Below are 144,179 nucleotides of genomic sequence, written 5' to 3' on the forward strand. Positions count from 1 at the left end.
ATGGGATAAATCCAGACATTGGATAACCCTAACTACACCATGAACTTCAGTCATTAGCACTGGGATTTACCCTCCCCACATTTTTAGCCCCCTTCCATCTTGTCCAGAAAATACACACCGAGAACCTGCCATGTAAGTAAATAACGTCAGATGAGGGCGGGCCAGGGAGGAAAGAGGGAAGTCCAAAGGGAAGCGATCAGGGGGGGGCGGCGGGGGTGGGGCCACGGGGGTGCGGTGGATGGTGGGGAGGCCTGGGCAGCAGGAAGCTTTCATTTCAATGCAGGGGGAGTGGTGGCGACCTTGGGGGGGGGGGGCGAAGGACGTCCATAAAGGACGTCCATAGGCACAGCTCTTCTTTTTTATATATATAGTGAAGGTCGTCCATAAAGGATGTCCTTGGCATGTGCAGAGCAGCCAGCATAACGTTTGGCTGCTCTGCGCATGCTCGACCAGCCGACTGTTTATCGATGGAATAGAGAATGCAAGTGAGCTACAACGAGCAGCTCATTTGCATTCCTTTTCCTTGATGCATGCCCGTTCCTTACCGATTCGCTAAGGGAATCGGTAAGGGAAGGACTTTAACGACTTTTTAGTGCATCTGGCCAGTCTGGTTATCAGCTGTCACTGATCAGCGATGGTTGAGACTCTGATACTGCTTTACTGCATCCTCAGCCTCGGTGTTCTAGGAAGCAGAAACCAGAAGGGACTCAAACTCAGGACTCCCGTTCAGCACATGGCCACCGAGCCTCCAGGCTGGCTTCCTACACCTCTCTGAAAGCTGCAGAAAACGAGCATATTTCTGGCTGCAGAGAAGTAATGAATCCTTCCGTTAAGGCTGCAGAAAATTAAGGTGCCCCAGGTTAACGGCTGCAAGAGTCACGCTTCAGCAGTCATAAATAATAGTGTCATGTTTCACGATCCAAATGTAGTCTGTGCAAATCTGACATTACACATATGAGTCATATTCTGCTGACATTTATCATGTGTGAGTCAGGTCATTCCCACCCCGTCTTTTTACTTTGATACTTGTGGTATTGTTTGGCTTTCTTTTTTGGTTGGGCATTTATCATATGTCTATTATGTAATTACTAGCCCTTGAGCCCGTAAAAACGGGCTGGTATTGGGGTTTTCCTTCCTCCCCCGCGAGGTCGCCACCGTTCCCCCCCCCCCTCGGAGTCGCCACCGCCACCCCTCCACCCGGCCTGGGCCCTCTCTTCCCTTCTGAACTTACACATCCATTTGCCGAACGCAGCAAGGCACATCAGCTGAGCTGCAGTGGGCCCTTCCTTCTCTGCCTGTGGCCCCGCCCTCCTGTGACGTAACGTCAGCGAGGGCGGGACACAGGCAGAGAAGGAAGGGGCAGTTCAGCTAATGTGTGTTGCTGCGTTCGGCGAATGGATGTGTAAGTTCAGAAGGGAAGAGAGGGCCGGGCCAGGTGGAGGGGTGGCGGCGACAACTCCGAGTGGGGGGGAGGGGGGAGCGGTAGCAACCTCGGCGGCGCAGTTTCCCTCTCTTTCCCGCCCCCCCGGCATCACGTATTGATGCGGGGGCGGGACAGAGAGGGAAGTCTCTACTGCGCATTTGCGAGTGAGTCGGTCACTCACCGTTTATATGTTTGATTTTACAGCACTGTTAAATGTTTATATTTCTGATACTGTATCATTTATTTATTTATGACATTTATATCCCACATTATCCTGAAAACAAGCTCGAGTTCAATGTGGCTTACAGTTTAGATAAAAAATACAGAGGGGGCCCTTTTACTAAGCCACGTAGGCGCCTACGCATGCCCAATGCAAGCCAATTCGGAACCACCGCCCGGCTACCACGGCAATCCAGTAGGCGTGCCGGAAATTTTCCGGCGTGCGGCACGAAGTGGCAGTAATTGGCATTGTAAGCATGCTGACGATTTACCACCTGGTTAATGTGCGAAACCTTATCACTAAGTCAATGTGCGGCAGTAAGGTCTCAGGCCCAATATTGACATGTGCCAGTTTTCATTTTGCCGCACATCCAAAGTCGGACTTAGACATCATTACAAAAAAAGGGGAACACGAGGGGTGCATGATGAGGCTGGTACAAGGGTGCATGACGAGGTAGGTACAATCGGTGGTCAGGCGGGTACAGTCGATGTGAGGAAGGTTAGGACTTGGTAAGCTTTCTGGAATAAAAATGTCTTTAAGGATTTCTTGAAGAGCTGGTGGTCATCAGTCTCTTTCAGCTGCCTTGGCAGAACATTCCAAGATTTCGTGCTAACGTAGGAGAAGGTTGACGCAAAGAGTAATTTATATTTAACGTTCTTGCAACTTGGATAGCTTAAACTGAGGAAGGATCGAGCAGACACTGATACATTTATTTTTGATAATAGTTTTCACTATTTTACCTGGCACTGACATCAGGCTTACCAGTCTGTAATTTCGTGGATCACCCTTAGAACTCTTTTTAAAAATCGGCATTACATTGGCCACCCTCCAGTCTTCAGGTACTATGGATGATTTTAATGACAGGTTACTAAGTTCTTTGAGTACCCTTGGATGTATGCCATATGGTCCAGGTGATTTACTACTCTTTAATTAGTCGATTTGGCTCAGTACTTCTTTCAGGTTCACACTAGATTTGTGGACTTCCTCTCTTTCATACATGCTTTCAGCCTCCGGCATCAGCCTCCGGCATTTACAAAGGGGGGGGGGGGGGGGGGGGGGGGGGGAGGGAAATGGGACTTGATATACCGCCTTTCTGTGGTTTTTGCAACTACATTCAAAGCGGTTTACATATATTCAGGTACTTATTTTGTACCAGGGGCAATGGAGGGTTAAGTGACTTGCCCAGAGTCACAAGGAGCTGCAGTGGGAATTGAACCCAGTTCCCCAGGTTCAAAGTCCACTGCACTAACCACTGGGCTACTCCTCCAATCAGATACTCCAAACAGATACATCATCATATCCAATCAGATAAGCCTTTAGGATTGTCTTCTATTTGGGTTCAAGAGATGTGAGCATCTATAGGTTCTTTAGACTGAAATCACACTTGGACTTTACCGGTGAGATGCTCTGCCTCAGCATCGATTACACAATCCTTATTCTTTGCAATGCATCATGTCATATGGACTCCTGTCAAGTTATTTCAACTGATACTATCATCATCAAACCCCTGCTGTCTTGTCACTCCTTTCTGGGAACTTTGGATCATCTTTTGTTTTTCTTCACCTATACTTACAAATTTTGGACTCTAGTATGGGGGAAAAAAGTTCAAGACGTGTTATGCATTAGAGAACCCTTAACATATGAGAATATCTTTCTGTGGTCACTTTCATGCTATGCATCTTTGAAGCCTGCAGAGCAATATTTTGATTGCAGTTGCTACTCAAGATATTTTAAGAAACTGGAAATCATGGAATAACCTTAATATTCATAAGTGGTGGGCTTCATGTCTTATATAAATATGAATCCCTTGCCAATGAAAAATCTGGGCACTATCAAAAATATAGAGACATGTGGTCACCTATGATTTGCTTTTCTAGAGTCACAATATGATTTATATTGGAGTGCTTTATATTTGGCTTACGCGTTATTTTTAGACTTTTCTATGAACTGTATCTTGTATTCTTGGAACAGTTTCCTTTTTATTTATGTCATGATGTTTCTTCCTCATAGCATATTGTTAATTCTTTGGATTGATGCAGCAGCTAGCTACCACATTTGTAGAATCTTTGTCTAAATTCTTTTTTTGGTTTTCTTGTATTGTTTATACATTTCAATGAAATATAATATTTATTTAGATTTTGCTCACACCTTTTTCAGTAGTAGCTCAAGGTGAGTTACATTCAGATACTCTGGATATTTCTCTGTCCCAGGAGGGCTTACAATCTAACTTTGTACCTGAGGCAATGGAGGGTTAAGTGACTTGGCCAAGATCACAAGGAGCAGCAGTGGGATTTGAACTGGCCACCTCTGGATTGCAAGACTGGTGTTGTAACCACTAAGCCACTCCTCCACTCTAGAATATTGCTATTCTTTGGGGTTCTATATGGAATGTTACTACTCTTTGAGATTCTGCATGGAATCTTGTCACTCTTTAAGATTCCAGAATCTTATTTATTTAGATTTTGCTCACACCTTTTTCAGTAGTAGCTCAAGGTGAGTTACATTCAGGTACTCTGGATATTTCTCTGTCCCAGGAGGGCTCACAATCTAAGTTGGTACCTGAGGCAATGGAGGGTTAAGTGACTTGCCCCAGATCACATTTTGAACTAAAACAAAACAATTACCCTTGATGTGTGTACATAAGTGTGAATGGGTGTAACAGATTTGTTGACCTATTCTAAAACAACGTAATAAAAGTAGTATCATTTTTAATCCAAGATGGAATGCTGAATGTATCAGTAGTGACCTTCCAAGCAATTTAATTGTAAAATTAGCTATTTACATAGCGGCCCTTATACTAAGCTGCAGTAAAAGGGGGCCTGCATTAGAATGAACGCAGGTTTTTGATGCGCGCCGAAACCCCCTTTTACCACAGTGGGTAAAAGGCTGTCCATTTTTGATGAAAAGAAATGGCCATGCAGTAAGTGAACCACCCTTACTGCCACCCATTGAGATGGTGCTAGGGGCTCCCGTGCTAACCCAGCGGTAAATGAGCAGCGAGCGGCGCTGCCCGATTATCGCCAGTTAAGTTCAGGTGCTACAAAAATCAAAAAACTTCCTGTAGCATTGGAAATGTCTTGCGCTGGGGGTGGGAACTGCCGTTGGGGTCCTGCGGTTGTTCATTGGCGTGTGTCCATTTTGGGTCTGAGACCTTACCACCACCCATTCAGTTAGCGGTAAGGTCTCACTCGCTAACCAGGTGGTAATTGTCAACGCACGTACACTGCCGGTTACCGTCCGGTTAGCACTGCGCATTCGAAAATAGAAAATATTTGTGGACACGTGTAAAAAAATGAAATTACCGCCCGGGCCATGTGATAGCTGGGCAGTAGTTTCAAATTGGCGCACATGGGTGCCAACGTGGTGTAGTAAAAGCACCCCTGAATGCCTTATCTTTTGAGCAGACCTTTGGTTAATTTGGTTAGTGAGTAAAGAAAGATACTTCCTATCTAGGTAGTTTTTGGCTACTTAATCAGCATATAGGCAACAGTTTTAGGGGATCTTTTAATAAACATTAGCACAAGTTTTCTGAAGCAGGGTCCATAGGAATAAAATGGGTCCTGTGGCAGATAACTTGCACTAACCTTTAGTAAAAGACCCCCTTAATTCTTATTTTCTGCTTTATTTTTACATGCATCTTACTTTCAAGTTGTATTTTATTATATTGTTATATTTTTTATTGTATTATTATTATTGTATTTAGGATTATCATGTGTGTTTATTGTAAACCAATTATATCAAGTCTCCATTGATAAAATTGGTTTACAATGAACACGCATGATAAATATAAATCCAATAATAATACAATAAAACAATAATAATAATAATACAACATGGCCTGCGGTAGCCCCAACGTGGGTCTTTCCTGTGCAGTGAGGCCACTTTTAGTGCTGCCACTAAAAGTCAGAGTTATCTATTTTTCCAATAATGGCCATGCGCTAATTTCAGCATTAGCCCATGGCCATTAGCGCACGAGCCTTTACTGACACCTATTTTGTTGGTGGTAAGGGCTCTCATGTGAATCCTGCGTTAATCAGCATGTAATAATGCCCATGCATCGCTGCGGCCCCTTTCCAGCTCCAAACATGCCTCCAGCGTTAAAAAATAAATGTTATATTTTAGTGCATGGATAGTGCACTTACATGCAAAATCTACTGTGGGCTGCGGGTTACCTGAGTGCTTTTTAACCTGCTTTAAGCGTGCATTAGCGCTTACTGCAGCTTAGCTAACGGACCCCTTGATAGAGAATGACGCAGGGACAAAGTGTGTTCCCGTCCCTGCCCCATGGGTTCTCTTTCCATCCCCACCCATCCCTGCAGGTACTGACTCCATCCCCGCCCGATCCCTGCAGGCCCTGTCTCTGTCCCCACCCCATCCCCGCAGGCTCTGTCCTCATCTGCAGAAGCCTCAAACACTTATGATTTTATATTTAAATATTTTTTATTACATTTAAAAAAGGAACAATATGCTGTGCAACTGTTATTTATAAATCACAAATAGAAAACAATAGTAACAACTAGCAATTATAATAACACCACCACCCTCTACCCTTCCAACTCCAACAATAGCTGACTTCTACTACCCCAAGGAACCCTAATCCACCCTGTTAAAGGGTGGTGGACTTTGGTCCTGGGGAACTGAAGAACTGAGTTCGATTCCCGGCACAGGCAGCTCCTTGTGACTCTGGGCAAGTCACTTAACCCTCCATTGCCCCCTGTAAGCCGCATTGAGCCTGCCATGAGTGGGAAAGCGCAGGGTACAAATGTAACAAAAATAAAATAGATACTATTGGAGATTCTACATGGAATGTTGCTATTCCACTAGCAACATTCCATGTAGAAGGCTTCCTGTGCGGGCACATTGGTGATCTGCAAGGGCTGACTGCTAGTGGAATAGCAACATTCCATGCAGAATCTCAAATAGAAGCAACAGTGGAGGAGTGGCCTAGTGGTTAGGGTGGTGGACTTTGGTCCTGGGGAACTGAGTTCGATTCCCACTTCAGGCACAGGCAGCTCCTTGTGACTCTGGGTAAGTCACTTAACCCTCCATTGCCCCATGTAAGCCGCATTGAGCCTGCCATGAGTGGGAAAGCGCGGGGTACAAATGTAACAAAAATAAAATAGATACTATTGGAGATTCTACATGGAATGTTGCTATTCCACTAGCAACATTCCATGTAGAAGGCTTCCTGTGCGGGCACATTGGTGATCTGCAAGGGCTGACTGCTAGTGGAATAGCAACATTCCATGTAGAATCTCAAATAGAAGCAACAGTGGAGGAGTGGCCTAGTGGTTAGGGTGGTGGACTCTGGTCCTGAGGAACTGAGTTTGATTCCCACTTCAGGCACAGGCAGCTCCTTGTGACTCTGGGCAAGTCACTTAACCCTCCATTGCCCCATGTAAGCCGCATTGAGCCTGCCATGAGTGGGAAAGCGCGGGGTACAAATGTAACAAAAATAAAAAATAGAGCCTGTTCTCTATGCCATAGCAGGGGAGAAATATGCGCTATGAAGCACTGTTATGATTTTTTAATCTGTGGATGAATAAGTCATCAACAATCTCAGGATTCAGTCTAGCTCTCCTGTCCTCCACAGTCTTTCCTGCAATAGAAAATATCTTCTTAAAGATGTGCTGGTAGCAGGAATATACAGGATCCTCTATGCAAATTTTGCTAGTTGTGACCAGCATGTTAGCTCGTTTTTCTGAAAAATCAAAATATTATCATCTGCATTACTCAAACATAAGCAACAGTCCAGTTCATTAACAGGCTTCAAAGTAGAAAATGACACAAAGACCTTACGAGACAGGGTGTCTAAATGGCAGATGACGTTTAAGGTGAGCAAGTGCAAAGTGATGCATGTGGGAAAGAGGAACCCGAATTATAGCTACGTCATGCAAGGTTCCACGTTAGGAGTCACAGACCAAGAAAGGGATCTAAGTGTCGTCATTGATGATACGTTGAAACCTTCTGCCCAGTGTGCTGCTGCGGCTAAGAAAGCAAATAGAATGTTAGGTATTATTAGGAAAGGAATGGAAAACAAAAATGAGGATGTTATAATGCCTTTGTATCGCTCCATGGTGCGACCGCACCTCAAATATTGTGTTCAATTCTGGTCGCTGTATCTCAAAAAAGATATAGTGGAATTAGAAAAGGTGCAGAGAAGGGTGACGAAAATGATAAAGGGGTGGGACGACTTCCCTATGAGGAAAGGCTAAAGTGGCTAGGGATCTTCAGCTTGGAGAAAAGGCGGCTGAGAGGAGATATGATAGAGGTCTATAAAATAATGAGTAGAGTGGAACGGGTAGGTTTACAAAAATACTAGGATTAGGGGGATGCGATGAAGCTACAATGTAGTAAATTTAAAATGAATCGGAGAAAATATTTCTTCACTCAACGTGTAATTAAACTCTGGAATTCGTTGCCAGAGAATGTGGTAAAGGCGATTAGCTTAGCGGAGTTTGGACGGCTTCCTAAAGGAAAAGTCCATAGACCTTTATTAAATGGACTTGGGGAAAATCCACTATTTCTGGGATAAGCAGTATAAAATGTTTTGTACATTTTTGGGATCTTGCCAGGTATTTGTGACCTGGATTGGCCACTTTTGGAAACAGGATGCTGGGCTTGATGGACCTTTGGTCTTTCCCAGTATGGCAATACTTATGTACTTATGACAACATTTGTCCCTTTCCCTACGGGTTCTGACTCCATCCCCACCCCATCCCCGCGGGATCTTGTACCATCCCAGAAATTAGACGTCTTGCTCCTTTCAGTTCTCCAGCTAGAACTTCCACTATGTCCTGGGAATCATTTTGTCTGTGATATACCACTTAGACTTTTCAAAAACACAGTTCTAGCTCAATGCAATTATTATGTTCTTTGCACTTTTAATATCACTTGCGGTACTATTAAATATATAAGACATGACAGAAGCAGAGCTGAAAGTTGGTTTTAAAATGCATGGTAGGGGAATTTTAATGGTGCATCATAAGTCGAAACAGGGCACCAGAGTAATGAGCGCTGAAGTAGTTACAGAGTGTAATGTGAGTAGGCTGCAGAAAACAAGTCATTGGGGATTCCAAAACAAAGACTCCATTGCTAATGTTCTTTTTTTTCATCACATCAATTATGCAGGCATGAAAGATGAATATTATGCAAACATGATTGTAATATGACTTTGGATATTTATATATGAAAACTGTGATGTGAGCTGCAAACTAAGCTGCCTTGTGTCTTTGATACTATGGGGTCCTTTTACTAAGGTGCGCCGAAAAATGGCCTGCGGTGGTGTAGGCGCATGTTTTGGAAGCGCGCAGATCCATTTTTCGGCGCACCTGTAAAAAAATGCCTTTTTTTTAAAACGTTTGTCCGAAAATGGACGTGCGGCAAAATGAAAATTGGCGCCCGTCCATTTTGGGTCTGAGACCTTGCCGCCACCCATTGACTTAGTGGTAAGGTCTCCCGCGTTAACCGGGTGGTAATGCTCTATGCACGTAGAATGCCTTTTCCCTCCTGGTTAGTGCTGCGTGCCGAGTGGAGGAGTGGCCTAGTGGTTAGGGTGGTGGACTCTGGTCCTGAGGAACTGAGTTCGATTCCCACTTCAGGCACAGGCAGCTCCTTGTGACTCTGGGCAAGTCACTTAACCCTCCATTGCCCCATGTAAGCCGCATTGAGCCTGCCATGAGTGGGAAAGCGCAGGGTACAAATGTAACAAAAATAAAATAGATACTATTGGAGATTCTACATGGAATGTTGCTACTATTGGAGGTTCTACATGGAATGTTGCTATTCCACTAGCAACATTCCATGTAGAAGGCTGCGCAGGCTTCTGTTTCTGTGAGTCTGATGTCCTGCACGTACGTGCAGGACGTCAGACTCACAGAAGCAGAAGCCTGCGCGGCCACATTGGTGATCTGCAAGGGCCGACTTCTACATGGAATGTTGCTAGTGGAATAGCAACATTCCATGTAGAATCTCAACTAGTAGCAACAGTGGAGGAGTGGCCTAGTGTTAGGGTGGTGGACTTTGGTCCTGGGGAACTGAGTTCGATTCCCACTTCAGGCACAGGCATCTCCTTGTGACTCTGGGCAAGTCACTTAACCCTCCATTGCCCCATGTAAGCTGCATTGAGCCTGCCATGAGTGGGAAAGCACGGGGTACAAGTGTAACTAAAAAATAAATAAAAATTATTTTCCGGTGTGTGTATTGGATGCGCGTAAAAAATGAAATTACCGCCCGGGCCATGCGGGTGGTAATTCTGAATTGATGTGCGTTGGGCGTGCATAGGTGCCAAAAAGGGCCCCTATATTTCTTGCAGCAGTGTCTATTTATTTAAATAATCTTGTGGTTCTCTTTTTGCTCCCAAGTAGGCCTTATTCTAAAATTAAAGATCTACAATCAAAACAACGAGATGGGGAAGTAGATTAGGAAAACTAAAGCTACAACAGTAAAATTCCACTATGCAAAAAGATTCCAAACTAAATAGAAGGAAAAAGACCTCACTGGTGGCCGCCCCTTTTTTTTTCAAAAGAATTAAGGGGCCCTCTTACTAAGCCACGTAAGCGTCTACGTGCGCCCAACGTGTGCCAAAATGGAGTTACCGCACGGCTACCGGGTGGCTCTTGCAGTAATTTCATTTTTGGTACGCGTCCATCATGCACGTCCGAAAAATAATTTTTTATTTTCGGATGCACGTATTGGGCATGCGCCAAGTGGCATTGGACGCGCGTAGGTCAATTTTTCAGTGTGCCTTTGTAAAAGGGCTCCTAAGTGATAATGGCTCAATCGCATCAATTTTAATCTTAAAAAAAAAGTGGGTATGACTCCTAAAGTTTTCCTCAGAAATATTTCCTCAAATTATTACTTTAAAAGGAGTGAAGCCTGTGAAAACTGGGATTAATTTAATCAGTGGGATTTGAATTAGAGATTTAAGTATATGTATTGTTAAATAACTTCTGGTTTTTAAAAGAGAGAGAATGTAATCAGATGTATTGTTTCTAACTATATTGGATAATAAGTATGTTTTCAATGAAATGATTTGACTATACACCATATTGACCTTGAAGAAACCAACCAGATGATCAATGTGGAATAATGAATTAGACGAGTAATATCTGGGGATAATCAGGTTAATATCACGTTTTTTTTTTCTGTTTACTGTTTAATTGATCTCCTTGTCTTGTTTCACTCTCCCTATTTAGAGGCAGATGCAGCAACCAAACGTAAAAAAATCAAAATCGTTAAAGTCCCTAACGATTTTTAAAAAACGAAGAATGCACCAAAAAAAAAAGTCACACATGCTCAGATCGGTATTGAACGTACAATGTATCAAAGAATCACAATACACATCGGTAATCGGCCCCCTAAATCATGCGCAGAGCAGCCAAGCGTTTTGCTGGCTGCTCTGCGCATGCTGCAAACGTAAAAACAAACAAAAAAAAAAAGCCACAACACATACACGTGGCTACCCGGTCAGCAAAATCCAAAAACAAAGGATCAGGAGGCAAGGGCGCTCGTCCGAGGTGTCCTGTATGGACGGCCTTGCCCGCCCCCCCCCCCCCCCCCCGCTGCTCCCCACTTTCCGCCGCTTTCCCACCCACCACAAAAAAGCAAACTGCTAGCTGCCCCGGTCCCCCTCCCTTCCTGTTCTTGTGTTCTGCAGAGCTAACTCCGCCTCCCGCCATTCTTCCGCCCCATGCCCCGTCCCCGCTGCCTCCCGTGAGGTCGACTACGCCACTCCCCCCCTCACCGAGACCCCCCTCCCTATTACCGACCCGAGCAGCGCCTCTCACCTCTTTCTGAAGCGCTGCACGGGCAGGAAGATCTGTTGTGTTGGTCGTAGAGTCTCCTTGACGTCTCTTCTTCCCTGGCCTAGGCCCCGCCTCCTTCTGACGTAGGTTACTTACGGAATGGAGTACATTTAGCTTTAGTGCATCTGCCTCTTAGTGGTCTAAGGAAGAGAATAATTGACTGAAATAATTCCTATATATTACTTTCTCTGTATTTCCGGCAAGTTGTCTTATCGCTTGTAAAAATTTAAATGGTTATAAATAAAATTTTTAAAAAAGTGGTGGCTGCTACCAAGGTCTTTTTCCTTCTGTTTAGTTTGAAATTTATTGATATTGTGCAGCTTTACTGTTGCAGCTTTAGTGTTTCTGAAAGTAATGAGCTATGCAAAGTAACCTGATTCTTAAACCAGGCATATGCTAATATGTCAAAAACATTTCAACACCTCTTTAACATTTAAGTTTCATAGAGAAAACAGTAAGTCATGCTCTCCAATCAACAGTCAGGTCTAGTTGGCTATTGTGGAGGAAAAAAGTCTCCGAATTGACTGAAATTACTTTTCTAGATATAAACATTTTTAAATGTGAGAATAAAATTGTGACTACGGTATTTAGGGAGCATACCGATCGGAACACCTTTTTGTATTTTCTAAGCTGTCACCCTAAGGCTTTAAAACAGAGTTTGCTTTTTTTCCACAGTTATTCCGGTTTTGAAGGATCTGTGCTCATCATGGGAGGTTAAATTGAAGGATTTGAAGAATGGATTATTGGAAAGATCAGGTGACCCTCAGGGGGGAGGAATGCTGGCTTTGGCCTAACCCCTGGTAAGCCTTTCCTTGGCTGAAAGGTGCCCAGCTCTTCCACCGGCTGCCTTTCAGGTGCTGTGGAGGACTTGCAACTCATCTGCATATCCTCACAGCCTTCTCCGGGGTGACTCCCAGGTCCACTCTGATTCACTCAGGGCCTCTGCTCTAGGTGCCCAGCGCTCCCACCAGGTACTGTGGAGGACTTGCTGCCCTTCTGCATATCCTCACAGCTCTCTCCGGGGTGACTCCCAGGTCCACCCTGATCTTCCCAGGGCCTTTGCTCCAGGTGCCCAGGGTTTCCAGGTGCTTTTGGGCTAAGATCAGGTGACCCTCAGGGGGAGAAATGCTGGCTTCGGCCTAACCCCTGGTAAGCCTTTCCTTGGCTCTCCCACTGGCTGCCTTTCAGGTGCTGTGGAGAACTTGCAGCTTATCTGCATATCCTCACAGCCTTCTCCGGGGTGACTCCCAGGTCCACTCCGATCCACTCAGGGCCTCTGCTCTAGATGCATTTTCTTTATACATTTATATTTTCTCCCAGTTACTACTTGTAGCTCCAGTACACTTTCTCTTCTTGGTACTATCCCTTCCTAATCTACTTCTCCATCTGAAACCCATGTACACTGCAGGAACACATTGCCCACTCTCTGTTTTTATCATCTCACCATATCTTTTTTCCTCTTCCTTCTTCTCAGCTCTCAACCTTCAACATTGCCTTCCTTCCATTCATTCATCTCCTTTCTATCTGAGTACATCTCGCCTTCATCACTGTCACTAACCTACAAATGCACTTGATCTGCAGCCCCTCCCTACCTCTCTACCCTCATCTCCCCTTACATTCCTACCCGTAACCTCCGCTCTCAAGACAAAGTAACCTCCGCTCTCAAGACAAATCCCTCCTCTCAGTACCTTTCTCCACCACCGCCAACTCCAGGCTCTGCCCTTTCTGCCTCGCCTCACCCCATGCTTGGAATAAACTCCCTGAGCCCATACGCCAGGCCCCCTCCCTGCCCATCTTCAAATCCTTGCTCAAAGTCCACCACTTCAATGTTGCCTTCGGCACCTAACCACTACACCTCTATTCAGGAAATCTTGACTGCCCCAACTTGACATTTCATCCTTTAGATTGTAAGCTCCTTCGAGCAGGGACTGTCCTTCTTTGTTAAACTGTACAGCGCTGCGTAACCCTAGTAGCGCTCTAGAAATGTTAAGTAGTAGTAGTAGTAGTCATCATAACTCTTCTCTGTACTCTCTTGCTCCTTCTCCTGCTTTCCACTGGGGACATCAATCCCAGTCCTGGTCCTCCACATCAGCTCTCATCCTATTTGTGCAGGTCACACCATGATGTCTCCAATCTAATTTCTGTTCCTCTCCTCCCCACTTCTTTCCTGTCTTTCTCTTGCACTCTGTGGAATGCCCACTCTGTCTGTAACAAACTTTCCTACATCCATGATCTCTTTATCTCTCGTACTCTCCATCTGCCTGCCCTAACTGAAACTTGGCTTTACCCTGAAGACTCTGCTTCAGTTGCGGCCCTATGCCATGGAGGTTATCTTTTCTCCCATACTCCTCACCTGGTTGGCCGCAGAGGCGGTGTCTGGCTATTACTTTCATCCTCTACTTTCATCTCCTTGTGACTCTGGGCAAGTCACTTAACCCTCCATTGCCCCTGGTACAAAATAAGTACCTGAATATATGTATACCGCTTTGAATGTAGTTGCAAAAACCTCAGAAAGGCAGTATATCAAGTCCCTTCCCCCCCCCCCCCCCCCCCCCCCACTTTTCTTGTAGATTTCAACCTCTTCTTCCACCTCAGTTTCACTGCTTTTCTTTCTTCGAAGTCCACTCCATCCATCTACTCACTTCTCTGCCTCTCCAAGTAGCAGTCATTTATCGACCCCCTGAAAGTTCCTTTCTTCCTTTCTCACTGACTTTGATGCCTGGCTTTCCTTTTTTCTTGAACCTTCATCTCTTTCCCTCATTCTTAGGGATTTTAACATTCATGCTAATGATCCATCTGACTCTTATGCTTCTCAGTTTCTCGCTTTAACATCCTCTTTCAATCTTCAACTGTGCTCCACTACCCCCAGTCACCAGAATGGCCACTGTCTTGATCGTATCCTCTTCTCAAACTGCTCACTCTCCAGTTTCTGTGCCTCAACTCTTCCCCTCTCTGACCATCATCTGATAACTTTCACATTTAAACACCCTCCTCCCCAGTCCCGTCCAATCTTAACCAATACATTTAGGAATCTTCAGGTTATTGACCCTTCTACTCTGTCCTCCAGTGTTTCAAATCTCTTCTCTACCACTATGTTATCCAAGTCTGTCAATGAGGCTGTCTCTTCCTATAATACTATTCTCTCCTCTGCTCTGGATACTCTCACTCCTCCCATTCCCCGTTCTGTAAAATGTACCAAACCCCAGCCTTGGCTGACCTCTAGAATCTGCTACCTACGTTCCAGTGCCTGCTCTGCTGAATGCCTTTGGTTGAAATCCCGTACCCATGCTGACTTCATACATTTAAAATTCTTGCTGACCTCCTTCCAGTCTGCTCTTTTACTTGCCAAACAGGACTATTACATCCAGTTGACAAATTCTCTTGGCTCAAGCCCTCAACGTCTCTTTGCCACACTGAACTCTCTCCTCAAAGTGCCTTCACCTTCAACTCCCCCATTCACTTTCTCCCCAGACTCTGACTGAGTACGTTCATGATAAGGTTCACAAGATTAAACTTGAATTCTTAACCAGGTCACCTCCACCTCTCTTTTCCTTAGTCCATTCTCTCAACCCTCCAACCCCTGCCTCCTTTTCTTCCTTTTCTGAAATCACTGAAGAGGAAACCGCACATCTTCTTTCCTCTGCGAAACGAACTACCTGTTCCTCTGATCCTATTCCCACCCATCTAATTAACACTATCTAGCCTACTGTCATCACTTCTGTCATATCCTCAGTCTTTCACTTTCCACTGCAACTGTTCCTGGAGGAGTGGCCTAGTGGTTAGAGCACCAGTCTTGCAATCTAGAAGTGGCCGGTTCAAATCCCACTGCAGCTCTGTGTGATCTTGGGCAAGTTACTTAACCCTCCATTGCCTGAGGTACAAACTTAGATTGTGAGCCCTCCTGAGACAGAGAAATATCCAGTGTACCTGAATGTAATTTATCTTGAGTTACTACTGAAAAAGGTGTGGGCAAAATCTAAATAAACATGCCATAGTCACACCACTCCTTAAAAAACCTTCATTGGACCCTACCTGTCCTTCCAACTATTGCCCCATCTTCCTCCTCCCTTTTCTATCCAAGATACTTGAACATGCTGTTCACCGCCGTTGACTTGACTTTCTTTCATCTCAAGCTATTCTTGATCCACTTCAATCTGGCTTTCGCCCCCTTCATTCAACTGAAACAGCTCTTGCTAAAGTCTCCAATGACCTATTCCTGGCCAAATCCAAAGGTCTCTATTCTCTCCTCGTCCTTCTCGAGTTATCTGCTGCTTTTGACACTGTTGATCACAGCCTACTCCTTGATACGCTGTCCTCGCTTGGATTTCTGGGCTCTGTTCTTTCCTGGTTTTCTTCTTATCTCTCCCAGCGTACCTTTAGTGTATACTCTGGTGGATCCTCCTCTACTTCTATCCCACCATCAGTTGGTGTACCTCAGGGATCTGTCCTGGGACCTCTTCTTTTCTCCATCTATACTTCTTCCCTTGGCACTCTGATCTCATCCAATGGTTTTCAGTATCATCTTTACGCTGATGACTCCCAGATCTACCTCTGCACACCAGAAATCTCAGCCGAAATCCAGGCCAAAGTATCAGCCTGCTTGTCTGACATTGCTGCCTGGATGTCTCACCGCCATCTGAAACTAAACATGACCAAGACTGAGCTTCTTATCTTTCTCCCTAAACCAACCTCTCCTCTTCCCCCGTTCTCTATTTCTGTGGATAACACATTCATCCTCCCTGTCTCATCAGCTCGTAACCCTGGGGTCATCTTCGACTCCTCTCTCTCCTTCTCTGCACATATTCAGCAGACTGCTAAAACCTGTTGTTTCTTTCTCTATAATATCACCTCTACACTTCTGCTCTACTCCTTCAACTCAATCTCTTAATGCCTCCTTAGCACTTTAATAATTTCTACACAATCTTCTTTGCCTATGGCATATAGGACAAGCTTGACTTCAGACCCCCGGTGTTGTCATTAGTATTTATAGACTACACAGCTCCACTGTGCCGCTGGATATTAGTCTGCCAGTGCGGTATCAGCAGGAATCCTCATTAGTCTAGGCTAGGTTGGTTAATTTTTACATTTTTTATATATGTTCATTTTTACAAAATTATTCAATTTAACACTTATCTTTTTGTCCGGGCTTTCTCACTGGTGAGCTAACCAATGAGAATGCCTGGACAAAAAGATAAGTGTTATATTGAATAATTTTGTAAAAATGAACATATATAAAAAATGTAAAAATTAACCAACCTAGACTAATGAGGATTCCTGCTGATACCGCACTGGCAGACTAATATCCAGCGGCACAGCGGAGCGGTATAGTCTATAAATACTAATGACAACACTGGGGGTCTGAAGTCAAGGTTGTCCTATATGCCATAGGCAAAGAAGACTCTATAATATCACCAAAATTCACCCTTTCCTTTCTGAGCACCCTACCAGAACCCTCATCCACACTCTTATCATCTCTTGCTTAGACTATTGCAGCTTGCTTCTCACAGGTCTTCCACTTAGCCATCTCTCTTCTCTTCAATCTGTTCAAAATTCTGATGCACGACATATTCTGCCAGTATCGTTATGCTCATATTAGCCCTCTCCTCAAGTCACTTCACTGGCTTCCTATCCATTTCTGCATACAGTTCACACTCCTCTTATTGACTTATAAGTGCATTCACTCTGCAGCTCCTCAGTACCTCTCCACTCTCATCTCTCCCTACACTCCTCCCCAGGAACTCCATTCTCTGGGTAAATCTCTCTTATCTGCACCCTTCTCCTCCACTGCTAACTCCAGACTCCGTTCCTTTTATCTTGTCACACCATATGCCTGGAATAGTCTTTCTGAGCTGGTACGTCAAGCTCTATCTCTGTCCATCTTCAAATCTATTTATTTATTTATTTTATTGCATTTGTATCCCACATTTTCCCACCTTTTTGCGGGCTCAGTGTGGCTTACAATACATTATGAATGATGGAAATACAATTTGTTACAATTCGGTTATGGATTACATTGTGAAGAGTTATACGAGACAAAATCAAATGTCGTTAAGGAATATAGCAATGGAAAAGAACAGTGAAACATTAGAAGGAAACAACATCTAAGCTAAAAGCCCACCTTTTTGATGCTGCTTTTAACTCGTAACCCTTATTCACTTGTTCAGCACCCTTATTTTATCATCCTCACCTTAATATTCCCTTATCTCTTATTTGTCCTGCTTGTCTGTCCTAATTAGATTGTAAGCTCTGACGAGCAGGGACTGTCTCTTCATGTTCAAGTGTACAGCACTGCATACGTCTAGTAGCGCTATTGAAAGTATAAGTAGTAGTATGTTACCATAGATCTGTGTTTCAAAAAGCTTATAAACAAGCACTTTACAATGATAGGGATCTCCTATGTCAAGAAAGATCTGTTACAATGTATGCTGTTCAGCATTTGACATGTGTTCTGCAATTAATAATGGGAAAATCAACTGTCAAGAATTTTGAGAGATTGGGGATTGGTGTCTACCCTTCCAGCTTTTGCAAAATCTGAGCTAATAATTGCTTTTCGAAGAGGACAAATGTGAAGAACAGTTGAGTCCCTCTCAATTGAAATCACAGGGAACAGTAGTTATGTTCAGTTCTGTAGGACATTCTCCATGCCAACGATGCTCGATTTGTGATATTACTTTGTCTTTGTCAACGTTTAGGAATTCAGTTATTCATTATGTCATTGCACTTACCTGTGAAACAAGTTTTGTTTCACAAACTTGTGGTATGTATAATTATCTGTCCCTGTTCAAAGGAATATGTGGGACAAACTTCACGACAATTTAAAATCAGAATGTATGAGCATTGAAGTCTGATCTGTAGGATGAAACAAGAAGCCCCTTTGGTGGAACATTGTATGGCTTGTAATCATGTTTTTGAAGACTTGCGATGTTTTGCTTTGGATCATATACTGCTTGGGATAAGCAGTATAAAATGTTTTGTACTTTTTTGGGACCTTGCCAGGTATTTGTGACCTGGATTGGCCACTGTTGGAAACAGGATGCTGGGCTTGATGGACCTTTGGACTTTCCCAGTATGGCAATACTTATGTACTTATATATATTCTGATGAGTACCAGAGCGGATCGCAAGCGGTTATTACAACAGTGAGAACAGTGTTGGATATTCTACTTGCAATCAGTTCAACCAACAGGATTAAATTGTGAAATAGACTGGTTTTATTTTTGTTGACTGAAGTATAATGGATTGGGAGACATTGACTATTGGTCGATATGGTAGTGATGTCATTTGATTTCCGGTGTGAGTGAAATGAAAAACGCCCAGACGGCATTTTGCTTTAATGGAGGAAATTCAATGAAGAAATGTACTGAAGTGAGTCCGGTTACACCCTGAGTTTGTTTATGCCCTGAAGAAGCAGGATTGTTCTGCGAAACAATGACCTTGTTGGGGTTGTCGACAGATGGATGCCCTAATCGGCGTATGAGACTGTGACTCTACAGATAAGTGTTTGCAATTATGTTGAATTTCTATCTTTGTCATACCAGCGTTGAATTACCTAGACTGAGATTATGGTTGAAACTGTATAATATAATTGTGAAAGATAAAAACAATTTTTGATATAAATCATTCACTGTTGGTTGGAGCACGTTGGGCTTACTGCCACTTTGTAAAAGGGCCCCTATGCGACTGGCATGGCGATGAATTGCCAACTGACCTGGTTGTCATGCCAGTGTTCAATCATGAAGGAGGTGTAGCCTGCATGAAGTGGTGGCTTCAACTCTGGCTGCCTTGTTGGGCAGAGTGGGTGGACCTTGTAGGTTTTTATCTGCCGTCATTTACAGCTTTACTATCTGTTTGTAGTTAAAACCAAATGAACAATCAAGTGATTGGTAAAACTTTGCAAAAGGAATGGACATAACCCTGCTAGATCCAGACTGAATTAGGAAAGGCCAAGTTCCTGCTATTGCAGGGAGTATATAAGAAGGAAAAGAAGGAGAGAATATTGAGAGATTTTATTTATTTACTAGAATAAAAGGCCCGTTTCAGTAGGCAATGAAACGGGCGCTAGCAAGGTAATCCCCCCCCCCCCTGCAGCGTCCTTCCTGTCTCCCCTGCCCCCTCTGCAGCCACCCATCTGGTCTCAGGACCCCCTCCCCACCAACCCTCCTCTGCCCCTGCAGCCACGCATGTGCAGCGGCCCTCCTCTCTCCCCTGTTCCCCCTGCAGCCACCCATGTCCAGCGACTCTCCTCTCCCCCTGCCCCCCCTGCAGCCACCCATGTCCAGCAACCCTCCTCTCTCCCTGCAGCTACCCATGTCCAGCGACCCTCCTCTCCCCTGCCCCCCTGCAGCCACCCATGTCCAATGACCCTCCTCTCCTTTCCCCTTGCCCCCCCTGTAGCCACCCATGTCCGGGGGCGGGGTAGGGGCTTTGGTGATGCGCCGGGGGGAGGGTCTTGGGTGATGCGTCGAGGGGGGGTAGGGGCTTGGGTGCTGCGCCGGGGCAGAGGGGCTTGGGTGTTGCGCCGAGGGGGGGCACTGACAGCTGTTTCCCAGGCAGGAGGAGGAGTAGGGAAACACGCTCTGTGTGTTTCCCTACTCCTCCCCTTGCCTTGGAATCAGCTGTCAGTGACATCACTGACGACAGTGCATTCTAAACTGCCTAGCAGACCACCTCCGAGGGAGCCACGGTACCAAGCACATTAGAATGTTGGAGGTGAGAATTATTATATAGGATTTGCAAAATTGAATATACCGCCATTTACGTAAAAAATACGCATCAAGACGGTTTACAGTAAAATTTCAAATCGGTCCCACCTCCTGACCAATGTATACCTCCCCATAAAAATGTTAGCTGTCAAAATATTGCCTAAACAACCACATCTTCATCAATTTCTTAAATCTCCAAGTTGATCTTTCCAACCGCAAATCAAGTGGCGAAGAATCCCAAAGAGAAGGTGCCTCTACACAAAATGCAGCATTGCTAGATGAGAGATGCCAACATCTTAAACAGGAAGGAACAACCAAAACATTCATCTGCGGAGATTGCAACTGCCTGGCAGGAACCTAAGAAGCTAACAATGAAAAAAAGATAGAACGGTCTACCCAAGATCAATACCCGGTGAACCAACAATAGAATTTTATATTTAACACGAGTCATAACTGGCAACCAGTATTATTTGGGGGTACAGTAAATCTCCAGAGTTTCATACCCTTAAGCTATTGAGGAGGTTGTATCTAACTAAGGGGCTTTTTTATCAAAGGGTGGTTGGGGTTTCGCCAGTTTGGCACGTGATGATTCAGGCCTACCACCGGGCTCACCCAGGAGCCCAGCAGAAGTTACGGGTCTTCCGCGCACCATTTCCAGTGCTAGAAAACACACTCGTATTTTCTAGTGCTGGAGGTGTGCCTGGCAGTAATCGGGCAGCTATTGTCACAAGAGCCCTTACCACCTCCTAAATAGGAGGAGATAAGAACTCCAGCAGTAAATGCCTGTGCGGCAATTTTCTAATTACCGGATGGCTATTTACTAGCCCTTTAAAGCAGGGGCGTAGCCAGACCTCGTCGGGAGGGGGGGGGCCAGAGCCCGAGGTGCCGCCGGCCCCCCCACCACTTTGGACCCCCTGCCCCACCGCTGCATCAGGTACCTTGTTTGCTGGTGGGGGTCCCCAATCTCCGCCAGCCGAAGAGCCTTCTTCAGCGCCGGTCGACTCCGGCGCCTTTGTTGTGTAATCATCTGTTTCTGCCGCCTTGCGTCCTCCACAGGGCTACATGCATGGTGCAGGGCGTAAGGCGTCAGAAACAGATGATCACACCACGAAGGTGCCGGAGTCGACCAGCGCTGAAGAAGACTCTTCGGCTGGCAGGATTTGGGGACCCCCGCCAGCAAACAAGGTACCTGATGCGGCGGGGGGGGGGGGCAGCGGCAGGGGGAGGGTCAAATGTAGAGGGGGCCAGGGCATAATCTGTGGGGGCCCATGCCCCCTTGGCCCCATGTAGCTACACCCCTGCTTTAAAGAAAAGGCCTTTTTACCGGTGGTGGTGAAAAGTGGCCTCGGCACACAGCAATCCCACGTGCTGAAGCCACGGCGGGCCACCTTTTTACTGCCGTTTGGTAAAAGGGGTCCTAAATTTAGGGCCGGTCTTAGCAAGTGTGGGACCCTGTGCAGACTGGTTTGGTAGGGCCCCCCACCTAGCCCCCCCCCCCTCATTGACAGGAGAAGAAAACCCAGAATGACATGCAAACAAAGGAAAGATGTTAATCACCAAGGTACATTCTTCTGACGTTGCAAAATGCCAACTTATCACCAACCTGTGCTGTACTGCCTGCAAGCGTCGTGTCGCAGCAAGAGCAGGGCCTAGCCGACTAATCCACACTTACTCTCCTCAGGCTTGGTCCGCTGACGCTGTAACTTCCCACTGCTGTGGCCCGCGCTTGAGGAAGAAGGAAGTTGTATCAGAAGGGGGTGGGCCACGGCCGACAGAAGTTCCGGTGTCACTACATCTGTGGACCAGGCGTCAGGACTTTTAAGTAACTGTGCCGGGTGCGGTGCGGGGAACCTGGCAAGTATGCAGACAGCTGAGGCAATTTGCAGGAGTGGGATTGGGTGGGACAGGGGTTCGCATCTTGTGCAAAATTTGTGCTAGGGACACGACCGACTGACCATGACCGCTGGGCCCCTGTGAGTGCGAGGCCCTGTGCAGTTGCCCCTGTCACCCCTTCCTAAGACTGGCCCTGTCTAAATGTTCCATAGGTTGGAAACCAAAGATGCAAACTCCCAAGATTTTTACTTGAGTGATAAGTCATGGGGAGATCTTCAAAGTGTTCCTTTTCATTAGAGACTACCATTTAAGGAATCTGATATAGGCAATGAAATATTTCCTTCATCTGTCGATTTGCATTCAATCCAAATATTTGGGCATTTTTATTGATGTGGAAGGTAACAATTACCTTTTGCTTTTTAGCATGGAGCGGTTTCAGTCTTTCAGTAATCCCCAAATGGTAGTAAAAATTTGACTTAGGTTCTAGTTTTGAGGAAGCAAAAATCCTGAATGCCTTGCTGTGCTAAGAAATAAAAAAAGGAACTCAAGACCTGTAACTGAGGAATTGGAATGAGACCATTTGTTTCATTTCCTTAACAAATGTTACACATTACCTTTTCTGTGTTCCACATTCTTACCTTTTTTGCATAATTTTACTATGTACCCATAAAGATAGATTTATTTGATTTATTTAAAATATTTATATACCACACAATCAATAACGTTCTAAATAATTCACGGTACACATAAGCCATATTTCAGCATACAAACAGCATTCCATAAAACAGCAGCTATTAAAAGCCTGCAAAAACAGCAACTTGAGTTGCTCTGTGAAAAACTCCCAAATCTGATGACAGTCTAAGGGGCCCTTTTACAAAGCAAAAAATGGCTTCCCGCAGGGCGTGCTGAGGCATCCTGCGGTATTTCAAGGATGTGCATGCGCTACCCATGCACTAAAAAATAATTTAAAAAATATTTAGCGCTGGGGGCGGATCTGGGGGTGGTGGGGAGTGGGCATGTTCTGTGGTAGTTGGTTAGCTTGTGGGCACTGCTGTGCACTAAGCGGACCTTTCACTAAGTTGCGGTAAAAAGGGGTAGCGCATGTTTTGGACACGCGCTGAGGTAGTGGCATACCAAGGGGGGGGCGGTAGGGGAGGTCCACCCCGGGTGCACGCTGCTGGGGGGTGCCACACGCCTGTCGGCTCCGCTCGTTCCATGCTCCCTCTGCCCCGGAACAGGTTACTTAATGTTCCAGGGCAGAGGACGCATGGAACGAGCGAAGCCGACAGGCGTGCGGCATCCCCCCTCCCCAGCAGGTAAAAATGCAGCAAGCGTGTTGCCACGCATCAAACCTTTCATAAATAGGCCCCTGACTGATTAGCATGGGTTTAGTGCTCGAGTCCCTTCCGCCTACAAAATAGATGGCGGTAGAGGCTCATACGCTAATGGGAAAATTAGCGTGTGGTCATTAACACTAAATTTAGGAAAATCGCCCATTTTACTTTACCCCAGTGGTAAAAATGGCCTTTAACACGTGGGAATGACCCAGATCTGGATATGCTAAGGCCACCTTTTTACTGCTGTTTGGTGAAAGGGCCCCTAAATTCACTGGATCTTGTACAAAAACTACCAGCACTGCACAAAAAGTATAAGCAACATTGGGGCCCTTTTAATAGAGGGTGTTGATTCCTAGCTGGTGTCAGAGCCGGTGGTTGGGAGGAGGGGCTGTGGTTGGGAGGCGGGGATAGTGCTGGGCAGACTTATACGGTCTGTGCCAGAGCCGGTGGTTGGGAGGCGGGGCTGGTGGTTGGGAGGTGAGGATAGTGCTGGGCAGACTTATACGGTCTGTACCCTGAAGAGGACAGGTACAAATCAAAGTAGGGTATACACAAAAAGCAGCAAATATGAGTTATCTTGTTGGGCAGACTGGATGGACCATGCAGGTCTTTTTCTGCCGTCATCTACTATGTTACTATGTTACTAATGCACGAGAAGATGCATTGGTGGTAGTTTCCCCTTGTCTGCATGCTAACCACACGTTATTCATTTAAAAAAAAATGTTTTTGGAGGGGGGGTGCATTGGCAGGGAATGGGTATGTAAGCATTATTCAGCTAGCATGTTCTGATTATCACGTGCTCATTGGATAATTGGATAATTCTACACTGCGGAGATTACAAACACTCCAGAATATAGCCATTAGGTTATTACGTTGTGCCCATCGATCAGATCATATTTCACCTCAGCAGCAGGTTATAAAGGACAGCGATCACCTTCATGGAGCCCTTAGTGTCAAGAGACACCGGGCTCACAAGATAAGTGCACAGTTACTATCACTATTTTTCGTTTCATCTGGTTTATTTATTTTATTTATTTATTTGTTGCATTTGTATCCTACATTTTCCCACCTATTTGCAGGCTCAATGTGGCTTACATAGCACCGTGCTGGTGATCGCCAGTTCTGATATGACAAATACATAGTGATGATATGGTAGAGATCATGTGTGACAGACATATTATGGAATCGGAAATGAGGAAGAGTTATGTTATGTCCATTTCGAGTATTAGATTCGTTGTGTTGCAGGGTTCAGGCATTTAAGTTGGACCATTTGGATATGCCTTTTTGAACAGGTAAGTTTTTAGTGACTTTCGGAAGTTTGATAAGTCTTGCGTTGTTTTCACAGCTTTTGGTAGTGCGTTCCATAGTTGTGTGCTTATATAGGAGAAGCTGGATGCATAGGTTGATTTGTATTTGAGTCCTTTGCAACTTGGGTGGTGGAGATTTAGGTATGTGCGTGTTGATCTTGTTGTGTTTCTGGTTGGTAGGTCAATGAGGTCTGTCATGTATCCTGGGGCATCGCCGTAGATACTTTTATGAACCAAAGTGCAGATTTTGAATGCAATACGTTCTTTGATTGGGAGCCAATGCAGTTTTTCTCGTAGGGGTTTGGCGCTTTCGAATCTTGTTTTTCCGAATATAAGCCTGGCTGCGGTGTTTTGAGCTGTTTGGAGTTTCTTTATGATTAGTTCTTTGCATTCCGCGTAGATTCCATTACAGTAGTCTAGGTGGCTTAATACTATTGATTGTACCAAGTTGCGGAATATTTCCCTCTTTTGAGTTTCCACATTGAGTGGAACATTTTCTTTGTTGTAGATTTCGCTTGACTTTCTAGCGTGAGGTTTCGGTCGATTATAACTCCGAGAATTAAACAGGAAGGGTGTAGTCTGGGATGTTTATATAGGTGGGTTTGTTCATGTTGTATTGGGATGACAGGATGAGACAGTGTTGCGTAGGTTTACAATTTTTTTCTTTGAAGTATTTAGCAAGTATGTCGGCTGATGGGGTGTCTGTGTTTGTTATATTAGCTGGTTTTAGTGACATTTTTAAGTGCATTACGATTATAGATTTATAAGGGCACGATTGCACTCATAGCATATTGTTACACATTATTGGGCTCATTTTCAAAGAGAAAAACGTCCAAAAACCGACATAAGTCTGCATGCGAATGTTTATCTCACAGAAACGTAAAATTAGTATTTTCGAAACCTCGTTTTAGAAGTTTTTCTCTGAAGTCCATCAGAAGGACGTCTAAATCTCAAGGGGGCATGCCAGGGGCATGTTCAAGGCGTTCCTAAGACTTAGACGTTTTTAAACCATAATGGAACAAAACAAAAATGTCCAGGACTAAAACTTAGACGTTTTGAGCTAGACCTGTTTTTAGTACGAATAAGGCACAAAAAGGTGCCCCAAATGACCAGATGACCACTGGAGGGAATCAGGGATGACTAACCACCTCCCACCCCCAAAAATTGTGATTAAGAACATTACTTGCCAGCCTCTATGCCAGCATCAGATGTCATACTCCGGTCCATGACAGCAGCATGCAGGTCTCTGGCGTAGTTTAGTAGTAGGTGCAGTGCACTTCAGACAGGTGGACCCAGGCTCCTACCTCCCCCTACCTGTTACACTTGTGGAGGAAATTGTGAGCCCTCCAAAACTCACCAGAAACCCACTGTACCCACATATAAGTGCCCCCTTCACCCGTAGGGGCTATGATAATGGTGTTCAGTTGGGGGTGGTGGGTTTTGGGGGGCTCAGCACACAAGGTAAAGGAGCAATGGTCAGATGTGTACCTGGAAGCAGTTTATGAAGTGCACTGCAGTGCCCCCTAGGGTGCTCTATTGCTGTCCTGGATGTAAGGGGGACCAGTCTACTAAAAAATGTTGGCTCCTCCTACGTCCCAATGGCTTGATTTTGGACGTTTTGCACTTGGATGGTTTTTTTTTTTTTTTCAAAATGGCCAAAAACCAAAAATGTCCACATCACAAAATGTCCATAGTATTTTCGAACACAAAAGATAGGCATCTATCTTTTTCGAAAATGACCTTCTTTCCTGTCCAGAATTTGGACGTTTTGTGTAAAAAGTCCAAATTCTGATTTAGACGTTCTATCGAAAATGCCCCTCCAAATCACTTAGTGAGTGAGCTCCCAATGAATGACCCGATAGTGGTCTAGTCAGACTACCAAGTGGGTGTTTGTTTCTCTGAGGGAGCGCCACTCATTTTTATCTTTGTTTTCATGAAGTGATTATTGTATTAGTACGTTTTCCTGGTTCTTTGATTTGGTTACAGTACTTGCTCTGCCAGTGAAATTAGGGATTTGTTATCTTCAAGTTTTGAAAACATTATCATTGGCTTCCTGTGGAAAAACGAATAATATATAAAGTTCCTGTGAACACATTTAAGGCTTTTCGGATTGGTACTCCTGATTACTTACCTTTTTGACTATCCCTTACTGTCCTTCTAGGACTTTTGGTCCGTCAATGATCGATTGGTTTTACCCAGTCGAAGGTCAGCCCCATCTGGAAATCTACGTGCTGAAGTGCTTCTATTCTTTCGTTCTCCACATACTTGGAGCAATCAACCCCTTTCTCTTCGAGCTAACACTTCTTTCAAGAACTTTAAGACTGAATTAAAAACTTGGCTTTTAAAGGAAGCGTTCGGAGAGACTGTCTGACTGCTAACAGTAGCTACTTACGTTTAATCTACCCTGTTTCTGTACAATTTTGATTGTTTATACCCTACCCACCGTGACCTTTACCTTTTCCCTCTCCTTTTCTTTAGTTTGACTCCTGGTGTGATTGTTATGCTTTCCTATTTTTTAATAGAATTCCTTTCCTTTTCCTTCGTTTTAGCCTGTTACACCACCCTACTCTGCTAGTCAGTTAAGAGCGGTATAGAAAGTTTGGGAAATAAATAAATAATGCAGACTTCACATGGGAACACTTGACACCTCCTAATTAGAAGGCCTTTAGTGCTCCCATCTTAACCTTTTGCAGGTATAGCACCCTAATGGGAACATTAGCACACGGCCTGCAAAAAAAAAAAAAGCGAAATACTTTAAAATATTGCCACATTAAATCTGAGCTTAGCGTGTAGGAAAGTCCTATGTTACAATGCACTAAGCCCAAATTTTAATGCCCTTTAGTAAAAAGGCCCCATACTGTGATATATACAGTATTGTCTTTCCTAGGGATAGATAGACCCATGAAGACCCCCTCTAATAGGTTGGCAAACCAGCCATCTACCAGAGAGGTTCCCTTGAAGGCTGTCTAAGAGATGTTTGCGCTTATCTGACTCGCTTCTAATGTCCATGGACATATGTGTATTCATTTTAACCATTTTATCTCTAGATATTTCATAGAAAGGAGTGAGAGGACAAGTTATAAGGATAATTACCTTTATTATAGCTTACCACAATAATACAACAGGATCAGGAATACAAGCAGATGGGTGGACAGTCGGACAGCACTTCGTGTAGAAAGTCAAAATTTCTTCTGACACACCCTAAATCGACCCGCCTTATATATTCTCCTATCTCCATTCTAAGTAATGGGGCCCATAAGCTACCATGTTAAGTTGTTTATCTTAAACTAGCTGACCACAATCTTGCTTAATTGGAAAGTTGACACCCCCTTTTTCTCAATCATTTCCTTACACCTGGCATGACGCACTCGTTTCTCAACTTGTTTTTCTAACTTAGATTAGAGAAAATTCCATTTTGTAACTGATATTAAAGTTTCCATTTTGTTCATATTTTAAATCTTCCATTTTGTTTTCATATTCCTTGACCTAACTTTTCCAGTTCAGGCCATTCTGGTCTTAGTCTAGGTCTAAAAACTAAGCCATGCTTTTTCAGCAAGCTTCTAGTTATGTCAACCTGACTTGGCCTATGTCCCTAGTAGCCTGAGCTCTATGGCTCTGCCCTCCACCATTCCAGTGAGGGTCTCTGGCTGTATTATATCTTATCAGTATTATCTACATACTAGTAAAAAAGGCCCGTTTCTGTCAGAAATGAAACAGGCGCTAGCAAGGTTTTCCTTGGAGTGTATGTTTGAGAGAGAGAGTGTGTGTCAGAGACAGTGTATGTGATAGACAGAGAGTGAGTGAGTGAGTGAGTATGAGTGTGCGCCCCTCCCTTTATGGTCTGAGGCCCCCTTCCACCCCCACCTCTCTGGTCTTAGGACCCCCCTCACCCCTCCCTCCAGCCACCCCTGTCCAACGACCCTCCTCTCCCCCTGCCCCCCTGCAGCCACCCATGTCCAACGACCCTCCTCTCCCCGCCCCCCCTCCAGCCACCCATGTCCTGCGACCCTCCTCTCCCCCTGCCCCCCTTGCAGCCACTCATGTCCAGCGGTGACCCTGCTCTCCTCCTGCCCCCTCCAGCCACCCATGTCCAGCACCCCTTCTCTCTCACCTGCCCCTCGTTCATCCACCCAGGTTGTGTAACGAAATCTTCGGGGCAGGCAGCCTGCCTGCTGCTTGCGCTGACGCTCCCCCGCTGCCAGATTGCTGTTCAAAATGGCCGCCGAGACTTCCAAGGGCGGACTCGCGAGACTTCTGCTGAAGTCTTGGAGGCCACCCATGTAAGTATTGGCGGCTTTTGTAAGCCACATTGAGCCTACAACCAGTGGGAAAATGTGGGATATAAATGCTTTAAATAAATAAATAAATAAATTCCAAGTGGCAGGGAGCGGAGCATCAAACAACGACCCTCCTCTCCCCTGCCCCCCCTCCAGCCACCCATGTCCAGCAACCCTGCTCTCTCACCTGCCCTTCCTTCATCCACCCATGCTGTATAACGAATTCTTCGGGGCAGGCAGGAAGATCCACAGTCCTGCCTGCTCGCTGCTGGCGCTGACGCTCCCCCGCTGCCAGATCACTGTTCAAAATGGCCACCAATACTTACAAGGGCGGCCTCCAAGACTTCAGCAGAAGTCTTGCGAGTCTGTCCTTGGAAGTCTCGGCGGCCATTTTGAACAGCGATCTGGCAACGGGGGGAGCGTCAGCGCCAGCAGCAGGCAGGCAGGACCGTGGATCTTTCCTGCCTGCCCCAAAGATTTCGTTACACAACCTGGGTGGATGAAGAAGGGGCGCTGGACATGGGTGGCTGGAGGGGGGGCAGGAGGAGAGCAGGGTCGCCGCTGGACATGGGTGGCTGCAAGGGGGGTCACGCTGCATCCGGGGGGGGGGGCATCGGCGATCTGCCCCGGGTGTCAGCCACCATAGGAACGCCACTGGTGAGAATTATTATATAGGATGGGTTTCTTTAACTCATACCCTGACAGGAACAAACCTCACTTCTATGCTATGATATGCTGGGTTGTCACATTCTCAAAACTGGAAACTAGGTTGTGAGCCCTTGGGCCACTGCCAAGGAGTGGCAGCAGCAGGCAAAACCACCCCACACCGGAGACTAGGCAAATCTCAGGCAAGCAGTCAGGTTTCACCTGCACTTGGCCACTTTTCACCCAGAGTTGAGCTCTGGGCTTCAGGTGGCCGGCAGGACTTGCTGGACAGGGCAGGACTGGATAACAGCAAGGCAGCACAGGGACTGAGGGTCAGAGGGGAAAGGGAGGAACATGGGCAGCAAGGCAGGAGACTGGGCAAGGAAGGGAAAGCTAAAGGGCAGAACAGCCACTAAACAGGGAACAAACACTGACTAACAAGACACAGAACTAAGAGCTGCAAGCAGCCCCAAAGCCAGAACACAGACAAACAGAAACTAAACACAGAATTACAAATGAGAAACCAGGCAAGGAAAGCAAGCAAACACTGGACTAGCAGAAGTGCAACAAGCACCAACATACCAGGGCCTTAGACGCAATGCAAAGGCAAAGGCAGAGAGGTTCCAAATGGCTAATAAGCCCAGCAGGCAGATGAGACTCAGGTGCAACAATCACCAGGCAACTAAGGGTCGGGCAGCCCGGAAGATCCGGACCGGACTGAGATGAAATCTGGAACGGGTGACAGCACACCGACAATCTAATACAGCCAGCACACAGAGACAGAGACAGAACTAACTCACAAAGAACAGACAGAAGCCAGCTCAGAAGCTGACCACAGGAAATAAGGTGAGTCTGAGAGGGATCACGGCCACAGACGTGACAGGTTTGATCTCAGTCTATTTAATTTACTGTAGATATGCAGTTATTGAAGAACACTGTCTTCATGAAATATTCCTATGCTGCCTTGTCTTGATGATGTGGTTTGTTCCTGGACCTTAACTCCCAAAGGAGGCAGGAAGCACTGGGCCCAGCTGCTATCTTTGCATGATGCTCTCATCTGCTCCCTGAAGAAGGAAACTCAACCAGCTTGGGCCAGACTCTGTAAATGGCGTCTAAAATCTAGTTGTGTCCGATTAACGTGGCTAGTGGTATTCTATAGGTGAGGTGTATAGAATAGCACCTAGGCCGAGAAACGTGCCTACATTTAGACGTGACCATTTACACCACTGAAAACCCGGTGTAAATACCCGCAGCTAATCGTAGGTGTATTCCCCCAAATTCTTTAACACATGTACATTTGAGTAAAGCCCCCAACACGCCCACACTCCTCCCATGGCCACGCCCCTTTTCAGCTACGAGTGTTGGAATTTATGCAAGCCTTTTTTAGAATACGACTAAAAAGAGGTGTGTGTAATTTCCAATTATTGCCAATTAGTGATGATAATTGGTTGTCGTTGGCCAATTATCATCATTGATTGGCTAGTTATTCAGTTGAGTAGTATGTGTAAATTTGGCCATGCACACAATTTAACATGTACTACTCACATACATAGTAACATAGTAGATGACGGCAGAAAAAGACCTGCATAGTCCATCCAGTCTGCCCAAGACAAACTCATATGTGTATACCTTACCTTGAATTTGTACCTGTCTTTTTCAGGGCACAGACCGTATAAGTCTGCCCAGCAGTATTTCCCGCCTCCCAACCACCAGTCCCGCCTCCCATCACCGGCTCTGGTACAGACCGTATAAGTCTGCCCTCCCCTATCCTCGCCTCCCAACCACCACCCCCTCTTCCCCCCCAACTGCTCCGCCACCCAATTTCAGCTAAGCTTCTGAGGATCCATTCCTTCTGCACAGGATTCCTCTATGCATATCCCACGCATGTTTGAACTCCGTTACCGTTTTCATCTACTCACCACGACTTATATGGAATCCGGCCTCTTGTGCATTCATTTCTAACCCCTCCCCCTATACTATGCAAATATTCAGGGGCCTGAAAGAGGTTACAGTGTAGCTCTGTCATGCCTGCTGCTAGCAGTATATAAAAATAAGTATTGCCATTAAGTGTACTGCTATGTGTATATTTTTACTGCTATAATTGCCTATAGCCTATGTCTGTCTTATTCTTGCTGTACACTGCCTTGGGTGAGTTTCTTTGCAAAGGTGATAAATAAATCTTAATAAACAAATAAAATAGGCAAGCTGTCTGCTTCCCATTCTTTGTTCACAGAAAAGTCTCCGGTGTTCGGCCCACAAGCCTGACCTGTTTCCCTGCAGCTAGTTTCAACTGCTGTTATTTTCCTTGGTTTATTCCTGTAGCAATATGTAGCATAGCGTTAAATTATTCTGCTGCAGTCAATCAAACTTTCATGGAATTGCCCTACTGACTTTTCAGTGCTGCCTGAACCTAATAATCAACACAACAAAAGAAGAACAACTTTAAACCAGGACAAATAAAAAGTTGTTTCACTTACGAACATAGTAACATAGTAGATGACGGCAGAAAAAGACCTGCACGGTCCATCCAGTCTGCCCAAAAATATAACTCATGTGCTACTTTTTGTGTATACCTTACCTTGATTTGTACCTGTCTTTTTCAGGGCACAGACCGTAGAAGTCTGCCCAACACTAGCCCCGCCTCCCAACCATCAGCCCCGCCTCCCAACCACCGGCTCTGGCACAGACCGTATAAGTCTGCCCAGCACTATCCCCGCCTCCCAACCACCAGCCCTGGCACAGACCGTATAAGTCTGCCCAGCACTATCCCCGCCTCCCAACCACCAGCCCTGGCACAGACCGTAGAAGTCTGCCCAACACTAGCCCCGCCTCCCAACCAACAGCCCCGCCTCCCAACCACCGGCTCTGGCACAGACCGTATAAGTCTGCCCAGCACTATCCCTGCCTCCCAACCACCAGTCCCGCCTCCCGATCTCGACTAAGCTCCTGAGGATCCCTTCCTTCTGAACAGGATTCCTTTATGTTTATCCCACACATGTTTGAATTCCATTACCGTTTTCATCTCCACCACCTCCCGCGGGAGGGCATTCCAAGCATCCACCACAGATAAGGGAGTAATGGTGAGAAGTGTACCTGGGAGCATTTTAGAAGTCAACAGCAGTCCCCCCTGGGGTGCCCTATTGCTTTCCTGGGATGACTGGGGGACCAGTCTACTAAAAATGTTGGCTCCTCCTATATATCAATGGCTTGATTTTGTGTGTTTTGCACTTGGACGCTTTTTTTTTTTTTTTTCAAAATAGACCAAAAAACAAAATGTGCAAAACACACAACCTTGTTCAAAACAGTATTTTGAAAAAAAAAAAAAAGATATACATTTTTATTTTTTTGAAAATGACCTTCTTTCCTATTCAGATTTTGGATGCTTTTTGCAAAGAGAAAACAGAATCCACCTAGATGCTATTCTCAGATATTTAAAAGGAAGTCCAGTTATCAGAGCTTAGTATATGATGGGATTGATACCACAGGCAGAGTGACCATGTTATCTTTCACCACCAAACTCATCAGAGGTGGGTAAGTGGTAGAACAGGAAGACCTGAGCTGAGATTGCGGGGTGGTAGATTTAGAAGTAACATCAGGAAATCATTTTTCACGGAGAGGATATCGGATGCTTGGAATTCTCTCTGGTGGAAGTGATGAGGTCAAGAACAGTAACAGAATTTTTTTAAAACACGAGGGATAAAAAAAAAAAATCATAGGATCTCTATATAGAAAGAGAAGGAAATGAAATAAAAAAACAAAATTACTTTCACAGTTATAATGCCTTTGTATCACTCCATGGTGTGACCGCACCTTGAATACTGTGTGGAATTCTGGTCACCGCATCTCAAAAAAAGATACAATGGAATTATAAAAGGTACAGAGAAGGGCAACGGAAATGATAAAGGGGATGGGATGACTTCCCTATGAAGAAAGGCTGAAATGGCTAGGGCTCTTCAGTTTGGAGAAAAGACGGCTGAGGGGAGATATGATAGAAATGTAAAAGATATTGAGTGGAGTGGAATGGGTAGACGTGACTCGCTTGTTTACTCTTTCCAAAAATACTAGGACTAGGGGGCACACAGTGAAACAACAAAGTAGTAAATTTGAAACAAATCAGAGCAAATATTTCTTCGCTCAACGTGTAATTAAACTCTGGAATTTGTTGCCAGAGAACGTGGTAAAAGCAGTTAGCTTAGTGGGGTTTAAAAATGGTCTGGATGGCTTCCTAAAGGTAAATTCCATATACCATTATTAAATTGACTTGGGGAAAATCCACTTCTTATTTCTGGGATAAGCAGGATAAAATGTATTGAACGTTTTTGGGATTTTGCCAGGCATTTGTGACTTGGATTGGAAACAGGATACTGGGCTTGATGCACCTTTGGTCTGTCCCAGTGTGGCAATACTTATGTACTTAAAAAGCTGAGATACCATTTGCACACACCTACATGAGATACAGTTTGCTTTCAGCTAGCATGGTGGAATACCAAACCTCTGCATAGAAACTTATCTTAGTGACGGCCCTTTGTATTTATGAATAATTCATGAAACTAAGCCAAGCCCTGGGGCAGGCAATGAATACAAAGTCTTCAAGCTGATACACTAAGAATTTGCCAATACGCAAAAAGAGTTGAACATTACTTAAATGTGCCGTATTGATTTTGGAGAGAAATGGCGTGACTCAGCTTCTTCTTACTCTGTCAAATTGGTCCAGTAGTATTTAAATAGCACCAGGATGGTTTGCAATGATTTTCAGCAGTGAAAAATCAACAGATTTACTTGCGGGTAAGTGGCTTTTAATGCCAGGCAGATCAAAAATAGCAAAGCAAATTTTATCATAAAGCAACTAGAATCCAAGACCTCCTGGGAGTTTTCTCTCTGGGACAGGTGTCTTCAAATGGGTTAGTTTTGTGCAAACCATGACAACAGTGAACCTCACTCCTAAATCGTGACTAAATTCCTAAATTCCACCAGAGTCGCTATGCTCACATTAGCCCTCTCCTCAAGTCACTTCACTGGCTCCCTATCCGTTTCCGCATTCAATTCCAACTTCTCTTACTGACCTATAAGTGCATTCACTCTACCGCTCCCCAGTACTTCTCCACTCTTGTCTCTCCCTACGCCCCCCCTCGGGTACTCCGTTCTGTGGATAAATCTCTCTTGTCTGTCCCCTTCTCTACTGCTAATTCCAGACTCTGTTCCTTTTATCTTGCTGCACCTCACGCCTGGAATAGACTTCCCGAGCCTGTACGTCTAGCCCCGTCTTTGGCCGTTTTCAAATCCAGGCTAAAAGCCCACCTCTTTAACGCTGCTTTTGACTCCTAACCACTACTCACTTGCCCTGTAACCCTTTTAATCCCACCTCTTTAATTCCCTTACCTCTTAGTTGTTCTGTCTGTTTGTCTGTCCTATTTAGATTGTGAGCTCTTTGAGCAGGGACTGTCTTTTCATGTATGGTGTACAGCGCTGCGTATGCATTGTAGCGCTACAGAAGTGATAAGTAGTAGTAGTAGTAATGTAGAAGCCTGCCCTCCATTTGAACAAATGCCAATTAGAACATGTTAGTTACACTTGTAGGCAGGCATCTAGCTAGTTTTGTTTTAATTTTCTCTTTTCTTCATTCTCCTACTTTGCCATTACTACTGCTTATCAATTTTCTAGTGCCACTCCTTAACTTTTGTGTCAAATCATGTAGTTTACGGAATTTGTGTTAATGTTCCATGCATAACATGGGCTGGCCTCTTCTTACATAGAAACATAGAAATCTGATGACAGATAAAGGCCAAATGGCCTATCCAGTCTGCCCATCCTCCGTAACCCTTAACTCCTCCTTTTCCTTAGGTATCCCACATGCTTGCCCCATGCTTTCATAAACTCTGACACAGTCCTCGTCTCCACAACCTCTACCGGGAGGCCATTACATGACCTGAGTGCAGTCTTTGATACAGTGGATCCATTACATAGAGTCATCAGTAAATTCACAAGTATTACGTCAGATTTTGTGGTCCTCTGACATCAGGATTCTAGTAGTTCCTTCTGTCCGTCAGGGTCGCATTTCAAGAAATTTAGCCTGGACTCCACCTCCCCTTCCAATTTTCATCCTATCGCCAACTTACTGTTCCTTGCTAAATTCACATAGAAAGTAGTCTATCAACAGATTATTAGATGTTAGAAGTCTAACGATACTTTCCACCCCAAATAGTTGGATTTCCATGAGGGAAACCACCCTTGTGGTAAATGATATTTGTTGTCATTTGGATACTGGGAAGCGTGACCTCAGTGCAGTCTTTGATACAGTTGATCATTTGTTGCTTCTGAACTGTATGCAAGAAACAGGGGTGAGAGACACTACATTTAATTGGTTTAGACCATGCTTTTCATTCTGTACTTCACAGGTTGCTGCTAAGGACAACACTTCATCATCTTCTCCAACCCTGAGGGTTCCCCAAGGTTCAGTATCGACTCCAGTGTTATTTAATAGTATCCGAGCACCTCTGGCCTTGTTAATGTCTGGTACCTTTTTTCTATGCTTATGATATTCAGTTGTTGATTGCGAATGACTCCTGGGATTTGTCCTTTCAATTCTATCAGTCTAGTTGCTTTTCTCAGATATCTGACTGGATTGTTCGACATAAACTGTTCCTTAACCTTGAGGGTCTCTGGTTGCCTAATCTTCCTATGCCACTACTTTTCAACCTTCTTGTGGTTACATGAATGAGGGTAGGCCCTGGAGCCATGACAGACTGGAGCCACACAGTGGTCAAGCTCAGCAAAATAATAATACTTTAGTAAGGGTGCTAGGTATGGGGCTCCTGTTAGCTTCACAGGCAAGGGGAAAATAACACAAAATAGTCCTTAGGTGTAAGCAAAAATTCCTCCCCTGGTCCTGCTCCTGCAGGCTATGGCATACAGACAACAACATTCGCCAGTCAGCCCCTGGCTGGATCAAGCATATAGTTCTTCAAGGTGCAATGGCATTGGGCCTACCTGACAGTTATAGTTACAATTCACAAGTAGATGATGGAGGCAAATGTGGTTGGGCATTGCTGCTTCCCTCTGTGCCTCTTTAACTTAGCTGTGCCTTGAACTTTTATACTTCCCAGTTCCTGCTCTCCTGGCTCCACCTCTCCCTTGTCACTTCCTCCCTTGGATGTGATTACGGATCTTAAGGTGATTCTCACACTGTGAGAGAGTATCTTTAAGGGGAAGTGGCAGTATCCTATAGACCTCTTCATATGTCTGTAAGTTCTATCCTATTCTTAGTTATTATGTCACGTGGTATTCTTATTGATAATTCTCCTTCATTTGGTTCACATATCTCTTGAATTGTGCAGAAGTCTTTTTATGCCTTCAGAAAGATTACATTTCTGAAGACAACTCCGGATAAAAGAGATCTTAAAATGTTTGTTATTTATGGGCTACTATCGGGACATGTTCCACTTCTGGTTAAAGAGGCGAAAGTAGCTAAGGGGGGGGGGGGGGGGGGATGGACAATGGGGAAATTTCTGGAGGGGCTGTGGACAGAGAGGCACTGATGAACACATGTGGTGGGACTACCTTAAAGTACAAACCTATTGGAGAACTATTTGGGCTCTAGAATATGATTGGACAAGAGAGGATTGGGGAGACAAACTGGCCTGCTTGTTGGATCTGATAACGGGGGTGTCCCCGGCAGAGGGGATTCCACAGGGGATTGCCAACCTATTGATTCTGGCAGCCAAACTGGGTATAGCCCGGAGTTGGAGGGATACTGCAGGTCCTTCTTTTTCACACTGGAAGTATGCAGTTGCAGAACTCCAGATATACCATAAAATCACCTTGGAATTGAAGGGCAAAGGGCACCAGTTTGATCAGTTATGGCAGTCTGTACAATGTGGCTGACTTCCTTTGGATAGGGCCTGCCCCACCTCCAGATAGCTCACCGATTTATAGTTTATAGCCTAACTTTTAAGGTCTATTCCCTACCTCCTCCATGGTGAGATGGAATTGGTGGTGGTATTCTTGGAGGCCCCTACTGATCTTCATTACCTTTTTTGATCTTCATTGTCCTTTATAGATTATTACCATACCCTATTGAGTGCTGTTGTCTTAGTATTGGGTTGAGAGGAAGGGGTGGGGTAGAGGGGTAATGTAATAATTCATCTGTGTTTGATATGCCGTGAAAACAACATATGACCACATAAACTTCCGGAAACTACTAAAAACTTAACTGTTCAAAAAGGCATAACTAAACAACCCAACTTAAATGCCTCAACTCTGCAACACAACAAAACCGAAACTCGATTGGACATAAATGACCTCTTCCTCCTTATGATTCCTAACTCTGACTGTCATGCACGAACTTTACCATAACTTCACTTTGTATTTGTTCATACTGTTATTGGCGATTGCCTCTACGGTACTATGTAAGCCACACTGAGCCTGCAAATAGGTGGGAAAATGTGGGGTACAAGTGTTATAAATAAATAAATAAAATATTGTTACAGTCATTGATGTAATTGTATGGTTCTTTGTACTAAATTAAAATCAACGTTTCAAAAAAAAAAAAATTATGTGTTGTGGTCTTTGGTTTTAGCTGCCTGGATTACTGTAGCTCTCTTTTCGCTGGTGTTCCTTTCCACTCCACCCTCAGATTGCAATTAGTGCAACACATGACAGTTAAGTTGATTTATGAATCCAAATGACGTGACCACGTCACTCCTTTACCATCAGCACAATACTGGCTATCTTTCTACAGCAGGAAACAGTTCAGAATCCTGTTGCTTACCTATATAAAACTTTCTACATTGGTCAACCAACTTATCTCTCTTCTCTGCCGATTCCTTATTCCCCCAACAGGCTACTATGGTTTTCTAATACAAACCTTCTGGTTGTTCCATCTCTGTCTGTCTTGATCATCTGCTTTTGATGTTTAGCACCTATGATTTAGAATCTTCCCACATCTCTTTGATTGGAATCATCTCTGGCTAGGTTCAAGTCTGCTTTGAAGACCTGGTTGTTTCTTAAGATTTTCTCTCCGTGCTTTCTCTTGAGATACTTATGTATTTCCACTATTCATAATGTATTGTAAGCCACATTGAGCCTGCAAAGAGGTGGGAAAATGTGGGATACAAATGCAATTAAATAAATAAATAAATAAATAAATAAATAAAATACTTGAATCTTTAAGGCCCCTGTTTGATGACTATCCTCCACATTTCTTTTATTTATTTATTTGTTGCATTTGTACCCACATTTTCCCACCTCTTTGCAGGCTCATCTCTGGCTAGGTTCAAGTCTGCTTTGAAGACCTGGTTGTTTCTTAAGATTTTCTCTCCGTGCTTTCTCTTGAGATAATTTCATCCTTAAGGCCCCTGTTTGATGACTCTCCTCCATCTTTCTTTTATTTATTTATTGCGTTTGTAACCCACATTTTCCCACCTCTTTGCAGGCTCAATGTGGCTTACATAGTACCGTGAGGTGTTAGCCACATCTGGTGATGAAACAAATACAGAGTGATGTTGTTACAGAACATTAGAGAATCAAGAGAAGAGTGATATATTGTTCATTGCAGGTTATGGCTTCGTTGTGTTGCTGAGTTCAGTTACTTAAGTTGGATCAGTAGGGTATGCCTTTTCGAACAGATCGGTCTTTAGTAATTTCCAGAAATTGAGATGATCCTGCGTTGTCTTTATGGCTTTCAGTAATGCGTTCCATAGTTGGGCGCTTATATAGGAGAAGCTGGATTCGTAAATTGATTTGTACTCAAGTCCCTTGCAGCTAGGGTAGTGAAGATTTAGGTATGTTAATGATGTTCTAATTGTGTTTCTGGTTGGCAGGTCTATGAGATCAGCCATATAACTCGGGGCATCGCCATAGATAATCTTGACTTTTACTTTGTACTTTGTTCCACAGGTATTTTATTGTTGTGCAACTGATCCTCCCATTCGATGCTGTCATGTCTTGTCCACTGTAGTTGTTGATCTTGGATGTGTATTGTCTATTTATCAGTTCTGAATTTATTGGGTACACCACCACTTTGAATGGCGATATAGCAAATGTCGAATGCATAGTAAATCCCAATCGGACTTGATCCATAGCAGACCCACGTTAGTGGAAACTCACTGCCAACATGCACACAGCAAGAGGAAACTCTCTTAACATTCAGTCAAAAGATCAAGGCAGATGTTTTTAGTCAAGTGTTTCCTATTTGATTATTGTATTTGTTTGAGTATGCAATTATTATATTGCGCATACTGAAATTGTTACCCCCACTGAAAAAATATATATTTTGGATTTGTGGGATAAAAAACTGTTGAAATAGGTAAACAAACACAAACACTAGACAGACAAAATATTGTTCAGGCACATACGAAAGACAGTCCCTGTTCCAAGGAACGACAATCTAGTCAAACAGACAGACAAGAGAAGAGGCATTAGGAAATATTAATTATTATAGGAAACATAGCTAACAATAACAAGGGATTCAGATTTAAAAACAGATTCGACAGGTGGGGTTTAATCAATGTTTTAATATTGTCAGACAGGGAGCAAAATGCACCAACTCATAAACTCTCTTCCAGGTGTTTGGAAAGCACAGAATTGGGAGTCAGTGAAAGAGAACCAAGGCACAGATAAGAAAAGTCAGCCCATTGAACAGGGTTTGCTAGGATCACTGTAAGGGAGATTATAGAGCCTATGTATGGTATCATGAACAAAAAAATGAATAATTATGATTGACATGCTCCTAAGAATGGGGTATGATTCCATCCCAATGGTCCAGCATCAGCTTCACGCAACTATTTTAAAAAACGATGAGTTCAGTCCTTGAGCATGGATTGGATTCCTCTCCTCAGTCAGGCAAGGTTGAAGAAGACACCGCAGGGACAGCATTCACAGCCAATGCTCAACATCATTACATTGGCTTCCACTAAGGGCCTAGTGGTTAGGGTGGTGGACTTTGGTCCTGGGGAACTGAGGAACTGAGTTTGATTCCCGGCACAGGCAGCTCCTTGTGACTCTGGGCAAGTCACTTAACCCTCCATTGCCTGCCACATTGAGCCTGCCATGAGTGGGAAAAAGTGAGGGGTACAAATGTAACAAAACCCCCCCCCCCCATAAAATCATCCATGGAGAAGCTCCATCATACATGCCAGACCTAATTGACTTACCGGCACGAAAGTCAAAGGTTCATCACGTACCTTCCTAAACCTCCACTACCCCAATTGTAGAGGACTCAAATACAAGTCATTACATAGTAACATAGTAGATGACGGCAGAAAAAGACCTGCATGGTCCATCCAGTCTGCCCAACAAGATAACTCATATTTGCTAGATTACACGCATCTACCTTCACATACCTCTGCACAAAAGCATGGAATAAACTACCGAATGCTATAAAAACAACACGTGACTTGACAGCCTTCAGGAAATTATTGAAAACGCACTTGTTCGAAGAGACTTACAATAAGAATCCTCCTTAATGACTGATTCATTCTACATCTAAACCAACCACTTATTGATCCCTCTGAATTGATTATATTAGTCATATTATCATTATTGGTCATTATATTTTACTGTTTTTTTTATTATGTGTTATGTAAATCATTCTACAAACCTATCTACCTTTTTTTCTTACACAGTAATATGTTAAATTACAACAAACCTCTTGTTGTAATCTTCACGGAGAGGGTGGTGAACGCTTGGAATGCCCTCCCGCGGGAGGTGGTGGAGATGAAAATGGTAACGGAATTCAAACATGCGTGGGACAGGCATAAAGGAATCCTATGCAGAAGGAATGGATCCACAGAAGCTTAGCTGAAATTGGGTGGCGGGGGGAAGAGGGGTTGGTGGTTGAGAGGCTAGGATGGGGGAGGGCAGACTTATACGGGGTCTGTGCCGGAGCCGGTGATGGGAGGCGGGACTGGTGGTTGGGAGGCGGGAAATACTGCTGCACAGACTTATACGGTCTGTGCCCTGGAAAAGACAGGTACAAATCAAGGTAAGGTATACACATATGAGTTTATCGTGGGCAGACTAGAAGGACCGTGCAGGTCTTTTTCTGCCGTCATCTACTATGTTACTATGTATTATTATACCTTTTGCAATATAATGTAAGCCACATTGAGCCTACAAATACAGTGGGGGAAATAAGTATTTGATCCCTTGCTGATTTTGTAAGTTTGCCCACTGACAAAGACATGAGCAGCCCATAATTGAAGGGTAGGTTATTGGTAACAGTGAGAGATAGCACATCACAAATTAAATCCGGAAAATCACATTGTGGAAAGTATATGAATTTATTTGCATTCTGCAGAGGGAAATAAGTATTTAATCCCTCTGGCAAACAAGACCTAATACTTGGTGGCAAAACCCTTGTTGGCAAGCACAGCGGTCAGACGTCTTCTGTAGTTGATGATGAGGTTTGCACACATGTCAGGAGGAATTTTGGTCCACTCCTCTTTGCAGATCATCTCTAAATCATTAAGAGTTCTGGGCTGTCGCTTGGCAACTCGCAGCTTCAGCTCCCTCCATAAGTTTTCAATGGGATTAAGGTCTGGTGACTGGCTAGGCCACTCCATGACCCTAATGTGCTTCTTCCTGAGCCACTCCTTTGTTGCCTTGGCTGTATGTTTTGGGTCATTGTCGTGCTGGAAGACCCAGCCACGACCCATTTTTAAGGCCCTGGCGGAGGGAAGGAGGTTGTCACTCAGAATTGTACGGTACATGGCCCCATCCATTCTCCCATTGATGCGGTGAAGTAGTCCTGTGCCCTTAGCAGAGAAACACCCCCAAAACATAACATTTCCACCTCCATGCTTGACAGTGGGGACGGTGTTCTTTGGGTCATAGGCAGCATTTCTCTTCCTCCAAACACGGCGAGTTGAGTTCATGCCAAAGAGCTCAATTTTTGTCTCATCTGACCACAGCACCTTCTCCCAATCACTCTCGGCATCATCCAGGTGTTCACTGGCAAACTTCAGACGGGCCGTCACATGTGCCTTCCGGAGCAGGGGGACCTTGCGGGCACTGCAGGATTGCAATCCGTTATGTCGTAATGTGTTACCAATGGTTTTCGTGGTGACAGTGGTCCCAGCTGCCTTGAGATCATTGACAAGTTCCCCCCTTGTAGTTGTAGGCTGATTTCTAACCTTCCTCATGATCAAGGATACCCCACGAGGTGAGATTTTGCGTGGAGCCCCAGATCTTTGTCGATTGACAGTCATTTTGTACTTCTTCCATTTTCTTACTATGGCACCAACAGTTGTCTCCTTCTCGCCCAGCGTCTTACTGATGGTTTTGTAGCCCATTCCAGCCTTGTGCAGGTGTATGATCTTGTCCCTGACATCCTTAGACAGCTCCTTGCTCTTGGCCATTTTGTAGAGGTTAGAGTCTGACTGATTCACTGAGTCTGTGGACAGGTGTCTTTCATACAGGTGACCATTGCCGACAGCTGTCTGTCATGCAGGTAACGAGTTGATTTGGAGCATCTACCTGGTCTGTAGGGGCCAGATCTCTTACTGGTTGGTGGGGGATCAAATACTTATTTCCCTCTGCAGAATGCAAATAAATTCATATACTTTCCACAATGTGATTTTCCGGATTTAATTTGTGATGTGCTATCTCTCACTGTTACCAATAACCTACCCTTCAATTATGGGCTGCTCATGTCTTTGTCAGTGGGCAAACTTACAAAATCAGCAAGGGATCAAATACTTATTTCCCCCACTGTAGGTGGGAAAATGTGGGGCACAGATGCAGCAAATAAATAAATCAGACTCAGGATCACAGTCTACGGCACTTGAATTGTCATTGGGCAGCTTAAAATTGGGAATGGTGGGTAGAATTTTAGGGTAGCTACAAATAAAGGCTCATGAAGCCCATAGTACTAGTAGAGGTTGGCTGGAATGGCCTAGAATCCCTAAAAGGTGAAGGCAAAACTTCCGGGATACCTATATAGTTTAATAGATAAGTGCAATCAAAACCTTAGCCTTATATATCATTATAAATAATTTGTTATAAATGTCAAATAAGTCCGTGTGAATCCAGTTCTAGCCCTATATCAAGAACTGGCTCAAACAGATTGGGAAGATTTCAGGTTAACCAACTGACTTGCTAATCAACTCTACGGCAGGGGAATATGTCTTACATGGATTTGCTTTAGAGCTCTGGTGACTCAGAATGATTTCTAATAAACAACTGAGCTCAGATGTGTCTTTGATGTTCCCGCGTTCTTGGTGTTCATTTTACTCACTTCTCTCTGAAGTACTCTAAGGACCCTGTTTGCTATGGCGCGTTAGCATTTTTAACGCACCTACAATTAGCATGCACGCTAACTGTGTAGGCGCCTATAGGGATATTATAGGCACGTACACTGTTAACGCACGTACATGGTTAACGTGTGTTAAAAACGCTAACACGCCTATAACGCGGCTTAGTAAACAGAGCCCTTTAGTTGTTGATGCACCTCCTAAGTACAAAATATTTCAGCTACACTTCGTTAAATTTGACTGTAATTCATGTATCCCATTCAGATCCAATTTTGTTTTCTAAAACAAAAGATATGACTTCTGAAACACCCAAAAGTTCTCTTTCCCAGTCTTCAAGGCCAGTGCAGTAGATTTCTCTCATTCAGCTACTCAGAATACTCCTGTTAGCCCTTTTTATAGGTGCCAGTTCTATCTTTGGGTACAAGACTGGCAGTAAATTGAGCGGAAAGACTGGAGCGGCTGTGGTTTAGTGGCAGTTTGAGATTCTGTCAGGAGAGCATTTGTTGCTTTGAGTGATGAGATAAATTACATTCACATATACAACCATTTTGCCTTCGAGCCATGGAATGATGTCCTCTGCTTTATATGGCACCATAGGTGGCAAATACTTCACAGATTAGTAAGTCATTGTCTGCAAGAGATTTTTCCATGGATGATAACATAACTAGGGCCCAGGTAAGGGATTCTGCCTATTTTGCATCTATGGGAAAAATGCGTAGCGCATCTATGGGGCCCTTAAGTGTAACATTGATCAGGCAGGATGTGGCCCTCCCGGGTGAGCTTCACATTAAAGTTCTTCTAAGCCCAGCATCATCCCAGTGATACAGGGTTTATAGTCCAGTAAATTCAGCTTAACAGGTCAAACTCAGTTTTATCAGCTTTGGCAGATTAACACTACCAAAACAGACCAGCGTTGTTAGAATACACATTATTGAAAGATAACAAAACCTAATACATTTTTGTATATGACAGAGGATCCTCTCTGCATAGATTTACTACTACTACTACTATTTATCATTTCTATAGTGCTACTTGATATAGGGCCCCATTTACCAAGCTGCAGCAAAAGGGGGCCGACACTGGGGTCGGTGCATGTTTTACAACGCACACTAAGACCCCCTTTCACCACAACTGGTAAAAGAGAAGGTCACACTTTCCTGCAGGAAATGGCTGGGCAGCAAGCAAAGCACTTGCCATGTGGCCATTTCAGGGGTGGGGGGAGCCCTTACTGCCACCCATTGAGGTGGCGGTAAGGGCTCCCACGCTAACCCGGCAGTAACTGGGCAGCGCGTGGCACTGCCTGATTACCGCCGGGTACAGTCCGGCGCTGCAAAAATAAATACAGTAAAACCTCGGTTTTCGTTGACTTCGGTTATCGTCGGTTTCGGGTTTCGTTGATTTTTTTTTTCAGTGAAAAATTTGTCTCGGATTTCGTTGGCGTGCCCACATGACCTCGCTGTTAATTTTGCGAAAACAAAGGGTGACCCAGGCATTCTCCTGCTCATTGTGGCGTTGTTTCTCCTTGTGTGAGCATCACCATGCACGTCTAACGCAACGCACGCAAGATAAAATCACATGTGCTCAAATCTCATTTTCCTTGTGAAGTGTTTCCCTTGCTAATAAGTTAACCCTTTCCCTTTAGCTCGATCATGGGACTATATTTATTCTCTATAAAATGTGTTTTTGGTATGTATTTTGGCTTGTCTAGAATGAATTAATTGGATTTACATTGATTCATATGGAAATAATTGCCTCGGTTTTCGTCTGTTTCGGTTTTCGTTGATTGTTTTCGGACGGATTATCATTGAAAACCGAGGTATCACTGTACATTTTTATAGCGCTGGAAATGATGGCACAGTAGGGGTGAGAAGTACCGCCGGGCTGCAGCGGTAGCTTGGCGGTACTTCCGTTATAGCAAGCAGTAAGCCTGCGTTTGGCTTACCGCTGCTTAGTAAAAGGAGCCCATAGTCAATACTATACATGTAAAAGCAGCGACAATCTTAGGTCGGCTAACACCCGGGGCGGCACGACACCTCCCCGGTGCAATGACCCCCCCCCCCCCCCCCCCCCCCCCGGTGCATATTTAGCCGCTGGGAGCAGCCGAGCAGCTCTCGGCTCCGCTGGCTCCCTCTGCCCCGGAACAGGAAGTAACCTGTTCCGGGGCAGAGGGAGCAGGGAGCCAGTAGTCAATACTATACATGTAAAAGCAGCGACAATCTTAGGTCGGCTAACACCCGGGGCGGCACGACACCTCCCCGGTGCAATGACACCCCCCCCCCGGTGCATTTTTAGCCGCTGGGAGCAGCCGAGCAGCTCTCGGCTCCGCTGGCTCCCTCTGCCCCGGAACATGAAGTAACCTGTTCCGGGGCAGAGGGAGCCAGCGGAGCCGACAGGCACGTGGCTGCTCTCTGCACCCCTCCAGCGGCATGCACCCGGGGCGGACTGCCCCCACCGCCCCACCCTTGGTACGCCGTTGTGTAAAAGACAGCCCCTGCTCGACAGAGTTTACAATCTATCCACATCCAGCTGCTAAATTACTTTGGCCAGTACATTCACTTTACCAAACCATCTCTTCTCTTAGTGCTTTTATTTCATGAGCACGCCAGGCTTCGTGTTTCATTGGTTTCGTATTGTTGCTTTCTGTTCCTCAGCTGCAAAAGTCTTCTTTCTATGATCCCTTACATCATGAAAACAGGAGGATCCGTCATTGCTAGGAAATGTATCAAAATATTTATTTCATTTAAAAAGAAATCTTCACTGCTTGTTCCCCCTCTCTGTGCCTGCTGCCCCCAAACCATCTGGTGTCACACTATTGTGTAGCATCTCGTTATTTCAGACCTGAAATTAGACTTGCAATGTGTTCCAGTTCTGTGCTTTACAGAGACCTTAATCATGAAGAATTCTTCCAATAGCGACAGAGAGAATGACGAAAAGGTCTTAAGAGGATTGTTTAGGCTTAGGGGGTGCAGATTTGGAGAAACTGGCCACATAGATGTAAAAGTCAGTAGGTTTTCCTACTGCCCAAGATTTGCACCTTCTTCCCCTACAACTGCGTTTTCCTTTAAAAATAGCATGCTCGGATTTTAGTATATATAATCTATGCGTGTTTATTTCCCTCCCCTCAATATAAACATGCCCCTGAGAACACCAGCCCCAGCTGGAAAAGCATGTTTGATAATCTCTGTGCATGCTTTTACCAAAGTAAGGGCTAGGCAATTTTCAGTCAGTTTAGCCAAGTAAATATGCATTTGAAAATGGCCAATGTCATGGTCAAGATGCAAAAGAGAGAGCAGGGAGTTAAACATCATATCCTTAAAATTTTCATTATCAGAGTAAAGAGATGTGAACTTAACTGACATTTTGGAAAATTCAGAAATTACAGATAGAGATATTATTAGTGACTTTTGCCTTTGATTTAGATAGGAACAATGTTTTGAAATTGTATTTCCGACACATGGCTGATAGTTTTTTTGGGTTCAAAGATGAATATATTTCCTGACATATCAAGTGTGATAAGGAAGAGGCTATCCTACCCTGGTTAGGCCCCTAGAGGGCGCTGTTCCCCTAAAATGTCCAGGGAGAAGGGCTGGGTGAGTCAGTAAGGGGATGTATAGAAGGAGGTCACTAGGACCGAGGAGAGTCCTGGAGATAGAAACAGGTGCAGCAGGTTATGGGCTGGGTCCTGTTTGGCCATTAAGCACTTAATACCCCACCGGAGTTGTGAGGGGGAGGAGAGCTGGCAGCTGAAGAAGAGAGCTGGTAACTGAAGCAGGAGGATCCCCAAGAGAAGTACTGGCTGAGCCCTTTGGACTGGTGGTGAACTGTGTGTAAAGCAAGGAAGCTGGCTGGGGGTAAGAAGGCCCTAGGGTGCCAGGTATAAGAACTGTGTGTTACAAGGACGGACTGGGTGTCCGGGTTACAAGGAAGGACTGGGTGTCCAGGTGCTTAAGCTGGAAGATTGAACTGAGTAGGAAGAAATGCTTAAGCTGGAAGATTGAACTGAGTAGGAAGAAAGGTTTAAGTTGGAAGAACTGTTTAAGCTGGAAGAAGTGTGCCCCAGGGGCTGGAATAAAGATGTGCATGAAAATATCCTGTTGGTGAGACCTGACTATGTTTGCCTTTTGAGAAGCAGGTCACTCTGAGCAGAAAGGGGTAGTAGACCAATTTGCATAAAATCTGCATACTGAGAACCAGCTCACCCTGAGTGAAGAGGGACCTGGGGTCCTGAGGTGGGAGCTTCATCTTCACAATAGCCTCATCATTTTCACACAAGGGAACCGCAGACTAGGAGGCGTGAATTCTTGGCTTTTAAGCCAGGAATCATTGCCCTAGGTGGGACCTTCCTAGTGTGATTCCCTTGGAAGTGTCCATCTTTGGACATTTCGCTCAAATCATCCAGAATTTGAATAGCAAATATAGCCATTTTTAAAAAAGCAAAATGTCTTTTTTTTTTTTTTTTTTTCAAAAATACCATTTGAAACAAGGTTTTATGCTGTATGCGTTTATCTTTTTAGGCCATTTTCAGAAAAAAAATGCAGTTGAAAACATAGTTCCCCAGACATCCAGGGACAGCAACGGGGCACCCTAGGGGGCACTACAGTGGAATTCATATAAATGCTCCCAGGTACACATCTCACCACTGCTCCTTATCTTGTCTGATGAGCCCTCCAAAACCCACCCAAAACCCACTGCTCCCAACTGTACACCAATACAATAGCCCTTATGGATGAAGGGGGCACCTATATGTAAGTAAAGTATGGTTTTGGTAGGTTTGGGAGGGCTCATGGTTTCCATCACAAGTGTAACAGGTAGGGGAGGTACAACCTGATTAGAATGCACTGTACCAACCACTAGACTACTCCAGGGACCTCTACTGGACCTGGCTATAATATCTGAGGCTGTCATAGAGGTTGGTAAGTAATATATTTAATCACATTTTTGGGGGAGGGGGTGGGAAGGGGTCAGTGACCACTGAAGGAGTAAGGGGGGGGGGGGTCATTCCTGATTCCCTCCAGTAGCCATCTGGTCATTTAGGGCACCTTTTTGTGACTTATTCATTCCGAAAACAGGTCTAGGCAATGAAGTTTTTGCCCTAGTCGTTTTCATTTTGTTCCATTATGGATGTAAAATGTCCAAGTGTTAGGAACATCCTAACATGTCATCCCACCTCCAAAACACCCTCAACATGCCCCTTTGTGATTTGGACGCACTGCGGATGAATTACATAGATGTGAAGGGCCGGGGAAACCCATATTATCAAAACAAGTGTAAGATGGGCGTCCATCTTTCGTTTCGATAATACGGTCGTGGACGCCCAAATCTCAACATTTAGGTCGACCTTAGAGATGGTCGTCCTTAGAGATGGTCGTCCCCGGTTTTTGGCGATAATGGAAACCGAGGACGCCCATCTCAGAAACAACCAAATCCAAGCCATTTGTTTGTGGGAGGTGCCAGCATTCATAGTGCACTGGTCCCTCTGACATGCCAGGACACCAACCGGGCAGTGGACTTCATAAATTGCTCCCAGGAACATAGCTCCCTTACCTTGTGTGCTGAGACTCCCAACCCCCCCCCCCCCCCCCACGAAAAAACCCACTCTCCACAACTTTACACCACTACCATAGCCCTAAGGGGTAAAGGGGGGCACCTACATGTGGGTACAGTGGGTTTTGAAGGGCTCACAGTTACCGCCACAAGTGTAACAGGTGGGGGGGGGGGGGGGGCTGGGTCCACCTACCTGAAATGCACTGCACCCACTAAAGCTGCTCCATGGACCTGTATACTGCTGTCCTGGAGCTGGGTATGACATTTGAGGCTAGCAAAAAAAAAAGTTTTTTTTTTTAGGGTGGGAGGGGGTTGGTGACCACTGGGGGAGTAAGGGGAGGTCATCCCTGATTTCCTCCGGTGGTCATCTGGTCAGTTCAGGCACCATTTTGAGGCTTGGTCGCAAGACAAAATGGACCAAGTAAAGTTGGCCAAGTGCTCGTCAGGGATGCCCTTCTTTTTTCCATTATCGGCTGAGGACACCCATTTCTTAAGCATGCCCCAGTCCCGCCTTCGCTATGCTGCCGATACGCCCCCGTGAACTTTGGTCGTCCCTGCAACGGAAAGCAGTTGGGGGGGGGGCGCCCAAAATCGGCTTTCGATTATGCCGATTTGGGTGACCCTGAGAGAAGGACGCCCATCTCCCAATTTGTGTTGGAAGATGGGCTCCCTTCTCTTTCGAAAGTAAGCCTGATAGTATACTACTTACAATGTCAACACAGTATGTAATAGAACATTTTAATTGACAGTGTAGAACATAAACAAAGATGAAACATATAGATAGAGTAAGAATGGATTAAATTTCATTTCCTTTCTGAATCAGGCTGTTTTTGACAAGGAAACTCTACAGGGTTGTATTTATATTGAGAAGCTATATTTTTCTGTAATATGTAAGAAGTCTAGCAGCACTGGGGTTAGAAAATTTCCAAGATAGAATTACCAGCCTTTGCACACCACTGCATTGGGGAAATCTCATTGCAAATGTAGGTCACAAAAGACTTTTCTCAAACTGATGACTTTCAAAGGTGAAACATGATTGCAAGAAGTATGAAATTACACAGGAGCTGCACTAATATAAAATGTAATTCTGGTATTGCTTGTTAGTATACCAATAATTGTGCATAACAGCCATTTCCAAGCTGATCAGGTCTGGTTTTACCCTATTGGGGTTTCTTTGGCATCTTAGAAACGTGTTTTGTATCATCAAACATAGAGGGTGCATTACCTCAAAGTCCATTCACAATGAGGGGCATAATCGAACGGGGCGCCCAAGTTTTCCTGAGGGTGTCGTCGCAGGACGTCCCACGAAGGGGCGGGGAAGCCTGTATTATCAAAACAAGATGGGCGGCCATCTTTCGTTTCGATAATACGGTCGTGGATGCCCAAATCTCAATATTTAGGTCGACCTTAGAGATGGTCGTCCCTGATTTTCGGCGATAATGGAAACCGAGGACGCCCATCTCAAAAACGACCAAATCCAACTCATTTGGTCATGGGAGGAGCCAGCATTCGTAGTGCACTGGTCCCCCTGACATGCCAGGACACCAACCGGGCACCCTAGGGGGCACTGCAGTGGACTAACTGATGCACTAACTGAATGGAAAAAGCCCTTCCCTTACCGATCCCTTAGCGATTTGGAAAGGAACAGGCATGCATGAAGGAAATCGCATGCAAATGAGCTGCTCGCTGTTAGGTCATTTGCACATGATTTCCTTCCTAAGGAGGGGAAGCCAGTGCAGAGCAGCCAAGTGTTATGTGTGGCTGCTCTGTGCATGCCAAAGACGGCTTCATACACGCAGACAAGCTGCGTGTATAATAGCTGTCTACAACCTGAAATAAATTGCCGTCTACAACCTTAAACACAAGTCCAGGTGCTCATCAGGGATATCTTTTTTTTTTTTTTGAGTAGGGGTGAAGGACGTCCAAGTGTTAGGCGCCTTTGCTATGCGTCCGTCCCTGTGACGGGCAGTTGAGGACGTCCAAAATGTGAATTTCTATGAGAATAGAAATGCCTTTGCTATGCCACTGACACCCACTTTATTTATTTATTTATTTATTTATTTATTTATTTATTTGGATTTTGGATCACAAGTAGCAGCAGTGGGATTTGAACTGGCCACCTCTGGATTGCAAGACCAGTGTTTTAACCACTAGGTCACTTCTCCATTCTGCTCCCTTGGAATTTGGCCATCTCTGTGGGGGGGGGGGGGGGACAGTTCAGGACATCCAAAATGTTTGAAAGAAGGACATCCACGCCTTCACTATGCCTCCGCTGACACACACACACCTCCCCCCCAAAGGGACCTGCATACTGCTGTGATGGACCTGAGCATGATATTTGAGGCTGCCAAAAAACGTTTTCAGGGTGGGAGGGGGTTAGTCACTACTGGGGGAGTAAGGGGAGGTCATTCCCAATTCCCTCCGGTGGTCATCTGATCAGTTTGGGCACCTTTTTGAGGCTTGGTCGTAAGAAAAAAATGGACCAAGTAAAGTCGGCCAAGTGCTCCTCAGGGACGCCCTTCTTTTTTCCATTTTGGAAGCACATCACAATTAGAATTACCACCCAGGGCACGCAGTAGCTGGGTAGTTGTTCCAATTTGACGTGCGTTGTACGCGCATAGCCACCTACACGTCTTAGTAAAAGGGCCCCTAACTCTCAGGTTTCCTCTTAGACTGGAAGCTTTGTAGTACAGGGGCCATAGTCTAAATGAAAGACTTGGAGGAGCATTTTCAAAAGAAACATCCAAGTTGTGATTTGGACGTCTTTGCAAAATGTCTAAATCCATGGGTGGGGCAAACCGTAGTTTCGATAAAGATGGACGTCCATCTTTTGTTTCTAAAATACCGTCAGAGACATCCAGATCCTTAAATTTGGACGTCCCTAGACATGGACGTTTCTGACTTTTGGCGATTTTCAAAACCAAAGACGTCCATGTCAAAAACGTCCAAATGCAAGCCATTTGGAGGTGGGAGGGGCCAGCATTTGTAGTGCACTGGTCCCCCTAACATGCCAGGACACCAACCGGGCACTCTAGGGGGCACTGCAGTGGACTTCATAAAATGCTCCCAGGAACATACTGTAGCTCCCTTATGTTGTGTGCTGAGCCCCCAATCCCCCCCCCCCAAAACCCACTACCCACAATTGTACACCACTACCATAGCCCTTACGGGTAAAGGGAGGCACCTATGTAAGGGTACAGTGGGTTTGTGGTGGGTTTTGGAGAGTTCGCTGTTTCCTTCACAAATGTAACAGGTAGGGGGAGGAGTATGGGCCTGGGTCCACCTGTCAGAAGTGCACTGCAGTACCCACTAAAACTGTTCCTGAGACCTGCATACGCTGTCATGGACTTGAGTATGGCATCTGAGGCTGGCACGAAATATTTTTAAAGATGTTTTTTGAAGGTGGGAGGGGGTTAGTGACCACTGGGGAGTAACGGGAGGTCGTCCCGATTCTCTCCGGTGGTCATCTGGTCATTTCTGGCACCTTTTTGTGCCTTATTCGTAATAAAAATAAGTCCAGGTGAAAACGTCCAAGTGTTCGTCAGGGACGTCCTTGCTTTTTTCGATTATGGGTCAAAGACATCCAAGTGTTAGGCATGCCCAAGTCCCGCCTTTGCTACGCCTCCGACACGCCCCCTTGAAATTTGGACGTCCTTGGGACAGACTGCAGTTGGAGACGTCCAAAATTGGGTTTCAATTATACCGATTTGGACGTCTCTGGGAGAAGGACATCCATCTTCCGATTTATGTCAAAAGATTGACGTCCTTCTCTTTCGAAAATGAGCCCATTGGTCAAATTACCGTTGAAAAATAAGAAAATTGGAGAGAGAAACTCTCTCACCCTTTGCCATCCCAGTTGCCAGGGACTCACATATAAGTAGGTGTGTTCTGCAGGATTTTTGTACCAGGGAACCAGATGGAGGAACTCACTACCCAAAGACCTAAGATGCATGAACTATGACTTAGGGTTCCCCAAACATCTAAAAGCTTTTCTCTTCAGGAAAGTTTACTCTGAAAACAGTAGTTGAGGCTAAATGTTGTTAACCCTGTCCCACTTTATTCAAATATCTGGAAGTAACAGATTTTTCTTTCTTAATCTTGTAAGCCACATTGAACCAAAGCAATTTGGAAAATTGTGAGAGAGAAAGAAAAGAAAAATGTGCACAGACAGGGTGTTTTTTTTATTTAAACATCAATGATACCACATATCCAAATATTAGGAATGCCCTAAGCCTGCCCTAATCCCACCCCGACCTGTCCCCTTGTGATTTGGACATCCTGCAGACGAATTGCATAGATAGGTTTCGAAAATACCCATTTGGACGTTTTGAGAAGAAATATGTCCAAATGCTGCTTTATGACACTTTTTGGATGTTTTACCTCTTTTGAAATAAAAGCCCCAAAGTATCCAGTATCTACTACTACTACTACTTAACATTTCTAAAGTGCTACTAGGGTTACGCAGCGCTGTACAATTTAACATGGAAAGACAGTCCCTGCTCGAAGAGCTTACAATCTAGAAGACAAATGTACAGATAATCCACCACACTCCTCCACATAAGACACGAGGGCGCCCCCCTCAGTTTAAACCCCTACCTCTGACCTCTCTGGGTCCCACTATGGTTTTCCCTGGTGTATGATGGGGGCAGAAGCAATTTGTTTACTTGTGGATTGTTTTTAATGGCCCGTGATGATGTTAAGTGGTTCTGTGATTGATAATATCAGACCACTTGTTCTCAGGTCTTTTTTCCATATTGATTTGGCTTTGGTCAGTGGGTGTACTTAACTGGATGATTTTTAGGGACAGAAGGTTTTTTTTAAATATATATTTTGATTGCCCCTCCTTCTTTAAGTAGGATTGGTTGTGTGGCAGAAGCAATCCCCAACAGTCAACTGACCCCTACAGGTCGTTTTGCAGTATTACTGATAAGGTCAATCCATGGAGTTTTGTCACAATTTGGGTTTCTGCCAGATACTTATGGAATGTTGCCATGATTTGGGTTTCTGCCAGGTACTTGTGACCTGGCTTGGCCACTGTTTGGAAAACAGGATAGATAGACCATTGGTCTGACCCAGTATGGCTACTCTTAAGCTCTTGTGTTTTAGCCACAGTCTCATGGTACAGGGATCAAGTTGGGAAAAAACAGGGCGGAGAGATGTTCCTAAGAACGAGCAGAAGTCAAATATTACCAAACTGGCCATACTTAAAGGATACACTGGTTGTGAGAATGGCAATTTGTGTGTTATAACGTTCGGGATAGCACTTCTTACACTATGGTACTGTTTTATATCCATTTTCCTTCAAGCTTTCTACTCGCCCGGCCTTTAGTTTCGTGCTTCTTTTTTCTAGTTTTTTAGAAGTTGTGCATTACTTCATTAGCTTTTCATGCACTATCAATGGTGGGTTATTATTGTTTGTTTTATTTATTTATTTGTTACATTTGTATCCCACATTTTCCCACCTATTTGCAGGCTTAATGTGGTTTACATTGTACCGTGAAGGCGTTTGCCAACTCCGGTAGAGAAACAAATACAAAGTGAAGTTATAGTCGAATAAGGTTCATATGTTACAGACACATTGGGAATCATAGAGGAGAGTTATATAGTGTTCATTACGAGCTTTAGTTACATTGTGTTGCAGGGTTCAGACACTTAAGTTGGGTCAGGAGGGTATGCCTTATTGAACAGGTTGGTCTTTAGTGATTTCCGGAAGTTGAAGTAGTCATACGTTGTTTTCACAGCTTTTGGTAATGCATTCCACAGTTGTGTACATATGTAGGAGAAGCTGGATGTATAAGTTGATTTGTATTTGAGTCCGTTACAGCTTGGGTAGTGGAGATTTTAAGTATGTATGTGTTGATACGACTGTATTTCTGGTTGGTAGATCTATGAGGTTGGTCATGTATCCTGGGGTTTCGCCATAAATAATTTTATGGACCAGGGTGCAGATCTTGAAAGCAGTACGTTCTTTGATTGGGAGCCAGTACAATTTTTCTCGGAGGGGTTTGGCGCTTTCAAATTGTGTTTTTCCAAACATGAGTCTGGCTGCTGTGTTTTGAGCGGTCTGAAGTTTTTTTTATGAGCTGCTCTTTGCATCCCGCATAGATTCCATTGCAGTAGTCTAAATGGCTTAGTACCATTGATTGTATCAGGTTGCAGAAAGTTTCCCTCGGGAAGAATTTTTTCACGTGTTTGAGTTTCCACATTGAGTGGAACATTTTCTTGGTTGTAGAGTTCAGTTGGCTCTCGAGTGTAAGGTTAGCATCGATTGTGATCCCGAGGATTATCTTTTTGATTAATCACCAATTGCTCGTTTTTTGAACGGCATTGGCGGCACCATTACATTCAATATCCTCAGAAGCATACTTCACTCATTTTAATATACCATTGCTGCATATTTTCACATTTATAGACTCATCTGTTTATTTGTACATTCTTATATAGAGTCTAGTTTCACTGGCAATCCTTTCCGTCAACATACAAATAGCTGCGCTCACAACTAGTCTGGCCAATTTGGTACATGACATTTCGCATGATTACATCACTCTTTTGCAGTTTTTAATCAACATGTCTATTATTTTCTTGACAAACTAACTCTTACAAGCACATCATGTCAGTTTCCTCTTACGTACTGGCCATCCACATGTAACCAACGTGCTTGCAGATTACACTCAATCACAATTTATCATTTGTCATCCACACAGTCATTTTTACGCACATTTCTATCTGATGTATAACACCAAGTACAGGTCACAAGGCGTTTCATTTTCCACACATTTTTTTCTAAGTTTTACATACATCTGTTTTTATTTAGGATTACACTATTTGATTCGTCCCTGATGAGGCTTTCTCCTAGTTAACGTGGAGGGGCTTAATCGAACGGGGACAGCCATCTCTAAGGCTGGCCCCTTAAAGCGGCATACACAACCGCATTATCGAAACAAGATGGCTGGCCATCTTTCGTTTCGATAATGCAGTCGGGACCGGTCAAATCTCAACATTTGGACCGGCCTTAGAGATTGCCGGCGTTAGAGATGGCCGCCATTGTTTTTTGCCGATAATGGAAACTAATGGCGGCCATCTCAAACCCGGCCAAATCCAAGCCCTTTGGTCGTGGGAGGAGCCAGGATGTATAGTGCAGTGGTCCCCCTCACATGACAGGACACCAACCGGGTACCCAAGGGGGCACTGCAGTGGACTTCACAAATTGATCCCAGGTGCATAGCTCCCTTACCTTGTGTGCTGAGCCCCCCCAAAACCCCCAAACCCACTACCTACAACTGTATAACACTACCATAGCCCTTAAAGGGTAACGGGGAGCACCTAGATGTGGGTACAGTGGGTTTGTGGTGGATTTTGGAGGGCTCCCATTTACCACCACAAGTGTAACAGGTAGGAGGGGTGGGCCTGGGTCCGCCTGCCTGAAGTGCACTGCAGTACCCACTAAAAACTGCTCCAGGGACCTGCATAGTGCTGTGATGGAGCTGGGTATGACATTTGAGGCTGGCATAGAGGCTGGCTCAAAAATGTTTAAAATTGTTTTTTTTTTGGTGGGAGGGGGTTGGTGACCACTGGGGCAGTAAGGGGAGGTGATCCCCGATGCCCTCCGGTGGTCATCTGCTCAGTTGGGGCACTTTTTTGAGGCTTGGTCCTAAAAATAAATGGACCAAGTAAAGCCGGCCAAGTGCTTGTCAGAGCCGGCCTTCTTTTTTCCATTATCAGCCGAAGCTGGCCATCTCGTAACCACGCCCCCGTCCCACCTTCGGTACCCTGCCGACACGCGCCCTTGCACATTGGCCGGCCCTGCGATGGAAAGCAGTTGAAGCCGGCCAAAATCGGCTTTCGATTATACCGATTTGGCCGGGTTTAGGAGAAGGCCGGCCATCTCCCGATTTGTGTCGGAAGATGGCCGACCTTCTCCTTCGAAAATAAGCAGGATAGTCACATATTTTAAGGTATTTCATTATGGTCTGTTTTTGTACCCTCTTCCAATATCACGTTTCAGTCCCTCCTATGTACGTTTCTCACTCGACGCCTCTTTAGCCCACACGTAGCGTACTGTACACTCTTCATACACCTTGTTACCTCTCCTCCTCCTTTCCTCACACGTACTTTCTCCTGCTGTCATGTCTTATCATCATAGTAAATTTAATAATATTCTCTGTACTGTTGTCACATTATGATTACTCATTTATTGCTGGCATAACTCTCTTTGCACCATTTTATAATATATATTTTTATATGTATATGAGTATAATAATTTTGTATATATTGTCATGACTCTCGGGGCTTGATAATAAGAAGCCCCAATATCATGGAGCATAACCCTGGCGCAGCAATCACCTGAAGTCTCTATTATTTTATAAAGTCTCTTTTATTGAATAAATCACAGATAATTTACTCACAGATAGATGTTCAGGATACAGAGACTTCTTAATCTGGAGGCTGTGGGAGGTGGAGATCTGAAGAGAGGTAGTTGTATTGCAGGGGGAGGGGAAAGTAGTTGAACAGGTAGAAATAGTCCAAAGCTGGGTGACTGCAATGTGCGATATCTCATTTGGAAGAAGATATTTACAGGGTAAAAAATCCAGGTTCGCTACAGGGAGTGCGAGGGCTTAGACGTTACAGGGATTTTCAGCAGGACAGAGCTGTCTGGAGCGAGATGGTGTTGGCTCCATGTCCCTGGCTGTAATGGAGGAAGAAGCCCCTCGTGGCTGAAAGGACAAAGAAGTGTTGGGGCTTCACACAGGGAGGAGCAGATAGAGACCAATGGGGACAGAGCCTGCTATCGGATAGCAAGGGGTAGTCCTAGAGATAGGAGGGAAAGGTCATACCTGGCTGACCTCTGTGGACAGAATAGTAAGACTGAGCAGGAAGACAAAAGAGCCAAGCTTGGCAGAGAGAGAGGGAGAGAGAGAAGGTCTGAGCAGCCTCACAACCAGTGATAGCAGTTCTTACACAGCCAAACAAGTGTGGTTGCACTGCCTGTGAACTACATTACCCACAGTGCATTGCTCATGTATTTTTCCAGTGGGGAAACTGCAGCAATGATAGTCCTTGGGACTGAGAATAACAGTAAAGGCATTACACACATTTTAGGATCACGTTATAAACTAGTGCGAGGCTGTCGGAGGACAGAACATATATGTCTATGTATTTATGTTTATTTTTATATATTTGCAATATAGATGTGACCTCTGAAGAAGGCACACAGCCGAAACACGGACCGTGTCAGGTCCAGGTGATTTATGTGACACTATAAGGAGAATAAACCTTTTGGAAGATATTTGACTTCTGCTCGTTCTTAGGAACATCCCTCCACCCTGTTTCTTGCCTGTTTGATTGCTGTAGAAGGACTTTCCCGCCCTTTTCCCCTTGACAAGGATCAAGTTGCCAAATAAGGGTAAGGTTACTGGTAGGAGTCAGCTGGTGCCATTTCTAACCAAGTGCCAGAAGAGGCAGAAGCAACTGGGGATCATTTCTGCTCCCATTAGGCATTGGGGGACCCCAGTAGGACTTAAGGGAGGATCAAGGAATGAGCATCTTCATTGGAGATGCTTTATGTCATGTGTGGGGTGGTACGGGGGGGGGGGGGGGGGGTTGGGATGCCTTATGCTTTGGGTGTGGAGTTTGAGGGCCTGATGTCTTATGCAGGGGGAGGGTGTGGAGGATGGACGGAATACTCGATGTTGCTGTTGGCAGGTTCAAGGAAGGTAGTTCTGTCAGCCTCTGCACCTTCCCCTTCAAGCTGGCACTTTTAAGTGTTTTGGGTCAGATGTGAAAGCTAGCATGGAATTTTTTCAGGTCTGCTCTTGCATTCCCCTTGTAAAATGGCAAATACAGTGTAGATGATCAGCCCACACAATCCATGCCCACACCACACCCCTTGGAGTGGAGGAGTAGCCTAGTGGTTAGTGTAGCAAACCTTGCTCCTGGGGAACTGGGTTCGAATCCCACTGCAGCTCCTTGTGACTCTGGGCAAGTCACTTAACCTTCCATTGCCCCAAGTACAAATAAGTACCTGATTATACTATGTAAACTGCTTTGAATGTAGTTGCAAACACCACAGAAAGGTCCATTTCCCTTTCCCTCTTTGAGATTCTACACAGAATGTTGCTAGTGGAGGAGTAGCTTAATGGTCAGTGTTCCTGGGGAACTGGGTTTGATTCCCACTGCAGCTCCTTCTGACTCTGGGCAAGCTACTTGACCCTATGGAGTAGCCTAGTGGTTAGTGCAGTGAACTTTGATCCTGGGGAACTGAGTTCAATTCCCACTGCAGCTCCTTGTGACTGTGGGCAAGTCACTTAACCCTCCATTGCCCCTTGTACAAAATAAGTACCTGAATATATGTAAACCACTTTGAATGTAGTTGCAAAAACCTCAGAAAGGTGGTATATCAAGTCCCATTTCCCTTTCCCTATGTGTCTTTATAAATTACCACCACAGATCTTGTAGAAATCCTGCCTACACTGAGGGTGCTCAGGGGAGGAGTTTGGACATTTCAGGATTTCCATAGGCATTTTATAAAATATACACATGTTCTTTATGGGCTAACATTTGTGTCTGCTCCCGAGCTCAAGTGTTAGCCCATAAAAACGTGTGTATATTTTATAAAATGCAGATGGAAATCCTGAATCTCCCAAACTCTTCCCCTGAGCTCGCTTATGCTGCAAATACACGCCTGCTGGCACCACACTTAATTTTATGCATGACCTAACATTATAACAGGCCTTTTAAACATGTAAATCAGTGTTTTAGGAGCGAAAAAGGTTTATGATGGTCTCCTAGGAGCATAGATGACCATGTCATTCTGATGTGTGTGTATTTATGTATGCATGTATTCCTTTGTCTTTGTGGACATATTTTTGCATGTATCTGCTCTCTCTCTCTCTCGCTACTTGACTATATGTTTGCAAGAGAAAATGAAGCTCAAATAAAATAAGGCTGACCTGAAATTTCTGCACCATGAAACCCACCATGAATTTTTCAGTCAAGAAATTAAACTTGACCTGAAGGTGCTGTTGTCAATTAAAATGTTTTTCTCTATTCACTTGAGTCAATTTAAATATACCAGAGGGCAGTCTTGTGTTGCTATTCTGAGGTACACAGCTGTTAAAAACAGATTCAGTAAATATAGCCCTTAATAATCCTTGTGCATTTAAAAAATTTTTTTAGATATTAATGGACATTTTTATCCGGCATATAGTAATTATCTTCAGTATTGCTTCCTCGGTCTCCAAGCTCTCATTCCTCTCGATGTCTTACATAAAGATGCAGTGTATAACAGCATTGAGAATCAGCCTACACCAGCATTGCTCACCGAAATTTGTAATGCAGACACTGGATAGTCTAAAAACACAGGGAAGGACAGATTAGAGAATGTCACAGGGACTAAGCTTGTCCCTGTCCCTGCAGGCTCTGTCCCCATCCCCACCCTGTCCTCAGGGTTTCTGTTCCCATTCCCCTCCCCGCCTCCATCTGTACATCTCAAACACTTATGATTTTATAGTTAAATCTTTTCATTAAATATAAAAAGGAAAATATTCTGTACAACTGTTTATAAATCACAAATAAAAAATAACGAGCAAATGAAATAACTCCCCCCACCCACCCTCTATCCTTCTAAACCCAAAAATATCTGACGTCTACTGCCCCAAGGAACGCTAATCCACCCTGTTAAAATGTCCAGGGGGACAAAATACAACCTGCTCTGTATGTCCTTGCGGGGAAGAAACACGCCCTATGAAGCACTGTTACAATTTTTTAATTTGTGGATAAATAATAAGTCATCAATAATCTCAGGATTCAGTCTAGCTCTCCTGTCTTCCACAGTCCTTCCCGGAATAGAAAATGTCCTCTCAGAAGACATGCTGGAAGTAGAAATGCACAGGATCCCCCATGCAAGTTTTTCCAGTTATGGTCAACACTTTTGCATGCTTTTCCAAAAAAATCAAAACATCGTCGTCTGCATCACTCGAACATAAATAACTGTCCATTTCATTAACGATAGCTGTTAAAGGAGGCATTGTTCCATAAAAATCACTCATAAAATTGCTAACATCCATTTTCATTCTTTTGGAGGGGGGCTCTTTCACAGATGTGACACTTTCAGGGAATGTGGATTGTGTTGGATCCTGAGTTGTTGATGTTGACGGACTCGTGCCTTCCATTTCGATTTGCCTGTGTTTTTACATCATCTGGGAAGATAATTGGATTGTCTTTCTAACATGGGTGTAGAAGAGAACCAACACTGTGTACTGGATGAACAGGAAAACAAGGGTCTAAGTGCTTTACTCATACTACCCCTCTCCTCAAGTCGCTTCACTGGCTCCCTATCCGTTTTCGCATCCTGTTCAAACTTCTTCTTCTAACCTATAAATGTACTCACTCTGCTGCTCCCCAGTATCTCTCCACACTCGTCCTTCCCTACACCCCTTCCCGTGCACTCCGCTCCATGGATAAATCCTTCTTATCTGTTCTCTTCTCCACTACTGCCAACTCCAGACTTCATGCCTTCTGTCTCGCTGCACCCTACGCCTGGAATAAACTTCCCGAGCCCCTACGTCTTGCCCCATCCTTGGCCACCTTTAAATCTAGACTGAAAGCCCACCTCTTTAACATTGCTTTTGACTCGTAACCACTTGTAACCACTCGCCTCCACCTACCCTCCTCTCTTCCTTCCCGTTCACATTAATTGATTTGATTTGCTTACTTTATTTATTTTTTGTCTATTAGATTGTAAGCTCTTTGAGCAGGGACTGTCTTTCTTCTATGTTTGTGCAGCGCTGCATACGCCTTGTAGCGCTATAGAAATGCTAAATAGTAGTAGTAGTGGAAATGCTCCTGGATGCCAGAAACAATGGATGAATCTGTTGCAGTAACAGTAAAATGCTTGAGCAACTGGGCACATGATGGAAGGACATTGCAGATGGTAGGAGTCTGATTAGCAAACAAGACCCTTGTTGCCACATCAAAGGCAGACAAGACACAAATGGTGTCATTTAAAGTGCTTCACTGAATTCAGTTGCCAGTTGTCTAAAGCGAATGCTACATACCTGTAGAAGGTATTCTCCGAGGACAGCAGGCTGATTGTTCTCACTGATGGGTGACGTCCACGGCAGCCCCTCCAATCGGAAACTTCACTAGCAAAGTCCTTTGCTAGCCCTCGCGCGCCCGCGCGCACCGCGCATGCGCGGCCGTCTTCCCGCCCGAAACCGGCTCGAGCCGGCCAGTCCAGTATGTAGCAAGACAATACACTTCAAGGGAAGACACAACTCCAAAGGGGAGGCGGGCGGGTTTGTGAGAACAATCAGCCTGCTGTCCTCGGAGAATACCTTCTACAGGTATGTAGCATTCGCTTTCTCCGAGGACAAGCAGGCTGCTTGTTCTCACTGATGGGGTATCCCTAGCCCCCAGGCTCACTCAAAACAACAACATTGGTCAATTGGGCCTCGCAACGGCGAGGACATAACTGAGATTGACCTAAAAAATTTACCAACTAACTGAGAGTGTAGCCTGGAACAGAACAAACAGGGCCCTCGGGGGGTGGAGTTGGATCCTAAAGCCCAAACAGGTTCTGAAGAACTGACTGCCCGAACCGACTGTCACGTCGGGTATCCTGCTGCAGGCAGTAATGAGATGTGAATGTGTGGACAGATGACCACGTCGCAGCTTTGCAAATTTCCTCCATGGTGGCTGACTTCAAGTGGGCTACCGACGCTGCCATGGCTCTAACATTATGAGCCGTGACATGACCCTCAAGAGCCAGCCCAGCCTGGGCGTAAGTGAAGGAAATGCAATCTGCTAGCCAATTGGATATGGTGCGTTTCCCTACAGCCACTCCCCTCTTGTTGGGATCAAAAGAAACAAACAATTGGGCGGACTGTCTGTGGGGCTGTGTCCGCTCCAGATAGAAGGCCAATGCTCTCTTGCAGTCCAATGTGTGCAGCTGACGTTCAGCAGGGCAGGAATGAGGACGGGGAAAGAATGTTGGCAAGACAATTGACTGGTTCAGATGGAACTCCGACACAACCTTTGGCAGAAACTTAGGGTGAGTGCGGAGGACTACTCTGTTGTGATGAAATTTGGTGTAAGGGGCCTGGGCTACCAGGGCCTGAAGCTCACTGACTCTACGAGCCGAGGTAACTGCCACCAAGAAAATGACCTTCCAGGTCAAGTACTTCGGATGGCAGGAATTCAGTGGCTCGAAAGGAGGTTTCATCAGCTGGGTGAGAACGACATTGAGATCCCATGACACTGTAGGAGGCTTGACAGGGGGCTTTGACAAAAGCAAACCTCTCATGAAGCGAACAACTAAAGGCTGTCCTGAGATCGGCTTACCTTCCACTTGGTAATGGTATGCACTGATTGCACTAAGGTGAACCCTTACGGAGTTGGTCTTCAGACCAGACTCAGACAAGTGGAGAAGGTATTCAAGCAGGGTCTGTGTAGGACAAGAGCGAGGATCTAGGGCCTTGCTGTCACACCAGACGGCAAACCTCCTCCAATGAAAGAAGTAACTTCTCTTAGTGGAGTCTTTCCTGGAAGCAAGCAAGATGCGGGAGACACCCTCTGGCAGACCCAAAGAGGCAAAGTCTACGCCCTCAACATCCAGGCCGTGAGAGCCAGGGACTGGAGGTTGGGATGCAGCAGAGCCCCTTCGTCCTGCGTGATGAGGGTCGGAAAACACTCCAATCTCCACGGTTCTTCGGAGGATAACTCCAGAAGAAGAGGGAACCAGATCTGACGCGGCCAAAAGGGAGCAATCAGAATCATGGTGCCTCGGTCTTGCTTGAGTTTCAACAAAGTCTTCCCCACCAGAGGAATGGGAGGATAAGCATACAGCAGACCTTCCCCCCAATCCAGGAGGAAGGCATCCGACGCCAGTCTGCCGTGGGCCTGAAGCCTGGAACAGAACTGAGGGACCTTGTGGTTCACTTGAGATGCGAAGAGATCCACCAGGGGGGTGCCCCACGCCTGGAAGATCTGTCGCACCACACGGGAATTGAGCGACCACTCGTGAGGTTGCATAATCCTGCTCAACCTGTCGGCCAGACTGTTGTTTACGCCTGCCAGATATGTGGCTTGGAGCACCATGCCTTGACGGCGAGCCCAGAGCCACATGCTGACGGCTTCCTGACACAGGGGGCGAGATCCGGTGCCCCCCTGCTTGTTGACATAGTACATGGCAACCTGATTGTCTGTCTGAATTTGGATAATTTGGTGGGACAGCCGATCTCTGAAAGCCTTCAGAGCGTTCCAGATCGCTCGCAACTCCAGAAGATTGATCTGTAGATCGCTTTCTTGGAGGGACCACCTTCCTTGGGTGTGAAGCCCATCGACATGAGCTCCCCATCCCAGGAGAGACGCATCCGTGGTCAGCACTTTTTGAGGCTGAGGAATTTGGAAGGGACGTCCCAGAGTCAAATTGGAGCAAATCGTCCACCAATACAGGGATTCGAGAAAACTCGTGGACAGGTGGATCACGTCCTCTAGACCCCCGGCGGCCTGATACCACTGGGAGGCTAGGGTCCATTGAGCAGATCTCATGTGAAGGCGGGCCATGGGAGTCACATGAACTGTGGAAGCCATGTGGCCCAGCAATCTCAACATCTGCCGAGCTGTGATCTGCTGGGACGCTCGCACCCGCGAGACGAGGGACAACAAGTTGTTGGCCCTCGCCTCTGGGAGATAGGCGCGAGCCGTCCGAGAATCCAGCAGGGCTCCGATGAATTCGAGTTTCTGCACTGGGAGAAGATGGGACTTTGGGTAATTTATCACAAACCCCAGTAGCTCCAGGAGGCGAATAGTCATCTGCATGGACTGCAGGGCTCCTGCCTCGGATGTGTTCTTCACCAGCCAATCGTCGAGATATGGGAACACGTGCACCCCCAGCCTGCGAAGCGCCGCTGCTACCACAGCTAGGCACTTTGTGAACACCCTGGGCGCAGAGGCGAGCCCAAAGGGTAGCACACAGTACTGGAAGTGGCGTGCGCCCAGCTGAAATCGCAGATACTGTCTGTGAGCTGGCAGTATCGGGATGTGTGTGTAGGCATCCTTCAAGTCCAGAGAGCATAGCCAATCGTTTTGCTGAATCATGGGGAGAAGGGTGCCCAGGGAAAGCATCCTGAACTTTTCTTTTACGAGATATTTGTTCAGGGCCCTTAGGTCTAGGATGGGACGCATCCCCCCTGTTTTCTTTTCCACAAGGAAGTACCTGGAATAGAACCCCAGCCCTTCTTGCCCGGATGGCACGGGCTCGACCGCATTGGCGCTGAGAAGGGCGGAGAGTTCCTCTGCAAGTACCTGCTTGTGCTGGAAGCTGTAGGACTGAGCTCCCGGTGGACAATTTGGAGGTTGAGAGGCCAAATTGAGGGTGTATCCTTGCCGGACTATTTGGAGAACCCACTGATCGGAGGTTATAAGAGGCCACCTTTGGTGAAAAGCTTTCAACCTCCCTCCGACAGGCAGGTCGCCCGGCACTGACACTTGGATGTCGGCTATGCTCTGCTGGAGCCAGTCAAAAGCTCGCCCCTTGCTTTTGCTGGGGAGCCGCGGGGCCTTGCTGATTCGCACGCTGCTGACGAGAGCGAGCGCGCTGGGGCTTAGCCTGGGCCGCAGGCTGTCGGGAAGGAGGATTGTACCTACGCTTGCCAGAAGTATAGGGAACAGTCTTCCTTCCCCCGAAAAATCGTCTACCTGTAGAGGTAGAAGCTGAAGGCTGCCGGCGGGCGAACTTGTCGAATGCGGTGTCCCGCTGGTGGAGAGACTCTACCACCTGCTCGACTTTTTCGCCAAAAATGTTATCCGCACGGCAAGGCAAGTCCGTAATCCGCTGCTGGACTCTATTCTCCAGGTCGGCGGCACGCAGCCATGAGAGCCTGCGCATCACCACACCTTGAGCAGCGGCCCTGGACGCAACATCAAAAGTGTCATAAACTCCTCTGGCCAGGAATTTTCTGCACGCCTTCAGCTGCCTGACCACCTCCTGAAAAGGCTTGGCTTGCTCAGGGGGAAGAGCATCAACCAAGCCCGCCAACTGCCGCACATTATTCCGCATGTGTATGCTCGTGTAGAGCTGGTAAGACTGGATCTTGGACACGAGCATAGAGGAATGGTAGGCCTTCCTCCCAAAGGAGTCTAAGGTTCTAGCGTCCTTGCCCGGGGGCGCCGAAGCATGTTCCCTAGAACTCTTAGCCTTCTTTAGGGCCAAATCCACAACTCCAGAGTCATGAGGCAACTGAGTGCGCATCAGCTCTGGGTCCCCATGGATCCGGTACTGGGACTCGATCTTCTTGGGAATGTGGGGGTTAGTTAATGGTTTGGTCCAGTTCGCAAGCAATGTCTTCTTCAGGACATGGTGCAAGGGAACAGTGGACGCTTCCTTAGGTGGAGAAGGATAGTCCAGGAGCTCAAACATTTCAGCCCTGGGCTCGTCCTCCACAACCACCGGGAAGGGGATGGCCGTAGACATCTCCCGGACAAAGGAGGCAAAAGACAGACTCTCGGGAGGAGAAAGCTGTCTCTCAGGAGAGGGAGTGGGATCAGACGGAAGACCCCCAGACTCCTCGTCAGAGAAATATCTGGGATCTTCCTCTTCCTCCCACGAGGCCTCACCCTCGGTGTCAGACACAAGTTCACGGACCTGTGTCTGCAACCTCGCCCTGCTCGACTCCGTGGAACCCCGTCCACGATGGGGGCGTCGAGAGGTAGACTCCCTCGCCCGCGTCGGCGAAGCTCCCTCCGCCGACGTAGTCGGGGAGCCTTCCTGGGAGGTGGCCGCGGTCGGTACCGCACGCGGTACCGACGTCGGGGACCTCAACCTGGGCGATGGGCCAGCCGGCGCCACGCTCGACGGTACCGGTGGCGCAAGCACCGCCGGTACCGGAGGGGTAGGGCGCAACAGCTCTCCCAGAATCTCTGGGAGAACGGCCCGGAGGCTCTCGTTTAGAGCGGCTGCAGAGAAAGGCTGAGAGGTCGATGCAGGCGTCGACGTCAGTACCTGTTCCGGGCGTGGAGGCTGTTCCGGGCTGTCCAGAGCGGAGCGCATCGACACCTCCTGAACAGAGGGTGAGCGGTCCTCTCGGTGCCGATGCCTGCTGGGTGCCGAATCCCTCGGCGACCCAGAGCTCTCGGTGCCGACACGGGGAGGAGACCGGTGTCGATGCTTCTTCGATTTCTTCCGAAGCATGTCACCGGAGCTCCCCGGCACCGACGAGGAGGACGTCGAATACACCCGTCGCTTCCTCGGGGCCGAGACTGAAGAAGGTCGATCTCGGGGGGGCTGTACCGCAGGAGCCCTCAGGGTAGGCGGAGACCCACCCGAGGGCTCACCGCCACCAGCAGGGGAATGGACAGCCCTCACCTGCACTCCACCCGATGCACCACCGTCCGACGACATCAGCAGACGAGGTCCTGGTACCACCGACGTCGATGCAGCTATCCGATGTCTCGGCGCCGATGCAGAGGCCCGATGCCTCGATGCACTCGATGCAGGGGCGGCCGAGGAAGATGGTCTGGACGCTGACGACGTCGATGCACTCGAAGATCCCGGTGCCGATGCCGACGAAGAGCCCGAGAACAACACGTTCCACTGGGCTAGTCTCGCTACCTGAGTCCGCCTTTGAAGCAGGGAACACAGACTGCAGTTCTGAGGGCGGTGCTCGGCCCCCAGACACTGAAGACACGACGAGTGTCGATCAGTGAGCGAGATAACCCGGGCGCACTGGGTGCACTTCTTGAAGCCGCTGGAAGGCTTCGATGTCATGGGCGGAAAAATCACGCCGGCGAAATCAAAAGCCGAAATGGCGAAATTTGAAGCACCAAATTTAGAGGGAGAAAAAATCTCGACCGAGGCCGAAAAAAGGCCTACCCCGACGACGAAAGAAAACTTACCGGGGCAAAAAAGCTGGAAGTACGGGGAGGATTTACACGAAACCCGGCGGGGGGTTTCCGGAGCACTTCCCGACTAGGACAAAGCTTTCCCGAAGGAAAAAAACACGTTCAAACAAATTGGACGCGCGAGGTCGACTTTCCGGGGCTCGACACGGCGAAAACACGACCGTACCGAGTGCGGACAAAAGAAGACTGGCCGGCTCGAGCCGGTTTCGGGCGGGAAGACGGCCGCGCATGCGCGGTGCGCGCGGGCGCGCGAGGGCTAGCAAAGGACTTTGCTAGTGAAGTTTCCGATTGGAGGGGCTGCCGTGGACGTCACCCATCAGTGAGAACAAGCAGCCTGCTTGTCCTCGGAGAAGATGTGTTACATTTTTACAGATTGATACTAGCATTTATAGACGCTGTGCCATCTAGTTAGAACAGCCTGTTTAGTCTCAAGCTTTTAGAGAGTGACACAGGGACAAAGCTTGTCCCGTCCCTGCAGGTTCTGTCCCCATGGTTAACCACATGTCCCCATCCCCATGCCATTCTCTAGGCCTGATATTCTAAGCATTTATCTATATCACAGCAACTGCTACAAGGATATTCTCCAATATTCAATGGCATTATCTTGATAGTTCTGCTGAACATCTTTACAGACCGCCTCAGTGCTATCCACATAGCATCAGGGCAAGCAAGGGTGAAGAGTGGGCGTTCTACGTAACTCTACAGATAATCATAGTAACATAGTAACGTAGTAACATAACATAATAAGTGATGGCAGATAAAGACCTAAATGGTCCATCCAGTCTGCCCAACAGTTATATTCATTCTCAATTCTAGACTAAATCAACAATGTACGTGATATTATACACTTGATCATGGCCTTTCTTTGTTGTTTCTGGGACACAGACCATAGAAGTCTACCTGGTTCTGACCTTATGTTGCAACTACTGGGGCTGTCATCAAATCCTATCCGAATCCATCTTGTCATTTGTGGGACACAGACCATAAAAGTCTGCCCAGCACTGTCCTCATGTTCCAAATTACTGGAATTTCCGTTGAAGCTATCTCCAGCTCATCCTAAACCAGCTGCTGTCTGCATAGTTGATAAATTTAGGCCAGAAAAAAACACCGTCCAACTTAAATTGCATAGTTATACAGATGGCAGCTGAAAATTGCAGTTGTGTGTAAACCCAGCTGTGCTTACCACTTTCCATGTATATTCAGTCAGTGGCTAAGCCCTGGGGGGGGGGAGCCTGGACCCCTCCACACACTTTGTGTTCACCCCCCCCCCCAAATTGCAGCAGTGTTGCTATGACTGGCAGGGCTCCCCAAGCCTCACCAATGGAAGAGGTTCTCTTCCAATGACCAGAAATTCACCAAACCATATATTCAGCGGCCAATTCCATGGGCTGCCGCCACACCAGACCCCTACCCATGCTTCCACATGTACTAAGACAGCCGGCTCCTCCCCAGCACTATCTAAGATCCTGTCTAGGTGACACGTGAGGTCTGCTATGTTCGCACCAGGCAGGCAAGTGACCAGGCGATCCTCACGTCCACCATCCACCCAGCTATCTAGATGCCTAATGATTGAATCACCAACTACAATGGCTGTCCTAACCCTTCCTGCCAGGGCAGAAGTTCTCGGAGCCATATCCTCAGTGCGAGAGGATAGTACATCCCCTGGTAGGCAGGTCCTGGCTACAGGAGTACTTCCTACTTCACCAGGGTGATGCTTTCCTTCTAGGAGACCACCTTCCTCCAAGGCAGCACAGGGGCTGCCAGACTGGAGTTGGAATTTCTCTACAACGTCCCTGTAGGCCTCCTCTTTGTATCTGTCTGTCTCCCTCAGCTCCACCAAGTCTGCTACTCTAGCCTCAAGAGAACGGACCTGTTCTCTGCGAGCTAGGAGCTCTTTGCATCGGGCACACGATAAGATTTGGCAGTTACCACGAGTTAACAGCCAAAATGTCCCTTTTTGCATTTCAATTTTATTTAACATACCGCCTATAAATAATCAGACCAATATTCAAAGTAATATTCTGGCAACAGATCTACCAAAATGGATGAACAACTAAAGCAGATACAAACCAATTCCTTCAAGAATGGGACGATAGATGCAGTACAATACTAGACAATATTGCCCCAATTCAAACCAGAACCTCACACAGGAAGAAATCAACACCATGGTTCACCGAAGAACTGAAAAAACTCAAAACACAAGTTAGAAGGTTAGAATGTGCGTGGAATAAAAAGAAAGACGACCCAACACTAAATGCCTGGAAACAACTTCAAAGGAAGTATAAATACACTATAAGGCAAACTAAAAGACTATTTTATAAAAATGAAATCGGACCGAATTACAAGGACACACACAAACTCTTCCAACTCATGAACAAACTACAAGATACCACACCAATCACAACCAACAACAAAGATACACCAGAAGCAGACAACCTCGCGAAATACTTCAATGAGAAAATCATACAACTGAGACTTAAAATACCAGTCAGCACCACCGACTACGCTGCACTGCTAGACTGTCTAGATCCAGATCCAGGTGTATACCTAGCAGATAGAACCTGGACCAATTTTGAGATATTATCGGAGGATCTTATCTCCCAAACGCTCAAAAGATTTGCCAAATCTCATTGCAAACTAAATATATGCCCAAACAACCTTATGACATCCGCCCCTCATCAATTCATAATAGACCTCACGAATCACATAAACTATATGCTACAAACTGGACTCTTCCCGAAGGAAAAAGGAAACATTCTACTCACTCCAATACCCAAAGATGCAAAGAAGAGTGCCAGCGAACTAACCAACTACAGACCAGTAATAACCATACCCTTAATAACCAAACTAATGGAAGGGATGGTAACCAAACAACTCACAAACTACTTAAACAAATTCTCAATACTACATGACTCCCAGTCAGGATTTCAGTCTAACCACAGCACGGAAACAGTACTAGTTACTCTAATGAATACATTTAAACAAACGATTGCAACTGGCAAGAATATACTATTGCTACAATTTGACATGTCTAGCACCTTCTATATGGTTGATCATGGAATACTACTACATATCCTTGAATATTTCGGAATTGGAGGAAATGTTCTCAACTGGTTCGAAGGATTCCTAACCACACGATCATACCAAGTGACATCTAATTCGACTACATCAGCTACATGGATACCTGAATGTGGAGTTCCACAGGGATCCCCCCTCTCACTGTCTCTATTCAACCTAATGATGATACCCTTGGCGAAACTACTATCAAACCAGAAACTTAACCCATACATATACACAGACGACGTAACGATTGTTGGGAATAGAGGGGTCCCAAGCCCCCCCAAGAAGGCTAGAGTGACCTTAATCTGACTCCATCTCTAAATAGCACTAGTACTGGGGTAATCAGGGGGTTGTGAAGTTCTAAGAGAAATTGCCACTGAGAGAGACGCTAGGTCTAAGGAAAAGGTACCAGCCTTATGACAAACTGGAATCAGATTACAAGTTATACAATGCAGTGAAAGATAGCTGCTGGATGCAACAAAAGCATTTGTACTTACAGCCTTTCATCATTAAGTGAAGCCCACAAACCATCATTTAGAATGAAGAGTTTATTTGCATATCAGATTTTAATCAGGTACATTCATCAGACAAATTCTGAATTCAGCTGACCGGAGCTCTGCTGCTTCCGAGGCGTTGGGGACGGACTCCGAAATTAAGCCCAAATCACCCTTCTTTTATACTCTCATCTCTCAATAGAAGTCTATGGCAGGACCTATTTTGGGACCTATTTTTTTCAAATATTTCTCAATTTCTTAGATCATACTTTCATATCCGGCCATCTGTACATCTGTACCCAACTCTTTCCGTTCTAGCTATTGCAAGTTATTTCGCAATTTCCTCTTTTGTCAACATGTTTTCTCCTCTGCCAGAACATCTTATTCTTAGCATATCAGTTTCACTTCCCCTTTTTCTATTATCTTATGATCTAAGTTTCATCTTATAGAAAGACAAACTCCATTTTAATAAGTGCTACATTCAATTTGTACCTGATTTTGTTAAGACTCATCTATAAGGCCATTAGTAGGTTATCAGGCCTAGTCAGTGCTTTTCAGCTGTACAAAGCTATGTAGCTTGGCCCACCACTATTCCAGTGGATAGATCTTAAACTAGAACGCATATTAACTTGCAGGAAAAGCAAGTCCTTGCTCAGCCAGTCATAGATTTTTAAACCTAGCTGGTATTTTTACAGCCTGAGTCCTAAAATCTGGCCTTCCACCCTTCCGGTGGGCATCCAGTGAGGGCCTCTTGCTGTAGTATAATTATACACGATCTACATTCCATTTAAACAAGATCTAAAGGAAATTTCCAATGACATCAACCAAAGCCTACATATCATGCACACATGGGCAGACGCATTCAAGCTGAAGCTCAATGCAGAAAAAACCCAATGCCTGGTACTCACCTCACAACACAATACGAACAAATTCACCACTATTGACACACCAAAACTGAATCTTCCAATTTCAGACACCCTAAAAATTCTTGGAGTTACCATCGATAGACACCTAACACTTGAGAGTCACGCGAAAAACACAACCAAGAAGATGTTCCATTCAATGTGGAAATTAAAAAGAGTAAGACCATTCTTCCCAAGAACCGTCTTCCGCAACCTGGTACAATCGATGGTACTCAGCCACCTAGATTACTACAATGCATTCTACGCTGGCTGCAAAGAGCAAATAATCAAGAAACTTCAGACAGCTCAGAACACTGCAGCTAGGCTCATATTCGGTAAAACAAAATATGAAAGCGCTAAACCCCTACAAAAAAAGATGCACTGGCTCCCACTCAAAGAACGTATTACGTTCAAAATATGCACCCTAGTTCATAAAATTATTCACGGAGATGCACCAGCCTACATGTCAGACCTGATAGAACTACCACCCAGGAATGCTAAAAAATCATCCCGCACATTCCTTAATCTTCACTTCCCCAACTGTAAAGGTCTCAAATACAAACTAACGCATGCGTCAACCTTTTCCTACCTGAGCACACAATTCTGGAATGTGCTGCTGTGCAATTTAAAAACGATCTATGAACTAGCTAACTTCCGAATTCTGCTGAAGACTCATCTCTTCAACAAGGCATACAACAACGATCAACAAAAATGAACTCCTGTACACATATCCAGAACTACCTCCACTATATCTACCTGCCAAAATATTAACATGTTTTCTCATCATCACGCTACCCAAGATCCTTTTGCTATTACTAAATGTATATTTTCTTATATAATTCTTATATATTTCTTATATTTCTCTTACTATGTTTGCTGAAAAATACTAGCCATGTTACCCAAAATCCTTCTGTTATTACTAAATGTATACTTTCTCATGCATTGTCACTACTCATGACGTATTGTAAGCCACATTGAGCCTGTAAAGAGGTGGGATAATGTGGGATAGAAATGCAACAAATAAATAAATAAATTTAAGCAGGCAGGAGATTAATCTGCCCATTTAAATTGCTCAGGGCCGCCCAACCATCAATATTTATTTTTATTTTTGTTACATTTGTACCCTTCGCTTTCCCACTCATGGCAGGCTCAATGTGGCTTACATGGGGCAATGGAGGGTTAAGTGACTTGCCCAGAGTCACAAGGAGATGCCTGTGCCTGACGTGGGAATCGAACTCAGTTCCCCAGGACCAAAGTCCACCACCCTAACACTAGGCCACTCCTCCACTGTTAATGTGGCCGCGCAGGCTTCTACATGGAATGTTGCTAGTGGAATAGCAACATTCCATGTAGAATCTCCAATAGTAGCAACATTCCATGTAGAATCTCCAATAGTATCTATTTGATTTTTGTTACATTTGTACCCTGCGCTTTCCCACTCATGGCAGGCTCAATGTGGCTTACATGGGGCAATGGAGGGTTAAGTGACTTGCCCAGAGTCACAAGGAGATGCCTGTGCCTGACGTGGGAATCGAACTCAGTTCCCCAGGACCAAAGTCCACCACCCTAACACTAGGCCACTCCTCCACTGTTGCTACTATTTGAGATTCTACATGGAATGTTGCTATTCCACTAGCAACATTCCATGTAGAAGTCGGCCCTTGCAGATCACCAATGTGGCCGCGCAGGCTTCTGCTTCTGTGAGTCTGACGTCCTGCACGTACGTGCAGGTCGTCAGACTCACAGAAACAGAAGCCTGCGCAGCCTTCTACATGGAATGTTGCTAGTGGAATAGCAACATTCCATGTAGAATCTCCAATAGTAGCAACATTCCATGTAGAATCTCCAATAGTATCTATTTGATTTTTGTTACATTTGTACCCTGCGCTTTCCCACTCATGGCAGGCTTAATGCGGCTTACATGGGGGGCAATGGAGGGTTAAGTGACTTGCCCAGAGTCACAAGGAGCTGCCTGTGCCTGAAGTGGGACTCAAACTCAGTTCCTCAGGACCAAAGTCCACCACCCTAACCACTAGACCACTCCTCCACATATTATATTATATTCTGTGGTACTTGATTGGGCAATGCTTCTGAATATCAGCTCTGACCACAAATCTGATTTAATTCTACAAATGTATGTTTTCTCCTGTGCTTCATTTTAAAACGTGACCTTTAAATCTTTCAAAGAGAAACCGCACAGGATTAAAATAATTCTTGGTGTTTAAAAGTAAGACCATTTAGATTTCTACCTTTAGAGACTAGCTAATAATATCCACTTTAAGCACATGAAAAAATGGATATCGAGGCCACACTGTGTCTCAACCAGCATATGAGGAGATTAATCATTGGACCTTAATGAACACTGTGCTTGCAGGACCGGTGCTGTTCTAAGTTTCCCATCTTGATTGTGACTAATTACTTCCATGGTTTTTCTTTAAATAAATGAAGTGGTTTCCCGAGACAAGACGTTCAAGGATGTGCCTGTTTGGTACTCAGAAAAATCTCAGTAACGACACCAACCTTCAGTGAGCTAAGCACACAGCGAGGGCAGCATTTCCATTCAGTTTTAAAGTACCTTTTTTGTTGTGTGTCTGGATGATGTGAATAGAAACGCTAGACAAAAATTCCATTTGACTTGAAGCCAGCCTGCTCATGTCTTCCAGAAATATACGGAAGTATTGTACTGCTGTTAATTGCTCTGGCACCGGCGTTGTTTTGCGAGACGTGCCATGAGCTGAGCGCGTGCCAGCTGATACCACTGCGGCCAGTGAAGCCAGTAGAAGCCAGTCATGAGTGTGAACAGGAAAAACAGATCTCATCCGCCCGTCGAGGAGCAGGTGGTGCAGCCTCTGAAAAAAAAAAAAAAAGATGAAAGCGATGATCAAAGAGAGAAGGAGAACAGTGGAAGGAAGATGCTTCACGTCTTCATGTTTGTTTATTTAAAACTTAATGAATCGACGCTCCTGGCCCAAGCCATATCAGGGCGATATACATGAATAAAATAGAAACGTAATAAAAAAAAGTAGAGACGACAATAGAAGTAACAGCTCTGGGAGTATATGTAACAGGGGCGTATCTGGAATCCGGCGGTAGGGGAGGCCAGAGCCAGAGATGGGGGGGCACATTTTAGCCTCCCTCCCCCCCCCCCCCCCCCGCCGCCACTCTCCACCCCCGCCGTCAACCCTCCCCCGCTGCTTACTTTTGCTGGCAGGGGGCCCCAACCCCCGCCAGCCGAGGTCCGACCCGAAGTCTTCATATTTCGTCTTCCTCCGACTCCTCCGTGGCCATGCTGTAAGTAACGCTGCTGATTCGTTGAATCCAGTTCGGAGTCTGACGTCGCAGCACGTTGTATGCCAGCAAAAGTAAGCAGCGGGGGAGGGTTGATGGCGGGGGTGGAGAGTGGCGGGGGGGGGAGGGAGGCTAAAATGTGCCCCCCCCATCTCTGGCTCTGGCCTCCCCTACCGCCGGATTCCAGATACGCCCCTGATATGTAAGGACGTCCCACACAGGTAACTATCCAGGAAAAAACACCTTTATTGGCACCAGTTTGGACCCGACAGGGGGCTGTATTTCAGCGAGACAAACCCGCCTGCCTCAGGGGTCGCAGAAACACTACAAATAAAACAATGACATTTAAAACCATATATTGCAACAAAATATGATAAACCCTATATCTGAATCTTGCTACTGGACAAACTTCCCAATATATATTAGAACAAGATTAACTCTCTGTGGTGAAAGGAGGAAAGACTTCAGATGCTCTGCATTCACTTAGTTATATTCATGTGAATGACAGACTGCCTTGTATCTCATACAAAACTGTGTTTTCTATAATGAGATACAGTGCAGGCTCCTCATAAGTTAGAAAACCTGCAAGTGCATAATATTATCAGTGCTTTTAGCCCGACACAGGGCCATGTTTCAGCGAGACAAACCCGCCTGCCTCAGGGGTCGTAGAAACACTACAAATGAAACAATGACATTTAAAACCATATATTGCAACAAAATATGATAAACCCTATATCTGAATCTTGCTACTGGACAAACTTCCCAATATATATTAGAACAAGATTAACTCTCTGTGGTGAAAGGAGGAAAGACTTCAGATGCTCTGCATTCACATGGAGGGGCATAATCGAACGGCGCCGGCCATCTCTATGGGCGGCCATCTCCGGAGCCGGTGCCGCAAGTGGGCGGAGCCAACTGTATTTCTGAAAAAGATGGCCAGCCACCTTTTTCTTTGCTAATACGGTTGGGCCCAGCCAAATGTCAGAGATCGCCGGGTTTGAGATGGCCGGCATTGGTTTTCGGCCCTAATGGAAAATAATGCCGGCAATCTCAAACCCAGCCAAATCCAAGGCATTTGGTCATGGGAGGAGCCAGCATTTGTAGTGCACCGGCCCCCCTGACATGCCAGGACACCAACCGGGCACCCTAGGGGGCACTTCTAAAAATTAAAATAAAAATAGCTCCCAGGTGCATAGCTCCCTTCCCTTGGTTGTTTAGCTCCCCAAATCCCCCCCCCCCCCAAAAATACCCACTGCCCACAACTGTACATCATTACCATAGCCCTAAGGGGTGAAGGGGGGACTGGTGGTTGTGAGGCGGGAAATACTGTTGGGCAGACTTGTGGTGGGAGGCGGGGCTGGTGGTTGGGAGGCGGGGCTAGTGCTGGGCAGACTTGTACAGTCTGTGCCCTGACAATGGCAGATGCAAATCAAGGTAAGGTATACACAAAAAGTAGCGCACATGAAATTATCTTGTTGGGCAGACTGGCTGGACCGTGCAGGTCTTTTTCTGCCGTCATCTATTATGTTACTATGTATTGGATATTATTATTATTATTAGCATTAGCATTTGTATAGCGCTACCAGACGCACACAGCGCTGAACACCTGACACAAAGAGACAGTCCCTGCTCAAAAGAGCTTACAATCTAAATAATACAGACAGACAAGACAGTTACGGGTGAGGGAAGTAATGGGTGAGAAGAGAGGAAGGAAGGAGCAAGGGGAGGGCAAATGAATAGAGGCTAGGAGCCAAAAACAGCAGTGAAAAGGTGGGTTTCAGCATGGGTTTGAAAACAGGTAGAGATGGAGCTAGACGTATAGGTCCAGGAAGACGATTCCAGGCATAAGGTGCCGCGAGAGAAAAGGAACGAAGCCTGGAGTTAGCAGTGGAGGAGAAGGGGGACGACAAGAGAGATTTGTCCAGAGAGCGGAGTTCACGGGGAGGAATGTAGGGAGAGATGAGAGTGGAGAGGTAATGGGGGGCTGCAGAGTGGATGCACTTAAAGGTCAGTAAGAGAAGTTTAAACTGTATGCGGAAGCGGACAGGAAGCCAGTGAAGTGACTTGAGGTATTGGATATAATATATTGTAGTCACCACCTTAGTGACCATATATGGTACCATTTACCGTACGTGCTTGTTTTTTCCAGCATTGATCGGAAAGCTTGGTCATCTTCTTGCAAGACCACTGAGGTGACCATATCTTCCTGGGTGTAACTGACTCTGCCCTATTGGTAAACCGCACCATCCTGTTTATGAGGATTTTTGCACCCTAGCCCTTCCTTATTTTGCTGCATGGTATGTCCCAATAGCTCAGGAGCCTTACCGGAACTTTCAGATTACAGTTAAAGGCCTGTACTTTTCATGTCATTTTTAGATCCTGACCCCAAAGTCTCAGGCCTTGAACCAAGGCTCTCAGTTATGATAACAATATTTATCTCCCCAGTTGAAGGGCTTTAAGACCTTCACCCAATATGGGAATCGCTAGCGCTCTTTGTAAGTAATCTAGTTCTGCACTTAGGTGTTTACTTTCACCTCAAATTTTTGAGCTAGTTCTGTATTACCAGAAACTCAAAAAGGATATGGTTGGTACTCTGTCTGTAGGCTGTCTTAGGTTGCAGGCATCCTGAAATCCCTAAACAGGTTGGGATTTCTGGGCCTTACTTTACCTGTCATGGCCACCCAATCAAGAGTCCTAAGAGGTGGATATAACATAAGAGAGACGCTAGTTGGGGAGGAAATCCATGAGAGCAAGGTATATGATAGATATGATCCAAAAAGAGGATGGCATGGTATCAAAGTGGCAGGCTAATATTATGGTCAATAACTGAGTGATTTCAGTGAAGAATGAAAAATATTTACAGGGTACAAAATAAAACATACTCTAAAAAAAATCTTTTGTATCTACAATATGGGAAACAGTGGGAGAAGGGTGCATGTTAACATATAGGATACCATCTACTGGGATAGATTGCATGTGTGCATACATGATGAGGCATATTTTCAAAGCACTTTGGGAGGCTAAGTTCCATAGGTTTCTATGGAACTTTGGGAGGCTAAGTGCTTTGAAAATGAGCCTCATAGTATCATAAGCCAGTGGCGTACCAAGGGGGGGGGGGCGGTCCGTCCCGGGTGCACACCGCTGGGGGGTGCTGCGTCGCACGCCTGCTTCCCCGAGTTCGCTAAACTTCGTTCGTTCGCTGCAGCTCCCTCTGCCCCGGAACAGGTTACTTCCTGTTCTGGGGCAGAGGGAGCTGCAGCGAACGAACAAAGTTTAGTGAACTCGGAGGAGCAGGCGCGCGCCGCGGCACCCCCCCTCTCCAGCAGCGTGCACACGGGGGGGGTGTCAATTCGCCGGAGGGGGGTGTCATTTAGCGGGGGGGCACGCTACACCCGGGGGGGGGGGCGCATCGGCACTCTGCCCCGGGTGCCATCCAGGCCAGGAACGCCACTGTCATAAGCATTATGTACATCAGCTTGTAATGGGTCATACAGTGCATAGGCAGCTACTGCAGGATTTCTTTCAGTTAAAGCAGTTTCAATCAATCAATCATTGAACCAGACCTCTAATGCAGGGAATTATGCAGCATCCCATAAGCACAAATACAGCAGTCTCCAAAGGCACTATCTAACCATCCTGCAAGTTCATCAGCTAAAGTAGAAAGGCCCTATTAAAGCTTTAGTAATTATGTCGTCTGGGGCGGTATTGTTAGGAATGAATGTACAGCATACTAATTGTACAGCATTGGGTGCCCAACAATACACAGACTCCGCCTTCTTTTGCAAGAATTCGGTCAAGAGCCATGCGGTTTTCCCAAGCCATCCGGCTTGTGGCATCTAATTGTTCAGCAATACCTTCAACAGCATCTCTAGTGTAATTTATGAACCGCTGTTGATTGTAATAAATGTAATGTTCTTGTTGATGGTAGACCACCAAAAGATTGTGGACTCAAAGCCAGCAGCAATCTGATTGCGCGCTTTAAACTCATCTGGCACCCCCCTAGGAACTCCAATAGAATCAATATAGATTCTGTCATCAACAGAACTTTGAATCTTCCGCTTCATCCTGGTGGGGGCTGGTGAGTTGACACGCTGGGCTGCTATGGTGATGGGAATAACTAATTGGACTAAGGCACCTTGTACTTGCCAGTATGAAGGCAGGGTTGGCTACAGGGTCTCAGTGCCATAAGGATTATAAGCAAAAATGGATTGTGGTGTGTCTGAAGCACACATATAGACAGGGTACGCTGCCATTCTACATTACCACATGTGACAGTACAGACATCAAATTGAAGTATCACTGGTTGGGAGCTTAGAACTAACCTAAAGGTGTATTTGGTAAGTGTTAAGCTACATGTCATCAGGGTCAGTGACCTCAAAATCTTGTGTGTGAGTGAAATCAACTATGGCGATAAGACCAAGGGCTAAGAAATGGGTAATATACATATTTGTTAGTATGGTGGTTCATAATGTTGATAGCAATTGATCAACAGATAGCTGAATCAATGCATACAGGAATGGGAGTGGAGTGGAGGAGTGGCCTGGTGGTTAAGGTGGTGGACTCTGGTCCTGGGGAACTGAGGAACTGAGTTTGATTCCCACTTCAGGCACAGCTACTTGTGACTCTGGGCAAGTCACTTAATCCTCCATTGCCCCAGGTACAAATAAGTATCTGTATATGTAAGCTGCATTGAGCCTGCCATGAGTGGGAAAGCGCGGGGTACAAATGTAACTAAAATAAAAATAAATAATGTTGATAGCAATTGATCAACAGATAGCTCAATCAATGCATACAGGAATGGGATGGTTATGGCTCCCATGATAGAGGAAGAGGGTCCTACAAGATCAACAAGCTCAAACAGTTCAGGAATCCTGTTTCCAACCTGTCTAAGAAAGTACCAAGGTTCCCGATCTCTTTCTTATACTGCATAAGTGATGAGCCAAAAAAGAAAAATAAACAAGAAAACAATACTAACCTATGAGTAACTAACCAGCTCATTTTCGAAAGTGATCGCCGGCCATCTTCCGACACAAATCAGGAGATGGCCGGCGATCTCCTGAACCCAGCCAAATCGGTATAATCGAAAGCCGGCTTTACTTGGTCCCTTTTTTTTCACGACCAAGCTTCAAAAAAGAGCCCTAACTGACCAAATGACCACCGGAGGGAATCAGAGATGACCTCCCCTTACTCCCCCAGTGGTCACCAACCCCCTCCCACCCAAAAAAAAAAACAACATTTTTTTTTTGCCATCCTCAAATGTCATACCCAGCTCCCTAATAGCAGTGTGCAAGTCCCTGGAGCAGTTTTTAGTGGGTGCAGTGCACTTCAGACAGGTGGACCCAGGCCCATCCCCCCCCTACCTGTTACACTTGTGGTGGTAAATGGGAGCCCTCCAAAACCCACCCAAAACCCACTGTATCCACATGTAACATAGTAACATAGTAGATGACGGCAGAAAAAGACCTGCATGGTCCATCCAGTCTGCCCAACAAGATAAACTCATATGTGTATACCTTACCTTGATTTGTACCTGTCTTTCTCAGGGCACAGACCGTATAAGTCTGCCCAGCAGTTTTTCCTGCCTCCCAACCACCTGTCCCGCCTTCCATCACCGGCTCTGGCACAGACCGTATAAAAGTCTGCCCTCCCCTATCCTCGCCTCCCAACCACCAACCCCTCTTCCCCCCACCTGCTCTGCCACCCAATTGTAGCTAAGCTTCTGAGGATCCAAGTATATAAAGTCTATAATACAAGTATTAAGCCATTTGGATAACATCCTGTACAGATACTGGTTCCTGAAAATCAAGTGAACTCTCTGACAATGATTCATCAAAATGACTGCTTAAACCCCCAGGGATGACTAAGTTTAACGTTCCAAGCTTACAGCTGAAATCGCCCAAGTAGGATGATTGATTGAAAGATTAGTATCTTGTGGAGCCCAATAGACCAGCTAAATGCATCCCAGCAAATTTCCTCCTCCCCCCCACCATTTTCGGTAATAAACATTCAGCCCCGAGTTAGACAATCCTTAAATCACAAACATGAAAACTCTGATGTGCAGTGATTACAGTTTCTTGTCCCTTTCTAATGAAATAGTAAACATCTCCCAATCTCGGCTAAGCTTCTAAGGAATGGATCCTCAGAAGCTTAGCCGAGATTGGGAGGCGGGGCTGGTGTTTGGATGGTGGGGCCAATGCTGGGCAAGACTTTTACGGTCTGTGTCCTGAAAATGGCAGATACAAATCAAGGTAAGGTATGCACAAGAAGTAGCACATATGAGTTTATCTTGTTGGGCAGACTAGATGGACCGTGCAGGTCTTTTTCTGCCGTCATCTACTATGTTACTATGTTATCTCATAGCCTACTGACTTCCTTCTTCACAACCAAGGGAGCAGACTTTAGCTGTGTTTCAGTAAAACCTATATAATCTCGTTTTTTAAAATCTAAAATAAGTCCTGAATAGTCGCAGCGGAGACAGGAACAGACTGGAGCAGTCTTATCCTAAGATGAGCTTTGGCTGAGCGGAGGCAGGAACAGACTGGAGAAGCTTTATCCCAAGATGGGCTTCGGTTGAGCTGAGACAGTAACGGACTGTGGCACTGAAGCAACAAGACAGGAACCAAGGGGAGCCCAGCACCACAGGAGCCAGCAACAAGCAGGAAATGAGGCAGATGTGAAGGCAAGGAGCTGCTGAACCAGCGGGTTTAAATCTCACTCCCCTGCCTGATGTCATCTGCTGGTGCCCTCCCTGGCATGCAGAAGGATGTGCCCAAAGCGCATGCACCTGCCTAAGGTCCCAGCTGCCGAGAGAGCCTGGGAGTGTACAGCGAGTACTGCAACCATCTGCATCCTGCTTGGAATGGCCACATGGCAGAACTGCGGCCCCTGTGGTGCGGTAAGTGCGGCGGCAGCTGTGATAATTACTATATTCATCGGTACTATACGTATAGAAGAGGATTTTGGAAAGGATGTACAAATCAGAACCGAGACATCCACGTCATGACTTCTTGTTCCGGTAGCTCTTTGAAACAGGATCTGCCAATGTTTCGTCACCAATTTGCTATATTTTGTGAACGCATGAATAAACACGCATAAAGGTGAGACAGTTGATGTAGAGTAACTCGATTTTCAGAAAGGTTTTCACAATGTAAAAAGCCATGGGATAGGAAGAGAATTGGGAACTGGTTAAAAGAGAGAAAACAGAGAATTGGGTTAAGGACTAAATTCTATGTATGGCACAAAAAAAAGCAGCATTGAAAAACCCCATTAAGCGCTATCTATAACATACATGATAGTAACATATTAGATGACGGCAGTCTGCCCAACAAGATAAACTCATATGTGCTACTTTTTGTGCTACTTTTTGTGTATACCCTACCTTGATTTGTACCTGTCCTCTTCAGGGCACAGACCGTATAAGTCTGCCCAGCACTATCCCCGCCTCCCAACCACCAGCCCCGCCTCCCACCACCGGCTCTGGCACTTAAAGTTAAGCATAGTTTATAGAATAGCGCTTATGCCCAGGAACATTGACTACGGTACAGTATAGGGGTTGTAGTGCTTCAGTGTGCGAAGGAAGAGCGGGACTTGGGGGTGATTGAGTCTGACGACCTTAAAGCTTTCAAACAGGTAGAAAAAGCAACGGCCAAAGCCAGAAGGATGCTTGGGTGCATAAAGAGAGGCATGACCAGCAGGTCTCTGGTGAGGCCTCAATTGGAGTACTGCGTGCAGTTCTAGAGACCGCACCTACGGAAAGATATAAACAGGATGGAATCAGTCCAGAGGGTGGCTACAAAATTAGTAAGCGGTCTTGAATGCAAAAATGATAAGAACAGGCTTATGTACCTCAACATGTATAATACGCTGGAAGAGAGGAGGGAGAGAGGAGACATGATAGAGACGTTTAAATATCTCAAGGGCATTTATGTACAGGAAGAGAGCCTTTTTCAAATGAAGGAGAGCTCTGGAATGAGGGGGCATATGGCAAAGGGAATAGGCTTAGGAGTAATCTAAGGAAGTACTATTTCACAGAAAGGGTGGTGGAGGCGTGGAATGGCCTCCCGATGGAGGTGGTGGAGTCGAGGACTGTTCCAGAATTTAAAAAGGCATGGGATAAGCATGTGGGATCGCTTAGGAACAGGAAGAATTAGGGGTTACAGAGGATGGGCAATTGGGCAGACTGGATGGGTCATGTGGCCTTTATCTGCCGTCATGTTTCTATATTTCTATTTAGGCATGGCCAACAGAAACGTGGTGCAAATGCTCCTGCCTAAATTAGGTACTGATCCCACCTCATTCTGTAATTTCACAACCAAACGGAACACCCCCAATCCACCCATGACCCTCCCATTTCCACACCCCCTTTTTTGCTGGGAGGCGGGGCTAGTGCTAGGTGGACTTCTACGGTCTGTGCCCTGAAAATGGCAGATACAAACAAGGTCAGGTATACATATAAAGTAGCACATATGAGTTTATCTTGTTGGGCAGACTGGATGGACCGTGCAGGTCTTTCTCTGCCATCATGTTACTCATGTTACATAAAACCTGAGTTGATCAGTTCCAATATACACACATCTAGTCATTAGTCTCTTCATAAAGGTGGTTAATAAATCCCAATAAATAAATATAATATAATCATATTAATTTACAGAATAGAGATCGTAAACTCCTATGGACAGCCTGATGGGCTCCCTCTATGAAGCCAGGCCCAACTCACCTTCAGTTGACTGACTATCAATCCAAGCAGATGTGAAAAATCCCTCATGTTCGAGTTGAGGGATCCCTTGATGACATATAGTTGCACCAAATAAAAAAAAGCTTCATATGCAATATTGTAACATAAAGACCTTTGAAAGTGGGAGTACCTGTTATGCGTCGCTGTATAGTATTTTGCACTGGCAGCAGGGGTAGAGCTGACGTTTCCTGGTTGACCTGCCCTTTTCTCATCCCTACTGTCGAAGGAAAACAGAATGTGTGGTGGTGCTGTTTAAACTCAAAATTATACCAAGAGCAGCTGGTTATTCATCCAGATTCACAGAGTGGGTGTGGGATGCTGCTCAAAGGATTAGCTGCTCAAGTGCTCACCTCCCTGTCCCTTGATTACTGCTGAGATTAAGGTCTGAATAGGGTGGTAATTACAGCCAGAGTTGGCAGTGTATACCCACTTTTGCTGCAGTGCACCCACTACATTTCCGTTTGCCTGATTGGAGCATGAGTAGGGGCAACGATTGTAGGGAAGGATCACCTCTAGGTACCTTTCAGAAAGTGGCCAACTTCAAGTGTTTATTTGTAATTAGGACTGAGCAAATGTTTTTCCAAATATAAAAAGTACTGCTGACCTGGCAGGACTCTGCATTAGAAACACACTATAACTCTGTTCTGAACTTGTGTGTTTTGTCTGCTCCGTTTTTAGAAGGATGTATTCCACGAATATCCAAAGGCTTCGTTGGGAGCTATATTGATAAAAATAAGCATTGCTCACTAGAAAGGCTGAGTCCATCTAAAAGAAGAAACATACTTTCACAACACACTAAAGGAACCTTTTACTAAAGTACATTAAGCAGTTAGGGGTAGATTCAAGAAAGTGTGCCAAAAGTTAGACATGAAAAATATGGGCATTAAGCGTTATAGAATATGACATAAGCCAGCATGTCTGCACCTAACATTAGGAAAAAACAATTATGCCATGTCAAAGGCTGCTGTAAATAGCTGCGCCTAAGATGTCAATTAAGTGCTTGTTAACACTAATAATTTATTTATTTTATTTATGCATTCTTTTATCCCACTATTATCCAAAAACAAGTTTTGGCTCAAAGTGGCTTACAATTTACATTTTGGTGGAGTTACAATAGTGTTGTGCAGTATTGAGAGGGCATCTATAGTACTACTACTACTACTAATTATCACTTCTATAGCGCTACTAGACGTATGCAACGCTGTACACTTGAACATGAAGAGACAGTCCCTGCTCGACAGAGCTTACAATCTAATTAGGACAGACAGAACAAACAAGAGATAAGGACAAAGTGTAGCAAGATTCCGGAATCTCAAAGAGTGGCAGGATTCCAGAATCCCAGAGACTACTACTACTTAACATTTTTATAGCGCTACTAGACGTATGCAGCGCTGTACACTTGAACATGAAGAGACAGTCCCCGCTCGACAGAGCTTACAATCTAATTAGGACAGACAAACAGAATAAACAAGAGATAAGGCCAAAGTGTAGCAAGATTCCGGAATCTCAAAGAGTAGCAAGATTCCATGCAGAATCCCAAAGAGTAGCAAGATTCCAGAATTCCAAAGTGTACCAAGATTCCGGAATCCCAGAGATTACTACTACTACTACTTCTTATCATTTCTATAGCACTACTAGACGTACGCAGCGCTGTACACTTGAACATGAAGAGACAGTCCCTGCTCGACAGAGCTTACAATCTAATTAGGACAGACAAACAGGACAAATCTATAGTTTGTGTGGTTATTCATAGAGTTTTTGAAGAGATAGATTTGAAGTGGAAAAGGTAGTGGCAGCTTTTGTGTTCAATTGTAGAGTTTTGGTGATATTTATTCATATAGTTTTTGAAAAGGTAGATTTGAAAGGAAGGCGATATCTTTCTGATTAGCTGTAGAATTACCAATAATTGACCCAATTAAGTTAAATTCTGGCTAATGTTTTGGCATCATAGATAGAATTTGGGGTATAGCACTTACATGCTAAGATTATAGAATAGCATCTAAGTGCAGTTAGTCTCATAATTGCAAATTAGGGCCAGTTAGTGCCAATTAACTCTATGATTATTGGTTGTTAGTATTAATTCACACCTAATTAGCCAATTAAGCTGTACACATAGCTGGCAATATTCTATGCCCTGAGCATGCAATTTTAGAACATAAGAGTAGCCATACTGGGTCAGACCAATAGTCCATCTAGCCCAGTATCCTGCTTCCAACAGTGGCCAATCCAGATCGCAAGTACCTGGCAGAAACCCAAATCATGGCAACATTCCATGCTACAATCCAAGGGCAAGCAGTTGCTTCCTCATGTCTGTCTCAATAGCAGACTATGGACTTTTCCTCCAGGAATTTATCCAAACCTTTTTAAAACCCAGGTTACGCTAACCACTGTTAACACATCCTCCAGCAAACAGTTCCAGAGCTTAACTATTTGTTGAGTGAAAAAATATTTCCTTCTATTTGTTTTTGAAGTGTTTCCATTTAACTTCCTTGAGTGTCCCCTAGTCTTTCTACTTTTGGAACGAGTAAAAATTCGATTTACTTCTACTCGTTCTACACCACTCAGGATTTTGTAGACCTCAATCATACCTCCCCTCATCCGTCTCTTTTCCAAGTTGAAGAGCCCTAACCTCTGTAGCCTTCCCTCATACGAGAGGAGTTCCATCCCCTTTATCATTTTGGTCGCTCTTCTTTGAACCTTTTCTAATTCAGCTATATCTTTTTGAGATATGGCGACCAGAACTGAACGCAATACTCAAGGTGCAGTCACATTGTGGAATGATACAGAGGCATTATAGTATTTTCAGTCTTATTTACCATCCCTTTTCTAATTCTTAGCATCCCGTTTGCTATTTTTTTGCCACCGCCATACATTGAGCAGAATATTTCAGCGTATTATATACAATGACACCTAAATCTTTTTCTTGAGAGTTGACCTCCAAGGTGGACCCTAGCATCAAGTAACTATGGTTCGGATTATTCTTTCCAATGTGCATCACCTTACATTTGTCCACAATCAATTTCATTTGCCATTTGGACGCCCAGTCTTCCAATTTTCTAAGGTCATCCTGCAATATTTCACAGTCCACACATGTTTTAACAACCTTGAATAGTTTTGAGTCATCTGCAAATTTAATCACCTCACTCGTCTTTCCAATTTCCATATCATTTATAAATATGTTAAATAGCACTGGTCCCAGTACTGATCCCTGTGGCACTCCACTGTTCACCCTCCTTCATTGAGAGAAATGACCATATAAACCTACCCTCTGTTTTCTGTCCAATAACCAATTCCTAATCCACACCAGAACACTGCCTCCTATCCCATGACTCTTTAATTTTCTCAGGAATCCCTCATGAGGAACTTTATCAAAAACTTTCTTAAAATCTAGATACACTACATAAACCTGCTCAACTTTATCCACATTTATTCACACATTCAAAGGAATGAAGCAAATTTGTGAGGCAAGACTTCCCTTGGCTGAACCCATGCTGACTCCGTCCCATTAAACCATGTTTTCTACGTGCTTCGTAATTTTATTCTTTATAATAGTTTCTGCTATTTTGCCTGGCACTGACGTCATGCTTACCAGTCTGTAATTTCCTGAATCATCCCTGAAACCCTTTTTAAAAATCGGCATCATATTGGCTACCCTCCAATCTTCAGGTACTACAGATGATTTTAACGACAGGTTAAATATTACTAACAGCAAATCAGCAATTACATGCTTGAGTTCTTTGAGTACCCTTGGATGTATGCCATCTGGTCCAGGTATTTTACTATGCACGAAAATGTTAATGCAAGATTATAGAATGAGGGGGATAAGCTGTGGTATGGAACTTTTCTGAGTAGTAACTTCAGGGAACATGTTGGGCAAATCCCCAACAGTTACTGCACAGTATTTTGCATTTACTGTACCTTTTAATTAGTCTTCTGTTGAGATAGACATGGGGGAAGCCACTGGGATTGATTGCATGGAATCTTGCTACATTTTGGGATTCCAGAATCTTACTACATTTTGGGATTCCGGAATCTTGTTACTGTTTGGGATTCTGGAATCTTGCTACTCTTTGGGATTCCAGAATCTTGAGACTTTTTGGGATTCTGTCAGGTACTTGTGACCTGGATTGGCCACCGTTGGAAGCATGATATTGGTCTAGATGGACTATTGGTCTGACCCAGTATGGCTATTCTAATGTTCTAATTATTGTTGATAAAGCATGGTAAGTGCAAAAGATTTCTACCCTTTAGTTAAAGCGTCCCATAATTTTTGACACAGTAAAAATTAGTGTTCCTGGAGCAGGAGAGTGGAATATAACTTGGTCAGGGGAAAAAAATCTATCCACATATGTGGAAGTTTAAAAAATATATGTATGTAGCCAAAGTATTTTTCTTATGAGGTAAAGCGCATACCTATTTTTATTTCTACATAACCACCTGATCTGCAAACACCAACTGATAACATTCCATTGTATTTCCCATGTAACACTCATAGTAGAAGCTATGGCTCTTTCTGAGAGAAGAGTTAGTATATGTCATAGCCTGGTGTGGCTTTGGTTGATCTAGTTCAAGATAATGGCTTAAAATGAGTAGTAGGGATGGGATGGGAGATAGCTATAATAATATGGTGACAATCTTATAACGGGGATGGGCCTGGGTCCGCCTGCTTGAAGTGCACTGCACCCACTAAAACTGCTCCAGGGACCTGCATACTGCAGTGATGGAGCTGGGTATGATATTTGAGGCTGGCAAAAAATATTAAAACAATTTTTTTTGAGGGTGGGAGGGGGTTAGTGACCACTGGGGGAGTAACATTAGTAACATAGTAAATGGCGGCAGATAAAGACCTGTACGGTCCATCCAGTCTGCCCAACAAGTTAAGTAAGGGAAAGTCATCCCTGATTCCCTCCGGTGGTCATCTGGTCAGTTCAGGCACCTTCTTGTGGCTTGGTCGTAAGAAAAAAAAGACCAGGTAAAGTCGTCCAAGTGTTCGTCAGGGACGCCCTTGTTTTTCTATTATTGATTTATTACATTTTTATCCCACATTTTCCCACCTATTTGTAGGCTCAATATGGCTTACATAGTACCAGAGACTACCCATGTGCCTAACACATGGGTCGAGGACGCCCATGTGTTAGGCACACCCAAGTCCCGCCTTTGCTATGCCTCCAACATGCCCCCATGAACTTTGGTCGTCCCCGCGATGGAAAGCAGTTGGGGACGCCCAAAATCGGCTTTCGATTATGCCGATTTGGGCGACCCTGTGAGAAGGACGCCCATCTTGCAATTTGTGTCGAAAGATAGGTGTCCTTCTCTTTCGAAAATAAGCCTGAGAGTCAGCCACTTTTTAACATGGCTTAGTAAAAAGATCCCTTATTGAGCTATTGAGCATGTTTTTTATATGTGTGTATATATGTTTTTATATGCTGTAAGCACACATAATTCCATCATTTGGTTCTCTTACATTTTGCATGCTGTTGTAGACTATATATGGTATATATGTTCTTATTGTGATTACATGATTGATTATTTGTTGTACTGTATCCCTGAAGCAACCCCTGTGCAGACGAAACGTGGATCACGTCGAGTGATATTTTAATAAAGACTTTTTTAATAATAAAAGTGTTTGTGTTGGATTCGCTCTTTGTTGTATCAACTCACCAATGATTTGTACAGGGGCAGCAACATCCACTTTCTTCTGCTGGTTATACCCCTCTCTGTGCAGTGTAGCATCCTTTTGGCCGTGGCCACCGCCTTGTCACATTGTTTCATCACCTTGAGATTCTCAGACACCATCACCCCAAGGTCCCTCTCCCGAGCTGTGCTTATCAATCTCTCTCCTCCTATTTTGTACATCTCTTTCGGATTTCTACACCCCAAGTGCATCACTATGAACTTCTTCACATTAAATTTTAACTGCCAGACCCTAGACCATTTTTCCAGTTTTTGGAGATCTCTTCTCACAGTTTCTACTCCCTCCAGGGTATCCACTCTGTTGGCTATCTTCTTGTCATCCACAAAAAGGCAAACGTTTCCTTCTAACCCTTCAGCAATGTCTCTCAGAAATATATTAAACAGAATCGGCCCCAGTGCCGACCCTTGAGTCAATCTACTACTTGCCTTCCTTTCCTCTGACCGAATTTCATTTACCACCACCCTCTGTCACCTCTCAATCAACCGTTTCCAATCCAGTTCACCACTTTGGGTCCTAAGTTCAGCCATCTTAGCTTATTCAAGAGTCTTCTGTGAGGAACTGTATCAAAGGCTTTGCTGAAATCGAAGCAGATTAATCTAGCGCAGGTTCACCAAGTCAAAAATATCAATCAGATTCACTCAGCAAGATTTTCCTTTGCTAAAGCCATATTGCCGCAGATCCTGCAACCCATTGGATTCTAGAAAGATAACTATCTTTTCCTTCAGCAGCGACTCTATTATTGTTCCTACTACTGACGTGAGGCTTATTGGCCTGTAGCTTCCCACCTCTTCCCTGTCCCCACTTTTGTGAAGAGGGGCCACATTTGCTCATCTCCAATCCTACAGAACCTTGCCTGTTCCTAAACATCTATTTTAAAAAATCCTTAAGAGCATAGGTGGTCGGTGGCCCAACTGTTTGGGGAGGCTAAAGGGGGCGGGGTTAGGGGTGGGGCCAGGGGTGGAGCTTAAATCCATAATTGTCTGATAACACACAGAAAAAGTAAATAAATAAAAAGAAAAGTCACAATTAATACCTTTTATTAAATATAGATATTAATCATATGTCAAAGAATAAAGTGGTTGCTCAACTGCAAAACACTGTGCACAACTTTGTGCAAAAACACACTCAGAACCTTACTGTACCATAAATATTACACTGGGCAGAACCTAATACACCAATATACCACCCATACGGAAAATGCAGACGGTCAACAATATGAAACAAGGGATCATATCATCACAATTCTCATGTAGAGCCACAAAACACCCTAATTCATGTTTAATGTGGGATAAAATGCCATAAATCAGTAAATAAATATAAACTTTGAATGTTGAGCACCTGATTCTCAAAGTGGACATATTCCAAACACTACAATGAAAATAAAATGATCTTTTCTACCTTTGTCTGATCATGCTGGCCCACTGTAACATCTTCCAAGATCAGGATGTTCTCCTTGTTGGTCTGGATAGCCTGTGTTGTCCAATTAAGAGAGCCCGTGATGAGAACAGTTTTGTCAACCACTGAAAATTTGTGATGCATGTACCCCGTATGCTGGTCATGCCGCACTGCGATACCTGCTTTCCGCAACACTCCGACCTGCGAGCCTTTCACCGCCATGTAATCGGAGTCGGCGATGAGGCGGACCCGCATGCCCCACCTGTGCAGCAGCAGTACGGTCCGCACCAGCTGCGGGTTGGAGAAGGAGAAGATGCAGAGCTCGAGGCTGCGGCGGGCCGACAACAGGTGCAGCATGAGGCGGCTCAGCGAGCTCGAGGCGTGCGGCAGGCCGCAGGAGCAGCGCAGGGGCCGACTTGGCCGCAGCAGCGCTTCGGTGCACGTGGGTGGTGCCGGGAAGAACAGCACTTCGGACACCGAGCACCACTCTTGCCGCCCCCGCAGTACGAACAGCAGGAGCCGAGTGATGCTCTCCAGCCCCAGCACCAGCAGCAGCGACGCCAGGCCCAGCGCCTTCCATGAGGCCGCAGTAGCCCACATGATCAAGATTGGGCTGGGGAGGCTTAGCCTCCCCAAGCCTCTTATACGGGGCGCCTATGCTTAAGAGTTAAGGGTCATGGACTTGATATACCACCGTTCTGTGGTATATCAAGTCCATGACCCTGTGGTATATCAAAGTGGTTTACATATTCTATGCAGGTACTTTCTCTGTTCCTACTGGGCTCACAGTCTGTTTTTGTACCTAGGGCAATGGAGGGTTAAGTGACTTACTCAGATCACAAGGAGTTGCAGTGGGAGTTGAACCAAGTTTCCCAGGTTTTCAACCCATAGCACTAACCATTAGGCTACTCCTCCAGTCAGGATTTCTCTTAGCTACCTCAGTAACCTGGGATGTATACCATCGAGCCCCATACTTTGTTCACTTTCAGATTTTCAAGTTGTTCATAAATGTTTTCTTTTGTGAACAGTGCAATATCCTCTCCATTCCCAGAAATACCCTCGGCAGCTGACCACAGTCCTTCTTCAGGACTTTTTCTGTGAACACCGAAGAGAAGTATTTGTTTAGCACATTCACTTTATACTCATCACAGCTGTTCTCTACTACAGCTAATCATTTCTATAGCACTACTAGGCATACGCAGTGCTGTACACTGGACATGAAGAGACAGTCTCTGCTCAACAGAGCTTACAATCTAATTTGGACAGACAAACAGGACAAATAAGGGATAAGTGAATTACTAAAATGGGAATGATAAAACATGGGTACTGAAAAAGTGAGTAAGTGTTACGAGTTAAAAGCAGCATCAAAAAGGTGGGCCTTTAGCCTAGATTTGACGATGGCCAGAGATTGAGCTTGACGTACTGGCTCAGGAAGTCTATTCCAGGCATATGGCATCTGGAGTTAACAGTGGAGGAGAAGGGTGCAGATAAGAGAGATTTACCCAGTGAACGGGTGTAGGGAGAGATAAGAGTGGAGAGGTACTGAGGAGCTGCAGAGTGAATGCATTTGTAAATCAATAAGAGGAGTTTTAACTGTATGTAGAAATGGATAGGGTGCCAATGAAGTGACTTGAGGAGAGGGCTAATATGAGCATAGCAACACTGGCAGAATATAAGTCATGCAGCAGAATTTTGAACAGATTGAAGGGGAGAGAGATGGCTTAGTGGGAGACCTGTGAGAAGCAAGGTGCAATAGTCTAAGTGAAAGGTGATAAGAGTGTAGATAAGGGTTCTGGTAGTGTGCTCAGAAAGGAAGGATGAATTTTGGTGATATAGAGAAAGAAATGACAGGTTTTAGCAGTCTGATGAATATGTGCAGAGAAGGAAAGAGAGGAGTAGAAGATGACCCCAAGGGTTTAGTACGCCTTACAGAACAGGGAATGGGAGGAGAAAGAGTATCCAGAGCAGAGGAGAGAGTAGTATTATAGAAAGAGACAGCCTCATTGACAGACTTGGATAATATAGTAGTTGAGAAGAGATTTGAAACACTGGAGGACAGACTAGAAGGGTCAATAACCTGAAGATTCCTAAATGTATTGATGGGACTGGGGGAGAGGGTGTTTAAGTGTGAAAGTTATCAGATGATGGTCAGAGAGGGGAAACGCAGAGGTGCAGAGTGTGAGCAGTTGGAGAAGAAGATAAGATCAAGACAGTGGTCATTCTGATGAGTGGGGGTAGTGGAGCACAGTTGAAGATTGAAAGAGGATGTTAAAGCGAGAAACTGAGAAGCATCATTAGCATGAATGTTAAAATCCCCAAGAATGTGGGAAGGAAATGAAGGTTCAAAAAAGAAGAAAAGTCAGGCGTCACAGTCAGTGAGAAAGGAAGAAAGGGACCTATCAGGAGATTGATAAATTACTGCTACTTGGAGAGGCAGAGGTTTGAATCGATGGATGGAATGGACTTTGAAGGAAGAAAAGCAGTGAGAATGAGGTGGAAGAAGATGTTAAATCTACAGGAGGGTGAAAGTAGTAGCCTAATACCACCTCTGCGGTCAACCAGATGAGGAGTATGGGAGAAAAGGTAACTTCCATGAATAGGGCCACGGCTGAAGCAGAGTCTTTGGGGCGAAGCCACGTTTTAGTTAGGGCAAGCAGAGAGTACGAGAAATAAAGAGGTCGTGGATGTAGGAAAGTTTGTTTCAGACATAGCAGGCATTCCACAGAGCACATGAGAAAGGGAGAGGAGAGGAACAGAAATTAGATTGGAGACATCACGATGTGACCTGCATGAATAGGATGAGAGCTGATATGGAGGACCAGGATTGGGATTGATATCCCCAGCAGACAGCAGGAGAAGGACCAAGAAATTACGGAGAAGAGTAGGAAAGGCATGATGACAATGATGAAGGCAAGATGTACTCAGAATGGAGATGGTTGAACAGAAGAAAGGAAATGCTGAAGGATGAGAACTGAGAAGAAGGAAGAAGACAAAAGAGATGGTAAGATGATGAAAGCAGAAGGTAGGCAATGTGTTCCTGCAGTATACAGTGTTTTCAGATGGAAAAGGCGATTGTGAAGGGACAGTACCAAGAAGAGAAAGTGTACTGGAGCCATAAGAAGTAACTGGGAGAAAATACAAAGTGTATAGAGAAAATATTTCAACGAGGCATCTGGAGCGAAGGCTCTGGGAGGATCGGAGTGGACCTGAGAGTCACTTTGGAGAAGGCTGTGAGGATATGCAGACGAGCTGCAGGTCCTCCACAGCACCTGGAAGGCAGCTGGTGGGAGCTCTGGGCACCTGGAGCGAAGGCTCTGAGCAGATCGAAGTGGACCTAGGAGTCACCCCAGTGAAGGCTGAGGATATGCAGATGGGCTGCAAGTCCTTCACAGTACCTGGAAGGCAGCTGGTGGGAGCGCTAGGCACCTCCACCACGCACCTCCCAGCTAAGAAAAGGCTTTCCAGGGGTTAGGCAATAGCCAGCATTCCTCCTCCTGAGGGATCATCTTTCAGTCTTACAAGTCCATTCCTAGCTTTTCTCCTTTCCCCAATATACCTGAGAAAGGTCTTGTCACCTCTCTATACATCTTTAGCCATTTTTTTCTTCCACCTGTGCTTTCGCTAGCTGTATTTCCCTCTTCACTTCTTTGAGTTTAATCCAGTAATCTTTTCCATGATCCTCTTGTTGCGGGATCCTGCATGGGACTAGATCAAGGAGGAAGCTGGCCCCTTAGAAGAAAAGTCTATACATAATTCCTAAAATAGATTTGTTGACAGCTCAGTGTGTTGCTGCGGCTAAGAAAGCAAATAGAATGTTAGGTATTATTAGGAAAGGAATGGAAAACAAAAATGAGGATGTTATAATGCCTTTGTATCACTCCATGGTGCGACCGCACCTCGAATATTGTGTTCAATTCTGATCGCCGCATCTCAAAAAAGATGTGGAGGGGCATAATCGAATGAAAACGTCTATCTCCATGGGCGTTTATCTCCAAGAACGGGTCCATGAAGGGGCGGACCGAACCATATTTTCGAAAAAAAATAGACGTCCATGTTTTATTCGACAATTTGTGAGCTGGGCGTTTTTGCTTTTCAGCGATAATGGAAAATGAAAGCGCCCGGCTCAAAAACGAATAAATCCAAGGCATTTGTTCGTGGTCCCCCTCAAATGCCAGGACACCAACCGGGAACCCTAGGGGGCACTTTTACAAAAACAAAAAAAAGGTAAAAGAGCTCCCAGGTGCATAGCACCCTTCCCTTGTGTGCTGAGCCCCCCAAATCCCCCTCAAAACCCACTGCCCACAAATCTACACCATTACTATAGCCCTAAGGGGTGAAGGGGGGCACCTACATGTGGGTACAGTGGGTTTGGGGGGGTTGGCCGACTAAGCATTAAGCAGCACAATTGTAACAGGTAGGGGGGGGGATGGGCCTGGGTCCACCTGCCTGAAGTCCACTGCACCCCCTAACAACTGCTCCAGGGACCTGCATACTGCTGCCAGGGAGGTGGGTATGACATTTGAGGGTGAAAATAAAAAGTTGTGAAACATCATTTTTTGTGGTGGGAGGGGGTTAGTGACCACTGGGGGAGTCAGGGGAGGTCATCCCCGATTCCCTCTGGTGGTAATCTGGTCATTTAGGGCACTTTTTGGGGCCTTATTTGTGAAAAAACAGGGTCCAGGAAAAGTGTCCTAAATTCTAGTTACAAACGCATACTTTTTTTCCATTATCGGCGAAAGGCACCCATCTCTGTATAGGTGATAACCATGCCCCAGTCCCGCCTTCACCACGCCTCCGACACGCCCCCGTCAACTTTGTACGCTTCCGCGATGGAGTGCAGTTGAAAACGTCCAAGTTCGGCTTTCGATTATACCATGTTATTCGTTTTTGTGAGATAAATGTCCATCTCCCGATTTAGGTCGGAACTTGGGCGTTTTTCTCGTTCGATTATAAGCAGGATAGTGGAATTAGAAAAGGCGCAGAGAAGGGCGACGAAAATGATAAAGGGGATGGGATGACCTCCCTATGAGGAAAGGCTAAAGCGGCTAGGGCGCTTCAGCTTGGAGAAAAGGCGGCTGAGGAGAGATATGATAGAGGTCTATAAAATAATGAGTGGAGTTGAACGGGTAGATGTGAAGCATCTGTTCACGCTTTCCAAAAATACTAGGAGTAGGGGGCATGCGATGAAGCTACAATGTAGTAAATTTAAAACGAATCGGAGAAACTTTTTCTTCACGTAACGTGTAATTAAACTCTGAAATTCGTTGCCAGAGAATGTGGTAAAGGCGGTTAGCTTAGCGGAGTTTAAAAAAGGTTTGGGCGGCTTCCTAAAGGAAAAGTCCATAGACCGTTATTAAATGGACTTGGGGAAAATCCACTATTTCTGGGATAAGCAGTATAAAATGTTTTGTACTTTTTCGGGATCTTGCCAGGTATTTGTGACCTGGATTGGCCACTGTTGGAAACAGGATGCTGGGCTCGATGGACCTTTGGTCTTTCCAAGTGGTGGCAATACTTATTTACTTATGGAATGCTGGGAACTGCAAGAAATGGATGTATGTTTGGAATTTGATAGGAGTGACCTGGATTAACTACAATTGGAGATAGGGTGCTGAACTCAATGGACTTTTGGTCTGACCCAGCATGGCATGTCTTATCTTCTTGTTTACTTACTACAAAGAAATTCATAACCAATACATTTTTTTGCACTAACAAAGGAAAACTAGGCATCATGAAATGATCACACATCTCCTGCTTGTAGCATTGAGTCATTGCATTCATTTCTTCCAAGATATTTAATTGAACAACTATAGTAGAAGAACAAGGACTCAGATCTTTGAATATAGATATATATATATATTGTTGCATTTGTATCCGGCACTTTCCCACTCATGGCAGGCTCAATGCGGCTTACATGAGGCAAGTGACTTGCCCAGAGTCACAAGGAGCTGCCTGTGCCTGAAGTGGGAATCAAACTCAGTTCCCCAGGACCAAAGTCCACCACCCTAACCACTAGGCCACTCCTCCACTGTTGCTACTATTTGAGATTTGAGATTCTACATCCACTAGCAACATTCCATGTAGAAGCCTGCCCTTGCAGATCACCAATGTGGCTGCACAGAGGCTTCTGCTTCTGTGAGTCTGCTTCTGTGAGTCCTGCACATACGTGCAGGACGTCAGACTCACAGAAACAGAAGCCTGCGCTGCCTTCTACATGGAATGTTGCCATACATTTCGTTTCACAAAGCAGCATAGCGTTTTCTTGTGTACGATATCGTTGTTAGCAGCTTTAGTGCTTTTTTTCATCTGATCTACAAGGTACTTTTTTCTACAGATAATACTAGACCCCTGACGCAGGCCTCACGGCCGAAACACGTCACGTGTCGGGTCATTTCTGCTACTGTCAATAAAGACCTTGTTCAGGAAGACACTCATTGTGAGAGGACTTTTTTGGATCCACTGTGTGTTTTGTCTGCTAGTGGAATAGCAACATTCCATGTAGAATCTCCAATAGTTTCTATTTTATTTTTGTTACATTTGTACCCTACGCTTTCCCCTCTCATGGCAGGCTCAATGCGGCTTACATGGGGCAATGGAGGGTTTAGTGACTTGCCCAGAGTCACAAGGAGCTGCCTGTGCCTGAAGTGGGAATCGAACTCAGTTCCTCAGGACCAAAGTCCACCACCCTAACCACTAGGCCACTCCTCCACTCCGCTTGAATGAGTGGTAATACTTTGCCCTTGAAAAATAAATCTACAGGGAAACTGATAATGTCCAAAACCAGTATTCATCATTCTTCCTGTGGAGAACATGTCGAATTTTCCAAACAAAAAGTACATACATTAAATCTCATGCAAATTCTGCTCTAGAAAGATGTACTTTGTTGATGAACATTGAGGCAAACAAAGCATTAGGATACTTCTAGCCCAGCAAGTTAATCCCCTGAGAAATGTAATAGCTTGTATTTCCAAGTTTTGAATTATTGGGCCGAATCTCTTCTATCCTCCTATTTTAAACCTCCTTATGAGACAAGTTTCAAGCCTAATTAAGCTTAGTGTTATCATTGGTTTTATCACATTAAGATCCCACTTGGCTCTCAGCGGAACAGACCAGAAAGTCAACACTACATCTTTAAACAGAAACAACAGATTTGGGTTCAATTAAAAATTCATTTAAATGGAAATTAGTTTGTAATTTTTTTTTTTCATGATGACTATTTGATGGCTTTTTAATCATAAACAGCGTTAAGGAGAGGTGAGCTCACAGCAGACAGTAAGAGAAAAGGGCCTGAAGCTCTCTTTGAACCCTCATCTCAGCAACAGGCTAAACAGATTTCTAGAACATTTCCCCCTTCCTTGGTTTATTGTATTTTCATTTGTTTCCACTTTTCTTTCATGCAGGTGTTTACTTGGCTGACCTAGTTTTATGATTTGAATTTCTGAACATTCTTATTATAGGGTAGTAACTGGAAAACATGAATAATTAGCTTTATTGTCAAACACAACTCTGTAATTTCAGTTCTTGAGTTGTATTACAGGTTTTCAGACTATTTTGCATTACTGTTTATTGTTTGTAAACTGCTTTAGGATCCTTCAAGGTTATAGATGGTATATCAAGCATAAATAATCATCATAATATATCATCCAGTAAGATACTTTTATTAGCAACTGGTTGCTGAAAAATAGCTAATTCTGTCCATATTATAGACCTGCCACCCAGAAATGCTAAAAGATCAGCACGCACATTCCTTAATCTGTACTTCCCCAATTGTAGAGGACTAAAATACAAACTAATACATGCGTCCAGCTTTTCTTACATGAGCACGCAGTTGTGGAACGCACTACCACTTAACTTAAGAACAATTTACGAACGAATTAACTTTCGTAAATCCCTGAAGACCTATCTCTTCAACAAGGCATACCACAATGATCAATGACTAAAACTGTAAATCATCACTATTCCACCTTATATATTTTTTTTTATTATATTTGTACCCCACGCTTTCCCACTCATGGCAGGCTCAATGCAACTTACATGGAGCAATGGAGGGTTAAGTGACTTGCCCAGAGTCACAAGGAGCTGCCTGTGCCTGAAGTGGGAATCGAACTCAGTTCCTCAGAACTAAAGTCCACTACCCTAATCACTAGGCTACTCCTCCACTAGCAACATTCCATGTAGAAGTCGGCCCTGGCAGATCACCAATGTGGCTGCGCAGGCTTCTCCTTCTGTGAGTCTGACGTCCTGCACATACGTGCAGGACGTCAGACTCACAGAAACAGAAGCCTGTGCAGCCTTCTACATGGAATGTTCCTAGTGGAATAGCAACATTCCATGTAGAATCTCCAATAGTAGCAACATTCCATGTAGAATCTCCAATAGTATCTATTTTATTTTTGTTACATTTGTACCCCGCGCTTTCCCACTCATGGCAGGTTCAATGCGGCTTACATGGGGAAATGGAGGGTTAAGTGACTTGCCCAGAGTCACAAGGAGCTGCCTGTGCCTGAAGTGGGAATTGAACTCAGTTCCTTAGTTCCCCAGGACCAAAGTCCAATAGGCCACTCCTTCACAAGTAAGAGAACATACATATTCTGTATGTTCTCTTACTTTATCTACTTGATTATATTCTATATGTTCTCTTACTATAGCTACTTGCTTAACTCAAGAATGTCATCCATGCTCTCTAAGCAATTCAATTGTATCTTTCACCCTGGAATGGCGAATGCCATGACAGAACATTGTAAGCCACATTGAGCCTGTAAATAGGTGGGAAAATGTAGGATACAAATGCAACAAATAAATAAATAAATAAAAAGATATCTAAGTAACGTAATTATTAATCTCTTTCAAATTATATGTAAAATGATGTGGATCAGCAAAGATAAGTGTCTCCAGGAATAGGTCTCTTACTGGCTGTTTTGAATGGGCATATAAGTTTGAAAAACATTTCTAAAAATATAAATAGAAAAAAAAAAAAAGAAAGAAGGGATCTCTCTGCTGGGACTGCTGATTTTTAATATATTTGTAAACTAGTAAAAGAGGCCCGTTTCAGAGCAAATGAAACGGGCGCTAGCAAGGTTTTCTTCGCCAACACCTCCTCCCTCCCTGGCCAACCCCTTCGTTGTTCTGCCATCGCTCCGCCCCCAACGTCATGACGTTTGATGCGAGGGCGGGGCCTGGAGCGATTTCCCCCCCACCTCCCTCCCTGCCAACCCCTTCGTTGTTCTGCCATTGCTCCGCCCTTGAGGGCGGGGCCGGAGCGATTTTGGTGGCTTCACCACCACGAACCTTCGAACCTTTTTGAAGGAAGTCAGGGCTTGGCTTCACTGATGTCAGTGTCCTCAGAACATTGAGGGTGAGTTTTATTATAGTAGATGCTCTAGAGATGGGAGTAACTAGTGAGGTAATTAAATTTGCCAACGACATAAAGTTATTCAAAGTTGTTAAATCGTGAGAGGATTGTGAAAAATTACAAGACGACCTCTCGAGACTGGAAGATTGGGCGTCTGAATGGCAGATGACGTTTAATGTGAGCAAGTGCAAAGTGATGCATGTGGGAAAGAGGAACCCGAACTATAGCTACGTAATGCAAGGTTCCACGTTAGGAGTCACCGACCAGGAAAGGAATCTAGGCATCATCGTTGATGATGCATTGAAACCCTCTGCTCAGTGTGCAATGGCGGCTAAGAAAGCAAATAGAATGTTAGGTATTATTAGAAAAGAAATGGAACACAAAAATGAGGACGTTATATTGCCTTTGTATCGCTTCATGGTGCGACTGCACCTCAAATATTGTGCTCATTTCTGGTCACCGCATCTCAAAAAAGATATAGTGGAATTAGAAAAGGTACAGAGAAGGGCGACGAAAATAATAAAGGGGATGGCAGAACAATTGAAGGCCTTCATAGATTTGAAGAAACTCGCCATTGGGATTACTGGCATTATGGGAGAAAAGGGAGGTCTGAGTCTCATGTTAAGTCTATATGATGTAATTGATTTCTTTTTTTTGTTCTCCTTGATTTTCTAGGGCTCCTCCCCTAGAATTTGTGGTCTAAGAAGGATGGTAGTTATCACTTGTAAGTGATTACGTTCATTTTTTCCACTAATTTGTTACAATTCATTTTTCTTCAAGAAGTGTCGACTTGTGATTGTATTTTCAAGGTTATAAATAAATAATTTTTTTTTTTTAAATGTTAATGCCGACAGCCTAATCCCACACTATTAGGGTGAGCCCAACCCATTAGACTAAGCCCCCCCTTTAACAAATACAAACCCTTCTTACCATTATCACCCTCTCATTCTCACACTGAAGCTTGAGAGCTCTGCCTGGATTTGGAGTCCTGTGTATGGAACACAGAGCATTTCTGAGACTATCATCCAAGAAGTTCTGGATTTCAAATTCAAAGTTTGGCTCCGTGTTCTCGCTTCTGCATCTTCTAATGTCACTGGTGCCTACATGAGACATGACAGCTGGCCTCTCCTCAGCACTCTCTAAAATCCTATCTATATGACCCCTAAGGTCTACCACCTTCACTCTAGGCCACCAGTTATAAAATAGTTCACATCTGCATAAATCTGCATTCTTAAAAAGTCAAAAATATACGAATGAGGCAAAAATTAAAGGGTAAACAAATGGTACAAAAGGGATCTGCATTTGTTGTCCCATGTTTAACTGAAGAAACGTCTAGCGCCTGCTCCTAGTGGTTAGGGTGGTGGACTTTGGTCCTGGGGAACTGAGGAACTGAGTTTGATTCCCACTTCAGGCACAGGCAGCTCCTTGTGACTCTGGGCAAGTCACTTAACCCTCCATTGCCCCATGTAAGCCCCGCATTGAGCCTGCCATGAGTGGGAAAGCGCAGGGTACAAATGTAGCAAAAATAAAATAGATACTATTGGAGATTCTACATGGAATGTTGCTACTATTGGAGATTCTACATGGAATGTTGCTATTCCACTACAACATTCCATGTAGAAGCCTGCACGGCCACATTGGTGATCTGCAAGGGCCGACTTCTACATGGAATGTTGCTAGTGGAATAGCAACATTCCATGTAGAATCTCAAATAGTAGCAACAGTGGAGGAGTGGCCTAGTGGTTAAGGTGGTGGACTTTGGTCCTCGGGAACTGAGGAACTGAGTTTGATTTCTGGCATAGACAGCTCCTTGTGACTCTGGGCAAGTCACTTAACCCTCCATTGCCCGCTGCATTGAGCCTGCCATGAGTGGGAAAGCGCGGGGTACAAATGTAACAAAAAAAAATATGTGTTTGAGGTGATGTAATGGAGGATGAGCCTGCTTGTCCTTCACTGGGCAGTGAGTGTTTCCTTCTAAGGCTTGCCCTGGAGTCAAGATATAGGGAAATTTTGGAATTTCATTTCAGCACAAGGTGTGCGCTAAAGGAATCGAGCAGGGGTCAGGAGGAGCCGTGAGCCAACTAGTCCTTATACGGAGAGAATAGCTGCCTTAGGCCGACTTAACCTAAACAAAGGAGAAGATTTGAAGAGGTGTAGACCTAAAGAAAGAGGCTGTGTAGTTTTTGATTATGTGTCAGGATTATGCATCTTAACCCCTAGGGAGTTCAGTCATTTTATGAGGAACCAGGTCTCTGTCCACCCCCTGCACCCAGAGAAGGAGAGTTTTGGGAAGAGTTTAAAGAAACTTTAGGCAATCCCCCCCCCCCCCCCACCCCTAAGAAATTCAACTAACAGAAGACAGTGGCTTTAAAACCACTGACTATTGTGTACTTAGGTTAACTCAGATATTCAATGCCAGGGCTGATCTATGGACACTGGCCTTGAAAATTCAGATCAGTCTCTGTCCTGGAAGTTATGCAGTGGTCAGGCAATATTCGGTGTCTGCTCCCTCATAGCTAAAGCATCATAACTACTGGCTCCTCTCCAATTCTGCCCATGAACCATCGTGACACTAATCATACAGGGTCACGGCAGCCAGAAGGATATACATCAGCACTATCTGCCGGATTCTATATAGCGCGTCCAGAGATCCACGGCTTTAATCGGTTCAGATTCTATAACCATGCGCATAACTTAACAAGCTTAACAAGCACTTAACACGGCAGCCAGACTCATATTTGGCAAAATGAAATATGAAAACGCCAAACCCTTAAGAGAAAACTTACATTGGCTTCCATTAAAAGAACGCATTGCATTCAAGGTTTGTACCCTGGTTCATAAGATCATACACAGGATATATGTCAGACCTCATAGACCTACCAACCACCTTTTCACCACTGCTTTTGGCTCCTCACCACTACTCAATTCCCCTATCCTTGTTCCTTCTCACCCAGTACTTCCCTCGCCCTTAATTGTCTTGTCTGTCTGTATTTTTAGATTGTAAGCTCTGTCGAGCAGGGACTGTCTCTCTGTGTCAGGTGTTCAGCGCTGCGTGTGTCTGGTAGCGCTATACAAATGTTAATCGTAATAACATTCCATGTAGAAGCCTGCCCTTGCAGATGAGCAACACGGCCGCGCAGGCTTTTGTTTCTGTGAGTCTGACACCCTGCACGTACGTGCAGGACGTCAGACTCACAGAAACAGAAGCCTGCACGGTCATGTTGCTCATCTGCAAGGGCAGGCTTCTACATGGAATGCTGCTAGTGGAGGAGTAGCCTAGTGGTCAGTGCAGTGGAACATGGAATGTTGCTACTACTAAGATTCTACATGGAATGTTGCTACTATTGGAGATTCTACATGGAATGTTTTGGCTCCTAAACACTACTCAATTCCCCTATCCTTGTTCCTTCTCACCCAGTACTTTCCTCGCCCTTAATTGTCTTGTCTGTCTGTGTTATTTTAGATTGTAAGCTCTACACGCATAGTTCTAGAATATGGCCCAGTCTGTGTAAATCTACATGCCAGGGTTTATGCCACATTTTCATTGGTGTAAATGGATGCACGTAGTTTTATGCGCTGAAATATCAACTAAGATTGTTCTATAATCGGCGCCTAGATTATAGAATATGTTTAGTCAGTGCCAAATATTTTAAGTGCCGTATACAGAATCTCCCCTATGCACTTAAGCATAGGAGCCAACTTTTCAAAATTATTGGGGGTGCTAAGCCCAATGAAAATAACCCCTCCATGGACACATACAAGGAAGTTTCTCAATATTGGGGGTGCTCAAGCACCCACAGCACCCACAGAGTCGGCTCCAATGCACTTAAGTATCACTGAATATTCAGGGACAGACCACTGAGTGGGATTTAAGCAGATAGGAGCATCTCATGCCCACTTAAATCCCATTGAATATCTACCCCTTTGTCTTTTGGGGAGGAGAATATTGTTCCCTATTTTGCATCTCCCTGAAGGGGATATATTTAAGGAATAATATTAAGAGTACCTGGCCAGCATGCAGAGGAAAGAATTGTGAATTTTAGGAAGTGCTTCTTGTGACAGTGTCTTGTAGGAGATTTTAGGAATCTGGACTCTGACTACCCAGTCTGGGCTGTGTGTGAAGAACAGAAACAGAGAGGGGGACCACCCAGAACCCCAGAAGAGGAGTTCAGAAAGCAACCAAGCAAAGAGATATACAGTAATACCTCGGTTTTCGTTGACTTCGGTTATCATCGGTTTCGGTTTTCGTCGATTTTTTTCGCGAAAAATTTGTCTGGGATTTCGTTGGCATGCCCACGTGACCTCGCTGCTAATTTTGCGAAAACAGTGTGGCGTTGTTTCTCATTGTGTGAGCATCACCCCGCGTGTCTAGCCAAACAATTCCATTGCTTACCAGTGCTTTTTTTTTTTGTTACATTTGTACCCCGCACTTTCCCACTCATGGCAGGCTCAATGCGGCAGGCAATGGAGGGTTAAATGACTTGCCCAGAGTCACAAGGAGCTGCCTGTGCCGGGAATCGAACTCAGTTTCTCAGTTCCCCAGGACCAAAGTCCACCACCCTAACCACTAGGCCACTCCTCCACTTGTGAGTGGTAATCCTACAATTACATGTAAGCGATTACTGCGTATACAATATTTGGTGTAATGTGTTTATTTTGCGTTTTTCAGTTTCAAAATGTACGTAACGCACATAAGATAAAATCACATGTGCTCAAATCTCATTGCCTCAGTTTTTGTCGGTTTCGGATTTCGCCGATTGTTTTCGGACGGATTATTATGGACAAAAACCGAGGTATTACTGAAACTGAAAAGAGAGAGGATTTGAGTCTTTGTTTAAATTATTCTTCTAATGTTGCTTTTTTTTTTTGTTTCCATTTGCTACCTTGTCCATATTTGATTTTTAGGGTTTTACCAAACAACAAAAAAGTTGTATTAAGTATGGCAATACTTATGTGCTTATGTTAATTTGGCACACAATTTTAATAACCATTTATAGAATTCACCTGCACATTAATTATTTATTTAGCCTCCTAATGTGGGTACATATCAGGATTCACATTTGGACTGAAGGAGTGGCTCTTTGCCTGGATTTGTTCCATTTGACTCACGTCAACCCGTTTTGCTTTGCTTGCTTGGTCTCATTATAGTGTGTTTGCTTTGCGAGTTATCTGCTGCACAGTAGATTTGAGTCCTGTATCGGTTTTGATGTTTCCATGGCATTGCAGTTGAAAATTGGCTTAGGAATGTCCTGCCGAGACAATAGAATCTGCTTCTGTTCAATTCTGTAACCCCCAACCCGTCTGTTAGTGCAGAGGAATGTGGCCCTTGCATTGATAGGGGAATATGGCCTCCTTTCACTGTGTCTACCAGATTCTGTGGGGAAAGCACAGCATGGAAGATGCAGAAAGAGTTTACCTATTGCGCATTGCTGCATTTTAAAACAATCTATTCTCTCTCTCTCTCTTTCTTTTCTTGTCTTTCTCTAATAGTTTTCTGCTCTTGCAAAGTCACATTGAAAGAGCTGCCGTCCCCACCTGAGTGTTCAGTTATTGTACCACTATTTTCACAGCATGGGCAATCTCTGTCCTTCTATCTTTCTTCTCATGCTGTCCTTTGTCCCCAGTCATCCAACACTGATAGCTGTTTGCCTGGACTTGAGCACTTGGCGTGGTCAAACTTCTTCCAGTCACAGTTCACTGAGAAGCAAGAGTTATGGACTAACAGCTGAAGAGGGGAGGTACCCATGAGTGTTTAACCAGCGTGTGGTATCTGTACCATGCATCTTGTCCCCATCATATACCTGTTCTTGGTCCCTCAGCTATACGGTAAGCCATATTGTAGAAAATCTTTAGCATCATATCTATGTTAGTTGCTTATTAGGTGTATCATTAGTATTATGCTAACATTGTATTATATGTCTGGTATTTAAATTCCAGGGCTGTTAAATGTGTACATTTTTTTATACTGTTTCACAGTAGTTCTATTATTAGGTTTCAATTTGCTGTTTTAAAGTTTACCACATTTATTGTATTTATGATTGTTCTTGGTTACTTTACTATTGTTATGATTATAAGTTTTATGTTAAACTGTACCTACTGTACACTGCCTTGGGTGAATCTCTTCCTAAAAGCGGTTAATAAATCCCAATAAATAAATAAATATCTATCTACAAGTACATGAGGATGTTATAATGCCGTTATATCGCTCCACGGTGCGACCGCACCTGGAGTACTGTGTTCAGTTCTGGTCGCCTCATCTCAAAAAAGATATAAAGGAATTGGAGAAGGTGCAGAGAAGGGCGACAAAAATGATAAAAGGGATGGGACGACTACCTTATGAGGAGAGGTTAAGACGGCTAGGACTCTTTAGCCTGGAGAAAAGGCAGCTGAGGGGTGATAGGATAGAGGTCTACAAAATAATGAGTGGGGTAGAGCGGACAGATGTGAAGCGTTTGTTTACGCTTTCTAACAATAATAGAACCAGGGGACACAAGATGAAATTAGAATATGGTAGGTTTAAAACAAATTGGAGAAAGTTTTTCTTTACTCAGCGCGTGGTTAGACTCTGGAACTCATTGCCGGAGAAGGTAGTGACGGCAGCTGGCCTTGCTGAGTTTAAAGGGGGGTCTGGACAGATTCCTGAAGGAAAAGTCCATTGATCGTTATTAAATTTGGGGTTTTTTGCCAGGTTCTTGGGGCCTGGATTGGCCGCTGTCAGAGACAGAGTGCTGGGCTTTTGATGGACCTTTGGTCTTTTCCCAGTGTGGCTGTGCTTATGTGCTTACGAGACAGTGAGTAGTGAAAATATCTATGCACAATCATAAAGCATAAGAGTTCTTCCAGGGGCCATGTCTTCTGATGGGTTAGTTTTGCAAATACCACCAAAGAAAACATTCAGATTCACAGATATAATCACAAGAAAAGAATGTATTAATGGCAGAGTCTGTTAAAGTGAATGGTTCTCCTGAAGCAGCGTGAGCAAAATAGGGCCCCTGTTGGAAATCCAGGTTCATGAGTTTGGAGCGTTCAGTGGAGGCACCAAAGTAACTGTTTCTTCTGCCAGTGTTTTCTGTAGTTGAAGCTACTGGAAGTTTGGAGTGCCTTTGATGGTTTTGGACACCACATGATCAATTTACTAGAAGCTAAGTATTTTTTATTTGTATTTGCACCATTATTACATTTTTGAAAATCTGAGATTTGATTTAGGGAAAGGGGGGGAAGGGAAATGGGACTTGATATACTGCCTTTCTGAGGTTTTTGCAACTAGATTCAAAGCGATTTACATATATTCAGGTATTTATTTTGTACCAGGGGCCATGGAGGTCTAAGTGACTTGCCCATGGTCACAGGGAGCTGCAGTGAGAATCGAACCCAGTTCCCCAGGATCAAAGTCCACTGCACTAACCACTAGGCTACTCCTCCACTAGCAACATTCCATGTAGAAGCCTGCCCTTGCAGATCAGCAATGCGGCCGCGCAGGCTTCTGTTTCTGCGAGTCTGACGTCCTTCAGATTCTTAGAAACAGAAGCCTGCGCGGCTGCGTTGCTGATCTGCAAAGGCAGGCTTCTACATGGAATGTTGCTAGTGGAATAGCAACATTCCATGTAGAATCTCCAATAGTAGCAACAGAATCTCAATGGTAGCAACATTCCATCTAGAATCTCAAATAGGGAAAGGGAAATGGGACTTGATATACTGCCTTTCCGAGGTTCTTGCAACTACATTCAAAGCAGTTTACATATATTCAGGTATTTATTTTGTACCAGGGGCAGTGGAGGGTTAAGGGTCACAGGGAGCTGCAGTGGGAATCAAACTCAGTTCCCCAGGATCAAAGTCCACTGCACTAACCACTAGGCTACTCCTCCACTGTGACAGTGAGCATATGGGGGTATCAACTGAGTTTTTCTGACCAGTGATTTTTCTCCTAGAGTAAGCTATTTACTACTTTGAGAAGCTTTAACATCAAGGACTCGCTGAGGTCTTTTCTCCATATTTTTCCCATTTCTTCTCTCTTTTCTGTGATTATGGCGCTCATTTTCGTAAGAGAAAAAATGTCCAAAGAGTGGCATAAATCTGCACGTGGACATTTCTTTTTCACAAAAACGTCCAAATCGGTATTTTCAAAACCAATTTCTAGATGTTTTCCTATGAAGTCCATCAGAAGTGCTTTCAAATCACAGGGGGCGTGTTAAGGGCGGGATCTGGGCGTTCCTCACACTTGGACGTTTTTCAGCCATAATGGAACAAAACAAAAGTGTCCTGTACTAAAACGAAGACATTTTGAGCTACAGCTGTTTTTGTAACAAATAAGGCACAAAAGGGTGCCCTGAATGACCAGATAACCACTGGAGGGAATCAGGGTGAGCCCCCCAATACCCCCCCCCCCAGTGGTCACTGACCCCCTCCCACCCCCCTCCAAATGTGAATACAAATATGATTTAGCAGCCTCTATGACAGCCTCAAATGTTAGAGTCAGGTCTATTAGAGTAGCATGCAAGTCCCTGGAGTAGTGTAGTGGTCAGTGCAGTGCACCATGGAGGGGGGGGGGGTCTCTGGTCACTATCTTCCTGTACCTGTCACATTTGTGGGGAAACTGTGAGCCCTCCAAAACTCACCAGAAACCCACTGTGCTCACATATAGGTTCCCCCCCTTCACCCATAAGGGCTATGGTAGTGGTGTACAGTTGTGGGCAGTGGGTTTTGGGGGGCTCAGCGGACAAGATAAGGGAGCAGTGGTGAGCTGTGCACCTGGAAGCATGCTTTTGAAGTCTACTGCAGTGCCCCCTAGGGTGCCCCATTTATCTCCTGGGATGACTGAGAGACTAGTCTACTGAAAATGCTGGCCCCTCCTAAATCCCAATGGCTTGATTTTCTACATTTTTCACTTGAACGTTGTTTTTTTTTTGGGGGGGGGGGGGGGGGGGGGAAGGGAAATGGACCAAAAAAAACAAAACGTCCAAAGAGCAAAACCTTGTTAGAAACAGTATGTTCGAAAACAAAAGATAAATGTTTTTTTTTTTTTCATTTTTGGACTTTTTTGCAAAATGTTTAAAGTCAGACTTAGATGTCATATTGAAAATGCCCCTCCATCTCTGTTAATCTGAATGCTTACTTTGGTGTATGAATTATTTTGTATTCAGCTCTTGGTTGGGTTTTTGATTTAGTTTTGCACATACCATGACAGTAATGAACTTCAATCCTAAGTAGCGCAGGGGTGTGCTGGTAAATTTTTAACAACAGGCTCTTTCTCCGGCGGACGTAGCCACCTCTGCAGTTGGAAGGGCCAGGGGTGGCCGGGGGGGGGGGGGGGGGGGGGGGGGGAGCAACACTTGCCTCTCTCTCCTTCCTCCCTTAGTGCGGGCACGCTAGGCATACCTTTGCTGGCAACCAATAAATGGACTGCCACCACTCCCAACGTCTTGCTCTGAGCAGCATGCTGAAACTTCTCACACATGCTGGAGAAGTCCCAGCCTGCTGCTCAGAGCTGGAAACAAGGAGCGGGGAACAGCAGTAGTCTATTTACTTGGCTGGCAGGGCTCAGCATCCCCACCAGCAAAGTAAAAGAGAATTCAGCAGTTGACCCAAGCCCACATTTTGGGAGCCAGTTGTTAAAGTAGCCATGGTGAGCCCTACTTTAACAACCAGCTCCCAAAATTCTTAAAAACTTAACAACCGGCTCATGCGAGCCTGTGAGAGCCTGCTCCAGCACACCACTGTAAGTAGGGTATGTGGAGTTATGATCCCAGGCTCTCAAAAATACTGCCAATACCTGCCATTGCACTTGCATCATGCCTGTAAAAGCTTCCTTCTAGAATTCATAACATGTAATGTGTATAAGCAACCTACCAAGATATGCACCCAGTATGAGGGGGAATAGTTCCGTGTCTCTTGGCTACGTTTTCTTGGTCTCTGATTGCATTGTTTGTTGTTTGAAGATCTCTTTCTCCATTTGATGCACAGAATAATCATTTTGCCCTATTATCAGTGCTGTTACTACAATGTCTAGTCTGCTTGCTTTGAGCTTTTTATTGATTGGCATTGTAATGTCCCAGGTGATCATAACCCCTTCATTTTTCATAATTCTCTTAGGGTTGTGATCCCATTCTTTTTCCAGTACAGCGATGCCATGTTTACAAAGTTTCCAATGGATGAGATGTGATATCTTCTTATTGTGCGTTTCTGTATACAAACCACCCACTGGAACTTTGCAGCCAGCTACGAGATACATAACCATTTCCAGCTCTTCATTGCAAAATATATATTCTCAATTTTCCCAGTTTATTCCCCATGTTTATTGTGAACCATCTTGTCTGTCATCTACGCTTCTGGGCTGCAACTATCAGTCTCTCATCCTTTGGTGTCAGTTTACGTCTCTCTAAACATTCATGTGTCTGGTTTTGATTGACATATATTTCCTAGGGTAATAATTTGAATTTCTTAATGTATTTGTGCATTTACCATTTGTTATTCCTTGTTTACTGATCTAACTCTTTAAAGAGTATTTTTTGTTTCCTTCCCTATGTGTACCAGTGAAATGTCTCTTATGCCTTCTGCTTCTTAGAATCAGGGCTTTTTTTTGTGGGGGTACTTGGGGGTACTGAGTACCGGCACCTTTTCCATTGTCTGCTAAAATTGACCCAAGGACCCCAAGTTTTAATGAAAGAGCTGAGGCTCTACACATCAATTCTGCCTTGTCATAGGTTCTGTGACTGGTTGCAGGGGGCCTGACCATTGTGGGGTGGATCCCTCAGTGATCACCCCACCCTTGAAGGGTAGCCTGGCATTTGAGTACCGGCACCTTTTTTTGCTAGAAAAGATGCACTGCTTAGAATGCTTGTACAAATTTAAAGATGGATAGAAAAGATGACTGTGATCAGTGGCGTAGGAAGGGGGGGGCGAGGGGGGCGGTCCGCCCCGGGTGCACGCCGCTGGGGGGTGTCGACTCCGCGCTGGTGCACTGCCCTCTTTGCCCCGGAACAGGTTACTTCCTGTTCCGGGACAGAGAGAGCACTGAACCAGCGCGGAGCCGACACACCCCAGCAACGTGCAGTCGGGGCGAATCAGCCCTCCCGCCCATCCCTCGCCGCAGGTATGCGCTCCGGGGGGGGGAGGTATGCGCTCCGGGGGGGGGCGCTCCAGCGGGAGGAGGGTGCGCCGTGCTGCACCCGGGGGGGGGGGGGGTGCGCAGCGGCGACCCGCTCCGGGTGTCAGCTCCCCTCGCTACGGCTCTGACTGTGATACTTACATACGTGTTCACCAAAGGTTGCTAATGGTTTTATTGTGAAAGTTAAACTGGTTTCTGTTCATGAAAGGGTGGCTTTTCAGAAGATTTATCTGGCTCACTTTAAAGGTTATTATCTTCTTTAAATCCTAACAGTCACCTGAGCAAATAGCGTGTATTGAAACAGAGGGAAAGCCTCAACAGATTCCTACTTTCTGGCTATACAGCTCTTTTAGTTAAAGGAGTTCTCACTGTCATCATAGGCACAAAAACCTCCGTTGTTATCAATTCTTTAATCCAGAAAAGTCTTAAGTAATCAACACTTATCTCTGTGTTTGAACCGTCTTCAAACTGCCATCGCTGAGTCTCCTTCCCACGGCTGACATTGGCCAAGGTTTCGGTACTTCTCTCCCGACCTGCTTCAGGGTCCGTGGTAATGACAGTTCTCAGTGGGCGATTCTATATTAAACAGCAACTGCTTTACAATAATAGCCACTCTCACACAAATAAAGTATGCTTAATCTCTTCTGCGTTCCTCACTTCACTGCAGTCTGGTCTTCACTAGGGAAGAAACTTCTCACTTCCTGTCTGTTTTTTTTATTAACGTAGACGTCTGACGTCATCGACCCTGCTCTTCACTTGATAGGTTTAACTATTGACAGATCATGCTGGCGTTCTTATTAGGAAAAAGTGGGCCCGTTCAATTCTCGTATTATCACTTTAAAGGTTAGTCAGATAAATCTGTTGTTTTTCTTAAGTGCTGTTGAGTTGCGGTCGACTCATGGTGACCGTCTGGATAGTAGAAGACAAACTCAAACCAGATCTTAATCACCAAAAATAAATAGGTACTGCCTAAACAAAGTTGGTGAAGTGCAAAAATTCAAACCAAACCTATTCCAAATTACTGAAAAAAGGAGAGGAAAAGACCTCATTTCGCTGGTGCAACTAACGTAGTCAATCCTACATAAATACAGCTTAATTTGCCACTCGCTTGCCCCCAGCAAAAAAGTAATCATAGGTCTAAAAAAACCTCTCCCCTAAAAAGTAACAAAAACTTTATTCAATTTTTAATCCCATACTTTAGAATGAATTAAATTAACACACTTAGCTTGTTTCCAATGCCTTTCTCCAACAAGTGCATTCTCATTTGGTGGGAAACTGGCAATTACTGCGTTCTTTTCCCGCTATGTTCTCTTCTTTTCGGGTTTTTCTACAATGTCTTCCGCTAACTGTGTGGCACTGCCTCTAGAATAATGCTGCACTAGACGGTATGTGTCCTGACAGGGACCCGTTTTGCTAATGGCTTCTTCTTGGAGACCACACCGTGCAAACATTTAGCTCTTTCATGTTTCCTATCCTGAAGCAGGATAATTACCCTGAACTCTGCTCAGTCTTCAGTCAAGCAGCTAATCGTTGATACACTGATATCCATAGTTGTTCTTATGGTATCAGTCTACTGCATTGAGGGGCTTTCTCATTTGTGTTGACCTTCAACCTTACCATGCAAGATCTAACTGGTTATCAATCCATTCCCGTTCCCCAGCCCTCACCCCCCATTCCAACAATCCCAAGACATACAAAGATAGCGATCAAAAAAAGAGGCAGGGCCTGAGGTATTCCGAAGATATATTTTATATTTAATTGATTCAGATGAGTTTTCCCTACTAGCTGGCTAAATTTGACCTCACATCTCCAGTCTATTAAGAAGCTGATCTAAATCTGGACAGATGAATGATATCCTTGCTAGATTTAGGAAGATTTTTTAGCCACAAACCTTGCTGAGAAGATGCAGCTGAAAATCTAGGAAAGATAACTGTGTTAAATTACCTTATCTTACCTGCTCAGTGGGTCTTTGAAGACTGATCCATAAAGCCTCAACATGCACACTGAGGCACCGGCTAATAGTTTAGGAATGGACAGTAAACTGTGTCATCTAGGTGCATGCTAATGAGCATAATTAGATGCAAATGAAGGCATAATAAGCTCACACAAATTGTCAGTTAACAACACATTAACTAGAAATCCCATTCTATGGCCCAAAATGCATTATCCACTCCAGGCCACATTAGGCACTGACTACACAGCTATATGAACCATTTGCTGGCCAGAGGCAGTTTGTTGGGGACAATGAAATATTTTTGGCTGCAGGAAGCAAGGAGATTGAAAGAGAAGAGGAGGGATAATAAAGAGAGGGAATGGAAAGAGGAAGAAAATAGAAGGTGCAAAAGAGGGAAGGAGAGACAGAGAGATACAGCAAATGGAAATGGGACTTGATATACTGCCTTTCTGAGGTTTTTGCAACCTACATTCAAAGCAGTTTTATATATATTCAGGTACTTATTTTGTACCAGGGGCAATGGAGGGTTAAGTGACTTGCCCACAGTCACAAGGAGCTGCAGTGGGAATTGAACTCAGTTCCCCAGGATCAAAGTCCACTGCACTAACCACTAGGCTACTCTTCCACTGGCAACATTCCATGTACAAGCCTGCCCTTGCAGATCACCAATGCGGCCGCGCAGGCTTCTGTTTCTGTCAGTCTGATGTCCTGCACGTACGTGCAGGACGTCAGACTCACAAAAACAGAAGCAGAAGCCTGTGCAGCCACGTCACTGATCTGCAAGGGCCAACTTCTACATGGAATGTTGCTAGTGGAATAGCAACATTAACATTCCATGTAGAATCTCAAACAGTAGCAACAGAATCTCAATAGTAGCAACATTCCATGTAGAATCTCAAATAGGGAAAGGGAACTGGGACTTGTCATACCACCTTTCTGTGTTATTTTGCAACTTCATTCAAAGCGCTTTACATATATTCAGGTACTTATTTCGTACCAGGGGCAATGGATGGTTAGGTGACTTGCCCAGAGTCACAAGGAGCTGCAGTGAGAATTGAACTCAGTTCCCCAGGATCAAAGTCCAGTGCACTAACCACTAGGCTATTCCTCCACTCTTCTATGTTTTCTGGCTCAGGACACCCTGCTGCTGTCAGCAAAGCCATCCATCCATAGGTATGCCACTCCTCCTCCTCCTACTATATTTCTATAATGCTGCTAGACATATGCAGCGCTATACCTATATGTGTAAGAGACAATCCCTGTTCCATACATCTTACAAAACTGAACTCACTTCTGCCACCTCATCCTTCTCATACTGCTCTTCAGTTGTATGTAGGTTTGATGACACCTCACTGCCAGCTTCTCCCTTCCCCTTCTGTCTTTTCTTGTTGTTCTCATCCCTGTACCTACTAGGCCTTAACAATGAGCTCTGCCATACCTCCTTATCTCCATGATAAGTACGTAAGTAATGCCACACTGGGAAAAGACCAAGGGTCCATCGAGCCCAGCATCCTTTCCACGACAGCGGCCAATCCAGGCCAAGGGCACCTGGCGAGCTTCCCAAACGTACAAACATTCTATACATGTTATTCCTGGAATTGTGGAGTTTTCCCAAGTCCATTTAGTAGCGGTTTATGGACTTGTCCTTTAGGAAACCGTCTAACCCCTTTTTAAACTCTGCTAAGTTAACCGCCTTCACCACGTTCTCCGGCAATGAATTCGTTCTCCGGTTGCTCTACATCATGGAGCGACCACACTACCCCCTACACTATCTTTTTCCTCTCCAACTTGAGCTGCATGCCACTGCCTTGCCTGGCAATCATGACCTCCTCCCTCCTCCTCCTCCTCCTCTTCCTCATCTGAGGGCTCAGAGAACGCTCTAAGTACACTTGTGGTAATCATCTTCCTAGCACACCCATGCACCCACACTGTCTCATACTCCCTTCCATGGGCTATCATCTCCAGTATCAGTCCACTGTTGGAAATCTTAATATACAGACTGGCAAAACTTGAAACAACTGGTAACTAACAGACAGACACGTTCTCAGGAGCCCACAAGAAAACATAGCTGAAATAAGAGGGACAGTAAAGGAAGAAGCACACGATAGTCCACCCCAAGCTCTTCAACATAAGAACATAAGAGGTGACATGCTGGGTAAGATCAAACATCCCCTGAGCCCAGCAGCATCCTGTCTCCAACAGCTTCATCTCATTTTTTTCTTTTTTTCATTCATTTATTTATATCCCACATTATCCAAAGCATGTTAGGTTCAATATGGCTTACGTTTTCCGAAAGTATAAATAGTTAGTGATTTTTTTTCTGATGCAGGATGGGAAGGAGAAAGGAGTAGAAGATGAAACAAATGATGATCGGCCGTGGGGATGAGGTCTTCAAATCTTTATTGAAAGCACCGGTGCATTAGAACCCAACATGGGCCGTGTTTTGGTGGGCACAGCCACCTGCCTTAGGGGTCTCAAATAGCTCTAAGCCTAATATCTGGCTGGCAAAATGTGTATCTGGTGCGATAAAGCATAGGACTAAACCTTACTGTAGGTCAGAGATGGTTTTTGATCGCAGCTGGTCGAAGATCAAGTAACATAGAAAAAGCATTAAGCTCTCGCCTACAGTAAGGTTTAGTCCTATGCTATAGCACACTAGTTATACATTTTGTCTGCCAGATATCAGGCTTAGCGATATTTGAGACATAGTAACATAGTAACATAGTAGATGACGGCATAAAAAGACCTGCACAGACCATCCAGTCTGCCCAACAAGATAAACTCATATGTGCTTCTTTTTGTGTATACCTTACCTTGATTTGTACCTGTCCTTTTCAGGGCACAGACCGTGTAAGTCTGCCCAGCACTATCCCCGCCTCCCAACCACCAGCCCCGCCTCCCACCACCGGCTCTGGCACAGACCGTATAAGTCTGTCCAGCACTATCCCCGCCTCCCACCACCGGCTCTGCCACCCAATCTCGGCTAAGCTTCTGAGGATCCATTCCTTCTGAACAGGATTCCTTTATGTTTATCCCACGCATGTTTGAATTCCGTTACCGTTTTCATCTCCACCACCTCCCGAGGGAGGGTATTCCAAGCATCCACCACTCTCCGTGAAAAAATACTTCCTGACATTTTTCTTGAGTCTGCCCCCCTTCAATCTCATTTCATGTCCTCTAGTTCTACCACCTTCCCATCTCCAGAAAAGGTTCATTTGCGGATTAATATCTTTCAAATATTTGAACGTCTGTATCATATCACCCCTGTTTCTCCTTTCTTCCAGGGTATACATGTTCAGGCATAGGCGGTCGGTGGCCCAACTGTTTGGGGAGGCTAAAGGGGGGTGGGGTTAGGGGTGGGGCCAGGGGTGGAGCTTAAATCCATAATTGTCTGATAGCACACAGAAAAAAATAAATAAAAATAAAAGTCACAATTAATACCTTTTATTAAATTTAGATATTAGATATATATCATATGTCAAAGAATAAAGTGGTTGCTCAAAGCATATTCTAAGCACAATCGCTCAACTGCAAAACACTATGCACAACTTTGTGCAAAAACACACTCAGAACCTTACTGTACCATAAATAATACACTGGGTAGAACCTAATACACCAATATACCACCCATACGGAAAATGTAGACCGTCAACAATATGAAACAAGGGATCATATCATCACAATTCTCATGTAGAGCCACAAAACACCCTAATTCATGTTTAATGTGGGATAAAATGCCATAAATAAGTAAATAAATATAAACTTTTAATGTTGAGCACCTGATTCTCAAAGTGGACATATTCCAAACACTATAATGAAAATAAAATGATCTTTTCTACCTTTGTTGTCTGGTTGTCCGATTCTGCTGCTATCTGTTCTCAGTGCAGGTCAGGAAGTCATCCTCCTTAAATATCTCCCTGGCAACCCAGCCAACCCCCCCCCCTCCCCCCCTCCCCCTGCTCTCCCAGCAGTAAGGTAAACAAACCATAAACCAATTTCTACAACTGGATACACAAGGCTAGAGGGCTTTCACTGCAGCTCCTGCTGTGAGGATGGAGGTAAATCAACAATTTAAACCTCTCAGAGCACAGCAGGGGAGGCTTAGCCTGTCCAAGCCTCTTATACCGGGCGCCTATGTGTTCAGGTCAGCAAGTCTCTCCTCATACGTCTTGTATCGCAAATCCCATACCATTCTCGTAGCTTTTCTTTGCACCGCTTCAATTCTTTTTACATCCTTAGCAAGATACAGCCCTGAAGCAGGTGGCTGTGCTCACTGAAACACGGCCCTTCTCAAGTTCTAAAGCACTGGTGCTTTCAAGAAAGATTAGAAGACCTCATCCCCACGGCTGATCATCATTTATTTCATCCTCTACTCCTTTCTTGACTGTCATTGCGTGCGTAGAGGTTCTGCTCCTGTTTTGCTATTTTTGATGTTGGATGGGAGGGTGTTCCAGCTTTTGGTTGATAGGTAGGAGGAGAAGCAAGTAGCATAAATAGATTTGTACTGTATTCCCTTGTGGTGATGGATGGTGGAGAGTCAACAAAGTACGACTGCCCACTATATCGTTCCTCAGGGGAAGTTTGATTGTTGTTGTGAGGTATTCTGGGGATAGGCCTTGTAGGATTGTGAAGACAAAGGCTGTAATCTTGAAGATAGTTCTGGCTTTTATGGGGAGCCAATGGAGTGCTTGAAGCAGAGGGAAGACCCTGTGGTATCTTGGGGACCTGAAAATCAGACACACTGCATATTTTTGTAGTTTTATAGACTCAAGTGGGCAATCCAGGTCACAAGAACCTTGCATGATCTCAGAGTCTATCCATTCCTTGTTGCTCACTCCCAGGGATCATCCATGAACTTTCCCAAGTCTACCTAGCCGATTATTTCCACCAGCAGCTTGTTTAAATCTTTTTCAAACCCAGCTATGGTAGATGCTTTGACCACATCCTTCAACAATAGATTCCGTAGTGTTTCCCCTTACATGATCCTCCACTCCCAGATCCAGTTGCTCTCCAGAGAGCACTGATTGCAAAAACTATATTTAAAAGTTGGGACCAGTGTTGCCAGATGGAAAAAATTGTTCACGCCCAAAACCAGCCCCAAACCAGCCCAAAACCGCACAAAGTCAATTTGCATATGAATGACATCATTAATAAATATTAATGAGTCCGTTTGCATATAAATGACATCATCAAGCCCGCCTCCACTGGCCGCGGCTGTGGGAAAACTGAGCCAACCCACGGCCGACGGCCATGGGCAAAAACCGCTGGCGGGGCAAGAAAAAGCCACCCAAAATCCCGCAACCCGCAAGCAGCGTGAAAAAGCAACAGCGGGTCGCGGAAAGGAGCCTAATTGGGCAGGAAACCCGCAGCCCTGGCAACGCTGGTTGGGACCCAGACACATCACCCACTCTGTTTCCCCTACCCAGGAACATCCTCTCTATCTTTTTCTGTATTTCTCCCTCTCCCTCTCTCTCTCACATATCTTTGCCTAACATCCACCCCTCTCTTCCTCTCATCTACCCACCTACAGTACTTTGTCTCTCTTCCATCTCCTACCAGCAGTAATTTCTTCCGTGCGTCAGCACAGGCAACACTCATAGCATTTCTCCCTCTTTAGCAGAACTCCTTTCCTACAGGCTGCATGATCTGTAAGACTCCTGTGCTCTGCAGCTTTCTCATAGCTTGATGTCAGAATTTCATTCTTTTAAAAAATATATATATCTGTATTGAAATCTGCAAGCATGTACATAGAGACACTCAGCTTTGTTCTGTACCTTTGCTGGGGACAGTCTATTGAACTGTGATGTATCAAATTGACTGATGGTATGAGACCCTTTCAGGAATTAATTAGTTTCTCTACCCTCAGTTGACGCTTACAGTTTTGGGCAAAATATGCAGTTGCCTACACTGTCTATATCCAGGAATGGCTCCTGGCTGGTTAAGTCGTTTATGCAAGGGTGTTAATATTCAGTGGCATTTAACCGGTTAGTGCTGCTGAATATTAGAACTAACCACTAAAGACAAAACCAGCTACTTTGTAGACATTTATTTATTTATTTGTTGCATTTGTATCCCACCTTTTCCCCACCTTTTTGCAGGCTCAATGTGGCTTACATATTGCCGTTAACGGCGTTAGCCGATTCCAGTCTGAACAACTACATGGTATGAATGAATACAAGGTGATGTTGTGGTAGATAAGGTACAAGTAAGGTAGGTGTAGTTGGGGGAACTTAGAGTGGGGGAGGGGGGACAGAGTCCGGTTTTTGCTGATATTCGGTATTTAAGAGGCTGGGATTACTGCATCAATAGGATTGCATAAAACACAATCCTATCTTTACGTGGTTCATATTTGCTGGGTAAGTGATGAATATCACACTTATCCGCCTAGATGTTATCTGACTGCATATGCCCGGATATTCAATGCCAGTGCCAGGACATTCTATTAAAGATATGCTCTACTTCAATCTATTATTCCATCAATATTTCTTTCAGACACAGTCCGCTGCATTCAGGAAACCTAGCGTTCTTAAAGGATCTGTCAGATCAGCACACCTTCCCCTAATAAGGCTAAATGAGCCTAGCATATATCAAAAGGGGTGTAACACAATCCTCATCGATCCTTAAATGTATTATTTTCAACTTTTTTTCTCTTTTCTTATTTTTCTCTTATTTCCTTTTATCAATTATAAATAATTATAAATAGTGCCAGGACATTGGCATTGAATATCTGGGAATAAAGCCAGCATTAGTCAACAAAATTCTGACTTCCGCTGGTTGAATATTGAGCCCTCTGTTTTTAGCTGGTGCATCAAAAGGTATCAGTGGTGTAACCAGGTCACCCTTTCAGGTGGGACCAAGGCTGTCCCTGCTTAGCTTCCACCAACTCTTGCAGGCTGTGTAAATCGGTTCACCTCTCTGCCACGACCTGCTCCTTCCCACTGGGTCTCTCGCATCCTGCTCTTTCCCCACACGACTTCAAGGATTCCAGCCAACTCAAAGTTCTTAGAAAACCATAAGACTTTATTGCTCAAGCACTTTTAACACAGCATTAGTCTTCATTAGGTCCCCTCTTCTTCAACATGAAGGATCCATTTTAGCATTAACATTCACTGTTTCAACATAGATCAGTCCTATCTCTAATCAGCACTTGTAATCCTGCTTACAATCCTATAATAACTCTTCTCAGCATTATCATCAATGAACAGACAATTTCTGGGTTAGTTGCCTCCATCAGTTTTTTCCCCACTGGCTCACTTTTGCCTCACCCACCATCCACAGTCTAGGTAATACAGAGGCCACAAAAGCTTTTACCTTCTCCCCTCGAGTCTGAGCCAAACCAGCCACCTCCATACACTCCTCCTTCTCTCCTCCCTCCACTTCCTCGTTATTGTATTCCATGTCCTCCTCCTCCCTGAGTTCCTCCAGCTGCTGCTCATCTCCCAGTCATTCACCCCTCCCTCCCCTTCCTGAGAGTCCTGCTGAAACCGCAGTGGCTTCTGGGCAGAGTAGTTCTTTCTCTGAACTAGAGACTTCACCGGCACTCTGGCCACTAGAGGGCGAGTTGTTTGCCTAGAAGGGATGAAGGAGACAGGACGCTGACGTTTAAAGGAACAGCTACCTCCCTGTTCTCGCCCCAGCACTGCAGAGTGCTCACAACGGTTAAGAAACATTTGTTTATTTGAAGACAATGGCATAGCCCTGGGTGGGCCCATGCCCACCCATTTTGGACTCAGGCCCACCCAGCAGGAGCACAGCAGTGATGTGGCTGGTGGGGATCCCCACGCCCTGCCAGCTGAAGACTCCCAGCATCTTTCCCTTCAGGAGATCGAGGGCTCACTTTACTCCCCCAACCCCCTGTTACCTGTAAATCCTTTCGGTCTTTGTCGGCAATGAGCAGCAACACATTCCCACTGCTCATACCAGCCTGAGTCTTCCCTCTGATGCAACTTCCTGTTCGTGGGACCAGGAAATTGCATCAGAGGGAAGGCTCGGAGCCGGCATGAGCAATGGGAATGAGTTGCTGATTGCTGCTGGCAAAGACCTAAAGGATTTAAAGGTAACGGGGGGGTTGGGGGATTAGAGTTAATTGAGTCCCCACAATTGCATGGGGGGGGGGAGGAGAGATGCCGTGTGGGGGGCGGAGTTGTCATACCCCCCCCCATTTTGGGCTCAGGCCTGCCAAAATTGGGTATCTGGCCACGCCCCTGCTCTAAGACCAATATGGCTGTTCAGACTCTGCTCTAAGGCAGGATGCAATTTCACAGCTTAGAGAAGAAAAGCAACTCTCCACTGAGCCAATTTATATTTAACTATTGCATTCTCTTACAGCTGTTTCCAACATTGTTTTCCACCTAAATAATCTGATTACCACAGTACTAGCAATAGTAGGAATTATTGCAATATTTACACCTACGCTAATGATGCTTATGCCTCAAGGGACACATTTACCACTCATAGCGCGGACCTGCTTTCATATAATCCATTAGACAAAGAGCTGTATCTGTTTTGCACTGGCTCTTTCTGTACAGCATCTCAGCAATTCAGATCTTTGTCACAAGCCTGAATTATAATTATCTTTCCAGAATCATTTAGGAATAAAGGGCTGGATTCAGTAAATGGCGCTCAAAATTCAGCACCCAAAAAAATCAGTGGTGAACATTATTCCATAACTGGCTTTCCGGGATCAGTGCCCTTTACCCTTTATAGAATAGCGTGTGTAGCACTGGAATCTGCGCCTAACTTTGGATGTGAGGATTTACACTTCTTTAATGAACATCCCTGATCTGCCCCTCCCCCTCCCACGGCCACACCCCCTTTTGAGCTATAAGATTTGCCCATGGATTTTTCTTTATAAAATAGCGCTTAGCAAGAGGCACACACAAATCAAAACTGTTCCAATTAACACCAATAATTGTTAGCACCCAATTATCGGTGCTAATTGGCTGATTAGCCAATTTAGTCGCACGTGCATCTCAGGATAGTGTGCAATATTGAATGGGGAAATTTGCACACCGTTTATAGAATCTAGACACAAAAAGGGCAATTCTACACCTGGGAGTCTGTATTGATGCACCATTTGTGCATGTAAATGTTCAGGATACAGGCACTTTTGTGGGTAAGTGTATACTTAGGTGTGTAAGTAACAGCAACGCAACAAAAGCGCTATTCTGTACATTTATTTATTTATTTATTTATTGCACTTGTACCCCACATTTCCCCACCTATTTGCAGACTCAGGCCTAGATGCACAAAACTCTAACGACCCTTTAATGACCCTCTAACGACAAAATTTGCGGCCGTTGCATGCATTATAGGCCTTTTTCTGAAGCCACTAGCAGATAACGAAAACGGAATGCAAACCAGAAACTACCTTTGAAATGTGGACAATTCGCTATGCACTAACCATACCGACGATTCTAACGAATCATTTAACGTGACAAATTTAGCGAGCTCTCAGACCTGTCGTTCAGGCCTGGGCTGTCATCTCCCCGCTCCCTCCTGCACCTTAAAAATGCAAGCTGGCATGTAAAAAAAAATAAAGTTATATAAAAACGCAAACCGGTAGTTCCCCACTTCCCCCTGCACTAACCAAAACAAAAAAAAAATTCAAATAGATCGGGAGGGGGCAAAGGCGCTCGTCAGGAGCGTCCTGTATGGGTGCCCTTGCCCCCCCCCCCGAGATCGCCGCTGTTCCCCGCTTCAGCTGGTTGTAATAAAAACAAATCTCCAAATTTTCTCATCCCCGGATCCCCTCCCTTCCTGTGTTTCCTGTCCCTTGCTCCAGGGCTCCACCTCCCGCCATCCTCCGCCTCCGCCCCTGTGCCCCGCCCCCTGGGATCGTCGCCGCCGCTCCCACCCTCCACCGGACCCCCCCTCCACATTACCGTCCCATGCAGTGCCTCTCACCTGTATGCGAAGGTGCTGCACGGGTTAAAACATCTGATTACCAATTGCTTCTCCCTTCTCCGACGTTGTTCCTGGGCCCGCCCTCCATTGACATAAGTTACCTACGTAGATAACGTAGGTAACTTACGTCAATGGAGGGAGCCACATATTTGTGTTGTGGGTTTTTTTTTGGACGTTTGTGGCATGCGCAGAGCAGCCAGCATAACGCTTGGCTGCTCTGCGCATGATTTAGGGGCCGATTACGACGGGGATTACGATTCAGTGATACATTGTACTTCTGGATACCGCAACGAACATGTTTGACCTGTTTTTTTGGTGCATGCTTCGGTTTTTCAAAATCTTTGATTTAGATTTTGTTACGTTTGTTTGATGCACCTGGGCCTCAATGTGGCTTACAGAGATCCTGGTAAGGGATCGCCATACAGGGTAAACAATACATTTGGTGTTACAATGAGATTAAGGGATGGTAAAAAAGAACTAGTCAAGCGGTTATATAGAGAAGACATTCAGAGTGAGGGTGGAGTGGAGGAGTGTTGTAGTTAGGTTATGGATTTTCGTGGTAGGTCTTGTTAAAGAGATAGGTTTTTAGAGATTTGTGAAAATTAGCTATTTCGTTGATTGTTTTCAAGTTAGTTGGTAGTGCATAAGTAACACTGCACAAAAATACAAGGGGGAATTTATATGGGCAGTGTACTGAAGGGGGGGTATGGGCCGCACTGTCAGCTATGGGCCCCTTATACAAAGCGGCGGTAAGCCCAACACGGGTTTACCACTCACTAAAAAGGAACTACCTTCGGGCTACAGCAGAAGCCCAGCAGCATTTCCTTCCCCCCAGTGCGCCATCATATCCGGTGCTACAAAAATAGATTTATTTTCGTAGCGCCAGTGTGTACCTGACAGTAATCGGGTTAGCAGGGAAGCCCTTACCGGCACCTCAAAGGGCTCCTCCCTGAAACGGCCACGTGGCGTATTGTACAATGTACTTTTGAGTGGTCCTATTCGGTAGTGTATTTGGGGAGCTCCAAAGGTCTAAGGGAACAGGGCCTGGGTGAGGCGAAATGCAAGTTTATTCAAGTAGCCACGATACTTGTGAAAAAGTGCATTCTGATGGCTTGGGTGGACAGGGCCCCTCCCAAAATGGTGGTGTGGTTGGGAGTTATGAAAGAGATGGCCAGCTGGATGATAGCATCCCTCAAATTCACCACTTCCTTAGGGCAATGACAGTATAGAGCATTGTGGGAAAGGGTTGACAATGTACCCATGTTCAGGTCCGCAAGTCTCTCCTCATGCGTTACAAAACATATGAGGAGAGACTTGCGGACCTGAACATGTATACCCTGGAGGAAAGGAGAAACAGGGGTGATATGATACAGATGTTCAAATATTTGAAAGGTATTAATCCGCAAACGATCCTTTTCCGGAGATGGGAGGGCGGTAGAAAGAGAGGACATGATATGAGAGTGAAGGGGGGCAGACTCAAGAAAAATGTCAGGAAGTATTTTTTCACGGAGAGAGTGGTAGATACTTGGAATGCCCTCCCGCGGGAGGTGGTGGAGAGGAAAACAGTAGCGGAATTCAAGCATGCGTGGGATAAACATAAAGGAATCCTGTGCAGAAGGAATGGATCCTCAGAAGCTTAGCAGAGATTGGGAGGCGGGGCTGGTGTTTGGGTGGTGGGTCTAGTTCTGGGCAAGACTTCTACGGTCTGTGTCCTGAAAATGGGGCTAGTTCTGGGCAAGACTTCTACGGTCTGTGTCCTGAAAATGGCAGATACAAATCAAGGTAAGGTATACACAAGAAGTAGCACATATGAGTTTATCTTGTTGGGCAGACTAGATGGACCATGCAGGTCTTTTTCTGTCGTCATCTACTATGTTACTATGTTACCCACATTTGATCTTTAATATAGAGAGAGCTCTGAGTTGTGTAGCAATTCTCCTAGTGATTGGTGGTGTCAGCTGGGGAATGGGTGAGCTTCGGTTAGCACAACTAAGAAGCAGGTACCTCAGCTTCAAACTCAGTGGACGGGGAGGGGGGAGAACTCAGAAGGGGGAAATCACTTTTCTAATATTTCTTTTTGAGGGGGGGGAAGGAAAAACATGATGGGTCGGGGGGGTTCTACAAATTGTTGCACTAATGATATAGGCTCTGCATACTTGTTAGATATGGGCGGCGATGTGGCTGCTCCATGTTGTTGTCAAGACAGTGTTGAAAGAAGCAGTTTGAATGTTGTTTTACTGATGCTTTGGTGTTCAACCTTTGACTCAAGACATTTTCAAAAAAAAAAAAAAAGAAAAAAGAAAGACCTACCTTTTACCCACTGTGGTAAAAGGGGACCTCGGCGCACGTCAAAAATACGTCCTGACGCCAGCGCAGGCCCCTTTTTGTCACAGCTTGGTAAAAGGGGCTGTATGTATGCAACTTACTGAAAGTTATGCATGCCCCAGCCACATTTACATGACCACAGTTACGCCAAGTCTAATGGTGATATAACTTTTAGCCACACCGATGCGAGGTCATTAAGAAAGGATTTTTCTGGCTTTGTCAACTGTACTAGGCACTTCATTGACTTTTCTTCAATGCATACTCTAATACATTCTTTTGTAATTTCTAGACTTGATTACTGCAAATACAGTTATGTCATCTTCAAACATTACAAAATTCAGCTATTTGCATGCTTTGTAACGCTCACCGCTTCAATCCACCTTGGGGGTCAGCACTCAAGAAAAAGATCTAGGTGTCATTGTAGATAATACGCTGAAATCTTCTGCTCAGTATGCTGCAGCAGCCAAAAGAAGCAAACAGAATGCTAAGAATTATTAGGAAAGGGATGGTGGATAAGACCAAAAATACTATAATGCCTCAGTATCCCTCCATGGTGCAACCGCACCTTGAATATTGCATTCAGTTCTGGTTGCCGCATCTCAAAACAGATATGGCTGAATTAGAAAAGGTAAGTTCGGATTTACCCCATAGTTTCTTCATCTTCCCCGGTTACCTTGCAGCCGTGGACTGACAGCTTCATTCAGAGGCTTCCAATAGCAACTGTGGGTTTGTTTCCTGCTGCGGTGTCTGGAGATGGAGATCTTTGTCCCAGACCAAGTTTCTTCAAAGAACAGCGACCAAAATGATAAAGGTGATGGAACTCCTTTCGTATGAGGAAAGGCTAAAGAGGTTAGGGCTCTTCAGCTTAGAAAAGAGACGGAGGAGGGGAGATATGATTGAGGTCTAATGCTGTAGAACGAGTAGAAGTGAATCGATTTTTTACTCGTTCCAAAAGTACAAAGATTAGGGGACACTCAAGGAAGTTACATGGAAATACTTTTAAAACAAATAGGAGGAAATATTTTTCACTCAACGAATAGTTAATCTCTGGAAACCTTTGCCAGAGGATGTGGTAACAGCAGTTAGCATATCTGGGTTTAAAAAAGGTTTGGAGAAGTTCCTGGAGGAAATGTCCATAGTCTGCTATTGAGATAGACATGGGGAAGCCACTGCTTGCCCCAGGACTGGTAGCATGGAATGATACTGCTAATTGGGTTTCTGTCAGGTACTTGTGACCTGGCTTGACCACGGTTTGGAAACAGGATACTGGGCTAGATGGACTATTGGTCTGACCCAGTACGGCTACACTTATGTTCTTATGTTCCATTTTTTATTCTGTTACATTGGCTATCTATCAAATATCACATTTAGTTTAAGGTACATACTCTTACTCACAAAGCCCTTCATTTAGGAAATCCTTCTTATCTCTTTTCATTGGTTATCCCATATACACCTTCCCGTCTACTTCGCTCCCTTCACTCAAACAGATTAGGCCTTCTTGCCCACAAGAAAGCATACTATGAAGTTACCTGTAATTTAGCTTTTTTCTTTCTTTTTCCTACACTTTGGAACGACCTCCCTTCAGACATTAGGACCGAGCTCTCTCTCTCCCTAAATTTAAGTCGCATCAAAAGACTGAGGACCCCTTTTACTAAACCACGTATGCATCTACACGTGCCCAATGTGCGCTAAAATGGACTTACCGCCCGACTACCGCGTGGCTCTTGCTGTAATTTCATTTTTGGCGCGCGTCTGCAAAATATTTTTTATTTTCTGGCGTGCATAGCACATGCGTGCCAAGTGGCATCTGACACGCGTAGGTCCTTACCGCCCAAATTCTTTACCTAGCTAGGTCTATGGCTGGCGGTAAGGTCAGAGACCCAAAATGGACGCGCAGCAATTTTGATTTTGCTGCACATCCATTTTGGGGGGGGGGGGGGGGGGGAAGAGGTCTTTTTTACAGGCGTGCTGAAAAATAATTCTGCGCGCACCCAAAACCTGCGCCTACACTACCGCAGGTCACTTTTTACCGCAGCTTAGTAAAAGGACCCCTTATTTTTTTCAACCGGCATTTAATGTTACGCTGCAGTGAGTGCATAGAAATTAGAGAAATTAAAGGGATTGTACTTTCATTAGTCTTTCTTTACTTCTTTTCTATAGTGGATGATTGAGTTGTATCTTTCCTTTACAAAATGGTGTTCTGTTTCTTAGATCTTGTGTATAGCTTTAAGTTTTATTTGTATACCTATGTGGCCGCGCAGGCTTCTGCTTCTGTGAGTCTGACGTCCTGCACGTACGTGCAGGACGTCAGACTCACAGAAACAGAAGCCTGCGCAGCCTTCTACATGGAATGTTGCTAGTGGAATAGCAACATTCCATGTAGAATCTCCAATAGTAGCAACATTCCATGTAGAATCTCCAATAGTAGCAGCTGAATCTCAATAGTAGCAACATTCCACGTAGAATCTCCAATAGTACTACTACTACTACTACTACTACTACTTAACATTTCTAGAGCGCTACTAGGGTTACGTAGCGCTGTACAAATTAACAAAGAAGGACGGTCCCTCTTTGGTCTCCAAAGAGTAAAGGCGGTATATCAGGTTTTAATAAGCATAAATATAGGTAACCAGATGCCATTATAAAATAGGGTCTCGCTGCATGGCATCGAAGCACCTAAAAGGGAGGCCCAGTTGTAGAATTGCCTTCTATGTGTGTTATTCATAAATAATAAACAAATTAATCAATAAAGCTTTTCAATGAAAACTACTGTGAGGTTGGTCTTTATGGACAGTTGATCCTCTTGTACAGTTTTTTTTTAATGTACAATCAACCTGGGGTTATATATTTAATGTAGACAGGTCATCAACCAGAACTAGTTGGATGAATCCTGTTCTTCTATTTGTTAGAGAAGTTAGGGCTATTAACTAAAATGGGGTAAAACTAGGACTATCTCATTCCTTTTTTTAAAAAAAAACTTTTTATTTGTGCTTTCATAAGTACATAAGTATTGCCATACTGGGAAAGACCAAAGGTCCATCGAGCCCAGCAACCTGTTTTCAACATTGGCCAATCCAGGTCACAAATACCCGGCAAGATCCCAAAAATGTACAAAACATTCTATACTGCTTATCCCAGAAACAGTGGATTTTCCCCAAGTTCATTTAATAACGGTCTATGGACTTTTCCTTTAGGAAGCTGTCCAAACCTTTTTTAAACTCCGCTAAGCTAACCGCCTTTACCACATTCTCTGGCAACGAATTCCAGAGTTTAATTACACGTTGAGTGAAGAAAAATTTTCTCTGATTTGTTTTAAATTTACTACATTGTAGCTTCATCGCATGCCCCCTAGTCCTAGTATTTTCAGAAAGCGTGAACAGACGCTTCACATCTACCCGTTCAACTCCACTCATTATTTTATAGACCTCTATCATATCTCCCCTCAGCCGCCTTTTCTCCAAGATTAATTCACTGCACAATAGTGTAAGTGAATACGGAAGTCAGAATAAATCACTATAAGGAAATATAAAACCAAACAATATAGAAAACAACAGAGGGCAGGAAAGTATAATGTATTCAACTACTTCCATCAAACTCTACCCAATATTATATTAGGCAACATCTCCTTGAGATTTACCTAGAAGAAAAGATTCTAAATGAGAAAGATCAACAAAAGTGTACCTCTTGTTCCCACAGGTGACCAGGCACTTGCACGGACATTTTAGAAAAAAGTTGCTCCCATCACTAGAGCTTTAGACTTCAGCTGTAGGAACTGCTTTCTATGAACCTGTTTGCCTGGCCACGTCCAAGAACATATAGATCTGATGTCCACAGAAAGGCACATTCTTCTTGGAAAAATACAATTTAAGTATAGTGTTTTTCTCAATTTCAGAAGAAAATTTAACCAACAGGGTAGCCCCTTTAGAAATGAAGTCCTGCAAAGACTTCAGAATTGAGATACATCAAGACTTTCTGTATACAGAGACGAACTGATGTACTCCACCTTCTTCCCTAATCTGGATAGAGCTTCTCATAACATAATATGTACTGTAGACAGATAAAGAATCAGCCTGAGAGTATTGTAAAACATTCTTCAAATATATTTTAAATAGCTGTAAAGGAGCCAGATGAGTCACTGGAAAATTAAGTATCCTGAGGTTCCTAATCCGCTATTTATTTTGCAAATCTTCCAGATGAGAGTGGATTAAACAACTATCTTTAACCGCTGACAAAGCTGTAGATTGGAAAGTTGTTATAGATAGCTCAGACTTATACGATGCTGTTTCCAGCTCCGACAGCCTCTGTTCATGTTCTGCGATTTTAACAGACCCTTCCTGTGAAAATGTACATAACGTGTTTATCTAGTCCTACCCTAGCTGAGATAATATTTAACCATCTCTGACATCATGTGCAATTTTCTTTAAATTAGTCACCTTACTTTCTAACTCCTTTTACTCGCTTACCTATATGTTCCTTCTTTGCTTATACCCTACATTGTCAATTAAAATGTTCTATTACATATTGTGTTGACATTGTAAGTAGTATACTATCCTGCTTATAATCGAAAGAAAAAAAACGCCTATATTGCGACCCAAATCGGGAGATGGGCGTCTTTCTCCCGTGGGCGCCCAAATTGGTATAATCGAAAGCCGATTTTGGGTGTTTCCAACTGCAATCCGTCGCAGAAACGGGTAAAGTTGATGGGGGCGTGTCGAAGGCGTGGTAAAGGTGGAACTGGGGCTTGGTTATCGGCCGAGGAGAGATGGGCGTCTTCAGCTGATAATTGAAAAAAAAGGCGTCTTTACCACGATTTTGGGTCACTTTTTGTGGATCCTTTTTTTCACGAACAAGTCCCAAAAAAGTGCCCCAACTGACCAGATGACCACTGGAGGGAATCGGGGATGACCTCCCCGGACTCCCCCAGTGGTCACTAACCCCCTCCCACCAAAAAAAACCCACTTTAAAAACTTTTTTCCAGCCTCTATGCCAGCCTCAAATGCCGTACCCACCTCCATGACAGCAGAATGTGTTCTATCCTCTGACAGCCTTTCCCTGGTTCTGATGTGGCTCTCGGGTAAGTGTGACACCTTTTCTGTTATGCGCACTGCAGAGTCACATCAGCAATGCATTGTGGTGGGTGTAGGGTATTGGGCTCCGTGATTCCACTAGCTTGTGGCAAATGCTCACGATGTTGGTAGTTGGTAGGCTGTACTCCCATGGTGCTTTTCCCCCTGCTTACTGGGTCAGAGTGTGCCCTGTTTTGTTTCCTGTAGTCCATGAGGTAGTGGCCATTTTTGTAAGCCAATTTCACGTGTTAGCCACGTTACAGAACTTAGTTCTTACCTTGAATGTGGCTGAAAGAGGGCATTGTACAGCATTCTGCCAGCTCGGACCTACTGCTAATCTCAGTACCAGCGACACTCGTTGCCAATGGGGCACAACCTCTGATCTGCAGTTAACTGTGAGTAAGCGTGCTTATTCCAGTAAAGGACGTTTTCGGAGAGATTAGTCTTCAGGTGTCAACTGGTGTGCCAGTGTTATATAGCAGTAACAAGTCCTAGAGGCCTTCATGTATGCAGGTCCCTGGAGCACCTTTAGTGGGTACCGCAGTGCACTTCAGCCAGGTGGACCCAGGCCCATCCCCCCCACCCGTAACACTTGTGGTGGTAAATGGGAGGCCTCCAAAACCCACTGTACCCATATGTAGGTGCCCCCTTCACCCCTAAGAGCTATGGTAGTGTTGTACATTTGTGGGTAGTGGGTTTTGGGGGAGGGGGGTTGGGTGCTCAGCACCCGTGGTAAGGGAGCTATGCATGTGGGAGCATTGTCTGAAGTCTACCGCACTGACCTCTAGGGTGCCCAGTTGGTGTCCTGGCATGTCAGGGGGGCGAGTGTACTACAAATCGTGGCCCCTCCCATGACCAAATGGCTCGGATTAGGACGTTTTTGAGCTGGGCGTTTTTAGTTTCCATTATCACTAAAAAAAACAAACACCCAGCTGAAAAACGTCCATTTTTTCGAAAATACGGTCTGTCCCGCCTCTTCACGTACCCATTTTTCAGACATAGACGCCCATGGAGATAGGCGTTCACGTTCGATTATGCCCCTCCATGCCATACTTTGTATTGTTATTTGAATATTTTTACTGCTATAATTGTTGATTGCTCATGTTTGCTTTATTCTTATTGTACACCACCTTGAGTGAATTCCTTCAAAAAGGCAGTAAATAAATCCTAAGAAATAAATAAATAAGTTACAGTTTAGTCCATGATATCAAGGAGAGGAACCTATGAATAGAACAAAGGAAAAGCTAAATAATAATCTTAAGCATAGTAACATAGTAAATGTTGACAGATAAAGACCTGCATGGTCCATCCAGTCTGTTCAACAAAGTGGCCAGAGTTCAATCTGGCAATCTGCACAGGCTCCACTTCCTCATGATTAAACACTGGTATACTGACTCTGGGCAAGTCACTTAACCCTCCATTGCCCCATATAAGCCGCATTGAGCCTGCCATGAGTGGGAAAGCGCAGGGTACAAATGTAACAAAAATAAAATAGATACTATTGGAGATTCTACATGGAATGTTGCTACTATTGGAGCTTCTAGATGGAATGTTGCTACTATTGGAGATTCTACATGGAATGTTGCTATTCCACTAGCAACATTCCATGTAGAAGGCTGCGCAGGCTTCTGTTTCTGTGAGTCTGACGTCCTGCACGTACGTGCAGGACGTCAGTCTCACAGAAGCAGAAGCCTGCGCGGCCACATTGGTGATCTGCAAGGGCCAACTTCTACATGGAATGTTGCTAGTGGAATAGCAACATTCCATGTAGAATCTCAACTAGGAGCAACAGTGGAGGAGTGGCCTAGTGGTTAGGGTGGTGGACTTTGGTCCTGAGGAACTGAGTTTGATTCCCCCTTCAGGCACAGGCAGCTCCTTGTGACTCTGGGCAAGTCACTTAACCCTCCATTGCCCCATGTAAGCCGCATTGAGCCTGCCATGAGTGGGAAAGCGCAGGGTACAAATGTAACAAAAATAAAATAGATACTATTGGAGATTCTACATGGAATGTTGCTACTATTGCAGAATAGCAACATTTCATGTAGAAGGCTGCGCAGGCTTCTGTTTCTGTGAGTCTGACGTCCTGCTCGTCAGACTCACCGAAGCAGAAGCCTGCACGGCCACATTGGTGATCTGCAAGGGCCGACTTCTACATGGAATGTTGGAATAGCAACATTCCATGTAGAATCTCAAATAGTAGCAACAGTGGAGGAGTGGCCTAGTGGTTAGGGTGGTGGACTTAGTTCCTGAGGAACTGAGTTCGATTCCCACTTCAGGCAGCTCCTTGTGACTCTGAGCAAGTCACTTAACCCTCCATTGCCCCATGTAAGCTGCATTGAGCCTGCCATGAGTGGGAAAGCACAGGGTACAAATGTAACTAAAATATACATAAGGGCTTGTTTTCAAAACTAAAAAACATCATAAGCTGGCAGAAGGATGTTCTTCCTTCAAAAACATCCAAGTTGCAACTTTCAAAACCCCAACTGCAGACATTTTGCTCCGCAGTTTGCCCAAATTTCAAGGGGGAGTGTTGGGGGGGGGGGTGTTTTGGGCGAGACATGGGTGGCACCATAAATATATATTTTTCTCCAATAAGAGAACAAAATCAAAATGTCTATGGCCAAAATTAAATCAATTTTGGCTAGACTTGTTTTAGTCATGACTAAATGACCAAAAGGTGCCTTAAATAACCACTGGATGGATTAAGGCTTAAGCTCCCTTATTCCTCCAATGGTCACTAACCCCCTCCCACACCCCAAAGCTGTGAAAGGAACAGTGCATACCAGCTTCTATGACAGCTTCAGATGTTATGGCCAGTCCTTGGAGTAGCCTACTCACTACACTTTAGCATCTACTAGGATCAACCTACTTAAGTGCTATCTTCCTGTAATCCTATTGTCTAACCCGGAACTCTACCTATTATCGTCTATATGGTCTTTTCTGAGACGGAGGAAAAAGCCTCAACAGACTCCTCAACGTAGCTCCGTGGCTATTAATTCTCTGGCGTTCTTGCTGTCATCATTGGGAAAAAAAACCTCCTCTCTCCACAGTCTCTTTCTTTCCATATTACTGTCTTAAATATTAAACCAGCACTTATCTTGCTGTTGTTGTCTGCTGTCGCTCAGTCTCTCCTTGCCACGGACGACAATGGCCAAGGTATCGGTGCTTCTTTCACTTCCTGCCTCAGGGTCCGTTGTACTGACGACTCTATACAAAAGCAGCAGTAAAGCAGTCGAGGAGTCTGTTGGGGCTTTTTCCTCCATCTCAGAAAAGACCAAATAGACGATAATAGGTAGAGTTCCGGGTTAGACAATAGGATTACAGGAAGACAGTCTTTGGAGTAGCCTACTGATTGGTGCAGAGGACTATAGACAAAGGGACCCAGGCCCATATCGCACTCTACCTAGTACACTTGTGGTGGAAAGTGTGAGCCCTTCAAAACCCACCTAAAACCTACCGTACCTACATAGAGGTGACACCTGCAGGCATAAGGACAATTGTAGTGGTGTACAGTTGGGTTCAGTAGGTTTTTGGTGGGTTTTCAAGGGCTTCCCATACAATATAAGGGGGTAATGCTGAGATGTGTACCTGGGACCTTTTATGTGAAGATCACTGCTGTGCTCCCTAGGGTGCCCGACTGCTCTGCTGGGAGCTCTATGTGGCCAATCTACTAAGAATGCTGGTCCCCCATACATCCCAATGGCTTGTTTTTTGCATTTTTCCCTTGGATAATTTGTTTCCGGAAAATGATCCTAAAAGAGAGATGCATTGAGCACAAAAATATCTAGCAAATGGCCATTTTCGAAACAAAAAGTTGGACATTTTTCTGGTTTCAAAAAGGCCATGTTCGCTACTGGATTTTTCTGCATTTTTTGCAAGCATACAAAATAGGATGTAGATGTCATATCAAAAATGCCCCTCTTAATGTCTGACGCTCCCTGTCAGTTTTGGGGTACAGATCATAGAAGTGTGCTCGATACCAGTTCTACTTCCCAACTACTTGAGTTGCCATCAAAGCCCACTCCAGCCTCGATCCTGATCTGTTTTTGCAATTTACGGGACCCAGACCGTAGACGTCTGCCCAGCATTGGTCTTACTTCCCCCAACCTGTGAAGCTGCCGTCAAAGTTCACTCCAGTTATGAGGTCATTTAATTGGATTCCGTCCTTTTTCTATATAGTGATCCTCTGTGTTTATCCTATGCATTAAAATTACAGTAGAACTAATTCTGAATTGCTAATTCTTTAGGCAGTATACATTCTCTTGAAATTACAAACTGATGAAACTGTTTCAGGTAAAGAAATACAAAAGATTTACCATCAAGAATTATAGAACATATGGAAATTTCAACATGTAACTAGCTCCAAGAGCCAGGACTCGACTTAAGAGCTAAGAACTTCTGGTGTATCTTCTACGTTGACTGTGAAAAAATCAGGAAAAATACGAACCTCAGACCCAAGAAAAGCTTCATTCAAATGAAGTATATGAGTAATTCGGTTCTGATGGGGGCGGAGTCAAGATGGCGATGCAGCTCTGAGAGTGGCTGCGAGTGCCAGGATTACCTTTGTCTTGCTATGGCACCAAAAAAGAGGGGTAAAGTTCGGACTTACCCCATAGTTTCTTCATCTTCCCTGGTTACGCAGCCATGGATTGACAACTTCATTCAGAGGCTTCCCATAGCGACTGTGGGTTTGTTTCCTGCTGCGGTGTCTGGAGGTGGAGTGACGTGTCTACCGGACCACTTGGAATCCTCAACCTGGAGTGGACTCTCAATGGACGCAATGGTGGCATTGTCTGCCAGAGGAGGCTCTTTGGAGAGCCAGGATGTTCCAGATGGTGCCAAAGTCCTTGTGGATACTTCAACAGGGAACCTTGTGGCAGTCGATCCCCAGCAGCAACAGTAGGCTGCCTTGAGTGGAATGGCATCTGCAGCTCCAGGAGCCTCGGGGAGTGTGACTGAAACTTCAGAGACAACGCCTGTAACACCTGGATCTATGCTTGAAGTTTCTTTACAAGCTTAGATCCAGCATAGTTTCTTTACAAGCATGGTATATGCTCTTGAAAATGTTCAACGGATTTAAGTTCATTAACAACTACAGTATCAGAATTGGCAAATAAGCAAGGGACTATTGAGAAAGATCATTTGCAGAGAATTGAGACTTTAGAGACAGACACTAAAGAACTGAAGTCATAAATGCTCTTGTTCAAGATAAGATTATTTTACATAGAAAACTAGAACAGATAGAAAACTATTCCAGGTGTTTCAACGTAACGGTGTTAAACTTTCCTAAAGGTTTAGGTCAAACTCCCTTGGAAACATGGAAGAAATACCTTTTAGAGGTTTTAAATATACTAATGTCTAATTTGCCACCTTTTAACAAGGTATATTTTCTTCCAAAAAGAGGTAATCCAGAGCTTCAAAACATTCAAGGTTTGGCGTGCCGGCAATTTTAGAGTCATCGAATGTAGAGTCCAAGAGAGATCAACTTTATTTACTTACTTATTTATTTGTTACATTTGTATCCCACATTTTCCCACCTATTTGCAGGCTCAATGTGGCTTACATAGTACTGGAAAGGCGTTTGCCGTTTCCGGTGTGAACAAATACAATGTGATGTTGTGATAAGATGTAATTTAAATGGCAAAGACACAGTAATAGTCGTAAGGTGGGAGAGTAGCGTTGTGTTCATACATGCTTCGGTTTTCTTGTGTAGCCAAGGTCAGTTCTTTAGGTTGGATCGGGAGGGTATGCTGTTTTGAACAGGGTGGTTTTTAGTATTTTCCGGAAGTTTAGATGGTCGTAGGTCGCTTTTAAGGCTTATTGGTCTGTTGTGTGTTTGAGCAAGACTTTAATTTGCTTATTTACCTTTACTTTTAAAATATACAACATTCTTATTATGGGATAGAGAATATGCATTTACCATGATGTTTCCCAGATGATACAGGAACGACAAACATTATTTCTTTCAATGAGACGAGACATTAGCCTTAGGGGCCAAATGTTTTCTTAGGTACCCATGCAAATGTTTAATTTAGTACCTAGAGGTTAAATATTATTTCTTAGTCCCAGACCAATTACAGACTTTGTTCCCATTTCCAGATCATTAATAAATATGTTACGAGCTGCTTAGAAGTTGACAGGGATAATTTGCGACATTTGCTCTGTTCAGCCCTTAAACATTCATGGTTTTCTTTCACCTTTATTGAAATCTGTCTATTGGGATTCCCTAAATTTCTTGTTATAATAGTATCCTTCAAGGATACCTCACTCCGAACCATGTGCTCCTGGACGACTGTCAGCTTCCCCTTCCTTCCCCCATTTTAATTTAAAAGCTACTCTATCTCCTTCTTAAATGTTAGTGCCAGCAGCCTGGTTCCATCCCAGTTAAGGTGGAATCCATCCGTTCAGAAAAGGCTCCCCCTTTCCCAGTTCCTAACAAATCTAAATCCCTCCTCCCTACACAATTGTGGGCCATGGGTTCAGTTTCTGCCAGAAATGCACGGTTTTATTACTACTATTTATCATTTCTATAGCGCTACAAGGCATACGCAGCGCTGTAGACCATACACAAAAAGACAGACCCTGCTCAAAGAGCTTACAATCTAGATAAGACAGGTAAACAGACACAACAATTAAGGGTAGGGGAATAAATAGGTGAGGTAAAGGACAGGGCAAGTGAGTAATGGTTAGGAGTTAAAAGCAGTGGTAAAGAGGTGGGCTTTAAGTTTGGACTTGAAAACGGCCAAAGACGGGGCTAAACGTACAGGCTCGGGAAGTCTATTCCAGGCATGCGGTGCAGCAAGATAAAAGGAACAGAGTCTGGAATTAGCAGTAGAGGAGAAGGGGACAGATAAGAGAGATTTATCTACAGAACGGAGTACCCAAGGGTGGGGGCGTAGGGAGAGACGAGAGTGGAGAGGTACTGGGGAGCGGCAGAGTGAATACACTTAAAGGTCAATAAGAGAAGCTTGAACTGAATACGGAAACAGATAGGGAGCCAGTGAAGTGACTTATGGAGGGGGCTAATGTGAGCATAGCGACTTTGGCGGAAAATGAGTCGCGCAGCAGAGTTTTGGATTGATTGAAGAGGAGAGAGATGGCTAAGAGGGAGGCCGGTGAGAAGCAGGTTACAATAATCACGATGAGAGGTGATAAGAGTGTGGATAAGGGTTCTGGTAGAGTGCTCAGAGATTTTGGGTCAACTTCTATGCCAAATCTGAAACCAAAACCGAAATTCGACTGGCCTCTAATTTAAATGTCTCTATCATAATCGCACCCTCCCGCTTTTCTTCCAAAGTATACATATTACGATATTTAGGTCTGTCCCCAAATGCTTTATGATAACGACCATTGACAATTTTAGCAGCCACCCTCTGAACTGACTGCATCCTGATTCAATTGCTCCTGCCCATACTATTTCCTCTTCTGTTAATCGGAAAGAACTCTGGTTTCATAGCAACCTTTGACTATTGAAACGCCAAGTTAAGTGTGCAGAGCGTCTTTGGCATAAACGTTCCTCTATGGCTACCCTACAATTTTGTAAATCTCTCCAATGTGAATACAATTTGCAACTAGCTAGCGAAGAAAACACACTTCTCTAACTTATGGAGTCTTTTACTATACCACATCAGAGTTTTTAGCTCTTGGTAAAATCAGCTAGCAGTAAATGTCGAGATGCCCATTATATTCCTACTAGTAAAAAGGCCCGTTTCTGACACAAATGAAACGGGCGCTAGCAAAGTTTTCCTGGGAGTGTGTTTGTTTGAGAGAGTGTATGTGAGAGTGACTGTGTGTGAGAGAGAGAGTGAATGTGTGAGTGTGTGTGTGAGAGAGAGAGAGAGTGAGTGAGTCTGGGTGCGAATGTGTCTGTGAGAGAGAGTGTGTGTGTGAGAATGAGAGTGTGTGCAAGTGCGTATGTGAGACAGAGTGTGAGAGAGAGAGTGTGTTTCATACAGATACAGTGTGTGCAACAGAGAGAGTGTGTGGGTGTGAGACACAGACTCTCTGTGAGTGAGTGTATGAGACCAAGAGAGTGTGCAAGTGACTGTGTGACACATAGAAAGTGAATGTGATACAGTGTGAGACATAGAGTGTGTGTGAGAGAGAGAGAGAGAAAGAAAGACATTGACTGTGAGAGAGAGAGAGAGAGAGAGAGAGAGAGAGAGTGTGTGTGTGACAGAGATACCTCCCCCCCCCTCTGGTGTCAGCCCCCCCCCCCCCCCCCCTCTCTGGTGTCTGAGCGTTACTGTGCAGGACACTGAGCTCTGGCTGTGCTTCAAGGAACTGGCCAATCCTATTTAATAGAATGCACCTCCAACATTCCGAAGCCGAGAAACCTCGTGTGGTTGGTCACTTCTGCTTGTGACGAACCCAGAAGTACGTGATGTCAATTCAGGAGATGGATACAGAGAGCAGGAATGCCTCAGCCATGCAGTCAGCTTCAGAATGTTGGAGGTGCGTTTTATTATATAGGATGGGCATTTCAGGCAGGCAGGCTTCAGGAAAGGCTATAGTACCAAGACCATCATTGCAGCCCTTTTGAGTGAGGTTCATTTCATCTTCGAGGTAGGCAAGGTTGTTTTTTAAATCTCATTAGATCTCTCCACCGCCGTTGATTTCTTTGGCCACTCACTGTTGCTGTCCCGTCTTTCTGATCTTGGTATCGCAGGTACTGTCTATAGCTGGCTTTCTTCTTTTCTTTTGGTCCGGTCTTTCTCAGTAAAAACTGCCTCAACCACCTCATCAGTTTGTCTCCTTTCCTGTGGTGTTCCCCAAGGTTTCCTTCTTTCAGCACTTATATTTAACATTTTCCTTAGCTCATTACTCACCATCATTCATGACTATTCTATTTCTTTCTATACATATGCAGATGATATCCTACTATTTTACCTTGTCTAGGGCGACTAAAATGATAGCGGGGATGGGACGACTTCCCTATGAAGAAAGACTAAGGAGGCTAGGGCTATACAGCTTGGAGAAGAGACGGCTGAGGGGAGACATGATAGAGGTCTATAAAATAATGAGTGGAGTGGAACAGGTGGATATGAAGCGTCTGTTCACGCTTTCCAAAAATACTAGGACTAGGGGGCATGCGATGAAACTACAGTGTAGTAAATTTAAAACAAATCGGAGAAAATTTTTCTTCACCCAACTCTGGAATTCGTTGCCGGAGAAAGTGGTGAAGGCGGTTAGCTTAGCAGAGTTTAAAAAGGGGTTGGACGGTTTCTTAAATACAAGTCCATAAACCGCTACTAAATGGACTTGGGAAAAATCCACAATTCCAGGAATAACATGTATAGAATGTTTGTACGTTTGGGAAGCTTGCCAGGTGCCCTTGGCCTGGATTGGCCACTGTCGTGGACAGGATGCTGGGCTCGATGGACCCTTGGTCTTTTCCCAGTATGGCATTACTTATGTACTTATGTACCAATCCTCTCCTGATTTTTCATTGCTCCAGGCTTGCTTAAAAGGTATGGCCACCTGGTTTACGTCCAACAAGTTAGTCCTTAATCAGAACAAAACTGTAGCATGTTGGTTGCAGTGGCGTAGCCACAGGTGGGCCTGGGAGCTCAGGCCCACCCAACAGTAGCACACGTTTAACAGTAGCTGGTGGGGATCCTAAATCCAGCCAGCTGAAGACTTCCCCCTGATGGTAACGAAAACACTACTCTCCACGATACCGACACCTGCACATGCTCAGTTTTCAGCACATGCCTGCTGCAGACTGCCAGGGTGGAAAGAAGCATTTTCCTGCCAGCTGAGATATTTTTTGGGTGGTGGTTGGGGGGGGGGGGGGGGGGTGGAGAACACTTGTTGCCCACCCACTTCTTGCCTAGGCCCACCCAAAATCTGTTGTCTAACTACGCCCCTGGTTGGTTGACAAGTTCATCAATCCGTCCTAGTTTCATCCCTACTCTTTTTGGTTCACCAATGACAGTAGTCGATTCTTTTTAAGTATTTAGGTGTCATATTTGATACTTCTCTTTCATTTCTTCGATCTGTGTTTTTTTTGGCTTTATGTAAATTGCGACCCTTGAAAAAATATTTAGGTTTCCAAGCTCTACATACACTGATACATTCCTTTCTAATATTGCATATTGACTACTGCAATTTCATATACACAGGTTTACCCCGGTCAGAATTAAAATGTCTTCAAACGCTTCACAATGCTATGGCTAGATTTCTTTGTAATACATCCTGTTTCAGTCACTGCATGCCCCTGTTGAAATCCCGGCACTGGCTCCCTATTCATTGGCATTCTCACTTCAAAGTATTATGTTTAGCATTCAAAGCACTTCATCTTGGTGTTCCATCCTATCTTTTTAATCTCGTGTCTGCTTACACCCCTCCAAGACAGCTTCGCTCCCTGGACGATCACCACTTGGTGTTTCCCTCACCTAAAACTGCCCATATGAATCTACTGGATGATTATTATTATTATTGTTATTATATTTATTTATTTATGAGATTTATATCCCACATTAGTCCGAAATAGACTCAAGTTCAATGTGGCTTACAAACAAACAATAAAGTGAATAAAGCATAATAATGTGCAGAATATAACACAAATGTTAAATATAAGTGCTGAAAGAAGGAAACCTTGGGGAACACCACAGGAAAGGTGGTGGGAGGCGGGGCTGGTGGTTGGGAGGCGGGGATAGTGCTGGGCAGACTTATACGGTCTGTGCCAGAGCTAGTGGTTGGGAGGCGGGGATAGTGCTGGGCAGACTTATACGGTCTGTGCCGGTGCTGGTGGTTGGGAGGCAGGGATAGTGCTGGGCAGACTTATACGGTCTGTGCCCTGAAAAGGACAGGTACAAATCAAGGTAAGGTATACACAAAAAGTAGCACATATGAGTTTATCTTGTTGGGCAGACTGGATGGACCGTGCAGGTCTTTTTCTGCCATCATCTACTATGTTACATGTTACTATGTTAAATTACAATAAGTTCAAGAAGCAAATTAATACATGTGCAGTACCAATGTCTGTTTTATCATCCCCACCTTATTAATTCCCTTATCCTTTATTTGTCTTGTTTGTCCAGATTAGATTGCATATACCGCCTTTCTGTGGTACATCCAAAGCGGTTTACATTCATTATATGCAGGTATTTACACTTTGTTTTTTTCTTCCTAGCTCCCAGTCGTTGGAATTCATTATCCCAAATAATAGGTGCCTTGTCCCTTCTTAAACCTTTTAAGGTTGCCCTAAAACATTCTTTTATTGAACAAGCCTTTTCTCCACCTTAGGGTCGACATTTTCTGGGATGGTTATCTGCTGTTTTGGTTCAATCAGTATGAGTATGTTTTAGGCTTTAATAGCGTATTTTTAAAGTTCAATAGTTTTATTGAAAATGTTAAATGTAACAATAAAGCAATAGCTTTTTCTTAATAACTGAATGCTCTTTGTCCTTAAGAATATAAGAATAGTCATACTGGGTCAGTCCAACGGTCCATCTAGCCCAGTATCCTGCTTCCAGCAGTGACCAAGCCAGGTCACAAGTACCTGGCAGAAACCCAATTAGTAGCAACATTCCAGAATCCCAAAGAGTAGCAACATTCCATATAGAACCCCAAAGAGTAGCAACATTCCATGCTACCAATCCCAGGGCATGCAATGGCTTCCCCCACGTCTATCTCAATACCAGACTATAGACTTTTCCTCCAGGAACTTGTCCAAACTCCTGCAGCGAGTTCCAGAGCTTAACTATTCATTGAGTGAAAACATATTTCCTCCTTATCTCTTTCCTGTCAAAAATGGTGTTCTTTTCCTTATCTAGTATATAGTCTGTACACCGTTTTGACCTGCCCAGGAAAGGCAATATAGAGAGTCTTTTAATAAACTATAAACTGTTTGATCTCCTAAAGGCTCTCTCCTCTCTTGAACGTAGAACACTCCTTGGAAGAAAGCCAGAAATAATAAGAAAATCAAGGGCAGATATGGACGCCAGCATTCTGAAAGTGGAAAATCTGTCATTTGCCCCTTTTTATAGCCCTCTCTTAGTCTGCCTCTGCCTCACCCATGCCCGTCTTCCTCTGCATCCAATAACTGCTGCGACAGTGGCATGGGCTATAGCCCCAACAGGCCTCACTGAAGGGGGACGCAAGTGGTTGCACTCTTCAGTCCCTAGTGAGCTGCCCCTCCTCACAGGAGGTCTCTGCCATTGACCTACAGCAGAAATTTAGAGGTCCCTGCACACAGGGGTGTGCTGGTAAATTTTTAACAACGGGCTCTCTCTCCGGGCATAGCCGGCCCTGAAATTCTTTTTTTGGGGGAAGAATACATGCCTCTCTCTCCCCTCCCTTGTGCGGGCACGCTAGGCATACCTTTGCCGAGCCCCACCAACCAATAAATGGACTGCCACCATTCTCTGCTGCTTGTTTCTGGCTCCGAGCAGCATGATGGAACCTTCTTGCGCTTGCATGAAAAGTCCCAGCCTGATGCTCAGAGTCAGAAACAAGGAGCAGGGATCAGCAGCAGTCTATTTACTTGGCTGGTGGGGCCAGCATCACTGCCAGCAAGGTAAAAGAGAATTCAGGAGGGGGCCCAAGCCCACATTTTGGGAGTCAGTTGTTAAAGTAGCCATGGAGGGCCCTACTTTAACAACCGGCTCCCAAAATTCTTAAAAACTTAACAAACGGCTCTCGCGAGCCCGTGAGAG

At 44.8% G+C, this 144,179-nt stretch overlaps 1 pseudogene; it reads right to left on the reverse strand.

Annotated features, from left to right (window-relative positions):
• Positions 1–628: 628 nt before the first annotated feature.
• Positions 629–92,410, reverse strand: LOC115462666 (annotated as a pseudogene).
• Between the last annotated feature and the right edge of the window lie 51,769 nt (positions 92,411–144,179).

This window comes from Microcaecilia unicolor, chromosome 1, assembly GCF_901765095.1.
Source record: "Microcaecilia unicolor chromosome 1, aMicUni1.1, whole genome shotgun sequence".
In the NCBI taxonomy this organism is placed as follows: Eukaryota; Metazoa; Chordata; class Amphibia; order Gymnophiona; family Siphonopidae; genus Microcaecilia; species Microcaecilia unicolor.